At 40.2% G+C, this 144,179-nt stretch overlaps 7 protein-coding genes and 1 long non-coding RNA gene across 8 annotated transcripts; 3 read left to right on the top strand and 5 right to left on the bottom strand.

Moving 5' to 3' along the window:
* The first annotated feature begins 11,649 nt into the window (after positions 1-11,649).
* On the top strand, positions 11,650-12,865 carry LOC146676772 (signal-regulatory protein beta-2-like). Its single transcript, XM_085383607.1, has 4 exons — positions 11,650-11,692; positions 11,893-12,216; positions 12,301-12,651; positions 12,738-12,865. The coding sequence occupies exons 1-4, from the start codon at positions 11,650-11,652 to the stop codon at positions 12,863-12,865; spliced, it is 846 nt and encodes a 281-aa protein (XP_085239733.1).
* A 1,077-nt stretch (positions 12,866-13,942) lies between these two features.
* Positions 13,943-19,968, bottom strand: LOC146676771 (uncharacterized). Its single transcript, XM_085383599.1, is given in 7 exon segments — positions 13,943-14,062; positions 14,064-14,153; positions 14,638-14,711; positions 17,465-17,581; positions 18,983-19,321; positions 19,418-19,762; positions 19,906-19,968. Coding segments are annotated over 7 exon segments (1,128 nt in total). The 5' UTR covers positions 19,949-19,968.
* Positions 19,969-36,880: 16,912 nt separating this feature from the next.
* LOC146676770 (uncharacterized) lies at positions 36,881-39,084 on the bottom strand. Its single transcript, XM_085383593.1, has 6 exons — positions 39,042-39,084; positions 38,591-38,923; positions 38,161-38,499; positions 37,709-37,819; positions 37,120-37,184; positions 36,881-37,006 (listed from the first exon to the last, which is right to left on the bottom strand). Exons 1-6 carry the CDS (start codon positions 39,082-39,084, stop codon positions 36,881-36,883), a joined length of 1,017 nt encoding a protein of 338 aa, XP_085239719.1.
* Positions 39,085-64,899: 25,815 nt separating this feature from the next.
* Positions 64,900-72,033, bottom strand: LOC146676769 (uncharacterized). Its single transcript, XM_085383585.1, has 7 exons — positions 71,991-72,033; positions 71,524-71,862; positions 71,206-71,427; positions 68,867-69,020; positions 66,631-66,692; positions 65,629-65,693; positions 64,900-65,025 (listed from the first exon to the last, which is right to left on the bottom strand). Exons 1-7 carry the CDS (start codon positions 72,031-72,033, stop codon positions 64,900-64,902), a joined length of 1,011 nt encoding a protein of 336 aa, XP_085239711.1.
* An 11,593-nt stretch (positions 72,034-83,626) lies between these two features.
* LOC146676768 (nesprin-2-like) lies at positions 83,627-94,360 on the bottom strand. Its single transcript, XM_085380435.1, has 2 exons — positions 94,205-94,360; positions 83,627-86,508 (listed from the first exon to the last, which is right to left on the bottom strand). Exon 2 carries the CDS (start codon positions 86,224-86,226, stop codon positions 85,435-85,437), a length of 792 nt encoding a protein of 263 aa, XP_085236561.1. The 5' UTR covers positions 86,227-86,508; positions 94,205-94,360; the 3' UTR covers positions 83,627-85,434.
* A 116-nt stretch (positions 94,361-94,476) lies between these two features.
* Positions 94,477-97,934, top strand: LOC146676767 (uncharacterized). The gene is made up of 5 exons (XR_014912821.1): positions 94,477-94,562; positions 95,468-95,558; positions 96,163-96,250; positions 96,692-96,728; positions 97,096-97,934. It is a non-coding gene; the product is annotated as an uncharacterized LOC146676767 (long non-coding RNA).
* A 3,702-nt stretch (positions 97,935-101,636) lies between these two features.
* hvcn1 (hydrogen voltage-gated channel 1) lies at positions 101,637-106,436 on the top strand. The gene is made up of 6 exons (XM_085415038.1): positions 101,637-101,907; positions 102,875-103,099; positions 103,879-103,983; positions 104,064-104,295; positions 104,728-104,840; positions 106,173-106,436. Exons 2-6 carry the CDS (start codon positions 102,926-102,928, stop codon positions 106,227-106,229), a joined length of 681 nt encoding a protein of 226 aa, XP_085271164.1. The 5' UTR covers positions 101,637-101,907; positions 102,875-102,925; the 3' UTR covers positions 106,230-106,436.
* A 111-nt stretch (positions 106,437-106,547) lies between these two features.
* LOC146676765 (tectonic-1-like) lies at positions 106,548-118,464 on the bottom strand. The gene is made up of 14 exons (XM_085415027.1): positions 118,146-118,464; positions 117,099-117,216; positions 116,097-116,230; positions 115,778-115,926; positions 115,407-115,509; positions 113,618-113,730; positions 113,365-113,385; positions 111,423-111,557; positions 110,385-110,510; positions 109,725-109,813; positions 107,459-107,596; positions 107,211-107,364; positions 106,943-107,074; positions 106,548-106,858 (listed from the first exon to the last, which is right to left on the bottom strand). The coding sequence occupies exons 1-14, from the start codon at positions 118,417-118,419 to the stop codon at positions 106,712-106,714; spliced, it is 1,833 nt and encodes a 610-aa protein (XP_085271153.1). The 5' UTR covers positions 118,420-118,464; the 3' UTR covers positions 106,548-106,711.
* Between the last annotated feature and the right edge of the window lie 25,715 nt (positions 118,465-144,179).

Raw genomic sequence — 144,179 nt, 5'->3', positions numbered from 1 at the left:
AAGACTGGCTACGGATACCGACTACGGAACGGAGCAGTTGTCAGCCACCTCCTGTACATGGATGACATCAAGCTGTATGCCAAGAGTGAACGAGACATCGATTCACTGATCCACACTACCAGGCTATACAGCAATGACATTGGAATGTCTTTCGGACTGGAGAAGTGTAGTCGGATGGTAACAAAGAGAGGGAAGGTAGTCAGAACTGAGGGGATTAAACTACCAGAAGGCAACATTGCAGACATAGAGGACAGTTACAAGTACCTGGGGATCCCGCAGGCAAATGGGAACCATGAAGAGGCCGCTAGAAAGGCTGCAACCACCAAGTACCTGCAGAGGGTCAGGCAAGTCCTGAGGAGTCAGCTGAATGGTAAGAACAAGATCCGGGCCATCAACACGTACGCCCTGCCCGTGATCAGGTACCCTGCTGGGGTAATAGGCTGGCCAAAGGAGGAGATAGAAGCCACTGACATAAAGACAAGAAAGCTCCTTACCATGCATGGAGGGTTTCACCCCAAGTCCAGCACCCTGAGGCTGTACGCTAAGCGGAAGGAAGGGGGCCGGGGACTGGTGAGTGTCAGCACCACAGTCCAGGATGAGACAACGAACATCCAAGAATACATTGGGAAGATGGCCCCAACTGACCGAGTGCTCAGTGAATACCTCAGGCAGCAGAAACCCAAGAAAGAGGAGGAAGACGAGGAACCATCATGGAAGGACAGGCCCCTGCACGGTATGTACCACCGGCAGATAGAGGAGGTGGCTGATATCCAGAAATCCTACCAGTGGCTGGACAAAGCTGGACTGAAAGACAGCACAGAGGCACTAATCATGGCAGCACAAGAACAAGCTCTGAGTACAAGATCCATAGAGGCTGGGGTCTATCACACCAGGCAAGACCCCAGGTGCAGGCTGTGTAAAGATGCCCCAGAGACAATCCAGCACATAACAGCAGGGTGCAAGATGCTAGCAGGCAAGGCATACATGGAACGCCATAACCAAGTGGCCGGCATAGTGTACAGGAACATCTGTGCCGAGTATAACCTGGAAGTCCCGAGGTCAAAGTGGGAGATGCCCCCAAGGGTGGTGGAGAATGACCGAGCTAAGATCCTGTGGGACTTCCAGATACAGACGGACAAAATGGTGGTGGCTAACCAACCGGACATAGTGGTGGTAGACAAACAGAAGCAGACGGCCGTAGTGATCGATGTAGCGGTTCCGAATGACAGCAATATCAGGAAGAAGGAACACGAGAAGCTGGAGAAATACCAAGGGCTCAGAGAAGAGCTCGAGAGGATGTGGAGGGTGAAGGTAATGGTGGTCCCCGTGGTAATCGGAGCACTAGGTGCGGTGACTCCCAAGCTAGGCGAGTGGCTCCAGCAGATCCCGGGAATAACATCGGAGATCTCTGTCCAGAAGAGCGCAGTCCTGGGAACAGCTAAGATACTGCGCAGGACCCTCAAGCTCCCAGGCCTCTGGTAGAGGACCCGAGCTTGAAGGATAAACCGCCCGCAGGGGCGTGCTGGGTGTTTTTATATATATATATATATATATACACACACATAGTATATACACTGGGTGAATGTGCAGTAGTAGTAGCAAGCAGGTGAATTCTGTACATTAACCCTCCTGCCTTCTTGGGACCTTTTTGTGCCACTGCTATGTGTTAAATGGCTGCCATTTCCACTGTGTTCAGTGGAATATAACCAAACTTGCCACAGGATAGTTTTTACCTGTCAATGTTAATATTCCAGTGTGAATTCCTTAAATCAGCCTAAAATGGCTGAGCAGCAGAAATCCCCACACCCATCACCCTGGGGACCATTTTCTGCCCATTGACTTCCATTATAAACGCTATTTTTCAACCCCAAATTATCATCATATGATTTTATTTTTTCTTCTTTTCTTGGATGTCAATGAAGACTCAGGGCCTTGAAGTTTTAATTTTTAAATTGCAAAAAAAATGCAAAAAAAATAATGGCAGGTCAAAATGTATGTTGGTGCCAATCTTTGGTCCATCTAAAGGCCTACTTATAATGACAATCACATATTACTTCAACTGGTTTTTTGTGGAAATATTTAGTTTCGTTTTTTGGTTTTTGGGGCTTATAACACAGGGCGCTCATGTAATAACACTGGGATTTGAAGGGTTAAAACAACGAAAATATAATTAAAACTTTACATGAATATTTCAGGGAGAAGTAGTTTTACAAGGTTGGCTAATTTAAAGTGGAATAAAATATGGATATATGGTCTTTTTATGGCGTGGCTGAGAATGGTCCCTAGGGTGATGGGTGTGAGTTTTTTAAAGGATGGCAGGAGGGTTAATATGAATAGACATCTGACTATTTTACAGGATAGACAATATAAACATATTTAAAATTAAAGGAATTGAAATGTACATTGTGCCTTGGTTTAGAGTGTCTGGAAGAGAGTCCTGTCTCAGTCAATTATAGATGATGTGAGAGGGCGGGTGTGTGTGTTTAGGGCACGGATGGCTTGGGGATAGAAGCTCCTCTTGAGTCTCTCTGTCCTTGCCCGGATGATGAGGAACCTTCTACCAGATTGCAGAGGTTGGAACAGTTTGTTGCCTGGATGGGACGGGTCCTTCAGTATCTGCGCTGCTCTAGTCCGGCATCTCCTGGTGTAGGTGTCCTGAAGCTGGGGGAGAGCAATCCTGCAGCAGCGTTCTGCTGTACGGATCACTCTCTGGAGAGCTTTTTGGTCCTTCACACAGCTGTTCCCGAACCACGATGTCATGTTCTGTGTGAGGATGCTCTCCACAGCGCCTGTATAGAAAATCCTGAGGATCTTTGGAGAGACCCTGAACTTCCTCAGTTGTCGTAGGTGATACAGGCGCTGCCTAGCCTTTTTGGTCTGGACCTGAATGTGGGCAGCCCATGTCAGGTCTGAGGAGATGTGGACACCAAGAGACTTGAAGGACTGCACCCTCTCCACTGGAACTCCATTGATGATAATGGGCTTGTAGTCTCTGTGCTGACCCCTTCTGAAGTCCACCACCAGCTCCTTGGTCTTGCTGACGTTCAGCTGGAGGTGGTTGTCCTGGCACCACGATGCCAGATTCTTCACTTCATCCATGTAGGCCGCCTCATCGTTGTTGGAGATGGCACCCAACACCACTGTGTCGTCAGCAAACTTCACAATGGTGTTGGAGCCATGGGTGGCCACACAGTCTGAAGTGTAGAGGGAGTAGAGCAGTGGCGAGAGGACACATCCCTGAGGTGCTCCTGTGTTGATGGTGATGCTGTTGGAGAAGCACCTGCCCACCCTCACCACCTGAGTTCTGCCAGTGAGGAAGTCCAACACCCATGCACACAGACGGCTGTTAAGTCCCAGTTCCCTCAGCTTTGTGAACAGTCTGCAGGGCACTATTGTGTTAAACGCTGAACTGTAATCAACAAACAGCATTCGCACATAGTTACCCTGTTTCTTGTCCACGTGGCTGAGAGTGGTGTGTAGGACGTGGGCGATGGCATCCTCTGTGGATCTGTTGGATCTGTAGGCGAACTGCAGCGGATCTGTGGTGTCTGGGATGGAGGAGGAGATGATGTTCTTCAGCAGCCTCTCAAACACCTTCATTACTACCGAGGTCAGTGCAACTGGCCGGTAATCGTTCAGGGATGAGGGTTTGCTGTTCTTGGGCACAGGGATGATGGTGGATCTTTTGAAGCATGTGGGGACCACAGACTTCGCCAGGGACTCGTTGAAGATGTAAGTGAACACACCTGCCAGCTGGTCAGCACAGCAGCGCAGCAGACGGCCGGTGATGCCGCCTGGCCCCGCCGCTTTCCTTGTGTTCACTCTCCTCAGTGCCGCTCGGACGTCATGCTCCGCGATGCTGGTCACCGGTCTCTCGCTGATGACGTCACTGTCCTCGGTAGTCAAGCGGTAGATAGCATTAGCCGCCTGGCTAACCTCGAAACGGGCGTAGAACCGATTCAGCTCGTTGGTGAATGCAGAGTCGGCGTTGATCGGCGCAGTGTCCCTGGCTTTGTAGTCCGTAATGGTGCGTAGTCCGTGCCACATACTCCGTGTGTCGCCCTGGTGGAAGCGCGACTCCACACGTTCCCGGTACCGGCGTTTGGCATCTCTCACCGCGCGCCGCATGCCGTATGAGGCCGCTTTGTAGGCGCTCATATCGCCAGTGGCGAGACCCGCGTTGTAGGAGGCGGTCCTGGCGTTTACTGCAGTGCGGATCGATCTGTCCATCCACGGTTTCTGGTTTGGGAATGTGGTGACTCTCGCAGTGGGGATAATCTCCTCCGCTAGCATATTGACGAAGCATACTGCTACTTCCGTAAACTCGTTGATGTCGACTGCGCATGCTCTGAACATGTCCCAGTCTACGTCGTTGAGTGCGTCCTGTAGCGTAGCTTCTGATTGGGCAGTCCACCGTTTTACTTCCCTCTTGGTCACGTCTTCCCTCCGTATGCTTTGTTTATACTGGGGAATGAGGAAGATGGCGTTGTGGTCAGACTTCCCAAAAGCCGGGTGTGAGACAGCTTTATAGCCCTGCTTGTATGGCGTGTAGCAGTGATCCAAAATCCGATCCCCTTTCGTTGGACACGAGACATGCTGGTAAAAGTTTGGCATGACTTGTCTGAGGTTCGCTTTGTTAAAGTCTCCTGCTACAATGAGGGCTGCGCCCGGGTCCTTGTTTTGAAGCGAGCTCAGCACATCATGTAATTCGGACAAAGCCATACCTGTGTCCGCTTGGGGTGGGATGTAGACCGCCGTGGCGATGACTGAGGTGAACTCACGGGGCAGATAGAAAGGGCGGCACTTAATGCTCAGGAACTCCAGATGTGGCGAGCAGCCGCTGGAGAGAGTAGAAATGCTCCTGGCATCACACCACTTTCTGTTTACCATGAAACACACTCCCCCACCTTTGGTTTTGTTCGACTCTGCCGTTCTGTCCGCGCGGAGCACAAAGAATGAATCGGCCTGGTCCGGCACGGTGGGGGTCAGCCATGTCTCCGTGAAGCACAGAATGTTGCAGTCCCTCATGTCACGTTGGAAGGTGACCCTTGCTCTTAGGTCATCGAGCTTGTTCTCCATGGATTGTACATTGGCCAGTAGGATACTGGGCAGTGGTGCGCGATGCGCCTGCTGTCTCAGTCTGTTCCTAATACCAGCGCGTTTTCCCCGGCGCTTCTTTGTTCTGTGCCTCGGATGAGCGGCCCGTCCTTTGTTGTTCTCCGCGCCGCGTAGAATCTCTGGCGGCCAGGAAGGGTCAGGTTTAAAAGTGTCCAAGATTAGATGTGCAACCTTGGCACCGATGTTTACAAGTGATCCGCTGTCGTATACTATAAGACTAGAGGATTTTGGGATGTAAACCAGAGCAAAAAATAAGTAAAAAACAAGAAAAGTGGATAGTCGGAGCGGAGCGGTCAGGAAGGCGTCTGGACGTGGCTGCGCCATCTTGGTTGAAACCATCTTGGTTGAAAGTCAAAGGAATTCCTGGTGGGTGTTGGATTCCCCCCTTTGTTAATGATCCAGTTTGCAATTTTGACAGATAGAATTTGTAGACATGGTCAGAGATGGATTGAGGCCAATGCAGACATTTTTCCTGTCTGCTGGGTTTGAGAGAAACCTGAATGTAAAATAGAAGCTGTCAATTTACTTGTCGCTCAAATGTGGTTACAAGTTCTTGGTAGTGATCAAAAGAAAGAGATCAAAGCTACATGGTTCATGCATCTGACGTGACTCCCCTCTGGGCACCTTCTTGATGAGATATTCCTGGAGGATGGCCCACTCTCTAACATGCTGGAAAGACTTTTCTGACTGGATTTAGAGTGTGTGAGCTGGAGGAGTTGGTAATGCTGCACCTTGAAAAAAGACACACACAAAAATCTGACAGAGGAACAGGAGAGACAGAAGTTTAATTACTTGGAGTCCAATCAGGGGAATGGGACACAGTTAGGGAAATAAGGAAAGGAAAACTAAAGAAACTAGGCCTCTAAATACCAAAACATCAGTGAACTTTAAACAGAAAAAAAATAATAACAGAGATCGCAATGCACACACACACACACACACACACACACACACACACACACACACACACACACACACACACACACACAGACTATGGCATTTACGTACAACAAGACTACTAAATAATGAAAATAAATTAGACGAGGGTTGAATTCTGTAATTACTGTTGCACAGACAAAGGAAGTCACTCAGATCTGGATCTATTGTTCCGTATGTGTTATCATTGCTTAATCAAGACAGTAAAGCACTTCTAAGAGTTAACAAATTTCCACGACAGCTGCATAAACAAGAGCTGTTTATGTGTGCAAAAAATAAGCATTGCATAGGTGCATGTAAACTAGTTAACACTGGCTAGTGAGCATGCAACAGCGCAGAAATAGTTTGCCTGAATCAACAAGTCTTGTACTTTTTTATTTCAAAGAATTGTGGTATGTGTACGGTGACAGTGTCTGTAAAAGAAAACTCAAAGCCACATGTGGCAGCTGAAGTGTGAGATTCAGGCTGTGGCTGGCCACTTCTCTGTTTCCGACATCCCCTCAAACCTGTTTACTCAGAATGTTCATGAATTTTGTTATCAACAGAATATGCAGCTGGTTCACAAGAAGCCTTCGCTGGCTTTTTTTAAACTTAAACCATTAACAAGATCGTTTTCTGATCTGTCTTCCTGGTCGTGGCCATGTTTCGTTCAATTTTATGCAGAGTTGTACAAAAGTAATTATTTTCAGTCACACAAACGCCACACACCTGTGCTTACAGTTTAAAATGTAATAGTCGACTTTCGTCAGGTAAAATCTTTCATGCACTCATGATGTTAAATATGTAGCACTTAAGGCTTATTTGATCAGAGGTCAAATTAAATCTCATCGGTATCTCAGAAAGAAGTTTGCCGACCACCAGGTGATTTGCATGTGACTGAAAAGCAAGACATGACAGATATTAGAAGCCTGGCCTTTTATTTGTTATTGCAGCAGAAACACACTTTGTACATAAATTAGCCACACTAGCATCTTTGACAAAATAGCACTAAATGGCACCTCGAGGATGGGGAATAAGGTGCATTAAAAGAATGCTCAGACACGACAGCTAAGAGGATATCCTCCCTTTGGCTGTTTGCACCTCTGATGGCTTCCTTTCTGAAAAAACTAATTAGGGTAGGCACAATTCAGTTGCAAATGCAACACTGGAAGCATTGCATTGTATCAGTGTAGTTCTGTTGAAATCCAAATATCAACAGATGTTGTTTTGTTTTCTTAAGCAAACTTGTGTTTTTAGCTATTGTGTTGAGAACTATATTGAGTCACAGACTGCATTAAGGTCAGAAAAAGAAGTGCGTGAGGGGAAGATCAGCTGTTTCAGCCCCCGAGACTTTCTACAAACATTAAAGCGACACCAGTGACTAATTAAGGAAACCACATTGTTGAAATGGAAATTCTCATTGAACAACTGTTCTTATCAAGTGCTTGATATGCTGCAAACTGCTATTGTTTAAAACCTTCTTATTTTTATCTGACATGTCCTGTGAAAAAGGAGAGAAAAACATTAGCCCCCTACACAGAAACTAAAAATAAAAAAGCAAGAGAGAAAAAAAATCCCCCCTGTGGATTCACACCAGATAACCACCGCTGAATTTTCCATGCATCATTCGTTTCTCACTGCTTGTGAAACATGAACCAAAGAGTTTTTACAAGAAGCTGATCAGAGAGTGGATGTGACAGCAGAACGCATGAGCCAAAACTGTTTAGCCCTTTGTTTCCTTATGAATGGTCGACGTTATTAAGGTCAACAGACAACACGTACAAAATCGAATTTAATGTGCACAATCTTCTAGTGAGTGGTGAAACACAAAGTAACACCACAGTTTGCCACGCAAGTACTACAAAAACTGTTGAAGTGATGAAGTTAAAATTCATAAAAGTAATGATGACTGGTGTTATTGCCTGAGATTAATTAATTTAGTATCAGATGCTCTGATAGGAGGAGCAGGAACCTTGCAGGCCCCACATGTTAATGATATGATGACAAATACTCTGTTGCCACCTGCTGATGAGTTCTTAAATCCTTTAAATGTAATTCCCCAGTGATTATTAAAGAAAAAAGTTACAATTATAATATTATTATTATTATTATTGTTGTTGTTGTTGTTATATTTTGCCTAAATGAAAAACTTCTTTTAACTTACATCTTTCTATAATGTATTAATATCATATAAAAATAATTTGTCAGTCTGTCAGTTGTCACTAATTAAAATTAATAAAAAAGACTTTGTGATTGTGATCATCTGCCTCTGTCTCATCCCATTCGTAGCATCCTCCTTTGTGACGCGTTACTCTAATCCGATTACTTTTTTCGAGTAACGAGTAAAGTAAGGGATTACTATTGCAAAAACGGTAATTAGATTACTTTTACTTTCCCGTAGGAACGCTGCGTTACTGCGTTACTAAAACCGTGATTTTTTGCGAGAATGTCTCATGACAGTGACGTAAGCGAGTGTGACGTTCGTGACAACAGCTGTGTGCAGATCAACAATGGATCATATATCGATTGTGGGAGAGAGTATGAGCGTGCAGCGTTTAAAGCGTGGAAGTACTGACCTCACTTTGAGTTTGATTCCATAAAAAGTGACAAAAACATTAGTGTCCGCTGTGCGTGGGAAGAAAACTTCTTTTTACAGCGAAAAAACCCCTAAACTTCCAACAAGCACCGAGTAGCTACGACGTGATGGGAGATTCTTCAACTGACCGCGGCACACCTGCACCAGGGTAAACCTCCGCCTGCCCCACTCCTGCTATACAGGTGAAAATAGAGCAACAGGACCGCTGAGTCTTTGACTTTATTTATTTTCTGCTGTGTTTTACTTGCATCTATTTGAAAGAGTGAGTGTAAACACAAAAAATATTTTATTTTATGTGCTGGAATGTGCAGAAAATAGGTTTAAATGTTAAACTAATTTATTCAAGTCAGAGAATGTTGCATATAATTTAATTTTTGCTTGATGCATAAAGTTAAAAGATTAAAACTAATAAAACAAGTTTTAAAAAGAGACTTTTCCATTTGATTACATTTTGTATGATGGATTATGCAGAAAAAGTAGAATTGGGCTGAGAGATCTATCACTTTATCACCTACTCAGGTTGTAAATCGTGTTTTTAAAAAGTAACTAATTACTTTTGAAAATAAGTAATCAGTAAAGTAACGGGGTTACTTTTTTGGAGAAGTAATCAGTAATTAGTTACCGATTACTTGACGGTAACTTGACCAACACTGTTCACAACATGCACAGTCCCTGCTCTCCACAAGTGAATCAGTTTGCCTCCCTTACTAAGTCTCAAACCAGCAGGGCTCACTGCCCGTCATGTAAACTTTGACCTTTACTTTTGCTGCTATCCATCTGTGGCAATTCCACTCCACTCACTCCACCTTGCTTGCACTCGCTTCTTCACTTCTCTTATGGACTGTCCGTTACTTCGTTTTCGCAGGTTTATTGAACCTCTGCTCATCTTTACTTCTGAGAAGCTCTACCTCTCTGATGTACTTTTTTATATCCACTGTGTGGTCGCCCTGATGCCATTTAAGGTAAATAGTTGCAAAATGTTCCTCCATCAAATTCATTAATTATGAGATATGCAAATATTTGCATTTGTTCCTATCTATATTTAACACTGCTTCCCAACTTCGGAATTGTGATTATATATGTAACAATGGTTACAGTCCTTATATTAACATGCAATTGCACACATGGACACAGACTCAGAAAAAGCTCAGGATGAGACCAATGTGACAGAAAGTGTAAAGAAAAAGTGCACAACAAACTACACTTTCCAGCAGCCAATAGAATCAAATCCACTCCTCCCATGAGACTCTCTCACACATTCATGTTGAGGTTAGTGGGATTTTTTCAAACCTTTAAATTGATGTCAAATAAATGTCAGCCAAGCACCTGAAATATATCTATCTGAAAAGATAGACATAATCAATGTGAGAAAACAGCAAACCAAACAGTATGTAACCAATTCAAAAAGTGTAATAAAGAAGCTAAAAAGGTTAAAGAGTGAAAGAAAAGAGCAAAATTAAGTGAACTCAGTAAGTGAACTTGCTTAAACCCCTCTTCCAAGGTTAGTATTCTGTAAAACCCAGGTAGTTTATGTTTACATCTGGCAATAAATATTAGTATTTTCTGTATCTCTGTGTGCTTTGTCTGCATCATTTTTCTGCTGTAAAGATAGCTGGTATTTGAGATACTTTTGTTTCCATTAATAAATGCTTTATAAGGAAAAATCAGTGATCGCTTTATATGAACTCACACAAAATACTTAATGTTGATAGATCAGAGGTTGTGTCGTCTTTTTTAAAAGATGACACAACCCCTGATATATCTCATTAACTAACAATTAGTAACTGGATGAAATAACCCTAATTTACCCTATGAAATAAGTATTAATAAAACCTCTGTTAACACACTCACAAGCAATGAGGTTATATCTTAATTATATAGATAAATGCGCTTATAAATACATCACTTATTTAAACTAAGTGATGTATACCATGAACACATTATATATGGGGTTGTTAAACAAAAATAAACATTTATATCTGTAGCTATAAATTATATAGTAAAGATGAGTAACGCTGTATAAATGATTAATTAAAAAATCAAACACATCAGTCATTTCCTCCACAGAACCATTTCTCACTGATATTTTCTCTTTTGGACTGTTGTTGTCAGTTGGTGCTACATAAATAACAATAATTTGGATGAATTGAATTTTAGCCTGTATGCATATTTTGCCACCTCAGTATTAACCTTGTAAATTCTGGAGTCAATGGGGTTAAAAAAATTATAAAAAATATTGAATTGCATGTCAGTCTTAATGGAAAATTTGCACAGAGCCAGATTAAGAAAAACTGTCTTTGACAACAGAAAACTTAATTTCATCTCTACTGACCCCAGAACATACTGATGTTCTAGGGTCTGTTGTTAAAGAGGTCTGGTATCCTAGTGCAAAGCGAGGTGCTGAGGCCCAGGTTGCTCTGCTTTGAAACCACTCTGTGTATTAAGGGGAGAGCATCCTCACATGGGTGCTGCTGTTGTCCAGGCAGGTGATGGTTGAGATCTTGCACTTGGCATGATTCTGGCTTTACCTATAGCTCCACCATAGGAATAATTTATATGATATTAACAAAATATCTGCTGCTGCTTTTCGTGTAATTTCGTCCACTAAAGCTAAACCATATAGTATTTGTTCATCCTGCTCTTCAGATCTTATGACGAACAAAATGTTATTGCCCCGCACCAATGAAAAAATACAGATAGTAAACTTACTCTGTAGTGCAGAGTTTGATGTATTTGATGTATTTCTTGCAGCACGTATTACAACCCGGAGTAGAATTGCCATTTGCTTTTCCTGTGTTTAACATCTGACAACATGAACTACTATCAGACAGACATCTGAAAGACTGCAGAAGAAGATGAAAAAGAGGCAAAAAATGTTAAGATCAGTGTGACAGGAAGTGTACTTTTAAGTCTGTTCTGTGTTAACCAATCAGATGCTTCAACCAATCAGATGCTCTAACAAACAAGCACATGTCACCTCTTAAACCTACTGAAATGCCTCAACAAGGACCAGTGTCAAGATGGTCATATTATGGATGGTATTGGTTTTTCTCCATGACGGCTGTAAGGGCTTTTTTATTTCTTACTCTGATCACATGTTTGAAATATAATTATTTATGTTGATTTGTGTGTGTGTGTGTGTGTGTGTGTGTGTGTGTGTGTGTGTGTGTGTGTGTGTGTGTGTGTGTGTAAAAACACACATTGGAATATGTTGGAATATTTTCCCCTCATGATTCTTCTTTCTATGTTTTGTTTTCACTCAGATTCTCTGGTTCCAGTGAAAACCGCTCATCTTGGTGAAGCAGCAACTTTAACATGTGCTAGAACTACTAAAGAGATCAGCAGTAGAGTCCAGTGGTACAAGCAGAGTGTCGGAGATGCTCTTAAATTAGTTGTTACATTTTATGGAACTACACAGCCTGTTTATACTCCAGAGTTTCCTGAATCAAGATTTAAGGCAAAAATTGATAAACATTTTGGCAACCTGACTATTGTGAAGACAGTCCAAGAAGATGAGGGCTACTATCACTGTGAGCAAGGCAGTTGTGTTAGTGGTGAATGGAGCGGGATGTATTTGTTAGTAAAAGGTATTCAACTGTTCTACTTTTACAAACATTTTAAAAATCTCTGAGCATGTTTTGAAGAATGTCTTTGTGTTTTGTATTACACAGGAAACACTCAGAGGTCATCAAACTATATCGTTGTCCAAAAGCAGATGGAATCAAATCCAGTCTATTCAGGAGACACAGCGACTCTCGAGTGTTCAGTCTTCTCTGATTCTGAGAACAAGACGTGTCCAGGAGATCATAATGTTTTCTGGTTCAGAGCGGGATCTCATCCAAACATCATCTACACTGACGGGAAAAGACATAATGAATATGAGAACAGATCTAACCCTCAGAAAAGATGTGTTTATCGCTTCTCTAAGAACGTCAGCTCCTCTGATGCTGGGACTTACTACTGCGCTGTGGCCACATGTGGGGAAATAATATCTGGAAATGGAACTATACTTAATATTCAAGGTACCTGTGCCTGATTTTGTCTCCCGTACTGGAAGTTATACTCAAAACATGTTTTTAAGAACTGATTTTTTTTGTTTGTTTTGTAGAGCAAACAACACAACCAGTATTTATTCAAATGACAATATTAATAGTCTGTTTGGCTGTTTCTGTTATTGGAAACGTTTTCTTCATCTGCAACCGAAGGATATGTAAAAAATGTAAAGGTAAGCGTTAACAGTGGTTCAACATTCATGCATTTTAAAAACATAAAACCAATTCAACTTTAAAATCATAAGGAAAAATTATTGAACCGACTGATGACAATTTTTTTATGGATTATGCTCCAGAGTGGGTATCATATCTTTGTGAAACTTCAGTAACTGCAGTAAATTGAGAAGGCAATGTCTCATTAAGTGTATTTCACTATCATATATTTATCATGATAATATTTTTTTTTATGTCAAGGAATAGGAAATGCTGTATCGAAAGTACAAACTGACAACTTGCACCAACCAGTAAGTAATGAAAATGATGCTATAATTTAGTTTAAATATGTCCAAAGATTTTTGTATCTTCATCTAAACTACTATTTTATTTGCTTTTTGTTACTACGCAGACTGAAGCTGATGATGAAATAAACTATGCTGCACTGAATTTTTCTGCTAGAGAAACAAGAGCGAGAAGGGCAGAGTTTGCTGAGAACCGTGTGCTCTCTATGTTGAGTTGAATGCTAAAGGAAATTTTGAGCATGTCCTGAATTTTAAAATAAAACTCACATTGTGTTACAGATCCCATGCCTGCTGCTTTCTGTTTTGTTTTTTTATAAATTAATATAATTAGTAATATGATCACGTGTTTATGTCTATTATGTGTATTGTTAAACTTAAATGTAAAAGTATAGGTTCAGGAAACATGAGCTTTGTTTTACTCTAAAGCAGGGGTCTCAAACTCGCGGCCCACATGCCATTTACGGCCCACGTTACCTCTACTTGCGGCCCGCATATTGATGTAAAGAAATTATTATTTTTTTAATTATTATACGAAAAATGATTTAATATGACAGCAGAGTGTAACAGGCCCTTTAAGTGGCCACTTTAAAGTGGCCCTCCAATGAGATGACAGAAGTGGCCACGGCTCATTTGAGTTTGAGACCCCTCCTCTAAAGCATAATTTCTGTGAAGTTGAAATAAGGAATAAAAACAATAAACTGTGACTTGTCTTTGTCAAATACATGAATCATGAACACATGAGGTACATATAACATAGTTTTAATGACAGCAGATTATTTATTGGTATTTATCCATTTGAGTGGTTAATCAATATTGCATGCATATAATATTAACACAGTAAATATGTAATATATATATATATATATCTTCTTCAAAGGGGAAAGATTTACTAGTAGTCTCTTATTCCAGAGTACATGCTGTGTCATCCGGTAGCTCCCTGTTATTCTTTCATCTTTTAGCTGTTCTTGAGGGAAAATCAAGTGCCGCATAGTTTACTCCCACTTCTTCACCCTCCTGCAAATTAGTAAGAGCAAACTGTAATTGAACAATCAATTTCAAGCCTGGTTACGATTTACATTATACGGTTAAAAACACACAGAACATAGTCACAGTTAACTGCAAATACCTCACAAACTCTGCTTCCTATAAGAATAACCATATAAATTAATAACCATAACCAAAGTACTTTTTTAGTGTTAAATTTTAAAAAATGGAAAATGAAAAAAAAACAAAGAGTACAGTTGAAAATTGAACATTAACGAGTGTCTCTCTGTGTCAAAGTTCAATTCTTGTTGACTCATCAGTCCAATCCAACCCCCTCTCTTACAGCTTTTGTTGGGATGCCAGTGGTGATCGATGACTACACTGTAATTTTACGCTTCAGCTTCAGATTCATTTGACAATTTTCATGTATTTCACATGATAAAAGTGTTTTTCTTAACGAAAATTTTAAGCTTGCTGGTTCTGTGTTTGTCTGAAAATCTAATATTTTATATACCACATTATTCAGCTGATCCACAGTCGATCTCTCCTGTTGACTGACTGGAGATTGATTGGAGGCTGTAACTTTTCCTGTTAATAAAAAGAAGACATTACCATTGGCAGAAGACCTAAAATGGAGATGTTAACAGTGTTAAAAATATATGCTATTTGATGTAAATGTTTCCCAGGTCAGAACCAAGAATCTAATCATCAAGACTAAATTAATACTGCATAGGGACTCAGTTAGCTGTCATGTTAGCTTCAGTTCTTTTTACTATAAATATTATGATGGATACATTCAGTTCATAGTTTGATCTACTCTAGCTGTCACCAGAAGATTCATACTCTGAACACCCTGTTCTTTTACATCAAGAAATAAAGTCTGTCTACCACAATGGCTGCATTAGTCTATGGAGTCACTATCATGGTCATAGAACGAAACGTGATACGACTTCTGCTTCGCTTTCTGTATCCGTGACTCATCCAGGAAGTGGGCTTCTGAGGTTTGGTGTTTGAAAATGCGCAAGACAGATTTGATAGATCTCTAGTGTTTATGTCTAATTCTGACTGAAATCTATCACATCATGCATTATTAGTGAGGATTTCCCCAATGTCACCTCAATTTTTTGTCATTGCTATAAAAGGCTCAGCAGAAGCTCTTCTGTTTATGTACTCTATGGGAAGTTGGGACATAGTTCATTTCTGACATTCATAATTCGTAAAAAACTATGGTGGTGAAAGTACAAACAACATGTTTGGGGTATACTGCCGAGAAAACTTGAACTAATATTACCTGATATGACATTTGAATTTCTACTAGTTCAGAAACTTTGCAGTTCATGAACTGGAAACTTTGTTCCCCTTCTTTTTTTTCCCTCAGAGGACCATCCACTAAATAAACCAAAGCTGGAACCTTTCACGCAAAGTGCTGAAAGATGTAATTTTGTAGACATGGCCAATCACGAGCATGACAGTAAACAGTAACTCAAAAAAACACTCATTATAATCAAGGGATCCGGAAGAGAATCTCTGAATTTTGAGCAGAACCTTGAAGCAGATGAGCAACAGCAGCAGAAGGCGACACCCGATGTTACTCGCGCGCTTGTGTGTGTGTGCACATGCGTACATATGTGTATGCATTAGGGGTGCAACGATACACAAAATTCACGGTTCGGTTCGGTTCGATACTTTGGTGTCACGGTTCGATATTTTTTCGATACAAAAAAAATGTTCATGCATTTTTTATTTGTCATTTATTAAAATTATAAATATATATTTTAACTCAAAAGTACAGTTTTTAAATTTAACCCTAACCCTTGTGCGTGTTTTTTATTTTGACAGCGAATGCGCACCTGCGGACCACTTATGTGCAGCCCTGGTTATTTAGCTCGTCATATTGCAGCCACAGAAATTCTTTTGTCCATGAAACCATAAAGCTGCACTTTCTTTTTGCCTTATAGTCTGATTTGTCATAACTTCTCCGTTTTGTGGTAAGCTTTTCTTTGGCTGTCACTTCTTCACCCTGACCTGTCTTATTTGGCTCAGCAGAACTGAAATGCTTTTACACGCGCACTCACATAAGCTCAGCGATTCTCTGCGCGATCAACCTCTCACATGTTTAAGCTGCGGGAGATTTCACTTGTCATGTTTGCATAGTAAGCTAACGATTAATAAGACGATGTCAGAGGAATTGGTGCACAAATTATCATCACTCACAGATCAGTGCTGTCGCTCTCTATACACAGTTGGCACGATTGCAAAGTGAAAGCAAAAAACAAGCGCAAATTCAAACGCGACTTCAATATGTCACATATTGACAGTGGCTCACCGATGCCAATGACATAATTACCCAGCTACATTTCTGAAAGAATGCAAAAGCATTGACATATATTTTTCCTACAATAGCCCGACGGGCAGGGAAGAGATAGATTTTGGTAGCCCGACTGAAAAAATCGCTAGCTCTGGGACGTCGGGCTAGCGATATTGCGAGCCCTGTATCTGATTGAGGAATCACTCATCTTTGGAAAAGAGAGTTTATTACAGAGAAATGTCTCTTTCCAAAATAAAAGCTATACTATCCGCTTCTTCTGGGCTATATTCTCAGCAGCATAAGGAGAATCATGTGCTAACAGCTGTCTAAATGACTCGGCTAAAGTTAGTAGCATGCTTGTTGTATTTGTCTTTGCACTAGGATGATGTCGGCGTAAATGTGCAGTCATATTCGTTGTGTTCCCACTAGTGCTTTCAGGTTAATCTCGTTGAAATGACCTTAACGCCACAACACGGCAAATCTCCGTTAACGAGCTACCGCCGATCGCTCCGTGCATGGGGCTAGACGGCCAACACGTTAACGAGCTAACTGCGCTAACACACTAGTTCACACCAATGTAATTGAGCATTGCATGGCACATCCAACATACTGTTTTACTTTAGTCCATGACTCGCTTACCTTCAGGGTCATACGTCACATGAAAACCAAAATAATTCCAAACGCCAGATCTGAATGAGGTTCAATTTGCCTGTTACAAGGAGAGCTTAACTTCTGTCTCGCTAGCTTGCCCTGCGCTCTTCCTTCTGACTATGCTGTCTGTGTTGAGCGCTCAGTGAATCTGCGTTCGACTACTCCGCCTAGGCTGCACTGTCGAGCCTAGGCGGAGTAGTCGAATGCAGATTCACTGAGCGCTCAACACAGACAGCATCGTCAGAAGGAAAGTTGATAAAATAAATTACAAATGTTGTATTGTTCGATACATATGCGTACCGAACCGAAAGCACTGTATCGAACGGTTCAATATCGATACGAATATCGTTGCACCCCTAGTATGCATGTGTCAGTAACCTACCTCTGCTGTGTTTCCAATCTGGTTTTTGTTTTTGTTTTCTGGTGAGAATCAGTGCAATATTCACAACCACAGAGCAGGTCAGCAGTATCACAAGCACAGTAACCAGCGGGAACCCCTCTGGAATGAGAAAACATCCCAGACATTTAACATCTCATTTACAAGTCTGTGTAACAGTGCACGTCTACATACAGATCAGTTCTATGTTAAGTACGTATAATGATTGTTTTCATATTTAGGACTTTAAGACTCTTTTCACAAAAGCTAGAAACAAAAAACATTCTGGACTCCAACCACTTCATTGACTCATTTTCCTACATGTGCAGTAATAAATTATCATAAAAGTTCAGACATTCATTCATGATTTTTTATGTATACGTTCAACTTTTACTAAGCACTACTTCAGAACAATTATATTAAAAAGAACTTGGCCCACCCTGAAAATCATGACATGCCTGCAGACAACCTTTTTCTCCTCAACCTCAAGAGCACTTTTTCTTCCCTACATTACACAGTAACAGCTGTACAACAAAGCCAGATTAATGGGCTAGTGAACTATGTGTAGCTTAGTTCAATTTCCACTTTCACAAAGGTGACGCTCTTTGAATCTGGCAAAATGAATGTTGTACCTCGTGTTGAATGCATTCATTTACTCACCCATTGCATTTACTCACCATTGGATTGTACAATATAAATAAAAAATAATACAGATAAATTACTATTTCATGGAAATTTGTCAATATACGGGAAATAAAAGAGAGTGGTGCAGAAAGAGTTCACAAATACAGTTGTAGCCTTTTTTAATATGAATAACCGTTTCCCTTAATTTCTTTGTACAGATATATTTATCTTACTCATCAGTGGGTTTGTCATGATCAAATCACAAGATTAATGATTTTCTGCAGCGAAAGATGATAATGAGACCAATCATCTCTTACTGCATTTTAGATTTTGTCACAAAGAGCCCAGCTATGTTGAACATGTGTCATAGTGCACCCCTCTGCTAAACATCAGCACGTTCATATTTGGGAGAGTTTAAACACAGTTGAAAAAATAAAACAAAACTAATTTATTAACATGCTTGTAAACTTCATGTGACATATTCTTATTATACAATTTTCCTATTGGATTGTGGTGTATTTTAAGTGTTCATATGAACAACACTGTCACAACAAAAATCATCATGTGAAGTACACAAGACAACATGAGCAGCTGAAACAGAGGGGCCTTTACGTGAACAATGCAGGAAATGGGGATAAAACACATACACAGAAAAGTACAGAGAAAAAAGAAGCAAAGGTCACAGAGGCAGCTAAATGCCACCTGTGAATTTATCAACTCATGTGGGCTGCAAACTGAAAAAATACTTCATAGGGCAAAGAAACCAGTGATGCTTAAGAACATTATAATGTTTATATAAGATCGATCAAACTTAAATTGCTCTCTTACATGCTCACAAAATCAGTGCAGCAACAACTAGTACAGATAAGCAAATATTAAAATAATACTTTAAAAACATACCTATCTCCACTTCAGTTCCTCTACCAAACAGGATCTGTCCACATGTCACCACGGCACAGTAGTACGTCCCAGCATCAGATGAGTTTGTTACAGTTTTGGACAGACTGTAGTCACATCTCCCGTCCTCTTTATTTCTGAGACTGCCGTGGTAAATGCTGCCTGGATGGGATTCTGATGCACCTTTAAACCAGTGCACTTTGTCTTCATCTGGACACTGATCTGTGTCATCTTTGTTCTCAGAGAGGAGCGAACACTGCAGAGTCATTGTATCTCCCAAATGTACTGACTCCACGTCTGAAGTTTGTTTCACGGTGAAAGATTTCTGCAGCGTTTTTGTATCTGTGTTAATTACAAAAAGACACAAAATAGCATTAACTGTAATTATTTGGGCTTAGAAGCAGATGTGACAAAAACAGTCAAATTAAAATACGTTACCATCCACGACCAAAAGCGTGCTATTAAAAAATTTCATTATGTATGCCGTTCCTGCTTGGCATAAGTACGTTGCTTCATCTTCTTTGCTTGCATTTGTTATGGTAAGAGAATAGATATCACCCACTTTTGTGGCATTGAATCTTGAGTTGTTAAATGGTCCCTTTCGTGATATTTGGTCAAAACTTCCTGAGGCAATTGTTTCAATCATGTTTCCAAAATTCAGCTTATACCAGTAAGACAACCCAACATCATCCCTAGGGATTATACATGTCAGAGTCACATTATCTCCAAGTTTAGTCACAGTTATAGAGCTCTGGAAAGGATCCTCATCCCCTTCGGTCAAAGCTAAAATCAAAACAAAAATTGGTTAGAACATGACAGGACAAAGCACTTAAAAAGGTATCATCTATATATAAACATTACTCAACCTTACAGATTTTTGTTTTATATTGTTTACAATGTCAAATGTTTCAGTGAAGTCAACTTACACAATGTACTTAGAAGAATCAAAGAAAGCAGTCTTCTGATCATTGTGGTACCTCAGCCTTCTCTCACACAACTGATGTCTTCCCACTCAAAGGAAGATTTAGTCACAAGCTGATCAAGGTTTACCAAGTGGAAATCACTGTGATTGGCTGAAGCACAGAAAATGTACTTCCTGTAAAATTCAAACCATTTACAGTGAATCTACACAGGTTGTTGTCGCTGCTGATTCTGCAGGAATAACTTTCATTGGTCATTGCTTTTATTAATCTTGTATAACTGAAGAATAACAATAACAACTAATTTCTACACTTATAACCAGGCAGCATAGGTCAAAGTATGAATTAAAAGAATAAAGTTTTCAGTGTTCACAGACTGCACACTTATTTATGTGATGGCCAGTATAATCTAGTGGCGCACGACTCAAGTGCTGCAGTTTTGTTTTGACTGCACACAAACTGATTTGTGTCTTGTTTTTTCCAGTCAAAGTCATAATCAAGCTAGCAAGGAATCTGGAAGAAAAACATTCCGATATTTAGAAGAAAATCTTACAAACGTAGATGTATAGACAGTGTTGGGGAGTAACGGAATACATGTGCCGCCGTTACGTATTTAAAATACAAAATATGAGTAACTGTATTCCGTTACAGTTACCGTTTAAAAAGGTGGTATTCAGAATACAGTTACTTTGTTGAAATAAATGGATTACACTGCGGTACTTTCCTGTTTCATTTTGTCGCGGGTCAGGACTGTTTGGGTTTTGTTTGACAGCTACGTGCTGTTGTTCCAGGCGGCAGCGTTACGGTTGCCATGGTTACAGGGTGACGCTCTCGCTCTGCGTGTTTCCTGGGTGAGAGAGCGCCTTTTTGTTGTTGTCGTTGTTGTTGTTGTGCTAAGCTAATAGACAGAATGCTACTGCTTTAAAGAATGTAGCCTCATGGCCAGTGTAGTCCGTGTTGCAGGGAGAATGGACTGCCATACACGTTATGGGTCTGTGAGCGCGAGGAGGGAGAAAAAGGGGAGTGGAAAGGTACGAGTTGTCATCGAGCAAAAATGGGAGCTGGAAGCATGTAAATATAATAATAACCACTGCAGCCAAGAAGAGTGCCTGACGAGCCCAGCTGTAAGTAAGCTATTAAGACTCGACTGTACACAGTGTTCGTGTTTTCCTCTGAAACAATAAGTTCCGTTGGAGCAGCCTTTCAACGCCTCTCTCTGTCTCTTGCAAGAAAAGTTGACCCAGACAACAAAGTAAAGCTAGTTTTCAGCCCGACACGGAACCCGACATATTAGCCAGAGCCCCTTTACTACGGTTCGGACCTTCAGTAAAAGTAATAGATCACAGCAATAGTACATTCACGTAGTTGTAAAAAGCATGATAATATATTAAGTAATCCAAAGTATTCAGAATACGTTACTGTCATTGAGTAACGTAACGGAATACGTTACAGAATACATTTTGGGGCATGTAATCTGTAATCTGTACTGGAATACATTTTAAAAGTAACCTTCCCAACACTGTAGATAGATCAAAGTACATTTTAATACAACAGGGATCAGCTCTTAGCCCTTTCTTGTTTTTAATGGTGATTGACTGGTGGACAGATAAAACCAGGCAGGAGTCTCCATAGACTGTGATATTTAAACATTATTTACCGTGAAGGTAGGGAGGCAGTGGAAGACAGCCTGGAGAGTAAAGGTACTGGAGAGAAAAAAATGAAAGTCAAAAGAAGCAAAACAGAATTTCTTGGGATTGTACTTGTATCAGGATTTTACCGATTTACAAGTTACAGAACAATACTTTATGCATCTACATCCCAACATTTTGGTAAAAGGTTTCAAATAATTATTTTAAATGCAATGCATAGATCAATGCATGTTTAATCTGTTGGGTTTTTCTGGTTATCTTCAGTTATTAAAGAATGTGTGAGTTTAAAAAAAACAATCATACTTTTACAGTGTGGTAAAATTTCAAATGTGATCAGAAAACTTTCAACATTGCTAAAAGCATGAAAATATTCTGATCACTGTTAAAAGTCTTGCTCATGATTCTAAAAACAAAACAGCAGCAACAACAAAAACCTGTATTCTGATTCTATTTCTGGTCAAAGTGAAAGTGTGAAAGTAAAACTATACAGCAAATTATATCAATACGGTGAACAGTTGTTTCAGAGGCTGATACCCTTAAACATCAGTGACCAAAAATGTTTTTTGTTAATCTGATATGATATAATAAGAAACTACTTACAGTTGAAGAAGCCACAGCACATTGAGCAATTCTCTGAGAGGTGAGAAATGATTGTGGGGGGGGGGGGGGGAGTTTAAATGAGGTCACTACACAAGTACTTGACTGCAGCAAGTGCATGGTGCAACTCATATTTTCCATAATACAAGCAAAGCAATCCCCATTTCACATAGCTACAATGTATGTACTTAAAATTTGGTGTTGTGACTTTAAAACGATAATCTGAAGAACGTCACAGAAAACAAATAGATAATAAGTAAAAGTATTTTCAAACAAAGTTAATAATAATATGTTCATTGGTCATTGCCCAAAAAAGCAGAAAAAAGCAGAGTCTTATTTTTCTGTCTGTAAATAGTCTGCAAACTAACAAACCCTCTGTAACCTGTAAATCTGTGGTTCTTTGAATTCACTATACAAGCAGCTATCCACTCATCTGGATAGCTGCTTTCTGAGGCATCCAAAATACTACACAAAGTTGAACAAAACATTAAAGTAGCTCTTTATTAGGCAGTTTCTTCCCCCACTGAAGAATAAATTTGGTTTTAGTCTTTTTTTTAAATTTAATTTATTTTACATGCATACTTGAAACAGCCAAACATGAGCTGAAACAGAAGGATATCAGTACTCCTTTTATACAATAATGCAATAAGAGGGCTTTTTAATGGTTACTTTTGTTTCTTTTGGGATCAAAAATGTATGTAAGCACTTTCTCAACTTATCTCTGTAGATCTACTGGATGCTTCCTGCAACTATGTGTCTCATTCACATGGTCCAGCCTAGTTTAGTGTGTCCCCTATATGTGTGAATTATTAATCTTTCTATCAACTGGACAGGAAAAATTTTATGTTCTAGCAAACCCTGATTTTATTTCCCTCCATGCTGCCTTAGTCTATTGGCAAACCATGAAATAGTAATTTATCTGTATATTTACATGGGCATAAATTGTCCTTTTGTTTCGCTCAAGTTAGAATGACTTTTACTTAGCTTAAGTCTCAAGAACACACATGACTTCTCATATATCACAAGTTATGATCTTTCTATAACACTAGCAAGTTATAGGGTTAGGTTATTCTTGCATAAACCCACCCAAACACTCACCAAAAAAATAAGTATAAAAGTAGTATAAAAAGGCATTGCATGGTGTCTCCATAGTTAAGTTTAACTGCTGTTTCTGAATGAATTACATCTCTACCACCCCTCCAACCTATGGAATTTTTCTCTTTTAAAAACTGGAAGCACATGTATCACTGGATTCAAATTTGTTTACAATAACTATCTTGAGACTGTTGTCAGTGCAGATGCACTAAATTAGCTGCCTTGTGTCTGTGAAGGTTCTCAGTCATCCAGGTCATCGTAGTCAAAGGAGCTTGCAAAGAAAAGCGTCTGGACTTCTTTAAGTTGCTTGAAGACGTTTCACCTCTCATCCGAGAAGCTTCTTCAGTTCTAAGGTCAAATGGTGGAGAGTCATCAGGGAGTCCTTTTGTCCCTCTGTGGGGGGTCACTCCCACTAGGTTTATATCTGGGACTCTCCACCATTTGACCTTAGAACTGAAGAAGCTTCTCGGATGAAGGTGAAACGTCTTCAAGCAACTTAAAGAAGTCCAGACGCTTTTCTTTGCAAGCTCCTTTGACTAGCTGCCTTGTGCAACCAAAGTTTACTGGACTCCCACTAACAAATATGTAGTGAACTGAAACCTACTGAACAGGAGTCTTTGTTGTGGTGAGGGGTTCTGTTATGACATACTTTCAGTATTTTCAAGGCTTCTGTTTTAACTTAGTTGCAATTATGTACACTGTAAAGATTGAATTGAAATTGGTTTTTAAATATATTGGTTATTTTCTGCCATCACATTATTTGTTTTACACACATATCTCTGAAGGGTAAATGGTAAAATCCAATTGGTGGTTAAAAGACAGAAAGATATCCTTAAAACAGTGGCCGTATTTCTAAAGCTTATATTTTACAGTGTATGTATAATGACTGAATTTTGTTCTTTTGGTCAAAAACAAATAAACAAACAAACAAACAAATAAGAATTGCTTCTACAAGCGTTTATAAAAGAACAGCTTGCTTTGAACAGCTCAGTGAACTCCAGCGTGGTATCCTGATAGGCAATGTTCCCTCTAAGCTGCGCACGTGCGCAATTGCGCACTGCTGGCACGGTGTCTGCGCAGAAAAAAACTGCGTTGCGCACAAAAAATATCTAACCTGAATTGAAATTAAAATTAATACTTTAACAATTCTGTTTTGCAGTGTGAGTCAGTCAGTGACTGGCTGATTACAACGAGGCCACCTTATCCCACAGTCCAGCCAATGATGCGATTCACATTCGTATACGCAGCTAATCAACGTCGTTCTCAGGCTATGACAGCGTCCTTATGTGCCGACACCGGTGTTTTAGCGAGCAAAGCGGCTGATGTGGAGTGAAGCCACGTTAATGACAACGTGTACAACCACTGGAGATGTGAGCAGGACAGACGGAACAACTGACGGACAAAGTGTGGACTTTATACCAGTTATTAAATTGTGTTGATCGGCCACGTAAAACCAGAGTTATGATAAAATATCTGCAATGTTTGTTTTTCTTCCTGAATACTGTCGTTGTTTATATTTACTGCAGGAAGAAACGTTTTATAAGAAAAAAAGGCTCGAAAGCCTGTGAGAAAAAACAAAATTAAAAGAACCCACCCTTTCCTATTGGTCGAAAAATGTACCATGTCGACCAATCAAAACATGGCATTTGTTGTTTAGGGAGGGAGGAAGTTTTAGTAGTGGCGTGTTTGAGATGTGAGAGATTTGCGACGTTTAGCGCAAATCTTGTGTAGTTAGTGTTTAGTTAGTGTGCAGTGTAGTCATAGAAGTAATAGTTTTGTTGTTGTGTGTCAGAACAATGAGGCGCCTGCTGAGTGTTACAGGTGTTACAGCAGTGACACATCTGCTGCTGTCAGGCCTGCAGGTATCAGGCTGTTGTTCTCCTTCATCTCATAGTGGACAGAAATTATTTTGTGGAGCGGCACAAATAATTTGTGTGGCATCAGATTTGATGCAGAACAGCTGATTGTTCTGTAAATAGTTTGAAATGTTTGTTAAAAAAACGCCTTGGCTGCATTTTTAGGTAAACAGCTGCAAAATACTTTGTTGTTTGCAAAACTCAGTTACTTTTTTGAAGAAGTAACTATATAATTAATTGCCCAACATTGGTCATTATATCCTGTATTTTGCAGACAGAGTTACAGACTCTCTCCCAGACCACAGACTCATAATACAAGTCAGAGCTTCATTTAAAAAAAAGAAAAAAAAATAAAGTTGTGTTTTCAAAATTGGAGTTCAAGTTATTTTTACTTCCAATAGTGTTAACATGCTACACAGGACAGGAACTAGATTTTTTTTTTTCATTGTAAGTGGGCTAATTAAAAGTAGTCTAACATAGATGTAAATGCTGTAATTTGATTATTTTAATAAACATGTAACTTGGATGGATCCGATGCTGGCGTGACCACAGTGCACACGTCTGCTGTCGCTCACAGTGGTCCAAGGGAGTTTGTGCGTTCGCTCAGACACATGAAACATTAGAGGGAACATTGGTGATAGGACGTCACATTTGTTACTAAATGGTTCACAGTCAACTGTGAGTGGTATTATAACAAAGCGGAAGCAAATAGGAATGACAGCAACTCCACCATGAAGTGGTACGCCATGTAAGGGGGAGTTATGGTATGGCATTATTTTTCAGGAAGTGAGCCCGGCCCTTTAGTTCCAGTGGAAGAAATTCTTAATACTTCAGCATAAAAAGACATTTTGGGCAATTTCATGCTGCCAACTTTGTGAGAACAGTTTGGGGATGGCCCCTTTCCTGTTGCTATATGACAGAGCAAGGTCCATAAAGATAGATGAGTGAGTTTGGTGTGAAAGACGTTGACTGGCCTGCAAAGAGTCATGACTTCAACATCATGGAGTAACTTTAGCATACAGGGCGGAGTCTAACGTAACATATGGAAGAATGGTCAAAAATTCCCATGAACACATTCCTAAACCTTGTGAAAACCCTTCCTGGAAGACCTGAAGCTGTGACAGAATTCATTTGGCTGCTTCTGCCCTGTGTCTCATCATCAATCCTGGGAGCCATGCACGCTCAAGCCATGTTTTATAAATGATGTGCTATGCTTTGGAGCATTCTTCTGGATCAGCCCTATTCATACTTTTTCCTTACCAACATTCTGGTAGCTGATTGTGGTTTCAACTGTCCAAAGAATGTTTTTACAGAAGTAACTATCTTGAGACTATTGTCAGTGCAGATGCACCAAATTAGCTGTCCCGTGCAAAGTTTACTGGACTCCCACTCACAAATAACTATGTAGTGAACTGAAACCTACTGAACAAGAGTCTTTGTTGTGGTGCATAGACTTCTGTTTTAACTTAGATGCTTTTTTTAACACTAAAAATATAATTAAAAAATTAAAATAGGAAAAAAGAGATTAGTGGTCATTTTCTCCCATTAAATTAACTTTTTGTTTTGTTTGTTTTGTTTTTTGCACCTAAATTTCAGGAAATGGTAAGACTTTAAATTGTGTGGTAAAGTGTGGTTAAATATTTTTGTTTGTATTTTTGTTTGGGGGGTTTTCACCATATATATATAAAATATTTCAAATTCTTTTCTCTTTTGCAAGTGTGTTAATCTTTTTGTAGCCTGTAATTTGTAATCTGATCATTCAAAAGCTGCACCACATAGTGACTAAATACAAAATCAACAGATCAACACAATTACCATATGATACAGTAGTTCTTCCTTGGTGCAAAAAGCAGATCAGGTGCTTTGATGATTAAAGGTCACTGTACGTTTGCTGGTTGGTGAGCCTTGCCACTTCAGCGCAGATTGTAATCCTCTTATCTCATGAACTGTGATATGACACTTTCCCTGTGTGCTATGCAAACAGAGCTGGGCTAAACACTTTATTTGTTGTTGTATGTATTGTTATGTAAACCAAAACAAAATATACGACAAAATTATTCCCCCTGACTCTTTTACATTATCAAAGCAACATAATGTAAAATAAGATAAATATTAGGATTCCCTAATCCTAATATTAATATATTAGGATAATACTGCACAATTAGTGAGATAACTCCATTACATTTCAGAAATCCTGTTTTTCGTGGATGCCTGGATGTTAAACTTAATTGTAGAGCAGCCACACTGATCATGAAATAATTTAGACAGTTTTTAAACTCTCACTGACGCCGCAATGTGTCTTTGACTTTGCGACCTGAAGCGGAGTTTGGACCCGGACCCAGCTAATGACGTATGGCAATAGCGCCAGGCGGCCCATGATGTAATTAGTATGCTACAAAAACCCCACAACAAAGGAGGATGTGAAGTCAGTGATATACCTGCTGCTTGGTCTGTGGCTTTTTCTCAAGCTTGCAGTTGTTTGTAGCCTTTCTCCTCGTTGCCAAGTTTAAAATAAATAGCGGCTGATTGTCACAACTCATTGAGTGACATTGGGTGATCTGCCAGTCAGCTGCATGAAGTCTGTGGACGTTACATTATCGAATTGCTTGAAACCCCAGTGGGGTAGATACTAAAAAAAGTACCTGTTATAGCCACAATTGCCTTATGGACTGGGCAATACTAATGCTAATGCCGCTGCACTTTAACTGATGTTAAAACTAGCTATTTGCTGATTAGGAAAGCATGCTAGGTTAAAGACTATTACAGTTCAAAAGCAAATTAACACTACACTCTGCCAGATAACTAAATTATCTTTACTGTCTCTATGTCTGTCTCATTTCCCTCCCTGGGCATCAGACAGTTTTGGTTTTAATGTTTTTTGGGGGTTTTTTTTTGTTGTTTCTTTTTCCTGTCCTGCAGTATCACGGTCTGAAAGCTTTGTTGTGCCAAACACATTTTCTTTCCTAAGAGGAGCACCTTGGACTCTCTGTAGGATCAACTTTATATCTTTGATTGTATTATTCATATTATTATCTGTGTGGCTATTATGATGACGCAGACAGGGAGTGAACAGCATGAGAACAAAGCAGAGGACAAGAAAAGAAAGGGGGTGCGATGAAACAGGGAGGTATGCTGGGTCTCCAACTGATGCAGCAACTGTAACAGCTGTAACAAACTCAAACAATACACAGCACCTGAAAGACAAGACAAAGGAAGGGACACAAATAAACATTGCAATTGCTCTTTGTGTGTGTGTATGCGCATGTGTGTGTGCACATGTGTGCACGTGTGTGTGCACGTGTGTGTGTCCGTCCATGTGAAAGAGATGTTAGCACAGGTAGTGGGGGGGCAACAACCAGTGAGGAGCAGCAGGGAGGGGAATCCTAGTACTCTTACAATTTCCCAGAGGGACTAAGGCTCAGTAAGCCCCAGAACCAGGCCTAGCCACACACACACAAACACACAAACTACGCCACCCTCTGAAGTACTGACGGAGAGTCAGCCGTGTCCCCGGGATGTAGTTAAAATCCCTCCAAATCAACAGCCAACCCCAACCATACTTGCCAACCTTGACACTTCAGAATTAGGGGGACATTCAAATATACAAATACAAAAAAAACTTCAATTTCACATTGTTTAATTATTTAAAATTATTTATTTAAAGTAAGTAAATTGTCACCGTCATTACTGTCCCCCAGCCGGGGCTGTCGAAATTCAGACGCTGCATCCACCTGAGGACCTCTGAAAGCCAGGTAGGCCGGAAGTGAGTGATTGTACATCACGAGCTCTCTCGGTGGAGGGAAACTCTGCCGCCTGCTCCTTGCTATCTAAATATAACAGGACACTGGCGTAAATTCTCGACCATCTCACACTTCTGTTTAATCAGTTTTCTGTTTGACGTTTATTCAGCTGTGTGAAAACTCTCCCGAGGGATTAATGAAGTTTTATTTAATCTAATCTAATAACTTTGATCTCAGCCAAAACGATTTACTCAGGAACAAATAAAACACGGAAAAAAGTCAAACAATCACATTTTAGATGATCTAAGTTACTTATATATCAGGTTTAACCTGAGTAGAGAAAGACTGCGGGGCCGATGTGCCGGGAGTTCGCTGTTCTCGCCGGCTCAGATACTTGAAGTTTACACAGGTTCATTCTCGCCTGAAAATCTGCTAAAAGTTTATTTTGTGACACAGAAAGAGCAATAAGAGCAACATTAAAACGAAGTCGCTGCCGCCATTGTTGGAAGCTGGGATTGGCTGGCCACGCTATGAATTCTGGGATATAGTTTTTCAATTTTGTTGTCCGGGTGGAAAATCAGGAGAAATCTGGGAGAACGGTGGCTCCCAGAGATTTTCAGGAGGGGCACTGAAATTCGTGATTCTCCCGGAAAAATCGGGAGGGTTGGCATGTATGACCCCAGCCCCAGATAGGTGTAGGAAATTGGGGGTGTAAAAAAATCCGCCGGCCCCCCTCCCTACTTATCTGTGTGAAAAGTGGTCTGCTGGATGCATGTATGGGTGCAGCTCAGTGTATTAGGGGTAAATATGAGAGTGACTGTGTGAAAACTAAGCACTATTAAAATTGAGGGGACAGATGCAACACGAGATTGCTGCAGAGGAAAGTATTATTATAACAATTTAATAGGCTTTACTAGACAGTTAAATTAATATTTATGCACATTCTAATACCTTTACAGAGAAGTTCTTAAAAGTATTGCTGCATACTTCTGATAACTGAAAGATTATCAGAAGACCAAACCCAGAAATATTTATGTATGGAAACAATGAACATTGCACTCATTAGATGCACATGTTGTAGCACCAGTGCACCTGCACCTGTGCCAAATCACAGCAAACGTTTTGCATGTTTGTCTTTCAAAGAATGTTGCTACGTATTCGTCAGTGGCTGTGAAAGAACAAGCAAAGCCACATGTGGCAGGCGAACTGTGAGATGCAAGCTGCGGCTGGCTACTTCTCTGCTGCCGACACCCCGCCAATCCTGTTTACTCAGAACGCACATGATATTTGGTATCGACAGGATATGTAACTCGTTGACAAGAAGCCTCCCCAGGCTATTTTTAGCTTAAACCGTTAGACAGATTTCAGTTTTCAGCCTTCCTGGATATGGCCTTGATTATTATAAGGCCAAAACGAATTACTCTAAACCTGAACAACTACAAGTGTGCTTAAGTTAAAAAAAATTAATTTCGGTAAACTTCTGAGAGTTAAACTCTTTCACCATTTAATGAGGTTTGCGGACCTTGTTGTGACCTTTACTTGCGTAAAATTGTGGAGAGAGGAAAAAAGAAAAGACATATTAGAAACGAGGATGAATATTGTCTGGTTTCTTATGAGGCAGGTATGGGGGACTAAAAGCAATCTTAAGAGCCATCACATAACCCAGTCCACGTTGTGTAATGTTGCTTTGTCAGCATTATTTGCTGTATTCCTGCTGCATGTCTTTCAGTGCTAGTACATTGACTCTCCTGTCAGAGATTTGCTGGCCCCTGACAACACCCACGTTTAACAAATCTGTAGAGTCCTCATTAGAAGACTGGAGGGGTGATAGTCAGGATTGGTTCAATTTGGACAGGGGTGGCTAACTCCAGGCCTGGAGAGTCAGTTAGATGTGTCATTGATCCATCACTAGATTAGCTTCTCAATATTTCTTGAAGTTCTCCCGAGGCCTGGTGATGAACTAATCATTTGATTAAGGTGTGGTGACCTAGAAGTTTGTGTTTTTCACTTTTTTCTTCTCCCTTTTCATCTTCATTTCTACTCTGCCTGACAAATATTCATTACAGCACGCACGTCAAAGGACACGTTGTATGTAAATTAGCCACATTAGTAGCTTCGAAAAAGTGATACTTATTGGATAGTCTGGGGATGAGAATGAGCTGCACTAAATGAAAACTCATATATGATACTAAGAAGGTGCAAAAGCATGGGGATGATATGACAGATGCACTGGAGAACAGCAGCAACGTTTTTCTATTTAAATGGTTCATTACATCAATTTTGATGTTATTAGCTTCGAAATAATGATGACAAGGGACACAGTTCCCTTTTTCAGCCATTGTGATGAGTTTACTATGAGCTCACTATTTATTGGCACAATGCATAAAGGTAAGAAAAAGAGGCATGTGAGGGGAAGATCAGCTTTCTCTGCCACTTTCACTTTGAACAAACATTAAAATGTACCGGGTGACTAAGTAGCACAGCTTTTCAAAACAAAAAATCATGATAACCACATTTCTGCAATAGAAATTCTCACAGCACAACTGTTGTATTTTACAGTACAAATGTGTAAATGCTATGTATATGAACTGCTGCCGTTAAAAAAACAAAGTGGGAAAAGTTCAGAAACTAAAAATAAAAAATGAGAAAAAAAAGCCTTCTGTGGATTCACACTACACAACCACATCACTGCTTAATTTTCCATTCATTGTTCATGCTGCTGCATGTGAAACATCAACTACAACCAAAGAATCCTGTATAAATGAATCATTTACAAGCTACTTATTTTTAAGTTTTGCGTAAGTTAAATCAACTCAGTGCAAACACGCAGGTCGATCATTGAAACTCTGATCATTAAAAATCTTGTTTGATGACCACAAAGTGAATGTGATGCTGTGTTGCATGAGCCCACCAATTTCCCAGTATGTTTATTTTTAAAATGAACACTAATTGCACATTTTTCTCTTGTAAATGGTTGACGTTACTATGGTCAAGCCCCTTTCATGACTACATTCCAGAGTAAAAAGTCAAACACAAAGTCCTGCATATGTAGTCCTGCTATTACTACAAAAACTTTTCCTACAGTTTCAGTCTTATTGTCTTATGGAAGTAAACTGAAATCATTTAACTTCCTATTAAGAAGAAGAATTGTAGGCCCAAAAGATGCTCTGCTGCCACCTGCTGGTGAGTTGTGTAATTCTTTTCCAATGCCCTAGTGATTAAAGAAGACAAAAATGTTACTACACTATGTTTTGTATAAAGTGGAAATGTTAATTATTACTTAAATCTACATTTTAAAAATATTGCATGAAATGCCATACAAATATTCATTTGTCACTTTATCAATTTAATTGAATGACAGACATTTTTGGTTGGTGATGTAAATCCTAAAAGCTTGTGTTTGACATTTAGAGGATTTAAGGTATTTATTGTTTGTTTATTCTAAGTTCTGTTAATAAAATTGTGAACATTTAAGATTTTTGTCATGACGTTTGTTTCTCATTCTCCTCAAATGAAATTCAAGTGGGAAAATTTATAGTAGCTGGGTTGCCAGATGGCTTAAAATAACTGAAATTTACCGTCACCTAAATATTACTGAAATTTTTCATAATCAAAATACAGAAAATCTGTCTATTATTATATTTGGGTACTTGCAAAATTGCATTTCAATACATATTCACCTGACTACAGGTGCAGCTGAGATTCGAAGTATAATGCCCGAAAGGTGGTCAAAGACCATTGTTCTGTTTATCCCTCCTTTTGTTCTAGTTTTGGTCTTTGCTACTGTTTTGTCACTACTGATAACATGGGATGTGCCATTGCCAGAAGGCTTGCTGTATCTCTCAGCAGCGACTCAAGAGGGCAGGAGGAGAGGGCTGTAGAAGTGCATCATCCCGGCCACAGGATCAGTATCTGCATCAGTATCTGCATCTTTGGGCAAGAAAAAAGATCACAAACACTGCCAGTCACATAAAATGACCTCCAGCAGATCACATGTGTACATTTTTGGCCAAATTTTAAGAAACAGGCTGCATGGGCGTGGCATGAGATGCCAGCATCCATTAATATGAGCTGTGTTAATAACCCAATACCATGCAGATTGAAAAGAGTGGGTTAACACATTTTTTTAATCAGGGAAAGACTGACAGCAGGCAACCTGCTAGTTACTTGCTAGTTAAATACAAAAAAAATCATATTGCTCTATAAATGATCCCTGGGGGGAAAAAACACACACGTGTGAGACTTGTAACATTGTAACAACAGGCACTTTGGTGCCTCATTTTGTATAGGCCTTGATGATGTTTAAATAACCTTTTAGGGTTTTCACAGAAACGCCACAGCTATGACAAGTGTAATATTTAAACATCCTTAACATGCTTATGTTGCAGACTCAATCCATTCATTTAAAACACCGTTATACACATGCAAGGTATATAATGAGTCTGCTGAGCACGAGATAAAGCCTGTGAGTGCATATTTAGGCACATAGTCCCTAAATGTGCCTAAATCCAATAAAGCATGTCTACTGAACTCTACCTATTACCCAGGAAATATGCCCCCTATGTGCTCATATCTAGGCGCTGCGGGCAGACCAACATGCCCCACTCATCTACTGTGGGCCCACATGGGGCCATCCACACAAGTCAGTAGGGCAGCCCACACCTAGATTTTGACCATTCTGTGGTATGGTGTGGGCCCAGAATGGGCATCACCACATGCCGGCATCATACCCACAGGATGCCCACAATGTAGATCTGGGGTTACCCACATTTCATGCCAGTACAGTACAGGGCTGCCCACCCAGGTTCAAATGTGCAGTACCACTCACTTCACACTGGTACATGAGTCCATAATTTCAAAGAAACAGTGGACTGCCCAATACAGGTTGCACACAGGAAACCAACACGGAGGGCTCCGAGAGGTAAAACTACTGTGGTTTATTAGCAAGATAATGCTACTGAGCTTGAGTCTGGAATATTTACCTTGCAAGTATATTGTGTATTGTTGAGTTCTCTGCTCTGTGAAATGCCCTTTTTTCTCCTTTATTTAGCTTCTGTTGTTCTTACAATAAAAGTTGAGTGTGCCCTTTCGGAAGTACCAGCGCTATGTTTGGTGGAACTAGTGTAACAGACACACCGGTCCACTGTGTCCATTTCATGCTTTGCTTCTCCAAATCATGAAAAGTGCATGCAGCAGTTGCAGTAAGCAAAACTGTATTCTAGCCTTAAGTTAAGAATGAATATTGGGTTATGGTGATATTTCTGCTCATGTACTCTTCCAGAAGGCCATATGTCCATGTGATACTTCAGGTAGGGGAAAACATACATGATTGAGGTATTTTAGTGAGCAAAACTTAAATAAAGAATCACTTACTGCTAGGGATGGGTATCGTTTAGGTTTTATCCGATACCAGTACCATATCGGTACTTTTGAAACGGTGCCGGTGCTTAAACGGTGCTCAAACCGCTGCTTAAAGAATGGAGAACACAAAATTGGTCCAAAAACCTCTCATTTTCAGCTGTTTTTTTGTAAAAAGATAACAAGCAGTGGCTGGAAGCAGTGCTTAAACAATGGAAAAAACACAAACTTTGTCCAAAAACCTCTCATATTTAGCTGTTTTCCACTTTTTCTTTGGGCATTTTAGCCTTTTTGGCCAGGGTGAAGGGAGTATCTGCCATCAAACAAGAAGACAGCCGCATGTAGCTATGATGATGTTTGCTAGTTCACCTTACATGCATTAATGTAATAACGTGGTTAGCCTACTCAACGTAAATTACACACGAACAACATTAAGCTACTCACGCAGAGAAGAACGGCTGCTGCTGCATCATCATCCTCATCATTTCTGCTACACTGGCAGGGCTAGGGGCCAGGACTCTCCTCTTCGGGTTTGTGGGGGATGTTGCTAACTCCGGGTCCGATAACTGGCACCACACCCGCAGTAGATGTGCTCAGTGTGAGGTCTCGCAGCAAGCTATCAAATACGGCGCATTTCTCGGCTTTTCATCAGATTTGAGGTGTTACCTCCTTTGACAGTATCTCAGTATCAGCTTAAAGCACTTGTTGCTGCTGAGTTTGCATCTTTTGCTGTGAAGTACAGCCAGACTTTGACTGGTCCTCCTTGGGCATTTTTAATCTGTACCTCTGCTCTAAAAGAACGGACGCACCTGGACCCGCCTACTATCCTCGGAAAGGTAAAATGATTGGCTAGAAGTGTATCACAGCTCAGGAAAAAAAAGCACCGAAATAAAGCACCGAAATGTGCGCTGCTTTTCGGTCTGGTTACTACCGTTTATGTCAGAACCGGTGCCATCGGTACCCATCCCTACTTACTGCAGGTTTAACTTTTTGTTTCTAGGAGATATTCACATAGAGTGTGAAAAAAAAAGACTAAAGCTCTATTTTACTTAATGTGATTATAACCGTATCACCACTGATTCTAGCTCACCTACAGTTATCTATGACTCACAATGAGGCTCGTCCAGGCAGGGCTGTTTCTAGCTTTTTAGGGGTCCTGTGCAAGATTCTGTTTTGAACCACTAGGGGGAGTTCAAACACTTTGGTAATGCATCAATTAACTGGACATTGAGAAAAAAAACAGCTTATATTAAGAATCTTTGAGCCAAGAAATTGAAATGTAGAGAAAATGACAAGAAAAGGTAAACAGTGAGGCACCTCTATGCCTATAAATTCAATAGATGGAGAATTTTCCTCAACGATGTTTATTTTAAATTTAGGAAACAAATATCAGGATTGGAATTCATTAAAAGACACTGAATGTCACTACAGCATGTGGAGCATAATGTTCATACTGAAATATGTATGTATAAGATGTGCGCAACACTGCATCCTCCTGAGGTTGTGTTTTCCTCTGAAGACTGATATGTGGCTGTCAATAGATGTCACTCGTTGCACAACAACACAAGCCACAATGCCTCTATCATGGCAGCTTAGTTTTGTTTGCAGTACTGTCTTCAGTCACCCCTCATTCATTTTTATTTTGCTTGTCCTTTTAAAAGTGGTTTTGTTGTTCTCCAGGTTTTGTAAAGTTTGTTTTTCTGATGTGTGGGGTTTCTTTGTTTGTGCGTTTGTTTTTACTGGTATGTGGATAACCCAGGTTTCTTCATTTATCCACAAGAAATAAAAAAAAAACATTGTATTGTCGGCTTTGTGTTTATGCTTAAACACTAAAAGAGAGATCAAACAGTACACATGTTCTCATGACGGACATACAGACATAGATTTGTGTCAGTGTGTGGCTCTGTAGCCTACAGTTTACGTAGTTAAACTGTATTCGTGTGACAATGTAATTCAGTTCATGTGATGGAGTGTGCCAAATCACTTTCTCTGGGGCATAATTAAGTAATATCTGGATTACTTTTAAGAATTAAACAGAGTAATGCATTACTTTTTGAATAAAAACCCCATTTTAAGAATAAATGTGAAATTTTGAGATTAAAGTCGAGAATCTATTTTAAGAAAAAATTCTAAATGCTATTCTGAAAATAAAGGTGAAAACAGTTGTTTCAAGACAAACTTCCATGTTTGTATACTCATGTTATTCAAAACAACAGTATAGAGTCCATTCTTTTGTGGTTTGTAACGACATATTTTTAGCAGTTGATTCTGTGACTGCCTGCTACTCGTGCTTTTAGACTTAACAGCTGCTTTTGATACTGTGGACCATGATATCCTCATAAGCTCCATTTGTTTAAGTCCTAGTGTAACTATTCAGGCCAAACACAACCTTGAAACATGAATATTCTTTTATATACAATGTTTATCTGGTGCGAGCAAGCAAGAGCACTTTACTCCAGTTTTAGCTTCCCTTCACTGGCTTCCAGTTCATTTATGAATCCATTTGTCTTTAAGTATCTTAATGGTTGTTCCCCATTTTACCTCTCTAATCCTGAATCCTGACAGAATATCTTCATAAAGGTGGTTAAAAGAATCCGTCTTACAAAAGAATCTGTCTTTTGTCATTGTAATTTCCTTTTTCATCTACCCAGAGGAATGGCATCTGCATCAGCCTTAAATCTGCCTTTTACTGGCCCTCTCTGATGCCAGAGTATATGGTGCTCTCTGATGACTCCTTCTTACTCTTCCATCTTGAAGATTTTCTTGAGGGGAAATCCAGAGCCACATAGTTCAGTCCTGCTTCTTCACCTTCCTGTAAATTATTAACAAAAATATAAAAAATTGAAAATAATAAATACACAAAGAGAGAACATCGCATAGTGTGTGTGTGTGTGTGTGTGTGTGTGTGTGTGTGTGTGTGTGTACCTCGTTACTCATTTGATCCCCAGGTGATTTTTCCTGTTTGACATCAGTAAAGACTTCTACTTTTCCTGTTCATGAAAAGAAAAGGTTAGCAGTGAATTTATTTATTTTAAGTGCTTGTCTGGCAGAATCAAGAACAAATCTTTTGAGATTGTAGAAATACGTTATAGGGCGATATCATCATTACTGCCAGGAAACCAACAAGGCACCATTTTTACAATATTTGAAGATATTCTTTTGTATAAATAATGCCTGGTATTTGTGTTAGCTTTTAATGTTGTACCATGGTAATGGTTCTGCATTTAATTGACTTTTTTACTGTTATCCTCTGGCCACGTGTGAGCACATGAATCAATAGTTAATGCAACAATTTTAAGTAATATCGACCACACTGAGTACCACGCCTGTCAGCTAAGAACAGGAAACAGGAAAATTTTTTACTGAGTTTAGTAAAAAATAAAATAAGGAAACTTTGTATTCATATAAATTATTAATAATTACTGATTATTAATAATTATTAATTATTAATATATATATTAATTATTGATATTAATTATATGTACACAGTATGTTATACATGTGATTAATTTACCTTCGCAGTGTTTACGAGGTTGGATTTTTTTTCTGGAGAGAATCAGTGCAAAATTCAGAAGCACAGAGCAGGTCAGCAGTGCCCCAAGCACAGTAACGAGCGGGAACTCCTCTGGAATGAGAAAACATCCCAGCAGACAATTAACGTTCGATTATATAATAGTATAATACTGTACATTACTCACTCAGTTAATCCACAGTAATAACATTTCATATAGATGGTTTAAATTAACTCAATCTCCAAGGTATGCAGTATCTCAGTAAAAAATTATCATAAAAGTTAGTTTGGATGTTAATTTTTATGCATCCAGTAACAGTTTGCTTACCAATGGTCAAAGTATAAAATTATTAAAGGCCTGAGAATATCTCTTGCTTATTCACACACAAATCATCAGGAATCAGGAACAACTAGTACAGATAAGCAAATATTAAAATAATACTTTAAAAACATACTTATCTCCACTTCAGTTCCTTTACCAAACAGGATCTGTCCACATGTCGCCACAGCACAGTAGTACGTCCCAGCATCAGATGAGTTTGTTACAGTTTTGGACAGACTGTAGTCACATCTCCCGTCCTCTTTATTTCTGAGACTGCCGTGGTAAATGATGCCTGGATGGGATTCTGATGCACCTTTAAACCAGTGCACTTTGTCTTCATCTGGACACTGATCTGTGTCATTTTCGTTCTCAGAGAGGAGTGAACACTGCAGAGTCATTGTATCTCCCAGATGGACTGAATTCACATCTGGAGTTTGTTTTACTGTGAACAATCTATGCTGGGTTTTAGGATCTGTAGGAATTAGAAAAAGACAAGAAATTCACTGTAGTTGTTTAGGGTTCGACCCTCCCTTATCAAAGACAACCAAATGAATATACTTTACCATTCACTGCCACAATTGTGCCATTAATAAAGGTCAGACTGAATGATGATCCTGCTTGACAGAAGTATGTTGCTTCATCTTCTTTGCTTACATTTCTTATGGTAAGAGAAAGCACGTTACCCACTTTTGTGGCACTGAATCTTGAGTTGTTAATTTGAAATAATATATTTTCAAAATTTCTATTATCAACTGTTTGAACCATATATCCATAATTCAGCTTATACCAGTAAGACAACCCTGGATCAGAGAGCGCACATGTCAGAGTCACATTATCTCCAAGTTTAGCCACAGTTACAGAGATCTGCTGAGGAACCTCATTCATTTCAGTCACAGCTAAAGAAAAGAGACAAACAGTAACAGTTAGAATGTAGAATATTACAAAGCCTAATATATATCTTGTTTTATATTTTTTACAATGATACATTTGGCAGTGTAGAAGAAGTAAACTCACTCAGTGTACTTAGAAGAATCAAAGAAACCAGTCTTCCGATCATTGTGTTACCTCAGCCTTCTCTTGCACAACTGATGTCTACCCACTCAAAGGAAGATTTACAGTGAATCTGGGCGCTAATCATCAAACAATTTTAGTTTGTTTGTAATTTCAAATTTGTCATTTTAAGCACATGATGCTAAATATGGTTCACGTTTAGCACGACTCCATCAGTATATGAAAGAAAAGTCAAATAGCCTTTAGCTGTAGTTGTTTTTTATTAATCTTGTATAATTAAAGTAAACCAATAATTAACTCATACTTTAATAGAAAGCTTTTTTATACTAAAAGCTGGTGATAGAACAAACAACATTATTCAGCACAGTGCTTTTAAAGTAAATTTTTTACTAAAATAACGTTGTTATATGTTGGTACATTTCATTTACCAACATATAACTGATATGTTGGAGGCAAATCGTGCAAAGAGAGTGAGGTGTGGAACCAAATGCAGACACAGAGGGAAATGGAGCAGAGGTGCGAACCAACAGCCAATCGTTTATTTAGCTCCTGAATGATTACAGGAACAAAACTGAACTGTGACTTGACTCGAACTGAGATATCAAACTATGATACTATACTACTGTGGCTATGACTAAGGGAGAGAGCATAAGCAGACCTCCAGACACAAGAGCTAAATACACTGGAGGGTAACTGGGAAAGTGAACACACATGTGGAAAAACAGCTGCCACAACAGGGAAGTGGAAACAAAACACATAGAAATGTGGCAACAAGGCCGGCAATAAACCGGAGCTAAACTTAAGAACTAGAATTTATAGAACAGAGAAAGTTTTGAGTGCTGGAAGTACAAAACAGAAACATTACACTAGAAGTCATAACGATATATAAACCCAGAATTAATAATAGTCATAATCAATGAGATGAGATGAACAAACACAATTTTTTTTTGGGGGGGGGTTGTTTGTTTGTTTTATGACATGACATTGAAGGCAAGTACTCACAGCAGAAGAACATGCAGCTTTCTGAGTAATTTTCTGCAAGGTGAGAAATAATGAGGGGAAACATGAAAAGAGGCCACAACAGACACGTACTCATGGTCTTGATAAAAACTGACTGCAAGAAGTATATGCTGTGTGCAGCTTAACATCCTACAAATCAGATATCTTTAATTAGTGCTACATATTTTCCAAGTTACCGTGACCTGTTATTGACAGATTTTTTTCAATACATAGCTGATATTGTGTGATTCTGACAGCAAAGCCTGGATTTTCTCTCTGTAATAGAAAAATATTGCATTCCTCTCACGAAGCAAAGCACTACAACAGATTTCTGAGGCTTTACTTCTTGTTTCCATGTCGATCAATATACGGGTAAGAAACTGATAACCGATCTACATTTTTTTTTTCTCTGCTGGCCTTGTTTCATGTAAAACATGAAATAGGGATTTATATTCCATTGCTCTTAAAATGACTTTTAATCAAAGTGTATAATTTGGATGATCCAAATTATATGCTGCTCCAGGTGCGATTGACGCACCTGAGCAGCATCTGCAATCACGCCTCGCCGGCTTAAAAGTTTTGAGTTTTTGGCGAATTTGGTTGCTATTATGTTGAACTGGCAGCGGGAGAGCTGTAGCTCTGTGTGTGTGTACGGCAACTGGTAAAATAAAGATGATCAAAATGCCACTGGGTCTGCCGTGTATGTTTACAGTATTATTGATACTGCTAAGTATAAGTGTATGAAAAAGTATATTATCCTCATATTACTAAATATATAAGGTATAAAGAAAATACTATTATTTCAATGTCGTACATTAGAAAGTTCTAAACAGCCCTGTGGGGAATTAAAGCTGTGTATTATGTGAACACAACTGAACTTGTGAACACAACTGTGTGGAAGCAGTGATCATTAAAAGCGATCACATTGGTGGTGCACAGGCAGCTGTGTAAAAATAGTTTGACTGAATCAGCAGGAGTCCTGTACTTTTTCATTTTCAAGTATTGCGGTATGTGCCAGTATCAGTGTTTGTGAAAAAACAAGCACAGCCACATGTGGACCACAAGATGCAAGCTGTGACTGGCTACTTCGGTGCTTCCCACACCCCAACAAGCCTGTTCACTCAGAATGCATATGCATCTGGGCATCAACAGGACATGAATCTAGTTCATAAGAACTCACCACAGGCTCTTTTTAGCTAAAGCTGTCGATAGTTCTAGACCTTCCTTCCTGAATATGGCCTCATTTTGTTTCAAGTAATATAACGTTGTACAAAAACACTTTTTAGGCACACAACTACAACTGTTTGAAAGTTAAAGATAATTCTCCATTGAGGGAAAGTTTTTATGATTCATGAGGTTAAATATGTTATATTTAGATTCGTGTGATTTAATCTTACTGTCGCTTTCTCTGAATGAGGTTTACAGACCACCAGATATTTGACTTGTGTGACTGAGGAGCTAAGAAAAAAGACGTGTCAAGTATTAGAAACCACGATGAATGTTGTTTGGTTTCCTTTAAGGTGAGTGTGGGGGACTAAAAAACAATATTCAGACCTAACAACCACACAGGTGGTTAAACTGTACAACCTTTGATTTCTACACACAATTTAAGTTAAACCAAGTCAGAGATGGCAAATTAAACTTACCACAAATGTCCTTGAGGTCCTTAGACTCTTGACTTTGATAAGCAAAAAACTTGACGACAATGTGGAGGATAGCACAATCACTCCGTGGTGAAAAAGGCCCGTCAGCGTCTCTACCACCTCAGATGCTTGAGAGACTTCCAACTGCCCTCCAAGGTGCTCAGGAACTTTTACTCGTGCACCATAGAGAGCATCCTGACGGGAAACATCTTAACCTGGTTCGGGAACAGCACCATGCAGGACAGACGAGCTCTACAGAGGGTTGTGCGGTCAGCTGAGCGCACCATCCGCTCCGAGCTCCCTGACCTGCACTCAATCTACAACAGGCGGTGCTGGACCAAGGCCAGGAAGATCGTGAAGGACCTCAGCCATCCCAACAACAGACTGTTCTCTCTGTTGAGGTCAGGAAAGCGATTCCGCTCCCTGAAGACCAACACAGAGAGACTGAGGAGGAGCTTCTTCCCGCAGGCGATACGGTCTCTCAATCACACCACCACACAGTACTGACCCACACATATGGTTCTTACACACACACTGGACTTTCTGGACTTTGGTTTCACTTCATCACTTAAATCACTGCTGCTGTTATTGTGTATATATTTATTTATACTTCTTGTGTATTTTGTTCATACATTCTTATATAGTTCTATATTGTGTATTGTGTATTTTGTTGTACAGTTATTTTATTTTCAATTTAATTTATATATTTTATCTTATTCTTTCCCAGTGTGTTGTACAGTTATTTCATTTTTAACCTTAATTTATATTTTATTCCTTCCTAGTTAAATTACCCTTTTTAATTTTTCATATTTATTTCCTATCTTATTCATAGCCTTTTCCTTTTTTGTTTTCTTTAGGTCACGAGCAGTTGTCCAAGCATTTCACTACATATCGTACTGTGTATGACTGTGTACGTGACAAATAAAAATTTGAATTTGAACATTTCTTTCCTTGTACAAACAATGAAGGAAACCACATTGCTACAATGGAAATTCTCATAGACCAACTTTTATTTCAGAAGTGAAATATTTCTGATACCTGCTACTGTTAAAAAAAAACGTAGACTCTGTGGGAGGGGTTCAAAATGTTAGCTCCCCACACAGAAACTAAAAATAAAAAGCAAACGTGAAAAAGATACCTCCTGTGGATTACATCTCATTTGGATTATACATACACATTACTCAATTTTCTGTGCATTTTTTAATTTGTAATTTATCATTTTACTTACAAAAATGTTGACTCAATTTAATGTATGTCAGAAGTGTTAGTCCACCAGTTACCCACAGTTTTTACATTTAAATTGAACACTATTATTTGTTTACAGCACTCTGGTACTGTCACGGACCCGGTTCCGGGGACTTGGGGTCCGTGAGCAGTGTGGACCTGTAGTATTACTATTGCTGTTATTATTATTATTGTTATTGTTATTATTGTATTGGATGTATGTTTGCTGCACTGTGCTCTTGTGTGTGAAGGCGCCAAAAAAAAGCTCCAGCCGATTCAAGAGAGAAGGACAACTGCTGACAAAGCAAAAACCTGTAGTGATCCCGCATGTGTCAGGAGTATCGGAACAGTTGAGACACATTTTTCTAAACACCGGGTCTCTGTGGCTTTTAAACGCCAAAAGACACTGCGCCAAAAATTGGTCCACCCCAAGGGTCGTGTCCCCCAACATAAACAGAGTAACATAATGTACACTGTTACGTGCCAGGATTGCCAGGATTTATACATCAGGGAAACCAAACAACCTCTGGCGAAGAGGATGGCACAACACAGAAGAGCTACCTCGTCAGGCCAGGACTCTGCAGTCTATTTACACCTACAGGCCAGCGGACACTCTTTCAATGATGAGGATGTAACATCCTGGACAGGGAGGAACGCTGGTTTGAGGGCGGAGTCAAGGAGGCCATTTACGTGAAAAGGGAAAGACCATCTCTGAATCGAGGAGGGGGCCTAAGGGTACATCTGTCACCATCTTACAATGCTGTGATTGCAGCCATTCCCCAACTCTCTGTGAATGGTATTTGTTCTGGCTCCTTAAGAGTCGCCCCACATGTTATGTGGTGTTATATAAGTTCATGCAATCTTTATTTGTTTCTGGGCCACTGTTTGTTTTATTTTGACATCCTACCAAAAGGGCTATCTCTCACTACTTCCTGTCTAATGGGAGAAGGACAGTTTGCTACTCCTGTGCCTGCCTATGCTACCTCTTAAGCCATCACAGTCTGTAAGTTGGCAGTAATGTTGTGTTTTACCAGTGTGTGTTTGGCACTAACTGCTGTGAGTTGCTTGTGATAGTTTGAGCAAGTGAATTCATCTAATGATGTGCTTCATTTGATATTAGGCTAGACGCTAAGTAGCACTATCTAACCTCAAATGTTAGCTTATTAAGTTCTGCTTTGCTTTGCATAGTAACAGGTCATATCATCTTCTGATTGTAAAAAACATCCTGCTCACACGGGATATTTTGTGTTTTGTTTACAGTTTTGCCATTCATCCTTTCATGTATTTCAAAAAGCCATGCTATGCATCCAATTGAATAAATCTGCCAGAAAGGAACAACAGTGTGTTTTTTTCTACATGAGATGATGGTTAAGTGAAAGGGCAGAATAGTACTAAAAATAAAAAATGTCTGTGCAGAATAGTACTCATGGCCATTAATCAGTGGTCTTTGATCAGTGGCTGTCGATGAATGGTCATGAGAATTTGCATAACTATGATGAAGGAATTGACTTTCCAGCCCATCGTTCCTTCAGTGGGCTGGTTTCGGTTATTATGCAAACGTACTGTTTATAAGATTGGGGAAACCTGCAGTCAGCTGAGAATGAAGAAGTCACCTGGATGAGTGATGAAACGTTTCCTCCACTGAAAACGCTACATCCAGATAAACAGAATCAACTTCTGGAGATTTACTTACCTGAATAATTGAGCATGCATCGAGACCTTTTTTTTATGTCGTTAAATATTTTGTATTTATCTGACCATGTCATTCAGTTTCAAGTTGTAAATAAGTAATATACTACATTACTTTTAAGAAAAATAACCAGTAATGTGTAATGCATCACTTTTTTGAATAACAAACCCAATGGTGGATACAATCAATATTTTTTATTTCTATAATTTTTTTATAAATGTATTTCCACAGTGAGCAGATAAGCATGATGCTATTTAGCTTTAGGTATAACAAGCAAAGAAGTAAGAGGTTACAAGACCATAAAGTACAAACATGCTGTATAAAGACTAAAAAAACATCTTTTTGCACAGGCACCAGTCTGCCACACAATAAACATACATTGCATATATATGGTAACAACTCTACCTATTTAATCAGTCTAGAGTACCTGAACAAGAATCCTGGCAAAAAATCTTCATAAAGGCAATTAAAACAATTTGACTTACGGCAATAACACAACAAAAAAAAAACCCCACTCTGCCTTTTTCATGGGGACAGCCTTTTACTGGCCCTCTCCGATGCCAGAGTATATGGTGCACTCTGGTGACTCATTCTTACTCTTCCATCTTGAAGATTTTCTTGAGGGGAAATCCAGAGCCACGTAGTTTAATTCTACTTCTTCACCCTCCTGTAAATTATTAACAGAAATGAACAAACTTTTGAAAATATTTTTAAACACCTAGAACACATAAACACAAACAACACAGAGAACAATGCACAGACATTTTTTTTTTTTATTGTTTGTCTTTAGGCAACAGTCTTGTTTGACATGACTTCATGTTTCCACGCAATGGTAATTGCAGCTGTTTAGTTATGATCATGAAAACACACATCTAAAGTGATATTACACTAAAGTAAACATGTCATTGTTTACTTTAAAGGACTGGTGAGATGTCAGATGTGATTGATTACTAGACCATCATTTGACACCTACTTTTCAGATCAAACCTAGTTTTTCTAGGTTTTCTTTTTTTGCCCTTTCTTGTATTTCACAACATCAAACTGCTTTCTATTTCTTTTACAAAATCTTTAGCTTCCTCGTTCTGTGTGTTTCATCCTATCCAATATTATGATCAAAGTCAAGTCATGCATTTCAATATAGATAGATTGCTATAGGGGTGTGTGTGTGTGTACCTCATCATTTATTTGGTTGGCAGGTGATCTTTCTTGTCCAACATCATTGAAGACTGGTACTTTTCCTATTCATAGAAAGACATTAAAAATGTTTTTTTAAAGGATTATTTTAAGTGCTTGTCACGTCAAAATCAAGAACCAATTGTTTGAGCATTTATCACTGCCAATTTTTGTTTTTGTTTATTTCTATGCAGAATTGTGGTGAAAATGCTAACAATAGTTTTACAAAATAAAAAATTAGTCTGGAAAATTTCCATGAACTGCTAGGAATTGATTTAAAATTAAAATCTGACAGAGGTGAATTTTAACAGTTCACCCCACACAATAGAGTCGAACAGAAACATCCTACAGAAATATGCTGAAAATCCACACATTTTATTTAACATGACTCATTGGTTTAAAATATCATTGGTCTCTTTTCCAGAAGCAAGAAACTTCCATCCATCCATCTTCTTCCACTTATCTGAAGCTGAGTCGCGGGGGCAGCAGCTTAAGCAGAGAAGCCCAGACCTCCCCAGCCACCTTCTCCAGTTTGTCCGGGGGAACACCCAGGCGTTCCAAGGCCAGCTGAGAGACATAATCTCTCCAGCATGTCCTGGGTCTGCCCCTGGGCCTCATCCCGGTGGGACATGCCCGGAACACCTTACCCAGGAGGCATCCTTGTCAATGCCACCTCAACTGGCTCCTTTCAATGTAGAGGAGCAGCTGTTCTAATCTGACCCCGTCCCAGATGGCTGAACTTTTCACCCCATCTCTATGGGAGAGGACAGCCACCCTTGGAGGGAAATTCATTTCTGCCGCTTGTATCTGCAATCTCATTCTTTCGGTCACTACCGAGATACTTAAACTGTTCCACTTGGGGCAGGAACTTGTCCCTGATCCGGAGTTGGCACTCCACCCTTTTCTGGTTGAGGAACATGACCTCAGATTTGGAGGTGCTGATTCTCATTCCAACCTCTTCATACTTGGTTCCATTATCCGCAAAAAGCAGAGATGAGATTCTGAGACCACCCAAGTGAAAGCCTTCCACCACTTGGCTAAGCCTAGAAATCCTGTCCATAAAACTTATGAACAGACTGACAAAGGATAGCCCTCAGTCCATCACCCACCGGAAATGAACTTTTTGCTGGCTATCCGGACCAAGCTCTTGCAACGGTTGTATAAGGATCAAATGGCACATTGCAATGGGCCAGACACCCCATACTCCCGAAGCACCTCCCACAGGATACTGCAAAGGACACAGTCAAATGCCTTCTCCAAGTCCACAAAACACATGTAGACTGGTAGGGCGAATTCCCATGCACCCTCGAGTATCCTTGAGAGGATAAAGAGCTGGTCCAGTGTTCCACAACCGAGACAAAAACCGCATTGTTCCTCCTGTATCCAAGGTTCAACTAACGGACGGACTCTCCAGCTGCCTGGCATAGACTTTCCCAGGGAGGCTGAGGAGTATGATGCCCCTATAGTTGGAACCCTCTGGTCCCCCTTCTTAAAAATGGGAACCACCACCCCCAGTCTGCCAATTCAGAAGTACCACCCTTGATCTCCACACAACATTGTAGAGACGTGTCAACCAAAATAGCTCTACAACAGGGGTCCCCAATCCCAGTCCACGAGGGCCGGTGTCCCTGCAGGTGTCCTTGATCCATCACAGCTGATTTAAATGGATAAATTACCTTCTCAACATGTCTTGAACTTCTCCAAAGGCCTGGTAATGAACTAATCATGTGATTCAGGTGTGTTGACCCAGGGTGAGATCTAAAACCTCTAGGGACACTGGCCCTCGTGGACTGGGATTGGGGACCCCTGCTCTACAACATCAAAAGCCTTCATGGAACTCAGGGCGAACCTCATCCACCCTAATAACTTCCCTTCCTAATGGGGATGGGACCATCAGTTGTGTTATGCAGAAGTCAGGTTGGTACACATCTGACAGCCGTATTTGACAGCTGTTAGAATTCATATTATGGTGAAAATCAATGAGCTAAGTAAAGAGAAACAACAGTCCATCATTACTTTAGGAACTGAAGGTCAGTCAGTCTAGAAAACCGCTAAAACTTTAAATGTGTCCCCAAGTTCAGTCGCAAAAACCATCAAACGCTACGACAAAATGGGCTCATGAGGACTGCCCCAGACCAAGAGTGTGCGAATCAGGCCTTTATGGTCAAACAGCTGCTAAGAAACCACTTCTAAGGAAAGGCAACAAGCAGAGAGATTTGTTTGGGCCAAGAAACACAGGGAATAGACATTAGACAAGTGGAAATCTGTGCTTTGGTCTGATGATTCCAAATTTGAGATCTGGTTCCACCCACTATGTCTTTGCAGTGCAGAAAAGGTGAACGGTCAGTCTCTACATGCGTGGCTCCCACCATGAAGCATGGAGGAGGAGGTGTGATGGTGTGAGGGCTGCTTTGTTCGTGACAATTGTGGGGATTTATTCAAAATTGAAAACAGCATCTCTGGGAACTCCTTCAAGACTGTTAGAAAACCATTTCAGGTAAGTATCTCACAAAGCTCACTGAAAGAATGCAAAGAGTGTGCAAAGCAGTACTCAAAGCAAAGGGCGAAGATTTGAAAGAATCTAAAATATAAAACATGTTTTGACTTATTTCACACTATTTTTGTTTACTACATAATTCCATATGTGTTGACTCATAGTTATTTATAGTTTTGATGCCTTCAGTGACAATCTACAATGTAAATAGTCATAAAAATAAATAACAACCATTAAATGAAAAGCTGTGTCCAAACCTTTGACTTGTAGTGTATATACTGTTTCTCATGCTGATTTTTTTTTCTCTCCTAGATGGCGTATTTGTTTATATGGGTATAGCTCATGTATATATATATTAAAATATATTTATACTGTATACTGGGTACCACTCCTGTCAGCTAAGAACAGGAAACTGACATTATGGCTCAGTAAATAGTAAAATAAGTAAATTGCCGGGGAATGTTTTCAGCATTGAGTGAATGCCTTTGCTAAATAAATATATGTTCAAGTGTGTGTGTGTGTACATATATATATATATATATATATATATATATATATATATATATATATATATATATATATACATATATACACATATATATATATATATACACATATGAATTACCTTTGCACTGATTTTCACCAGACAATATTAACCTCGTGAACATGGCAAAATTCACAAGCACAGAGCAGGTCAACAGTGCCCCAAGCACAGTAACGACTGGGAACTCTGGAAGGAGAAAACATTGCAGCAGACACTTAACATCTCTGTATTTAGGAAGCAAAGACTTGTGTCAGGAAAAGCTAAAATCAAAGTATCTAAGGCTGCAACTACTTGATTGAATTTCCTAGTTATATGGTACTTTAATGATAAATTATCATAAGTTAAAATACATAACATTATGAAAGAATAAAGTTACATTGAAACCAAGCACACCATTGTTTTTCTTGTGACATTACCAATAAGTCTGATGTGTCACATGACCCTCTTCCTTTTGAAAAAACAAAAGTTATATCCAAGATGGCCGACTTCTAAATGGCCACCATGGTCACCACCCATCTTGAGGAGTTTGCCCCCTCACATATACTAATGTGCCACAAACAGGACTTTAATATCACCAACCATTCCCATGTTATTACAGTGTATCCATATAAATGGCCCACCCTGTAGATGTTTATCATTTTTTATGCATCCAGCAATAGTTTACATATCACAAGTTCAATGGTAATTTTTAAAAACTGCAGTTAATGACAAAATGGGTGCAGACAACAGTTATTCTCAGCAACCTCAAATGCACTTTTTATTCTTTACACACAAGAATGAATTAAGATTAATGGGTTGGCATGCTATGTTAACCTTAAGTGAGTTTATTATGAACCTGGCAGTATAACCTTAGTAACATAAGCTGTATACATAACCACCTCAGTATCAGGTTATCTTCTTCTAAAATGATACATCTGACAGTGTAGAAGAAGTAAACTCACACAATGTACTTAGAAGAATCAAAGGAATTAATCTTCCGATCATTGTGATACTTCAGCCTTCTCTTGCACAACTGATGTCTTCCCACTCAAAAGATTTTGTGACAAGCTGATAGAGGTTTACAAAGTCGACACTGTAGTGATTGGCTGAAGCAAGGAAAATGCACTTCCTGTAAAATTTACCAAACCATTTACAGTGAATCTAGTTGCTTATCATCATTTTCTATTGATGATTCTGCAGAAACAAAAACGTAATATCGGCATGGAAATACAGGTAGACAATTACACATGAATACGACTAAATTTACATTTGAAAACAAATTTTGTTTGTTCGTAATGCCCAATTTGTCATTTTAAGCACATGATGCTTAATACGCTTTATGTTTAGAATCAGAATCAGAATCAGAATGGGTTTATTGCCAGATGTTGAGGTTTACAACATTAGGAATTTGCTGCGGTGCTTCAGTGCAAACAATAAGAATTAAAGTGCTATGTAGAAAGAAAGATATGTGCATGAGATATACATGAGATATATACATGAGAATAAGAATTAAGAGTGCTACGTAGAAAGATATATACATGAGTGCAGGTGGTGATCAGTGCCAGACATGAAATGATGCAGTGACACAGCGTAGGGTCATGTGTTAGTGGCGGGGACAGTCATGTGGTTATTGTTCATGTGTCCAACAGCAGAGGGGAAGAAACTGTTCTTGTGGCGAGAGGTTCTGGTGCGAATGGACCGGAGCCTCCTGCCTGAGGGGAGCAGGTCAAACAGACTGTGTCCAGGGTGAGAAGGGTCAGCTGAGATCCGAGCTGCACGCCGCAATGTCCTGGAGGTGTACAGGTCCTGCAGAGATGGGAGTCTGCAGCCAATCACCTTCTCAGCAGAGCGCACAACACGCTGCAGTCTCTGTTTGTCCCTGATAGTGGCTCCAGCGTACCACACGGTGATGGAGGAGGTGAGGATGGACTCGATGATTGCAGTGTAGAATTGCATCATCGTCCGTGTTGGCAGGTTGAATTTCTTCAGCTGCCTCAGGAAGTACATCCTCTGCTGGGCTTTCTTGATGACGGAGGTGATGGTGGGCTCCCACTTCAGGTCCTGGGTGATGGTGGTACCCAGGAAGCGGAATGAGTCCACAGAGGTGATGGGGGTCTCAGTCAGGATGATGGGGGGGAGTGGGGCTGTGTGCTTCCTGAAGTCCACAATAATCTCCACTGTCTTCTGGGCATTCAGCACCAGGTTGTTGTGGCTGCACCAGGACACCAGACGTTCAACCTCCCTCCTGTAGGCAGACTCATCCCCATCAGAGATGAGCCCAATGACGGTGGTGTCATCTGCGAACTTGATTAACTTGACAGACTGGTGGGTGGAGGTGCAGCAGTTGGTGTACAGGGAGAAGAGCAGAGGAGAAAGAACACAGCCCTGAGGGGAGCCGGTGCTGATGGTCCGGGAGTCCGAGACATTCTTCCCCAGCCTCACGTGCTGCTTCCTGTCCGTCAGGAAGTCAGTGATCCACCGGCAGATGGGATCAGGCACATTCATCTGGGAAAGCTTGCCTCGGAGATGGTCTGGAAGGATGGTGTTGAAGGCAGAGCTGAAGTCCACAAACAGGATCCTGGCGTAGGTTCCTGGGGAGTCCAGATGCTGCAGGATGAAGTGTAGGGCCATGTTGATGGCGTCGTCTACAGACCTGTTGGCTCTATATGCAAACTGCAGGGGGTCCAGGAGGGGGGCCGTGAGGGTCTTGAGATGGGAGAGAACTAGGCGCTCAAATGACTTCATGACCACAGATGTCAGAGCCACGGGTCTGTAGTCATTTAGTCCAGTGATCCTAGGTTTCTTGGGGACAGGGATTATGGTAGAGGACTTGAAGCAGGCAGGCACATGACATGCCTGCAGTGAGGAGTTGAAGATGCCAGAAAACACTGGGGCCAGCTCGTTTGCACAGTGTCTGAGGGTGGCAGGAGACACACCGTCTGGGCCGGGAGCTTTCCGAGCATTCAGATTCTTAAACTGCTTCCTCACATCTGCTTCATGAATATGAAGAGTTGTGGTCGGAGGAGGTGGTGTGAAATCCTCTTTTGTGCGGGGTGAGGAGGGGGGTGTTGTAGGTGAACAGTTTGAAGGTGGTGATGGCTCTATGGAGGGGGGAGAGGTGGGGGAATGAGTGTCCAAAGTGCCTCTATTGTTTGGGTCGTTGGAGGTGTGAAGGCTGCCTGATGGCTCGTCAAAACGGCAGTAGAAGTCGTTGAGGGTGTTGGCTAAGAGCAAGTCGTCAGTGGAGTGGGGGGTTTTAGGCTTGTAGTTTGTAATATTCCTAAAACCTTTCCACACAGAGGCCGAGTCATTCTCTGAGATCTGCTGCTGCATCTTCTCAGAGTGCTGATGTTTGGCAATGTCCACTTCCTTAATGAACTTGTACTTGGCCTCTCTGTAGCAGTCCCTGTCTCCGCTTCTGAACGCCTTACTCTTTTCCAGCCACAGCTTTTTGAGTTTAGGGGTAAACCAGGGTTTGTCATTGTTATAACTCACCCTGGTGCGTGATGGCACAATGCTGTCCTCACAGAAGTGGATATAGGAGGTGACAGTGTCCGTAAACTCGTCCAAGCTGTTAGAAGCAGCCTTCAATGTGTCCCAGTCTGTAGACTCCAAACACGTGCGAAGCTCCTCCACAGCCTCGTTGCTCCACAGTTTTTTAGTCCTCACGACAGGTTTGGAGAGCTTCAGCCTCTGTCTGTACGCGGGGATTAGGTGGATCATGACGTGATCAGAAAGTCCGAGTGAAGCGCGCGGCACCGCGCGATAGGCCCCACTGATCGTGCTGTAGCAGTGGTCCAATGTCCTCTCCTCTCTGGTCGGGCATTTAATATACTGCTTGTATTTCGGAAGCTCATGGCTCAGATTGGCTTTGTTAAAGTCCCCAAGAGCAATGATGAGAGAGTCCGGGTATGTCCGCTCCGTGTGGAGAATCTGCTCTGCGAGTGCGCACTGAGCTGCTCGCGCATCCGCGTCTGGCGGGATGTAAACAGCGGCCAGGATGAATGAAGCAAACTCCCGCGGAGAATAAAACGGTTTGCAGTGAATAAAAAGATATTCCAGAGAGGGAGAGCAGTGCTGAGCAATCACTGTTACATCTGTGCACCAGCCACTATTGATGTAGAAGCAGACACCTCCACCTTTGGTTTTACCGGAGAGAGCGGCCTGCCGGTCCGCGCGCAGCAGATGAAAGCCCTCCAGCTTGAGCGCGCAGTCCGGGATGTCCTCACTGAGCCACGACTCCGTAAAACATAAGACACAGGAGGAGGCAAAGTCTCTGTTCATGCTTCTCATCAGGGCCAGTTCGTCTATCTTATTCCAGAGTGAGCGTACATTAGAAAGGAAGATCCCAGGAAGGGCCGTTCTCAGTCCGCGTTTCCTCAAACGCACGAGTACGCCGGCTCGCTTACCTCTCTTTCGACGTCTCACTTTCCTGATCAGAGTCAGCAGTAAATCTGCCGCAGATGCGACAAATATTGGAAATAAATCCACAGGCGTTGTAGTCCTGCAGTTAAGGAGCTCTTCTCTGGTGTAAGAATATCCAGAGGAGTGCCCAGACACAGAAGAAATGCACAAAAACAAGACAAAAGTAACGCACTGAAGCACCAGGGCATCCATACGCGGCGCCATCTTGGATTAGCACAACTCAAAAAGGAAAAAGTCAAATAGTCATTAGCTGTAGTTGATATTATTAATCTTGTATCATTAAAGTAAACCAATAATTAACTCATATCATTATATAAACCCTTTTTTAATACTAAAAGAACTAAAAGCTAAATATATTTTCTGTTTACACTGGCCATCTTCTGGTCAAAGTCACTCGGCTAGACTCAAACCAAATTCAGTTTTGTTTAAAACCAAAAGACCCAAGTGGAAAAATTTACCCTCACTCTCAAACATCAGTGACCAAAAATGAATGTTTGTTTGTTTGTTTGTTTTCATGTCATGACGTTGAAGCCAAGTACAAACAGCAAGATGCAGTTTTTTGACTAACTCTCTGTGAGGTGAGAAATAATGAGGGAACATATGAAAAGAGGCCACAACTGACATGCTGCTGATTGTTCTGATAAAAACTGACTGCAGGAAGTGTATGCTGTGTGCAGTCAAAACTTTGTTTATATAGCACATTTAAAGACCAGAGGTACACCAAAGTGCTTCTCAATAGTAAAATATGAAATAAAATTCACTGTACATGGTTACGATTAGGGATGGGTATCGTTTAGGTTTTATCCGATACCGGTGCCAAACCGGTACCGGTGCTTAAACGGTGCTCAAACCGGTGCTTGAAGAATGGAGAACACAAAATTGGTCCAAAAACCTCTCATGTTCAGCTGGTTTTTTGTAAAAAGATAACAATGTTAGCCTTTTCTGCAGCTATGGGGCATATATGGTATCACTCTTGGCTGGAAGCAGTGCTTAAACAATGGAAAAAACACAAACTTTGTCCAAAAACCTCTCATGTTTAGCCGTTTCCCTCTTTTTCTTTGGTCATTTTAGCCTTTTTGGCCAGGGTGAAGGGAGCATCTGCCATCAAACAAGAAGACAGCCGCATGTAGCTATGATGATGTTTGCTAGTTCACCTTACATGCATTAATGTAATAACGTGGTTAGCCTACTCAACGTAAATTACACACGAACAACATGAAGCTACTCACGCAGAGAAGAACGGCTGCTGCTGCATCATCATCATTTCTGCTACACTGGCAGGGCTAGGGGCCAGGACTCTCCTCTTCGGGTTTTTGGGGACATTGCTAACTCCGGGTCAGATAACAGGCACCACACCCGCAGTAGATGCGCTCGGTGTGAGGTCTCGCAGCAAGCTATCAAATACGGTGCATTTCTCGGCTTTTAAAAAAAAAGCCCGCTATGCGTCGCCAGGTATTTAATCGGATTTGAGGTGTTACCTCCTTTGACAGTATCACAGTATCAGCTTAAAGCTCTTGTTGCAGGCTGCTGAGTTTGCATATTTTGCTGTGAAGTACAGCCAGACTTTGGCCGCTTCGCCTTGGGCATTTTTAATCTGTAGCTCTGCTCTAAAAGAACGTACGTACCTGGGCCCGCCTACTACGCTTGCAAAGGTAAAATGATTGGCTAGAAGTGTATCACAGCTCAGGAAAAAAAAGCACCGAAATAAAGCACCGAAATGTGCGCTGCTTTTCGGTCTGGTTACTATCGTTTATGTCAGAACAGCTGCCATCATGGCACCGGACACCGGTACCCATCCCTAGTTACGATAATAGAGTACAAATACATTTCCAGACAAAACAAAGCACTAAGTAACCTGGGAGCACTATGTTAAAAGAAATATTGCACTCCTAGTGTAAAAGTTAGGTAAAATCAACACAGAAATATCAACTGGGAACACCCAGTAACACAATAGGTTAAAATTTAGATTGGAGGCCCAGGTAAAGGGAGTTGCAGTAGTCTAATCTTGAAGTAACAAAGGCATAGATACGTTTTTCAAGATCCATTCACGGTAATGCGGTAATGTAATACTTAGCCTTAGAAATTTGTTGTAGTTGATAAAAGCTAGACTGTACTACAGAGGACACTTGTTTAACAAGTTTACAATCAAGAAAGCATTGTAGTGAAGATGTCCTGGAAAATCACAAAATAGTCCAAAACAAAAGTCCATGAAAGGCACTGGAGCAGAGGAAACAGTCTATAAACATTTCAGGGTGGCAACCATGACTCCAGGCGAAGAAAGTTCAAAAGCACCACTCAGGAGGCCGACCAGGAGGACAGCTGCACAGGAGATTATACAGTTCAGGGGGCCGACCAGGGGGCCGACCAGGGGGCCGACGGCTCAACAGCCCATGACTGAACAGATCAGGGGGCTGACCGCGGAGCCAGCAGTGGCGACGAAGCAGGTCAGGAGGCCTTGAAGGTGGCCGCTGACGCCAAACCAGGCGTGGACGATGTTTAGCAGGCTGAGCCGGACGTGGACCAGGCAAGGCAGGACCAAGCGGTGGCGCTGCAGGCAACGGCGTGGAAGCCGCAGGTTGTGGAACAGAAGGAGGCTGGACTGGCTCCTCGGGCCCTCCAGCTGATGAGGCATGTACTGGTCCTGCATCTGCTCCAGCTGGGGGGCCCGAGGAGCCCGTCCAGCCTCATGCCTCGTCAGCTGGAGCAGATGCAGGACCAGTACGTGCAGAGACCACTGGCTGAACAGAAGGCTGAGCAGGTGGTGGAGCAGATGACTGAGCTGAACGCTGCGGAGATAGCTGAGCTGCCCAGTGGGCTAAGGGCTGAGCTAACGGTAACACAGGAAATTGAACTATGGACTGAGCTGCTAACAGAGCTAATTACTGAGCTATAGACTGAAATGCATGCAGTAGTGATGGTGGTGATGATGGTTGTGGACTTAAGTCTCCTGAGCCTCTGGAACACAGGCAGGACTGCTGGGCGGGCTTGCCTGAGCCTTCAGCAGAAACAAGAACGGCTGTAGGCACCTGCCGGACACTAGCCGCTCCCACCCGAGGAGTAGGTATGGGTGCGGAGACGGGCTGTAGCCTGGCTGACCTCACCCTGGGGACCGGGACAGGCACTGGCAACGGCTGGGCAACTGCCGTTCTCACCCGAGGAGCTGGTACGGGTGCAGAAACTGACAGAGCCTCAGCCGGCCTGGAAACCAGAGCAAGGACCAACTGGGCCCCAGCCTCCCTCACCCGAGGAGCTGGTATGGGTGCAGGGATTCCTCAGGTGAGGAAGTAGACTAGACTGCATCTTTTGATCCATGGTCAATCATCCAGTTAAATAAATTTCCAAAAGTTGACTCTATTCATCTGGACGTAGCGTTTTCAGTGGGAGAAACGTTTCATCACTCATCCAAGTGACTAGACTGCATACATTAAAATAAAATAACCAACAAAATTATGCTTGCTGACTCTTTTACACAACATACAAGATAGATATGAGTATGTGTTGTCCTCTTTCTAAATGTATTTTAGATTTATGATTTTATAATAACAATAATAATTATTATTGTTATTATTATTGCTGTTGTTGTTGTTGCTGTTGTTAGAAAGTAAACATAAAACTAATGTCCTCGTGCATATCATAACCTTCAAGAGCATTTCCATCCAGCTTCAGTAATATTTACATTTAGACACCAAACTGTAGTTCTTCAGAGATCTTTACTGTTGAAGCCCAGTCAAACCTCTCATGGAAAAGGCACTCACTAACTTCAGCCACCTCCCCTAAGAAAGCAAAAGGTCCTACCATGCTACAAAGACACTTTCGGAAACATAATAGAGAATCCAAGGTGTTTGTCTGGTCTTCAAAAACACAAGAACCCTGCACTGCAAGCCCACACAAAACCCACAGAACCCAAAGTATCTCCTGTTAAGACTTCAGTGCCAGAAACAACAAGGCAACTCTAGAGGTCCCGTGTCAATTTCCCAGTAGTTCACAATGGTTTTGGTAGCAACAGAAGGTACGATACAATATTATTAAGGTGGTTTTAATGTAGATCAGAGATATATTTTTGTTTACTTAGAGTATTATAAAGTTATAAATCAGTGTTCCTTGTATACAGAACAAATAATAACCACGGGGTGAACTGTGTTATAGATATTTAAGAAACACATAAGTGCAATATCGATATTGGTAAGTAACAGTGTATAAAAAAGTACATTATACTCATGAACAATATTGTAGATTAGGAAATTCTTAACAGCCCTGTGGAGAATTAAAGCTGTGTATTATGTGATGCACATAACTGAGACCACTGCGGGCTGAGCTGGTGCAACGTACATACTGTTGATAGGACAGGAAGGGACATCGAGGGGCTACAAACAAGAGATGAAGACATGCCAAAAACTTTCCTGCATGTAATCCTGTGTCCAATTATTGGCAGAATTCTAGCATCAAAGTGTGTTTTTAGAGAGAAAAGTTCATTTTAAAGTATTCTGGTATGTGCCAGAATCAGTGCTTGTGAAAAACAAACAAAGCCACAAGTGGACTGCAAGATGCAAGCTGTGACTGGCTACTTCTATGCTTCCCACACCCACCAAGCCTGTTTACTCAGAATGCATATGCATCTGGGCATCAACAGGACATGAATCTAGTTCACAACAACTCACCGCAGGCTCTCTTTAGATGAAGCTGTGGATAGTTTTTAACCTTCCTCTCTGAATTTGACCTCAATTTGTTTAAATTAATGTAGTGTTGAACAAAAACACGTTTTTTAAACACACAAACTATCACTGTTTCAAAAAATTGTGAAATATTTCATGTTTAATTTGATTAAAAATTTAATATTTAGGTCTCTGTGATCGGAGACCTAATTTAAATTTACTGTCACTTTGTCAGAATGAGATTTGCAGACCACCAGATATTTGACTTATGTGTGGCTGAGGTACAAAAAACAGACCCCAAAGGAAGCAGGTATAATGAAAAAAGAAGAGGGCCAAGGATTGAACCCTGGGGCACCCCACAAGAAAGGGGGCTGAGGTGGACTCAAAATGTTCAACTTTAACACTAAACGTTCTACCACTCAAATATGTACGAAGCCAATCCAGTGCTGCACCTTTGATGCTAACCAGGTGTTCCAAACGAGAGATAAGAATATTGTGGTCAGCAGTATCAAATGCTGCAGTAAGGTCTGAAAGCACAAGGATCACAGGACTTCCTCAATCGCTAGCTAAAAAGATATCGTTAAAAACACGTAAAAGTGCTGTTTCAGTGGAGTGTAGATGTTTAAAATAGACTGAAAAACTTCCATGATACCATTAGTATCTAAAAATGTATTCAGCTGGGTAAAAACTATTTTTTCCAATAACTTTGGGAGGAATGGAAGTCTTGAAATGGGTCTAAAATTTGAGCAAGCTAAAGGGTTGAGGCCAGGTTTTTTTAATAAAGGGTTTACAATTGCATGTTTAAAACCATCAGGAACCACACTGGAAGTAATACTGCTATTTATAATTGCAAGGACTGAGGTTCCAATTGAAGGGAAAACATCTTTAAAGAGCCATGGAGGGATCACATCCACAGGAGAAACGGAAGGTTTAATTTGCCTAACCATCTCGTTAAGAATTGTAATTGAGATGGGTTCAAACTGGTATAAGGGAACAGGGACTAAATGTGGATGGGTCACATGTAGGAGGTACTATTGCTGAGCTGATGGACTCAACCCTGTTTACAAAAAAAGAAACTGATTCTGCCATTGGGGCAGATCAACAGGGGGAATGTTAAGATAAAATTATCTGAAGTGTCTCAGTGCTATGCTTTATATTAATAAGTGTCATATAATTATATAGTGTAGTATTAAGTGGACATAGCCCTGATAATAAGGGCGCTAATAGACAATAACCTATGAGTACGCTATGCAACGTGACTACTGAATGCCTGTGAAATGCTGTTGTTTGGTCTAGTGTGGGACAGCCGGTAATAAACCTGTTAGGGGTGCACCGCTATTTCGAGAGCCGCGGCAGAGTGTCATGCAGGACACATCTCTCTTCTTGAAGTGATTTTGTAAGAGAGTAAAAGTGTAAAATGGTCTACTGAGCAGTGTGTTGTCTTCCATCAGATACCTATGAGGAATCAAACGAACTCGGGGAAGTGTTGATATTTAACAGTGTTCATACATAATGTGCAACAGATTATAAGGCGCATTAACTAAAATAAAACAGATAAATTAAACTGTACTTACCTAATTCTTCTTACTTCCTCCATTTCCGTACAATTGATTCATTAATGTTGAATTCTCTCGGTGCTGCTCTATTCCCATCTTGCTGCAGTATATTGATGATTAACTTCGTATTGTGGATGGATTATTTCAGTTGTTCTCCTGACTGAAGTTTGGTCCGTTTACAGCATCCTGCCATACGATTGCATTTGTCCCTAACCATCAGGAACCCTCACGTTAACTTTTATCAAGTGGAAAAAAGTTAGCGTTCATCCTTCTGCTTCACTGTGTTTATGTTATGCTAACATAGCTGTGTCGCTAGCGATCCAGTAGCACATCATTATATACCAGCTAGTCCAACTTCAGTAACCCTACAAACGTCACTGCTGTTTAGTTTCCTGTCTTCATTTAAGTTGGAAGTGATAGCAGAGCAGCACATTTCAATTTGTTTCAGAAATCTCTGTCAGAACATGGTAAATCATGTGTAGGTGGAAACTAGAGAGCTAACTTCTAGCTAACTTCTAAGTCCGTTAAATTTAATAAATTGATTGGATTTTAAACTTAACCTGGTAAAGCAGCAATGCTGATCATTTTATTAAAGATGAAAGGATTTAGACTGTTTTTAACTCTCAGCGATGCCGCAGTGTTCGTTTGACTTTGGGACCTGAAGCAGACATAGTGTTGGACCCGGGTTACTCCGGGAGGCTCCTGACTACAGTAGCCATAATGCTCCGACAATCCATCAGGCGGTGCAGCTGTGTAGCTTACCAAAGTCCTACTAAAATATTTTTTTAAAGATTTTTCGAGCGCCGTGTACCAAATAAGGTCAGAAAGCACAACCAGAATTCATACATATGGCGCACCGGATTGTAAGGCGCATTGTCGATTCTTAAGAAAAGCAAAGGATTTTAAGTGTGCTTTATAATCCGGAAAATACGGTATTTGCAGAGGAATAGTTTATTTGAGGAGTTTCAGTCAGGTTTCAGAAGTCATCACTATACAGAAACAGTGCACTCATCTCTCTGTGCTTGTCCTGCTGGACTGCAGTGCAACGTTTGATGCTGTTGACCATAATATTTTATCACATCAATTACAGCATGCTGTAGATATTTATGGTACTGTGCACCAGTGGTTTGATTCATATCTATCTAATAGTCTCCAATTTGTTCATTTTAATAGAGAGTCCTGTTCACAAACTAAGGTTAATTATGGAGTTCCACAGGGTTGCATGCTAGGACCAGTTCTGTTTACATTATACATCTTGTACTTCTTCTTCTTTTAGCAAGTATTATTAGAAGGTACAGCATATATTTTCACAAGAGACATAAAGACCTCGATGAAGCCTGTTTTTCTGTTTCTAAATTCAGTCCCTGGCTGCTGTAGCCTGCATGCCAAATATTGCATGCTAGTATGTTAGTAGCTTGGGAAAGATACAGTACTAACCTCAAGTTGCCCTATGATGCATCCAGCGGAGTGTGAATGAGTATGAAAGGTGAGCATGGTGTATAAAGCGCTTTGAGTGCTCTTTTTGTGTTTTTAAAGAACATTTTAAGTAAATAAAAAAATTAAAAAAAAACAGCAAACTGGACAAGTGGAGAACAAAGTAATGTCAGGCCTAAAAAAAGACTCGTCTATACCAGATGAACAGTGAAGGTAGCATGTTCAACACTATCAGTCATAAGGTTGGCCTCCAGAGTGTTGAAACAGAGTGGGATCATCTTGACAGACAAAGACAACTTGAAAATTACAAGAAATCTTGACTTTGTGCTGTTTTGTGTTGAAGAATCCCTTTCCCTTATATACTGTATGCTTGTTTCTGCATGTTTCCACATTTTAGTAAATCACCACACCTTTTTTCCCATTTTCTTAGTAAAGAAAAGGAAATGAGCAGCAGCTCAAGAAAATATGTTTTTATTTCCTCTCTAAGAATGTCAGCTGCCCTGATACTTGGACTTGGCCACCTGTGGTAAATGTTGAGGAGTAAAATGCGGATGCTAATGACAGTGTTGACCATGGCATGAATTTAAAACAAACCTTACATCCTGTTACAAATTCTGTTTTCTGTGATGTATGCAGTTTCTGTCATTTGTTCTTCTTTTAGGCTTAGGAAATACACATTTGGGTGTATTTATAGTTAGTTAATAGCCTCAGCTGAGAACAGTAAAATGACGTAGTCATATTAGACCTCATGCATTTATTTCACAGAATGGAAACAAGGACATATTAACAAGACATATTCACCTCCAACTACAAGCTGCCAAGCCTGGGAGCCATCGCCAGTCCCCTTCGAGAGCTTCCCCAAACTGCAGCTCAATTCATGTTTATCTATTCAGCCACAGAATTTCAAAGACAGACTCAGGACTGCTCCGAAATCGAATCCAAATGACTTTGCAAAATTATTTATTGATTCGCTTTTTTTAATCTACTAAAATGCTGTCAAACCTAAAATGAGGATGTGGGCCCAGCTAGTGAAATGCATTACAAGGGTTCTTTGGTTATCCACAAGCCAGGCAGAGAGAAAGAAAGAAAATCCTTCAAGGACACCTCCGTTGGCTGAAGGACTGTTGGTTAACTGGGTGATAGGACACTCTCTTAAGTTGAACACAGGATGCACAAACACACGTACACATACGCATGTACACTGACACAGATGCACACTCACTCCCCTCCCCATTCCAAATGCATCCGATGCTTGCCCCCCATCTGATGCAGACGGCGGATCAGCTGGACCTCGTGGAGATGCCGCGAACCGATGCTGCTGTCTAAATACGGTTGTTAAGTGATGACGTGACGAATCCTGCTTCCGGGCCTAAAGTAGTCTGCGTTTAATATGGCTTTTGTGTTGTTAACATGTTTAATGTTTTGTATTTTCTTCTATTTGATCTAAAAAAGCTCCTAAAACAGTCAGTGATCACTGTTGACCTCCCTCGGCTTTTATTACCGCTAAGCCCTGTTCAGCTCCACAGGAATCTCTCCCAGACCACAGACTCATAATACAAGTCAGAGCTTTATTTTAAAAAATAAATAAATAAAGTTGTGTTTTCAAAATTGGAGTTCAAGTTATTTTTATTTCCAATAGTGTTAACAAGATTTTTTTCAAATTTTCATTGTAAGTGGGCTAAAGCAGTTAATTAAAAGTAGTCTAACATAATGTAAATGCTGTAATTTGCTTATTTTAATAAACCATGTAACTTGGATGGATTCGATGCTGGCGTGACCACAGTGCTGTCACGGACCCGGCTCTGGAGGACTCAGGGGTCCGTGAGCAGTGGTTATTATTGTCATTATTATTATTACGACTATTATTTGGGGTCTGTGTTGTCTACTGTTCTGTCCACGTTTGTATGTAGAGTGCGTGTGTCTGCTTCTCTCTCTCTCCCCCCGTCCTTGGGGCTGTTGACGGAAGCGCGCGTTGTGGGAGAGGCGTGTCCGGGCGACTGTTGTCATCGGGAGTCCCTCTTTGCTGTTGCAGCTGATTACCTGACCAGCTGGTGGTAATCATCCCTCCCGGCTAGGAAGAGGTATTTAACCTGGACTCGCAGCGACAGTCGACGTGGGATTATTAATCTTGACCGGTATAGTCTGTGCTAGGCGTGTGGTCTTGGTAGTCGACTAGCGTGTGTGGCTAATTGTGGTTTTCCCTTCTTCCTCCAGGAAAGTCGAGCGAAGAAGCGAGTTGGGGAGCACACAAACTAAGGGGACTACAACACGGGACGCACTGGGAGCAAGGGATGAGCACCATTGGCAAATTACATCTCTGAGTTAATTGTTGGACTTACCTGTCTATTCACTGTAAATAAAGTGCACTGTGGCATCGCAGAGTCCTGCGTTTTGGGTCCTACTTTCCTCATCCCCACGGTCTGCCAGCCAGACCGTGACGAGTGCACACGTCTGCTGTTGTTCACAGTGGTCCAAGTGTCCGCTCAGAGAGCTTGTGTGTTCGCTCAGACACATGAAAAATTAGAGGGAACATTGGTTACGATGTGAAGATTTATGTGCTTTTTTGCTGAAGAGTTTTTTTCTGTTCTCATTGTTATCCCCTACCACTAGCTCAGTCTAAATAGAGTTGTCGTTTTTCTCCTCCAATGCCTTATTGTGTTGTACATTTGTTTCTCTTTACACTCCCTGTTCTGACCTGTCTCCCCAATGTGATGTTTGTGTAATGTATGTATGGTAAGCAGAGGTCCAATTTCGCTGCACGCAACTGCAAGCGACAAATAAAGGCTTCATCAGTCACTCAATTAATATGCAAGTCCTCATTACAGTATAGATTTGTTTCAGTGTGTGGTTCTTTAGTTTATGTAGTTAATAATAATATCTATGTGACCAGTTTCATGGTGTGAATAACTAACATACTGGATTACTTTTTGTGCCAGAGGCATGGTCCCTGGTCCCTCAGCTGCAGGGACGGAGTGGTGCAGTGATCTCAGTAGGGAAAAAAAAAACAAACTAGTATGTGTAATGACGTACTTTTTTGAATAACAACCCCAACACTGGATGCAATAGTATTGTTTATTTCCAGTATCTTTTATAAAAGTATTCACAGATACTACAGTGGGCAGATAAGCAAGATGCTATTTAACTTTGAATATAAAAACTAAAAAGTTACAAGAACATAAGCAGCAAATAAATTGTTGCCCCTAAGACTTTTACTTAAAAAATGTATATCTTTTTGCACAGCTACCAATCTGCGTTGTACGGAGCCCTGCAAGGGACATGGGAGAAAAAAAAAGGAAGATGAACTTTTGCGAGATCTCGCAAAATAGGCCGCATCCTCCGGAGGCCACCAGCTCGAAGCTGACAAGCCAGACGACGAAGGCTGTCCCAATTCGAAGGCTGCTCCAAATGCGTCCTTTGTGTCCCAACCTATCCCAAATTTCATAGTGAGGCCCAGCCAACTCTAGTTTCCAACAACTGTGGCAGCAATATTACTTAGTTTTAATATTACGCTTTCTGGGTCACAAAATAAACGTTTAAGATATTTTCAGGCGAATGTAGCCGTGTAAACTTCAAATATCTGCTCAGTTTATCAACACATCAAATACTTGCAAAAGCGTTCTCATGTTTTCGGAGACGTTTGTTACCCAGCAGTTCAAAGCTTACTGGGATGTTGAGACCTACAAGAGCCAGCGAGAATACTGCACTCCCAGCACATCGTGCCTCAACCACCCGGTCAGCTTCGAGCTAGCAGCCTCTGAAGCATGCTGCCTATTTTTGCAAGATCTCGCAAAAGTTTATCTGCATTTTTTTTCTCCCATGTCCCTTGCGGGGCTCCGTAGCCTTGCAATAAACATACACAGCATATATATTAACTACTCCACCTTCTTCATCAAAACAAGAATCATAAAGGTAATAAAAAGAGTCTCTCTCACAGCAAAAAAAATGAAACAGAAGAAAAAAACAATCCCTCCTCACTGTAATTTTCTTTTTGATCGCAACACATTTTCTTTACCCCAGAGGAATCTGCATGCTTCATGGGGACAGCCTTCTACTGGCCCTCTCTAATGCCAGAGTATATGGTGCACTCTGGTGACTCCTTCTTACTCTTCCATCTTGAAGATTTTCTTGAGGGGAAATCCAGAGCCACATAGTTTAGTCCTGCTTCTTCACCCTCCTGTAAATTATTAACAGAAATGAACAAACATTTGAAAATATTTTTAAAAACATAGGACACGTAAACATAAACAACACAGAGAACAACACATAGCCTTGTCTGTTTGTTTCTCTTCAAACGATTATTATTTGAGACGACTTCATGTTTCCGTGCAATGGTAACTGCAGCTGTTTCATATTTGCTAGTTACGATCATGAAAACACACATCTAAAGTAGACATATTACACTAAAGTGTGACCTAACCAAACATGTCCTCGTTCACTTTAAAGGACTTGTTGGTGGGATGTCAGGTGTGATTCATTACTAAACTGTCATTGACACCTCAGCTTCAGATCAAAACTATTTCTTTTACCTTTGCTGTCTGCACTTTCCTGTATTTCACAACATCCAACTGCTTCCTATATCTTTTCCAGAATGTTTATCTTACTCGTTCTGTGTGTTTCAACCTTAAAAATTCAGTATTTAATTTGTCAATGAGAGCACCTATCAAGTGCAGTACCTATCCAATATTATGATCGAAGTCTAGTCATATATGTCATTATTAGATAGACATTATATGGATATTTGGATAGCTATAGATGGTGTGTGTGTGTGTGTGTTTACCTCATTGCTCATTTGATCCCCAGATGATTTTTCCTGTTCAACATCAGTAAAGACTTCTACTTTTCCTGTTCATTAAAAAAGATATTAACAGTGATTTTTTTTTTTTACCTTGTCAGGTCAGAATCCAGAATAAACTGTTTAAGGCTTTAGTAATGCTGTACAGAGCCTCCATTTACTCCCACGGCAGCTTCAGCTTCACATGATGATAGAAGCACATTTTAGCACCTGCAAATTCAAACCGTTAACCTCCTGTTTTATCACTTTGGTCGATTAAAATCTGACTACTGGAACAGCTGCTTAAGTCTGGTGGAGTCATTTTTATGTTCATGAAATGCATTTGAAACAACTTCTCTTTAATTATCTGCAATTGTGACTTCATCTATTAAGTAACTATTTGAATTCTAGTAAACTAGGAATATTTTTGTTTGTGTTTACTTATATACACTATTGTAATGGAAATGTTGATAATAGTTTTAGGGAAAAAAATTGTTTTACAGAAAACTTGCATGAACCACGAGGAATTAATTTGAAATTCAAATTTCTGGCAGTTGTGAAGTTTGACAGTTCTCTCTATTGAGTAGAGCCGAACAGAAATATCACACAGAAAGTGCTGAATATGTCGAAAATTCACTAATTTTGTTAAACATGACTGTTTGCTTTAAAATAATCGTTGGCCCTTTTTCCAAAACTGAAGAACTTTAATAAATAAAAGTTAACTATCCTCTGCCAATCTGGTGTGCAATCATCTTAAATGGCAAATGTATTTATACAGTAAAATACAATAAATTATAAAAAATATTCAAAGATGCAAATTATCAATAAATACATCGTCAGACAGATTGAGCTTTTTTTCATTCATCTGAGAGAACAGCGCAGTGGATTTACTATTGTCATGACTTTCCCTTACATTTGCCTACAGGTAGGCTCATCAGGTTGCGTTAGTGCACTGCTGTTGTTAAATTCATATCTTTTAGTTCAGCAGACTCCAACTTTGTCACATACTGCAACTGGTGATTGTAGTCTTTCTTCTGCTCTGGTCATGTTCTGTGAGCTGAAAGGCTTCTCTTATCAGAACCAATAGAATGTTTCATGACTTTCATGGCTGTGGTGAGCACAATTTAAATTTGCATAAATTATAATATATATATATATATATTAAAATATTTATGCAAAAGTTCAAATAAATATCAGTTTGATGATTTTAAAGTTATAATAGAGTTGTTTAAGAGCTTAATTTAAAGGTTGAACATATTATATGGGACAACTCATGAGCCACAATTGAGAATTATTTATTTAAAGTTTAAAAAAAAAATAGCACTAAAAGGGTAGAAAAAACAAATGCCCTGAATTAATTAAAAGTGTATATCATAATAAATAAAAACATAATAAATTAAATGAAAGGCTCTGAGCTGTACAAATAACAGTCAGGATAGAAAAGAACTTCATCACTACTCCTAGTTATAAATTAGTGATGGGATTTCCGGCTCTTTCGGTTCGGCTCACTAAAAAGAGCCGGCTCTTTCGGCTCCGAACCGGCTCTTCAGGTTGTTTTGTTGCTTTAATTAATTTATTATTAACAATAATATAAAATTATGCACAAAAGGAATTACTAATGTAAAAACAAGTGGTTTTATTTATATATGTTTATATATAAATATATGCGGTGGCCCCTAGAGACAAAACACGTACAAACTCCAAAACACATTTCTAGCATGAACTGAACTTCCAAAGCAGAGCTACTAGATCACTTAAATTACACAATTGAAAGCATGTGTGTATTGTTTGTGTATTTATACACAGGCACTCATATATATATTCAAATAATTTAAAAAAAAGTTCATTTACCTGTTATTACCACACACCAAATCCAGTCATTGGTACTTGCTGGCTTGTGTAGCCACAAGATAACAAAGGCTCAACACTGCGCCCAGCATCCTGGAGCACTTCTGTTGTTCTTTTGTACGTGTTTTGAGTTTTTATGTGCTTCTGAGTTTTTATATGCTTCTGAGTTTTTACGTGCTTCGGAGTTTGTACGTGTTTTTACGTGTTTTGGAGTTTGTACGTGTTTTGGAGTTTGTACATGCTTCAGAGTTCGTACGTGATTTGAAGTTTGTATGTGCTTTGTCTCTAGGGGCCACCGTAAATATACTTTTATTTATTCACTCCACATAAAATGTAATAAATAAATCATCTAATACAAAAATCAACTATTCACATTTCAAGTTTTAACTATTTACATTTTCAGCTTTTTCCTTTCACAAATTTAAAGTGAAAAGAACACAAAACACTGCAAACCACAACACAATTAAATATAAATTATAATATGAAAACTAAAAGAACATGCATATTCTCTGTCATATGGACCTGCATGAATAAACTTTCTCAATCCTTTATCATCTGCAACCGAAAATAGTTGTGGATGATTACTATACCTTTCTAATGTTGTTGTCCCTGCCTCTCTTTCTCTCTCTCTGGCTCTGTTCCTGTGCTACTGAGTGTAACTACCGCCCCTCCCCCCTCTGCCCAGCGTAAAGCACAAGGCTCGTGTGCAGAGTGAAACGGAAAAAAAGTGCGAGAGAGAGGCTGAGAGAAAGAAAAAAAAAAACCCACGTGACGGCTCGCGATAAGGAGCCGGCTCGCGTCAAAGAAAAAAAAAAAAAAAACCCACGTGACGGCTCGCGATAAGGAGCCGGCTCGCGTCGTTCACGTCAAAGAGCCGGCTCTAAGAGCCATTTCGTTCGCGAACGACCCATCACTATTATAAATGTCATAAGAAACCTACAAGATACTCTCTTGTAGAAACAATGATTGATATTAGTATTAGCTTTTAATATTTTAACATGTTTTAATACGGGTGCTACTCCTGTCAGCTAAGAACAAACTGAGGTTACAGTTCAGTAAATAGTAAATATATATATCCATCCATCTTCATCCGCTTTATCCGAGGCCGGGTCGCGGGGGTAGCAGCCTAAGCAAAGAGGCCCAGACCTCCCTCTCCCCAGCCACCTCCTCCAGCTTGTCCGGGAGAATACCAAGGCGTTCCCAGGCCAGCCGAGAGATATAATCTCTCCAGCGTGTCCTGGGTCTGCCCCGGGGCCTCCTCCCGGTGGGACATGCCTGGAACACCTCACCCAGGACGCGCCCAGGGTATATATGTATATATGTATATATATGTATATATATATATATATATATATATATATATATATATATATATATACATATATACGCACACTACGTTTTATTAGATGTGAATAACTTACCTTTGCAGTGCTCGCGAGGTTGTTTTTTCTTTTTTCTTTCTTTTTTCTTTTTGGTGAGAATCAGTGCAAAGTTCACAAACACAGAGCAGGCCAGCAGTGCTCCAAGCACAGTAACGAGCAGGAACTCCTCTGGAATAAGAAAACATTACAGCAGACTGTTAACATTCTAATTATATAATGGCACAATAATGTACATATCTCGGATTAAGTACCAAACTATTCAGTTGGCTAAAGACAAAGGAGGGTTGGGGTTCCCATGTTTGAAAGACTATTATATTTCTGCTCAATTGAGGATATTAGTGTGTTGGTGTAATGTAGATTATCAAGCGAGATGGAAAGAACTAGAAACAGTGACCTTAAAAGATTCTCCAATTCAGGCAATTCTAGGGGATGTGACACTTATTAAAAAACAAATTCATCAAGGAAACCAATGGATTAACCTACCTTTAAAACTCTGGTTACAATTTCTTAATAAGAATGATTGGATTGAAGAGGTTAGGATTTTAAGATGGTGCGCTTTTGACAGTGATTTTTTACCTAATGAATTAGACGTAAGATATAAAACATGGTCTGGACAAGGTTTAACGGCATATTGTATGTTTTACGATAAGGGAATTCTTAGGGACTTCCAATCAATAAAAGATCAATACCAGTTAAGTAAAACGGACTTTTTTAGGTTCTTACAAATTAGGCATCATCTATATAATTTTATACCTAAGAGAACAGATCTTTTTTCTTTACCTGTTCTGAGTATATTTGTCAAGGCTTATCAGGCTGACACAGGCCTTAAGGTGATTTCAAGATTGTACAAGGGTATACAAGAGGTTAAGAAGTGGAATACTACCTACATCAAAAAAAAATGGGAAAATGAAACAAATATAGCAATATCAGATAACATTTGGTATGAGCAGTGCGCTTTTCAGTGGAGAATTTCTAGTTCTAATACATGGAGATGTTACGGTTGGAAGAGTATCTGTAGGTTTTTTATTACCCCTGCACAAAGTAAACATTATTTTAATCACTCTAATTGCTGGAGAAATTGTGGGGCCCAAGGAGTAAAACATTTTCATCTGTTCTGGTCTTGCCCAAGGATCAACATTTTTTGGGTATTGATCCACTCTGAGTTGCAGATTATTTTTGGTATGCAGCTTCCCTTTAATTGGGACGAACTTTTGTTTGGATATTTATACTCAGTAAATGTAGATAAAATGTCTAAGCAGTTGTATGGTATCCTGAGTTTGGCTGCCCGTAAAATTATTACCAAGAAATGGCTTAGTGTGAAAATTCCATCACTGGGTGATTGGCATGAGACTGTACATGGGATGTTTAAAATGGAAAGAATTACCTTCATTAAAAGACTCCAGTTTGATATATTTAGTGAAATTTGGGGTAAATGGAAACACTACATCCGGTTAAGGAGACCCAATCTTGTTTGAATCTCTGTAACTATATATGCCACATTTCTGAATCGTTATGGGTTTATATGTATATGTTAGTATGTATGAGACTACAAGTGAACACATATGTAAGTAGGTATGTGTATGTATGCTTAAGAATATGGGTGTGTGAGTGAATATGTGTGTGCGAGTACATACACACTAGAGGGTACACCCGTCTGTTTTTCTTATTTTTATTTTTTATTTTTTTTTTATTATTATTTACGTCTGTTCTTGATTATATGTTTATTTTGGATTATTTGTGTTTATATAGGTTGTTTAATAAAAAGAGAATAACAAAAAAAAAAAAAAATAATGTACATATCTCACTGTGAGTGAGGTCACAGTATTAAAGTTTCATTTAAATAGTTTTCATTCACTGCATGAATTTTGAGTTTCAGAAGTAGAAACTCAGGAAAAGCTAAAAACAAAAAACATTCAGGATTCCAACCACTTTTTGACTCAATTTCCAAGATGTACAGTGTCTCAGTAATAAATCTTCATAAACATTAGTTCATACATTTGTGATTTTTATGCCAAGACGAAGAAGAAAAAGCACAAGTAGCAAAGGCAGCCAAAAGGAACCTGCAATAATTCTTGTAAGCTTTAAACTGCAAATCTGATTTATAGATTTCCAACCACTGTGGACTGTGAGACGTAAGAACATTATAATGTTTATATTAAGTATTTTGAGCTGTCAGCAGCTAATGATACATCATATTGCATATCCACACAATGATCACCTAATTATCTAACTCACATCAATTTTAGAGGGCTCAAAACTACCATGCGAAGCCCTCTAGTATATATTCATGGAAACCAAGACAGCAATAACAAGCAAAATAACTAAAGACGTAAATAAGACTTTACAAACATACTGGTCTCCACTTTAGCTCCTTCCCCAAACAGGATCTGTCCACATGTTACCACAGTACAGTAGTAGGTCCCACTATCAGATGTTTCACCATATGGACACTGATCTGTCTCAGTTTTGTTCTTGGAGAGGAGCGAACACTGCAGAGTGACTGCATTACCCAGATGGACTGGCTCCACTTCTCGACTTTTCTTCATGGTGACAAATGTATTTTGCGTTTTAGGATCTGTGGGAGTCACAGAGAGACATAAAATAGCATTAACTAGAATTGTTTGGCTTTAGCCGCAGATATGATATAAACAATCAAATTAACATACTTTACCATTCACTGCCACAATTGTGCCATTTTTAAATCTCATACTGAATGATGATCCTGCTTGACAGAAGTACGTTGCTTCATCTTTTTTGCTTACATTTCTTATGATAAGAGAATGCACATTACCCACTTTTGTGGCACTGAATCTTGAGTTGTTCTTTTGAAATAATATTTTGTCAAAACTTCCTTCAGCAACTGTTTGAACCATATATCCAAAATTCAGCTTATACCAGTAAAACAACCCTGGATCACTTCCAGAGAGCGCACATATCAGAGTCACATTATCTCCGGGTTTAGCCACAGTTAAAGAGATCTGCTGAGGAACCTCATTCGTTTCAGTCAAAGCTGAAGCAAAGAGACAAACAGTAACAGTTAGAACAAAACAGAAAAAAGCACTCAAAAGTATATTCATCATGTTATGCCAAATATTAGAAAAACCTCATGTTTTACATTGTTTACAATGATAAACTCACACAATGTACTTAGAAGCATCAAAGAAACCAGTCTTCCAACCATTGTGGTACCTCAGCCTTCTCTTTCATAACTAATATCTTTACACTCAAAGGAAGATTTAGTCATGAGCTGATTAAGGTTTACAAAGTGGAAATCACAGTGATTGGCTGAAGCACAAAATGCACTTCCTGTAAAAATTTGCAAACCATTTACATATTTAGAGGCAAACACATTATTGCAAGCTGATGACAGAACAAAAAAGCACTCTGCTTTCGCTAACATAAGTTATGTCGTGTTACACTTTTGCTTTTTTGAGAATTGTAATGTAATTCCATAATTTTTATTATACTCTACTTGATCTGCTAGTCTTTATCGACCTTTGAGCTTCAAATTGTTACATTTAATTGTTTTGTAAATGTAAATGTTAAAAAAAATTGTGAAGTTCATTTAGGTCAGCCTGTTAAAAAATAAATGATGATAGACAAACCTGACATGGATCACCTGTTAGCTCTACTTTTACAGAGTGATAATACAACGTAACGTAAACTTTATTCTGAACTCTATTTTCTGTTTACACAAAAAATAGAGTTTAAAAACTGAAAGTTTTACCAACCGTTTGAAAAAAATGTAAGTGCCAAAAATTAACCTGACACTTTGAAACATGAATGACCAACAAACAGGGTTTTTTTCCTTTGTCATGACATGATATTGTAGGCAAGTACTTACAGTAAAAGATGTTTATTGAGTAATTCTCTGTGAGGTGAGAAATAATGAGGGAAAATATGAAAAGAGGCCACCACAGACGTACACTCATTGTTTTGATTAAAGCTGACTGCAGGAAGTGTGTGCTGTGTGCAGCTTAGTGTGCTACAAATCCATCCATTCATCTTTTTCTTTTTTAATTATCTGCTATTAAGTTATTTCTTTTTCAAGTTATTGTACCCTAAATAATAAGTCACATTTTACATGACATTAAGTGAAACCAGCCCCAGTCGCATTTCCACACACTTTATCTCCCTGCACACAAAATGTTAATTCCATGTTACATAATTAGTTTCATATCTGAGTAGACAAACTTAGATCATTTTTTAACCATAACCAAGTATTTTTGTTGCACAAGCCAACAGAGTAGTTTTGGTTGCTACAACTACACCTTCACTGGCTTCACTGATACTGTGCTGCCAGTGGTGATGCACTGAATTAGTTTTCTGTATATCAGAGCTGAGCAGACACCTACTCATAATCAAACATGCAATGACCTGAAAAATACTGAACAAAAGTCTTTATTGTGGTGTCCTGTCTGCCTGTTTGTCTGTCTGTTTTGTGCTTTTGCTATTAGGTTTAATTTACTATCAAAGTAGTTCTTGAGTCGGTTCATTTGCAAATAAGGACTTGAAGTCACCTGCAGTCTTTTATTTCTATCATACTTTCAGTATTTTCAAGATCTCTGTTGTAACGTATGTAATTTTGTCTATAAGATGAATGAAAATTGTTCTTATTTAATTTTTTGTAAGCTGTTACCTTGTTTTTTTATAATTTGCAGACTGTTGACATGCTGATTAAATACAAAATCATATAAATCATTCACTTTACATTCAAAGGACAGGGAAGGTGAAACCCGTCACAGAGGTGTGACACGATGAAGGAAAAATTCAAAAGTCATCAAAACAGAAGCACGCTGGTTCACTGCATGCTGTGAACCAGCGTGCAGCAAAAAATCCCCTGTTGCCCCTTCAGGCGGTTTGCCCTTCAAGCTCGGGTCCTCTACCAGAGGCCTGGGAACTTGAGGGTCCTGCGCAGTATCTTAGCTGTTCCTAGTACTGCGCTCTTCTGGACAAAGATCTACAGTGTTGTTGCTGGGATCTGCTGGAGCCACTGGCCTAGCTTGGGAGTCACTGCACCTAGTGCTCCAATTACCACTGGGACCACTGTTACCTTCTCCCTCCACATCTTCTCGAGCTCTTCTCAGAGTCCTTGGTGCTCCTCCAGATTCTCGTGTTCCTACTTCCTGATATTTAGATTTAGATCTCATTTCTAAGAGAAGTCCCACTATGCGACAAAAACAGTTCAGGAAACAGAATACAAAGTGCAAGGTGTTGATCTGGCCTTCAAACTCAAGCATCCTGCACTGGAACAAGCCCACACATAACCCAATACACAACCCACAGAACCCAAAATGGTTGTTCATTCATTATTTAAATTATATAAAGAGATTTTATTGTAGATTAGAAAGTTCTTATCAACCCTGTGGTGAATTACAGCTTCATATATGATGTGCTCTGCATAACTGAGACTACTGGTTGTGTCTGAGCTGTGGATAGGACATGAAGGGAAACCACAAATGACTAGAGACATGGAGATGAAGAGACATGTCAAGAACTGATCATTTTGTAAGTCAGTCATCCTGCCAACACACTTATTTATATAGCAATTTAAAAACAGCAAGTGCTGACCAAAGTGTTTAACGAGGACATAATAAAAATGAAAAAAGAAAATAAAGTAAAAATATATTTTAGTATATTGATATGTAACACCCTTATTCACATGCTAAACCGGGGGGTAGAAATGGGCACATACACATGCTAACACTCTTACAGGGGAAAGTGCGGAGCTTCTTGCACAGATAAAGGAAATCACTAAATCCTGGGGCTTATTCACTTATTGTTCCATGTGTTTTCTTTTTGTTTGTTTGTTTTTTCATTGCTTAATCAAGATTCTCCAAAACTTCTCAGACCTTATGTATGTTTATAGGTGGAAACACTGACCTTTACAAGCTAACAGCAGTGACGAGGCAACTATCTAAAAATAGTTTGACTGAATCAGCAAAAGTCTTGTACTTTTTCACTTTCCAGTATTGTGGTATGTCCCAGTATCAGTGCTTGTGAAAGAACAAGCAAAGCCACATGTAAGCCACATGCAAGATGCAAACTATGGCTGGCTACTTTTCTGCTTTCAACGCCCTACCAACCCTGTTTACTCAGAATGCATATGCATTTGGGCATCAACAGGACGTGTAACTAGTTCAAAACAAGCTGCCGCAGACTATTTTTAGCTGAAGCTGTCGATAGTTTTTAGACCTTCCTTCCTGAATGTGGACTCATTTTGTTACGATAAACTTTAAAATATACAACTACAACTTTTAAAACGAAATGCTAAATACTTCTTTTTAAAGTAGAAGCTTTTAAACCACATCATTGTGAGCAAATACCACAATGTGCAGGACGAAACATGAATGATTCGAGCAGGCACGATCAATTACAGAAGAAAACCACACTGCTACAATGGAAATTCTCATAAAACTATTTTTATATCACACGTGAAGCATATGCATATACTATTTATGCAAACTGCCAGAAAAAGATGCCTCTCAGTGGATTCACACCTCGTTTGGATCACACAAACTGCTGCTGAATTTTTCATGCATTTTTTGTGTGTTGCGGGTTGTTAAATGAACAAAACATTACAGTGCAGTCTAGCCTAGAAACAATCCGGTCGTTAAGTGATGACGTGACGAATCCTACTTCCGGGCCTAAAGTAGTCTGCGTTTATGGCTTTTGTGTTGTTAACATGTTTAATGTTTTGTATTTTCTTCTATTTAATCTCAAAAAGCTCCTAAAACAGTCAGTGATCACTGTTGACCTCCCTCGGCTTTTATTACCGCTAATCATTTATTTAAGATCAGTTTTTAAAACCTTAGGATGTAACTACAGCCCAGCCCATGCAGCAGTATATGAATGACTAACCTCGTATTGTGGATGGATTATCTCAGTTGTTCTCCTGGCTGAAGTTTGGTCCTTTTACAGCATCCTGCCATGCGATTACATTTGTTCCTGACCACCGAGAACACTCACGGTAACTTTTATCGAGTGGAAAAAAAGTTAGCTTGTTTATATTATGCTAACATAGCTGTGTCGCTAGCGGTCACGTAGCACATCATTATATACCAGCTAGCCAAACTTCAGTAACCCTACAAACGTCACTGCTGTTTAGTTTTCTGTCTTCATTTATGTTGGAAGTGATAGCAGAGCTGTACGTTTTAATTTGTTTCCAAAACCCCGCAGTCAGGACATGCTATATTGTATTTAGATAGAAGCTAGCGAGCTAACTTCCTGCTAACTTCTAACTCCGTTAAATATCACAAATTCCGTTTTCATGGATGCCTGGATGATAAACTCAATTGTTACACCTGGTAGAGCAGAACGCTGATCATTTTATTAAAGATGAAAGACTTTAGACAGTTTTTCAACTCTCAGTAATGCCATAGGGATCGTTTGATATATGGACCTGCAGCGGAGTTTAGGCCCAGACACGGCTAGTGACGTCAGACTTAACGACCGGATAAATGCATGAACTAGTTTTTCAGCAATAGTCTGAGACAGGATATTTCTACGTAATTTTAGAGATACAACGCAAATGGAATAAAATAGTCTTGTATATGCATTGAAGGACATATCCTGGTCCTAAATGAAAGGTGTTCTCACAGTGTTACTGGAGGCCAAGGTAATGCAGAGTAAGAATCCTGTTAGATATCATATTTCTAAGATTTTCAGTTTTATCTGAATTTAGAAGCAAAAATTAGAGGCCTTCCAGGTCTTTATTAAGATATTCCTGCAGTTTAACTAATTGGTGTGTTTTATCTGACTTCATGCATTGAGGTTTAGCAGGACAAGCATAGAGATGACTCCACTGTCAAAGGCCAGAAGAAGATCATTTGTAACCTTCACAAAAGCTGTTTCTGTGCTGTGATGAGCTCTGAAACCTGAATAGTACTTTGTCAGAAGTATTAGCCCAGCAGTTCGATGCAGTTTTTATTTTTAAATTAAATAATAATTTCTTTATAGCACTTTGTTTCATTATGATTAGTTTAAGTCAATGTAGAATAAATGCAGCATTGCAGCCCCAGCATGTTGATCAAGTGATGACAGACACTCTGCTTCCACCTGCTGGTGAGTTGATAAATTCTTGTAATAACTCAAACCTTTAGCTCAGGCTTTCCCGTGCCACTCCCATCTCCATGAACCTTGTACACTGTCTTCTATTGTGTGCCTTCTTCCTGTTTGGCATATATTTCTCTAGTTTGTATATATTCCTCTTGTCATATACAGTCCTCTTGTCTGTTATTTATTCTTGCTGACCAACAAGTTATATGTTTACACGATGCACAGTTGGTGTGGACTGCCCACAATTTTGTTGTACTGAACAACAACAACAACAACTATTCACAAAAAAGGACAGCATTTTTGGAGTGTTTATCACCCTGCATATATGTTGCATACTGCCTATGGCTGTTGCAGGTGGTGAGAGCTTTTATTAAGCTAAATCAGATTAAAACCAATTTGAGTTACACTAGGTCTCAGTACAAAACATGTTTTAGTTGGTTACTTTGTTTGAAATTTTTATGAGAATTTTAATTTACGTCTGTCTTCTAGTCCTAGGTACATTCCTCAAAAGGTTTGCTACGGTATACTTTGCTAAATCCTTTAATAACGCAATTTGTATTATATTTAAAAATATGTCGTAACAGGAGTTTTACTAATAATGTATGGATTGCATAATTTTAAATTGCCTGCTGTGAACAAATCTCCTCCAGTGCTCTGCACATCTCTGGTAAATCGCTGCAGTAATGTGAAGACCAAACTCAATTTTTACAGACACGTAAGACAAAGCAGACTGTCATTTGCATCACAGCAGATTCTTTTGTCTCACATTAGCATCTAAATCTGAGACTAATGAATATATGTACACTATATATAATAGTATATGCATTACTGGATGTGTATACTAAATATGTGTTTCTACACGTGTGTGTACATATTTTACAAATTAAATAGCGTAAACAATAAAATAAAATATATAAAAATATACAGAGTTGGTTGAGACATGTGCAAAACAGAGGCATTTATATACAGTGTGGTGCCTCCACCCCTCCATGGGCAAGGGTACCTAGACCTGGGGTATAGAGTACGCTTGGGGAGTGTGATTGTGTATACAGTTTCTATTTATGTCTGCCTCTACGTTGGGTGAGTGCTGAGTAATTACATATGAGAGCATGAGGGTGGGAATGGATGTTTGTGTCTGTGTGTGCCTGTTTGTTTGTGTCTATATGTCAGGTTCGGTATCAGACGCCACCTCTCTGGGGACATCTCAGGCCCTCCAAGGTATGGAGGCCTATCTCCCCCCACCACTCCCCCTGCCAGTGGCAGACGCCCTCAGACATCAGTGCGTTGGTGGTTCTTTGTGTCCGGGGATGGGCGTCCAGGTACACACCGGCTCACTCCTGGTGGTTGCTTGTAAGGGCCTGGAGCCTGGGGCTTGCTCGGGCCCCTTCGGGGGTGGGGTGCCCTCGGCCTCTTGGCCTGGGGCTCGGTCACTCTGGCACAGCTGGCTGTCAGCGGAGCTCATGGGCACGTCACTGCAACTTCAGATATGTGAAGCTGGCAACCTTTTAAGTTCATTCATTTCTCTTTTTGAAATTTTTGACTGACCGGGGAAGCCGCACAAAAGCTAGCAAGCCACCGCTTTTCCCACTTATGTACAAATACCTTTCTGCTCTTATGCATGTCGTCATATCGAAATATATGTTATTGTTTATTAATAAACAGCACACAGTGGTCCCGCTGTTCATCCGTCACTGCCTCGCTTTTTCGCTGATTTTTTTATGGCACAGTTCAACTGTCAACAATGTGCATTGCATTCTGCAGCCTGATTGACAAATCTCCTCCATGTCGTGTCTCCTGCGCTTGCCAAATTTGTCATGTTTGGTTTTGATAACCATCACGTCCAATAAAAAAAACAGCACAAAAACACCCATAACTATGACCCTCATTCGGAAATAGGCACCTCATCCACACCAGGGGCTCTGCCACCAAGGAGTTGTTTAAGTGCCTCAGTGACCTTGCCCCCAGAAATTGGCGGGTCATCCCCCTCATCCCCAGACTCTGCTTCCTCCTTGGAAGACATGTCAGTGGGATTAAGGAGGTCCTCGAAGTATTCCTTCCCACAGGCTAACCAAGCCCGATAGGACTCCTTCTTCAGCCTGGTGACTCCCTTCTAGTGATGGGTCGGTCTCGAACGAAAGGGCTCTTAGAGCCGGGTCTTTGACGTGAACGACGCGAGCCGGCTCCTTATCGCGAGCCATGGGGTTTTTTTCTCTTTCTCTCACCCTCTCTCTCTCTCTTGCACTTTTTTTCCGCTTCACTCCGCATGCGAGCCTTGTGCTTTACGCTGGGAAGAGGGGGGAGGGGCGGTAGTTACACTCAGTGTTGCCAATTTAGCGACTTTGTCGCTATATTTAGAGAGTTTTCAGACCCCCTTAGCGACTTTTTTTTCTAAAAAGCAACTAGCGACAAATCTGGCGACTTTTTCTGGTATTATTGGAGACTTATTTATGACCACCTTTTGACGTGAAAACGTGTATCGCTCTTACTCTCAACAAGCAGCGATGCTGCCTTGGGCACCTCACCCGTGCTAAAGCACTCACAGGCGGAGGATAGCCCTCCCCCAGCTGCTATCAGGGCAGGAGGCTAGTGATGGGTCGGTCGTGAACGAAATGGCTCTTAGAGCCGGATCTTTGACGTGAACGACGCGAGCCGGCTCCTTGACGTGAACGACGCGAGCCGGCTCCTTATCGCGAGCCGTGAGGTTTTCCACTTCGCTCAGCAGAAGCGAGCCTTGTGCTTTACGGTGGGAAGAGGGGGGAGGGGCGGTAGTTACACTCAGTAGCACAGGAACAGAGTGGGAGGAAGAGAGAGAGAAAGAGCCAGGGACAACAGCGCCACATTAGAAAATCATCCACAACTATTTTCAGTTGCAGATGATAAAGGATTCAGAAAGTTTATTCATGCAGGTCCATATGACAGAGAATATGCATGTTCTTTTTGTTTTCATATTATAATTTATATTTAATTGTGTTGTGGTTTGCAGTGTTTTGTGTTGTTGCACTTTAAATTTATTTAAAAGGAAAAAGCTGAAAATTTAAATAGTTGAAATGTGAATAGTTGATTTTTGTATTATATGATTTATTTATTACATTTTATGTGGAGTGAATAAATAAAAGTAAAAGTAAATTTACGGTGGCCCCTACAGACAAAACACGTACAAACTCCAAAACACGTACAAACTCTACGTACACTGAGCTTTTGTTACCTAGTGGCTACACAAGCCAGCAAGTACCAACGACCGGATTTAGTGTGTGGTAGTAACAGGTAAATGAACTTTTAATTATTTGACTATATATTAATGCTTGTGTATAAATACACAAACAATACACATATGCTTTGATGCTTTCAATTGTGTAATTTAAGTGATCTAGGTAGCTCTGTTTTGGAAGTTCAGTTCATGCTAGAAATGTGTTTTGGAGTTTGCGCGTGCTTTGTCTCTAGGGGCCACCGCATATATTTATATATAAACATATATAAATAAAACCTTTTTTTTTTTTTACATTAGTAATTCCTTTTGTGCATAATTTTATATTATCGTAATAATAAATTAATTAAAGCAACAAAACAACCTGAAGAGCCGGTTCGGAGCCGAAAGAGCCGGTTCTCTAAAAAGAGCAGGAAATCCCATCACTACAGGAGACGTTCACACCTGTGCGTCCAAACGGCAAATGAATTGCGCATGAGCGAAGCCGCTACTCCTGCACTGACTGTAACGCAGTCAATTCTTCTTTTACTGTTATGCTGTTTTGTGGATCACAAGGTTTAAAACTACTTATAAACACGCACTCTCACACACAAAGTAACTCCACCAGAGCGCCAATTTCGGGTCACTTTTGCCGGTCCAGGTCTGGATAAAGGAGCAGGGTTGGAATTGTGACATTAAAAAACAATAACTGCTAAAAGAAATTTAATTTGTAGTTCTAAATAAATTCGAAATGCATTTAGGACGTTTTTTACTCACTTTATGTCTCTTCCATGATGTTATTTCTCTCTCCAACATCGTAGGTCTTCTTTTTGTTTTCATATTATAATTTATATTTAACAAATTGCCCACGTGTGGGACTAATAAAGGTTATCTTATCTTAATTGTGTTGTGGTTTGCAGTGTTTTGTATTGTTTCACTTTAAATTTGTAAAAGGAAAAAGCTGAAAAATTAAATCACGTATGAACTCTGAAGCGCGTACAAACCCTGAAGCACGTACAAACTCCAAAACACGTAAAAACTCCAAAACACGTAAAAACGCGTATAAACTCCGAAGCACGTACAAACTCCAAAACTCGTAAAAACTCAGAAGCACATAAAAACTCAAAACACGTACAAAAGACAACAGAAGTGCTCCTGGATGCTAGGCACAGTGTTGAGCTTATGTTACCTAGTGGCTACACAAGCCGGCAAGTACCAACGATGTGGTAGTAACAGGTAAATGAACTTTTTTTTTAAAATTATTTGACTGTATATGAATGCTTGTGTATAAATACACAAACAATACACATATGCTTTCATGCTTTCAATTGTGTAATTTAAGTGATCTAGGTAGCTGTTTTGGAAGTTCAGTTCATGCTAGAAATGCTTTTTGGAGTTTGTACGTGTTTTGTCTCTAGGGGCCACCGCATATATTTATTAGGGGTGCAACAATACTCGTATCGATATTGAACCGTTCGATACAGTGCTTTTGGTTCGGTACGCATATGTATCGAACAATACAACATTTTTTATTTATTTTATCAACTTTCCTTCTGACGATGCTGTCTGTGTTGAGCGCTCAGTGGCTCTGCACTCGACAGTGCAGCCTAGGCGGAGTAGTCGAAGGCAGATTCACTGAGCGCAGGGCAAGCTAGCGAGACAGAAGTTAAGCTCTCGTTGCAACATGGCAAATTGAACCTCCCCCACCCTCATTCAGATCTGGCCTTTAGAACTATTTTGGTTTTCATGTGACGTATGACCCTGAAGGTAAGCGCGTCATGGACTAAAGTAAAACAGTATGTTGGATGTGCCACGCAATGCTCAATTACATTGGTGGGAACTAGTGCGTTAGCGCAGTTAGCTCGTTAACGTGTTGGCCGTCCAGCCCCACGCACGGGGCGATCCGCGGTAGCTCGTTAACCGAGATTTGCCGTGTTGTGGCATTAACGTTATTTCAACGAGATTAACGCTGACAACACTAGTGGGAACACAACGAATATGACTGCAAATTTATTCCGACATCATCCTAGTGCAAAGACAAGTGGAAGCAGACAAAAACAACAAGCACGCATGCTACAAACTTTACCCGAGTCATTTAGACAGCCGTTAGCACGATTCTCCTTATGGGGACCTGATATGTTTAATATGCTGCTGAGAATATAGCCCAGAAGAAGAGTATAGTATAGCTTTTATTTTGGAAAGAGCCATTTCTCTGTAATAAACTCTCTTTTCCAAAGATGAGGGATTTCTCGATCAGATAGGTTAATTTTTTTATTACTTTGGTGTTTCAGCAACATTAAATTTGAAAACTGTACTTTTGAGTTAAAATATATATTTATAATTTTAATAAATGACAAATTAAAAAGGCATGAACATTTTTTTTTGTATTGAAAGAATATCAAACCGTGTATCGAAAGTATCGAACCGAACCGTGAATTTTGTGTATCGTTGCACCCCTAATATTTATATATAAACATATATAAATAAAACCACTTTTTTACATTAGTAATTCCTTTTGTGCATAATTTTATATTATTGTTAATAATAAATTAATTAAAGCAACAAAACAACCTGAAGAGCCAGTTCGGAGCCGAAAGAGCCGGTTCTCTTTAGTGAGCCGAACCGAAAGAGCCCGTTTTCTAAAAAGAGCCGGAAATCCCATCACTACTCCCTTCACCTCTGGTGTCCACCATTTGGTTCAGAGATTAGAACCACGTCAGGCACCAACCACCTTGCGGCCACAGCTCAATGCAGTAGCTTCAGCAATGGTGCTGAACATGGTCCGTTCGGACTCAATGTCCCCAGTCTCCCTTGGAATGCTGTTGAAGCCCTGCCGGAGGTGTGCGTTAAAGATCTCACGTACTGGGGCCTCTGCTAGATGTTCCCAGCACACCCTCACTACGCGTTTAGGTACACCGGGTCTGTCCAGCGTCCTCCCCCGCCACCTGATCCAAGTGATCAGTTGACAGCTCAGCCCCTCTCTTTACCCAAGTGTTCAGAACATATAGTCGCAGGTCTGGTGATACAATTACAAAATCGATCATCGACCTGCGGCCTAGAGCGTCCTGATTTATAATCAGCTCACAATAAAATCTATGTCTTCTGTGTGACTCTGTGGACAGTAATGTAATTATAGGTATCCTTGGACTGTAAACATTTACTGTATATTACTGTAGGAATCACTGTTTATATAAACATCTGTGTAATACTAGACAGAACACACAGATCAACGATCAATTTTTTGTGGTGTAATTGGTCTCACTGCTGGAAACATGTCTATCGTAGTTGGTTCGAGAACACAAGGTCTGTGATATAAAGGTTTTAAGTCCTCGAGTTTTTATTACAATGTTATTAAGGTGGGGTGTACGGTGGCCTTGATAGGTCAAATGCACTGCAACTCAAGAAAAAAAAGACAAGCAAATAGAAAAAGCAGACAAAGCAAAAAGGAAGTTGAATAAAACAACGGTAACCGAAAAGTTACAACAGAAAACAGCACTTGTATATGAATTTAAGAGTTTAATCATGTATTTTAATCAAGTGTTTTTTGTCTTTTTAATATTTTATGCTTTACAAATAGGCTTTTAACATTTTCAGTGTGGTCATTGTGGAAATGCCGGTACAGCTTCATGGTCAGCATTGACAGGATTCTCTGGTGTGTGGGTACGGTAATGCTTCTTTAAATGCGCTGACTGTCTAAAGGACTTCCCACACTGGTCACAGAGGTATGGTCTTTCTCCAGTGTGGATCCGCTTGAGGACCTTCAAATTAGATGAAGATCTAAACTTTTTACCGCACTGGTCACAGAGGTATTCTCTTTCGCCGGTGTGGGTATGCTGGTGAACCTTCCAAAGAAAAAATTGGAAATGTCAACACTGAGTGTCCAGGAGCAAATTTCAGTGTTTGGATTGTTTTCTGGGTTTCCCATCTTCCTCTTCATCATCCTCCTCCTCCCTTGGCTCCATCATCATCACTGTCGTTGTCGTCAGTGTCACTGTGATCGGCGTCACTGTCAGGACCACTCTCAGGGACACTGTCACTCTCAGCCTCCTCGTTATCCCAGAACCACCTCATTTCTTCAGCTATGGAATCTTCTGCTTGCTGGGCCGCGTTTATTTCCATTTCTCCTGCTGGGATCTCTGCTCTGTTATTGACCCAGGGTCCTTCAACTTGAGGAGGATTTATTTCTGTGCCTGCTGCTGGAACAGCAGCCTCTTCCTCATCATTCTGAAGATTGTCCTCCTCAACATCATGTTGTTGCTGTTGATTAATAACTTGGCCCAGAACACAGGAGATTTTCTTAAGTCAAGAGGCCGCGCAGCAGACCGATTTGAAGCCAGTGGACCATCAGGGGAACTGCTTCAAAATCTTCACTGTACTTGTACTCTGGATATTGTTCCATCTCATTTACTAAAAGATGTTATGACACTGTGGGTATGAGTTTGCTGTCTATTGTCAATAGCAGTCTTCAGTCTGGGTGTGTCCCTGCTGACTTTAAACATGCTGTGGTCCAGACCTTTCTAGATAAAAATGGCATTAGTGAAGCATTTCAGTCTGGTTTTAAAGCCCACCACAGCCCCAAAACTGCTTTTTTAAAAGGTTTTAATGACCTTTTCACTTTTACTGACTTGGGAGATTCTGCCATTTTAATACTATCAGACCTCAGTGCTGCCTTTGATACCGTAGATCATAGGATTCTTATCTCTCAGCTTGAACACTGTCGGAGTCAAAGGGACTGCATTGGAGTGGTTTAAATCTTATCTCTCCAACCAAAGCTTTTCTGTTAGATTGGGGATACATCATCCTCAAAAACCTCACTCACTTGTGGGGTCCCCTAGGGGTCCATTCTTGGCCCAGTTCTCTTTTCAATTTATATGCTCTCTATGCGTTCACTTTTTAAAAAACATGGCATCTCATTTCATTGTTATGCAGACGACTCACAGATTTAGCTGCAACTGAAACGTACATCTTTGAATCCTCTGATTAGTTTGCTAGATGTCCAGGTGCCCCATCTTCTTTTTCATCATCCTCCTCCTCCCTTGGTCTCCTCCTTGAACCTCCCAGTACTGGGCTGGAGGCCAGTGGCACAGGGCCATCCTGAACATTGTCTCCACCATCATCATTGTCATTCTCATCAGTGTCATTGTTATCACTGTTGTTGTTATCAGTGTCGTCGTCAGTGTCACTGTGATCGGTGTCACTGTCAGGACCACTCTCAAGGACACTTTCATTGTCACTCTCAGCCGGGCCTGGGCCGGGTTCATTTCAATTTCTCCTGCTGGGATTTCAGCTCTGTTATTGACCCAGGGTCCTTCTACTTCCTTTTTTTTTTTTTTTTTTTTTTTAACAGAACAAAAATGCGGGGAAAAAAAGCGAAAAGCGAAAAGCAAAGTGGCCACAAATGGCCAGTATAGAGCCCTGAGGGATATTACAATCAAGTGGGCCGTTGGGGTAATGCAACATGGGGTAGAAGGACCGGGCGAAGTTATTGGTAAGGGTGCAGCTGGAGTCACTTTCCGACATTGGAATCAGGCAGGGCAGGAGCAGGAGGAGCAGCAGCAGGAGCTGAAGAGGGAAGGCGGCACGCAGGGCCCGGTAGAAGAAGGATCGAGGGGGAGACGATTCCCGCTTCTCTCTTTGAGTGGAGGAGCCTTTCTTTGAATTTGCAGCCTCCTGAGAAACACTTTGACACTGGGCGGCTGTAGCAGATTCACAGTCCAGACGTTGCCGCAGGTTGCTGAGGTCGCCGTCCACCTGCTTCAGGAGCAGCTTCAGCTTGCTCCCCGTCACGTGGAGTTTCTCCCGGGCCTCGTTGCTCTCCTCTGTGCCGTCTTCAGGCTGGAGCTGAGACCACAGAGTCTGAAGGGAGGCCTGATGAGCCTGCCTGTCCTGCAGCTCCTTTTGCAGAGCAGTGAGGGTGTTGCTGTGCTGTTGCAGCGCTGTGAGAGTCGTGTCTGGGTGGCCGATGTCCACTGCGTAGCGTCCGCTCTCTGCGTGAGCGAGCCACAGCAGCAAAGAGTGGAGGCTTTCATGAAAGTCCTGAGTCGGTGATGTCAGGATGGACGTCTCATTTGGGCTTTGTACCGTCACCACCTCCCACATCTCTCCTGTCGTTCTTCTCCTCAGCTTCACCATAAGACAAATACAGTTCTTGATGGATATCTGTGCGTCGGGTTACCCGACGGACGGGCGACTGTTATCCGACGGACGGGCGACTGTTACCGGGTCCTTCTACTTCCTGAGGTGGATTTATTTCTATGCCCGCTGCTGGAACATCAGCCTCTTCCTCCTCTTCATTATCAGCCTCTTCTTCCTTGTCCTGAACTCTGTCCTCCTCATCATCATTTTGTTGCATTTGAATTTCTTCAAAATCCAGACGCTGCTGTTGTTCAAAAACCAGTTCTTCGACTGGTACCCCTACAACAACAAACAGAGAAATATATTATTGTTATCATTCATATGATGCCAAAACTGTCCACAAATCCATCTAATCTGACTGAGCTGGAGCTGTTTTGCAAAGAAGAATGGGCAAGGATTTCAGTCTGTAGATGTGCAAAGCTGGTAGAGACAGACCCTAAAAGACTGGCAGCTGTAATTGCAGCAAAAGGTGGTTCTACAAAGCATTGACTCAGGGGGCTGACTAATTACGCACACCCCACTTTGCAGTTATTTATTTGTAAAAAATGTTTGGAATCATGTCTGATTTTCATTCCACTTCTCACGTGTGCACCACTTTGTGTTGGTCTTTCACGTGGAATTCCAATAACATTGATTCATGTTTGTGGCTGTAATGTGACAAAATGTGGAAAAGTTCAAGGGGGCCGAATACTTTTGCAAGCCCCTGTATATTTGTTATTACCTGAAATAAAGATGGAGAAAAGAAGCAAAAAACAAAAAAGCTGAACTCAGACCTGACGGGCCAGGCCGCAGCTTCAGCTTTAGCCGACTTCCTCCTGATAAGGTCCTCACACAAAGGGGGCAGGGCAAGATGGCGGGCTGAGCAGTCACATCCGTCTGAACTCCTCACTAATGTTATAATCTCTTATATTTCTATTGTTCAGCACTTTGGTCAGCCTTGTGTGTTTTTAAAGTGCTATATAAATAAACTGTGATGATGATGATGATGATAATCTTAAAGTTATATATTTCACTCCTTTGAGTTATATTGACGATGTTTCAGCCCGAACATGAAGAAAAACAACAACACGAAACCTCCGGCAGTGAAAGACCTCCCTTTCACAACAAGAGGGACAGACTGTTAACAACCCCTGATAATACTCCTGAAAAACCACATATGGAGAAAAAAGCAAAAGGTACGGCTGTTGATAACGACCCCAACACATCCAAAGACAGTATACTAAAAGCTACTGAGAATCTTGGAAAACGTGTTGATGACCGCATGGACGAAGTTAGCAAACAAATTCAACAACATAGCGCCATGCTGGCTTCCATCGCTAAATCGGTGCAGTTTGATTCAGAGGAGCTACAAGAATGCAAAAAGAAAATACAACACCTGGAAAAAGAGATTGAATCACTCAAAAAAGATAATGACGACATTAAAGAGCGTGTGTTGAGCCAGGAAATATTGAAAAGAAGATGGTGTCTCCGTATCAAAGGGAAAAAGGAGAAAATAAATGAAAATATCAGAGAAGAAGTGGTGGAACTTCTAGGAAGGATTGCTCCGGACCTAAAGAAGATGTTGTCCACAGAGTGGGAAGAGCGGCATCGACAAATCATTATTCTGTTTGTGAGACATGCTGTGAGAGATGACATCTGGAGGTGAACGAAGGCTTCTCCCATGTGCAAAGAAGAAGGCATCCGCTTTGCTGAAGACCTGACCCCCGGAGGACTGGAGATCCAGACAAGCATTGTGGCCAGAAATCGACCAGGCTCGGAAGGAAGGCAAGGCTGCGGGCTTCAGGGGCCCTTTTGGTTTCATAGAAGGCAAACGCATCAGGGAAGAGACCCCAGGTACGGGCTGACATCTGACTATGAAAGGAATATAGTGGAACATTTCAGATGATGGGACTTTTACCTCAAGACTTTCCTACTCAACCTCCTAAACTTCATCTTTAAAGCTGTTCATGTGTTCTGTGTTCCAATTGAAAACTTACATTTCTTTATTTTCCTTTAACACAAGGGGACTTAAAGACTCAATTAAGCGCAAAGCTGTTTTTCAGTTCTGCAAGGGGCAACAGGCAAATTGTTTTTTTCTCCAGGAAACTCATTTTGAGGAACATGATGTGAAGTTTTGGTCACAACAATGGGGAGATAGTTATTTTTAGTCATGGTACAAACAGGTCGGCTGGGGTTCCTATTTGTTTCAACTAGTAATGTGTGATACCACTGATTTCCTTTCCAATCCGATACCAAGTAAAATTCAGGGTGGTATCGACGATACTGATCTGTTACTGATACTTTGTACAAAAACGTATTTTATTTATTGTATCTCAAATTATAGCGTCATAATGATTACAGGTCATCAGATTACTTATTCTTATCACTTAATAATGCAGGGTTCATCATATAGAAATAAAAAAACTGAAGTTGTGCGCTATTTGAACACCTTGCCTGCCTGCCGCACTAAAGGACTCTGTGAGAGACGTCTGTCTCGCCCTAGCAGCACCTGTCCCTGTCCTCCTCTTCAGTTCGCCTCAACATACGCTCGTCATATTCTGTGATATGATTTGGTGGTGTTGCCACAACACCTCACTTTCTTGCCACATGTATCACAAACCACGTTTGTGGATGTAAAATGCGTCCGCACATGACTCCAGTTACGCTCAGCCACGAGGAAACCATCATCTAAGAACCAACAGAGCCCTTAACAGGCCATGACAGGAGGGAGGTTGAACGTCTGGTGTCCTGGTGCAGCCACAACAACCTGGTGCTGAATGCCCAGAAGACAGTGGAGATTATTGTGGACTTCAGGAAGCACACAGCCCCACTCCCCCCCATCATCCTGACTGACACCCCCATCACCTCTGTGGACTCATTCCGCTTCCTGGGTAGCACCATCACCCAGGACCTGAAGTGGGAGCCCACCATCACCTCCGTCATCAAGAAAGCCCAGCAGAGGATGTACTTCCTGAGGCAGCTGAAGAAATTCAACCTGCCAACACGGACGATGATGCAGTTCTACACTGCAATCATCGAGTCCATCCTCACCTCCTCCATCACCGTGTGGTACGCTGGAGCCACTATCAGGGACAAACAGAGACTGCAGTGTGTTGTGCGCTCTGCTGAGAAGGTGATTGGCTGCAGACTCCCATCTCTGCAGGACCTGTACACCTCCAGGACATTGCGGCGTGCAGCTCGGATCTCAGCTGACCCTTCTCACCCTGGACACAGTCTGTTTGACCTGCTCCCCTCAGGCAGGAGGCTCCGGTCCATTCGCACCAGAACCTCTCGCCATAAGAACAGTTTCTTCCCCTCTGCTGTTGGACACATGAACAATAACCATATGACTGTTCCCGCTACTAACACATGACCCTACGCTGTGTCACTGCATCATTCCATGTTTGGCACTGATCACCACCTGCACTCATGTATATATCTTTCAACGTAGCACTCTTAATTCTTATTCTCATGTATATATCTCATGTATATCTCATGCACATATCTTTCCACGTAGCACTTTTAATTCTTATCCCTACTTTTATTTTTTTCCATGTCTATTTAAGTGCTATTTATGACAGCATGTTTGCACTGAAGCACCGCAGCAATTTCCTAATGTTGTAAACCTGCTCAACATTTGGCAATAAACCCCTTTCTGATTCTGATGACCGCAACCCCGGGCTGAGCCTTCCAAAGAAGACGCTCCTGGGGAATCCCCAAGCCTGTCCCTACCCCCACACCAATCACAACAGTGAAGGCGGGACCAAACTATGACCCCCCACCCCCACTGGGTGATGGAGCTGATCAAAGGAGCCCAGAGCAATTGATCTGATGTGGTGGCAGAGGCTGTATCGAGACTAATGTAATCTATTAGATAATTTCTATATTGGTTAGAATTAAGATTATTTTTATTTTTCCAGTTCATGAGGACTGTTTTCTTGGCTATGCATAGGGCAGTGAAAACCAAATGGGCTATATTCTTATCTGTAGTGACATTATCTAAGCCCAACAAACACACTAAGGGGGAAGTTGGAATGTTACATTTCAGACACTTCGATAAGTCTTCACATATCTCGCGCCAAAACTTCTGAACTGGTGGACAGAACCAAATAGCGTGGATATAATTGTCTGGTGTATTGGTTTGGCAGTGTGAGCAGTTGTTGCCTGTTGCTCCTGCTGCACCAGGCTGTTCTTCTTCTCCTTCCTTTTCCTCCTCATCTTTAAGATCCACAGTGGTCTGAGCCTGACCAGCAGGTGGCGCTGACTTTTCAGGTTCTGTTGCTGTTGTTTGTTACTGTGGCCTAGGGCGGCGCTGCTCTTCATATTCACAGTTAGTCTGCCCTCCAGTTAGGCGCAGCACCTTTCCATCCCAGGTATTTAATGAATGGATAAATAATCAGATGCTATCTCCAACTATGAAACGAGAAATAATTTCTTTACTTCCTAAACCAAACAAGGACCCTATCCTTTTAGATAATTGGAGACCAATCACACTTCTTTGCTGTGATTATAAATTGTTAGCTCATGTCTATGCCAACAGATTAAAAACAGGAATAACTCAAATAATAGATGAGACACAGTCAGCCTTTATAAAAGGACATCACATTCATCATCATACCCGTTTAGTATTAGATATGTTGGATTACAATTATTTAATCGATGATAGCCTTATTTTATTTCTTGATTTCTTTAAAGCTTTTGATTCTTTGAAGCATATTTTTTATTTAAAGCTCTGGAGGCTGTGGGTTTTGGCCCCAGATTTGTTAGTGTAGTGAAAATGTTGTACAGAGATATAAAAAGTAGTATTGCACTCAATCACGGATTTTCTAATAGTTTTAAAATTAATCGTGGCATTCGACGGGGATGCCCTATTAGCCCGTTATTGTTTATTGTTGCAACAGAAATGCTTGCCATTTATGTCAAACTCTCTTCAGATCTGGAAGGCATAAACATTCTTGATAAAGAATTTGAAATTAGTCAATTTGCTGATGACACTACCTTATTTCTAAAGAATATAAATTTGGTCTCTATTGCAATTAATAAAATCCTTTCATTCTCAAAAGCATCCGGCTTAACACTAAGTCTTAAAAAATGTGAAATCTTAGCTGTACACAGCTGTAATCAAAGTATTATTAACAATATTCCAGTAAAAGAGGAGGTAAAATACCTTGGTTTAATAATCAGTAAAAATACTAATGATCGAGAGATTAATAACATAACTGCTGGATTAAATGTAGTTAAAAAAATATTTAATCATTGCCTAACACATGATTTATCCATATTAGGTCATATCTTACTGTCTAAAGCAGAAGAACTTTCAAGACTCATATACCCCCTGTTATTCAATTTTTACCTCTCCAGAAACGATTAAACTGCCCAATTCTATTATATTCAGCTTTATCTGGAAAAATAATTATATATGCAAATCACAATTGGTTAAAGACTATGAAAATGGGGGCTTAAAAGCTTTAGACTTTGAATCCATTATTGCTGCATTCAGGCTCACATGGTTAAACGACTGCATTTCCTATCCTCAATCTATGTGGTACCATATTCCAAACAAACTCCTTAATAATGTCGGCGGGTTCGATTTTTTGCTCAAATGCAATTTTCTAAGATTCCTCTTAAGTTGTCTAGTTTCTATAAGCAGGCTTTGGATTTTGGGAAACTAATTTTCACCCACAATTTTTCACTTCACAATTCTGTGATGTGGAATAATAGGGTTATAGTCGTCAATAAGAAGTCTTTATTTAAATCAAACTGGTATGATGGGGTTGTATGTTTTATTTTTGATCTTCTTGGCAAAAACGGAAACTTGCTATGGTACGAAGAATTTATTGATAAATAAAAATGACGTTTCATTTAATAATTATAATAAGGCTTGTAAAGCGATACCCATACCGTTGTTAAATCTTATCGCAAATACTTTAAAGTATTCACATATATCCATTTGGAGAATTCCTGTATAAAAGGTTTAATTTAGAGTCCGACTCTTGTGTTTTCTGTTCTTCTGATGCAGAAACATTAGAGCATCTATTTTTCAAATGTCAGTATGTTAATGCTCTTTGGTTTGAAATACACTGTTGGGTTTCACTCTTTCCAATATACCTTCTTTCACATCTAAGGATGTTCTTTACTTTATGGACAATCTGGATTCTAAAATCTCAGATGTTGTCAATTTTGTAATAGTGTTATGTAAGTATTTTATTCATGCATGTAAGTGGAAAAAATACCCCTCCTCTGTTTACCGTCTTCTTGAATTACTTTTGTCATTATTTTAAGTCACTTAGGCTTCTTTCTAATATAAATAAAAAACTGCTGTACTATACTGTAAAATCACAAAGTACTTGCCAGAGGTGTGGACTCGAGTCACATGACTTGGACTCGAGTCAGACTCGAGTCATTAATTTTATGACTTTAGACTTGACTTGAAAAAATGTTCTAAGACTTGTGACTTGACTTGGACTTTTACACCAATGACTTGGGACTTGAATTGGACTTGAACCGGTTTACTTGAAAAGACTTGATATTTTACCCCAAATATAAAATTTAACATGCATATTATATAGAGATTGAAAATGTGACGTCATTCACGGGTAGAACCGCAAAGGATTCTGGGAACTCGTGGCAAGCGGTACTAGCGCACGCAGGCTTTCAATTGAAATCAGTTATACAGCGATAAAAAGAAACACAAAAATGGCAAGAAGCTGTTGTATTATTAACTGCAATAGCCGGTCGCATGACAGCCACGAGAAGCTGACGGGTAAAGAGATCGGTTGTTATCGGATTACGTCGTTGAAGAGAAATTGTTCAAGCCACGTTTCCGAAGTAACAAAGACGCGACGGATGGCCTGGATCGCAGCCATTCAAAGATCAAATATAACGTCCCAGAACCCTCCAGCTCACAGGTTAGTCTGCTCCAAGCATTTACACGAAGGTCAGTGTTTTTTAGTAGTTAATACGTCATTTTCATAACATAATTGGTGATATAGGTTACAAGCAAGTCTGGCGCTGAACAGAAATTGTCGCGCTATGCTCCTTTATTTATTGTGCATAAATAGTGAATTGTCCTGACACAATATTGTGTTTCGCTTCTGTTATTATGGTACATTGACAAAAACATATACTTTTATTCACAGGATAAAACAGGTTTTTTGTATCACTAATTGTCCAGTGCGATTACAGCATACAGTATTATTGTCACTGGTACATTTCTGTGATGGGTACCAGAAATTATTTCCACTACTAATTAATTACCGTTGAGCTCAAAGGTCCTATTAATAAACGGTTAAGGAATGTGTATTTATGACGACAATTTGTGAGACTGGTAAACTTATGATACGTACGATGGTCTTTCGTTCTACACGGTGCATTTCAAGGTCCTGTACCCATCCGTCGGTAAACTGTACCTGGGCTTGTTGCAGTGACCTGAAGTTACTAAACTTCATGAGTGTATGCACTCACTCCAAGAACCGTATAATTATAAATATGCATATAAATATGCTAAGATGAGATAGCTGACTTCATCTAACTAGCAAATGTTGTCCAGGCTACGTTGGTGATACAGTTTTTTTTAATGTGTATGATATTTTTGTCATGCGATTTTAAAGCCGGTCCTACAACCGCATCCAAGAATAACATGCAGCTTATCTCAGAACTGTCGGTGAAAATTATTCTTGGAGCTAGGTTTAATTGAGCTGCATTTTAAAGAGGTGCAATTTCACAATTTGTGTATATTTTCTAAGTTCACTATTTTGTCATGTGTTGAGAAAAACACAGATTAAAAAATTACATGGTCTAATATTTACATTTAGCATAACTGCAACATTATTTTTTTCTTTTTTTTTTTTAAAGACTCGAAAGGACTTGAAATTCAAAGTTTCAGACTTGTGACTTGACTCGGACTTTTACACCAGTGACTTGAGACTCGACTCTGACTTGCCTGACATTACTTGAGACTTGACTTGAGACTTGAGGATAAAGACTTGAGACTTACTTGAGACTTGCAAAACAATGACTTGGTCCCACCTCTGGTACTTGCTATTCTGAATATTCCTGCCTGTGCCAAAAGGCCTATGTTCCTTATTATTATACCCTAGATATTTTTATTTTCTCCCTTTAAAGTTAAAATGACTTGCTTCATCAACATTATAATATAAATTGTTTCAATACTGGTCTGTTTCCTTGACTTGTCGATAATTTCTTTCAATAAAGGTAAAAAAAAAAAACAGATGGAAGAGCTTCCTGTCCCACAATGCACAGCGGTATCCGGGCTTAATAAATTGACACGAGACGCGTGGTCTGCCTCTCAGTCAGCAGGAAGATGTGGTGCGGAAGGAGGAAAATTCATTATGGTGAGGTCTGCTCAGTAAAGGCCCGTGCGGTGCGTCGACAAGGAAAAGGACTAAAGCGAGTGTAATTTATCCATGCGACAAATTTGTGTTAAAACGGGACTCGAAAGTTTTGTGAGTGCGCAGAGCGGGTGTAGTGCAATGGCAGTCCGCGTTTACTTGTGGGCTCTTGATGGGAGACAGCATCAAAAAATATGTGCAACAACCAGTCTGTGGGCTACTCCTGTGCAGGAGCAACGTTAAGCTGGGCAGACACTGCGATTTTTGGCCCATTTTGAGCCGATTTTTCAGTCGTGCGAGCGTTTTGGCGATCGGCCCGATTTTGGCCTTCATAGTGCGTCGTGTAGTTTACGCGGGGTAACGAGAAGCGATTAACACCTCACGACCAGCTCGCGATCATCAATCGCTTGGTCCCGACCGTCGTGAGGGTGTCACCGCAGCTTCTCACACTGCGCACGCGCAAACACATAAACGTCGGTGAAAAAGCAGCACGGCTGTGCAGCGTGTGATCTGGACACAAGCGATGGAGGCACAACTTGTAGAACTTTGGAAAGCTCATCCGAGCCTTTTCCATGTGGCCTCACAAAATTATCACGACACAACAACCGTGACAATAGTTGGATCTACATGCTGCTCAATCAGCTGCCTGATCATGTTTTTCATTAGCAATTTAGAAAGGTTGATTGTGTGTCTGTGTGAGTGAAAGACCGAGAGCGAGCGACAGAATTTCTGTTTTAACCTTCATTTTATGGACGCACAGTTTGACGCCACTGGAAAAAATCGCAGTGTCTGCCCAACATACAAAGAGATGAAGTACCGTGTGTGAAACAACGACGGATGTCTGCTGTTACCACTCAGTGCTTCTCATGCCGGACGTTTTTAACTGGTTTCGCGCTTCTTTTCCCCAGTGGGTTCAGATGGACAGGCTGCAGTGGACACTTCTGCGGCACCGCCATGTTGTTACTATGGAACGGACACAACAGGCAGTGACTTCAGTTGGTAAGTCTTTTAGATTTAAAGTATTACGGTGAGAAATCTGCTTTTGGGAATAAAACATTTCCAAGAAAAACTGATAAATTAGAAAATGCTTTATTGGCTATTAAACAAGCCAGTCAATTAAAAAAAATGTGTGGGGCATGTCTATTCAAGACAGTCTTTTCCCCTTTGCCTAATTAATTCTGTTTATAGCTTTTATAGTACTGAGTGACATGGGCAAGGAAAATGCCAATTAAAGTGTTTAAACCAGATAAACTTTCCATTTTTTGTAATGAGATTTTTTTGGGGGGATTCCCTTTGCAACTACATATTTCTCCATTGTTCTCACAGATATGCTGCCACATAAGTCTGCTAGCAGAAGTAACTGTGACAACATAAGAATAAATTGGCACGTTTGTGCTCCCTGACTTCAGTTTAGAAAATGGGGCTTGATGTGAATGTGGTTTGTGCCATTGCATTAGTTTTCACTTTAAAGTGGATCCCTTCTCAGATGATATGATTTGTCTTGAGTCTGAGGATGCAGACAAATTAAAAGCTCCTTAAATGTGAACACCTACAAATTGTCATCTTGAAGACTATCCTGATGTTGCACTGGTTTCTCTTGCAGACATGCTGGCACCCAGTGTTAAACAGACATGAAGGCTGAGTGTTGGCAGTGGAGTAGAACTACACACTGCTTGCCTTTAGGCGTAAAGGTAAGTTAAATTCAGTTTATAGACGTGTTCTGCATTGAACTATTTAGCAGTCTTGTCATGTTCACATCTTTGTCATTCCTGGTGTAATTTCAGACTGATGTTAAGCTAGATTTGCTTCAGACTCTTAGCTAGTGTAGTTAACAGGGACCAACTGATGCCACAGACTCACAACATTACAGCAGCTAGATGTTGCTGCTTACTCAGATTTTACTCCATCCAAAGTGGCATGAGTTTCCGATGGGGATGCACTGATCAGTCATTTGTGGGAGGAGAACATCCAGACTGACACTGGCTGGAAATTCTTGGACAATTCAAATCAGTTTCTTGGTGGGTGGTGTGTGGTAAATCTAAAGTTATTACACTGAGACTGACACTGGCCTGGCGCTGAGCAAAAGGCTGTTGTGAATAGATGAGATAATAGTGGTTGTGGTTGTGTTGCAGGCAGAGGATCTGTGGTACTGATATCTACAGACTGAAGGTGGGTCTCACTGACAACTTTTACTTGTATTTAAGTTTTTGCCCTGTATGCACTGATTAGTGAATAATAACACATTATGCTGCAAGGAGCTCATGCTGACTGACTGCAGGTATGTGTGATGTACATGAAGGATGTGGAGAAATGGTGTGAACCCAATCTTGTACTGCTCTGACAGAGACTGGCTCATCTCTGCTGGAGAATCTTAGTATTGGGAGAGAAAGTCAGGACTTGGCACAGGTTTAAGTAAAAACAATTTACCAGAACCTGACTGAAGGCCTGAAACATGCTGCTGGGAATAGTTCAGTTACCTTCACTGTGCAGATTGAATAATAATAGTAATTCTTGTGCTTTGGTTTTGTGTCGACAGGGATCCTGACAGGCAGTTTTGGATGACTTGGGGATGCAACTGCTATCTTGGCTACATCGACCAGTTTCGGCAAATGTCAGGATGTGGAGTCCTGTCTGCATACCTCAACCTCACAGGGGCTCTAGATTTCAAGACGAGGGTTTTTATTTTATATTTTTTTTCTCTAATCCCTCATTTGAAGGTTTAAAACCAGATCTATCAAAATGTTTGCCTTTTAATGTCTGTTAATCTAAGCAGCAGCATCAATAGGTGATATTGGACACACATTTACACTGGAGTACAGCAAGTGTACATTTTGAGTTGGATAATTCTGAGGTTATCTTGCAACTGAGCTCAATGATTAAGCGATGCAAGCTTCCCATGTGGTGTTTTGAAGAGAACAGATGGCTGTAAATTCTGGTTGGAAAAATGAAGCTAATGCTGAAATCCCTTAAACCAACGTTCTGTCTGAAAGCCACCAAATGTCTATTGCTCGGTTTGCAGATTATGAGAACGGCTTTCTAGTAAACTCTTTACTGCTAAGTTTATGGCATCACTCATTTGGGGTTATAACAACAGCAAGATGATGTGGTGCTGAAGTCTGACTATACAATGGTACAAGCATTAATGTACACGAGGCTAAATAACAGACAAATGCATGATTGTTCCTGTCGTTGTGGCTGAACATTAGTCATCTGTCTGTTTCATTGGCCTAGATGTGATGGAATCCTCTTTATTTGAGAAATGTACTTAAACCTTTTTGTCACTACTTCCTGTGTTTTCAAGCTACCTCTTTCAAAGGTGAATAAACTGAACAGTGAATGTGTCATTGCTTTAATAAATGCCTAAATGGAACAAGACATTTGATGTTTGTGATGAATTTATATTTGAAGGTTCCTGAATACTGCAGTTGTGGGGAGGAGAAAAACAAACTCTGGCACAACTGTGTTCACATAAAACCAACTGGACTACATGCTGGCAAAGGCAGAACTCTGATTAAATCAAAGATAATTATCTGTATAGCGGTATAGTAGTGATAACTTTTTTAAAGCTTTTTTTTAATGTAGTTTGAATTTAAAACCTTCATATCTACACCCACATTTTGAAACCAATGTAGCTACACTACTTTGGGTTAAAATTAAGATTGGCGGCTGCTGCAAGCAGGTTTGTTAGTGATAATCTACACTGACTATTTAATGCATGTATTTGAGCTTGTTCCGCATGGTAACTGTTGTCACTGTTGCCGGTTATTAAAAGTTTGATTTAGTGGTGTGACTGGAGCAACAGCCTTCCTGATCTGAACCCAAATGCTGTTTGGTTATTGGACTTCTGTGCAAATCAGTTTGTATCAAATTGAACGGCATGTTCAAACATGTCCCTAAGTGCATGTGGCGCCAGATATGCAGGGGGGTTTTTTTTGTTGTTGTTTTTTTTATACACTTATAAAGTGAAGAGAGGAGCTGAGCTGTCTATTGAACATTTGGTTTTGTGTCCATAACTAAAAGGTCCAGCTTTTATGAATAGAGAACTAATTATTTTTCACTCACTGTTTTTTATACTCAAATCTAATAACTAGTGATTAAATGATTAATCTTTGGCTCTCTTCTAGTGTGTTGTTTGTCTTGTCTTTCCAGAGGTGGGACCAAGTCATTGTTTTGCAAGTCTCAAGTAAGTCTCAAGTCAAGTCTCAAGTAATGTCAGGCAAGTCAGAGTCGAGTCTCAAGTCACTGGTGTAAAAGTCCGAGTCAAGTCACAAGTCTGAAACTTTGAATTTCAAGTCCTTTCGAGTCTTTAAAAAAAAAAAACGAAAAAATAATGTTGCAGTTATGCTAAATGTAAATATTAGACCATGTAATTTTTTAATCTGTGTTTTTCTCAACACATGACAAAATAGTGAACTTAGAAAATATACACAAATTGTGAAATTGCACCTCTTTAAAATGCAGCTCAATTAAACCTAGCTCCAAGAATAATTTTCACCGACAGTTCTGAGATAAGCTGCATGTTATTCTTGGATGCGGTTGTAGGACCGGCTTTAAAATCGCATGACAAAAATATCATACACATTAAAAAAAACTGCATCACCAACGTAGCCTGGAAAACATTTGCTAGTTAGATGAAGTCAGCTATCTCATCTTAGCATATTTATATGCATATTTATAATTATACGGTTCTTGGAGTGAGTGCATACACTCATGAAGTTTAGTAACTTCAGGTCACTGCAACAAGCCCAGGTACAGTTTACCGACGGATGGGTACAGGACCTTGAAATGCACCGTGTAGAACGAAAGACCATCGTACGAACAAAGGTAAGTTTACCAGTCTCACAAATCGTCGTCATAAATACACATTCGTTAACCGTTTATTAATAGGACCTTTGAGCTCAACGGTAATTAATTAGTAGTGGAAATAATTTCTGGTACCCATCACAGAAATGTAGCAGTGACAACAATATTGTATGCTGTAATCGCACTGGACAATTAGTGATACAAAAAACCTGTTTTATCCTGTGAATAAAAGTATATGTTTTTGTCAATGTACCATAATAACAGAAGCGAAACGCAATATTGTGTCAGGATAATTCACTATTTATGCACAATAAATAAAGGAGCATAGCGCGACAATTTCTGTTCAGCGCCAGACTTGCTTGTAACCTATATCACCAATTATGTTATGAAAATGACGTATTAACTACTAAAAAACACTGACCTTCGTGTAAATGCTTGGAGCAGACTAACCTGTGAGCTGGAGTGTTCTGGGACGTTATATTTGGTCTTTGAATGGCTGCAATCCAGTCGCGTCTTTGTTACTTCGGAAACATGGCTCGAACAATTTCTCTTCAACGACGTAATCCGATAACAACCGATCTCTTTACCCGTCGGCTTCCCGTGGCTGTCATGCGACCGGCTATTGCAGTTAATAATACAACGGCTTCTTGACATTTTTGTGTTTCTTTTTATCGCTGTGTGACTGATTTCAATTGAAAGCCTGCGTGCGCTACTACCGCTTGCCACGAGTTCCCAGAATCCTTTACGGTTCTACCCGTGAATGACGTCACATTTTCAATCTCTATATAATATGCATGTTAAATTTTATATTTGGGGTAAAATATCAAGTCTTTTCAAGTAAACCGGTTCAAGTCCAATTCAAGTCCCAAGTCATTGGTGTAAAAGTCCAAGTCAAGTCACAAGTCTTAGAACATTTTTTCAAGTCAAGTCTAAAGTCATAAAATTAATGACTCGAGTCCAAGTCATGTGACTCGAGTCCACACCTCTGTGTCTTTCTGGCTGCCCGTCCGTGAGCCTGGTTCTGTCGGAGCTTTCTTCTTGTTAAAAGCGAGTTTTTACTTCCCGTTTGCTCAAAGAGGTTGTTGTTGTTGTAGGGTTACCTTACAGTCCAATGCCTTAAAGTGACTGTTGTGAGTTCACACCATATAAATAAATGTAAATTGAATTAACAGTGTTAGATTTCCAAACCAACTTCATTCTGAGCCAAAGACTAGAAAATATGGTGAAGCAAATCTTCCCTTTGGCTTCACCTGCAGGAGTGCCGAGGTAGGTCTCCCTGCAGGGTTGGTGTTTCCTTCGTCGGGAGCAGCGCTGGGCTGTTTAGATCACGGACAAACAGGATCCCACATTCTTGATCTTTAGTTCACAAACACTTGTTGTAATGACTAACTACTCCTGACATGTTGGAGATGTTTGCTCTTTATACAGTAAAGTTACAGCAGGATACAAATAACATCAGGCTGATCCTGCCACGATTTGTTCCCCCGATTCATACAAACAGGATCCCACAGCTGTTTATGTTTTTAAACCCATTTTGCACAGAGAGGCATTTTTTAAAAAAAATGTATTGACAGCAATGTTGAATATTATTACACAGGGAAAATAATCATCACACCGTGACGCCTCTGCCTTTGTAAATAGAAGGACAGTAACTGGGTGTTTATGTAAGCGTGTAAAACCTGAAGATAGAGACAAAATACTGTTAATCTGCCATTCTGCAATTCCTCTCATGTAAGCAATAACGTGGCGCACAGCTGACGTGAAAAAAGGCACATACCTTTAACGTTGCGTGACGAACTCTGTATTCCTCGTCCACACGTAAACGCAAAAAATGAGTTTTAAAAAATCTCAGTTTTGTGTGTGATTCGAAACACGTGGACGAAACAGCTGCGTTTTCAAAAATACCCGTGTAGGTGCGGACGTAGCGTAAAAGAGTTAGTAGTTTATTTTCTTACTACCTGCAGGTTACTTGTATTTGCTTAATTGTTTAGTAAATGTTTGAGGTGAGAAATAAACCGCAATTGAGCAAAATATGGGCGTGTGTGCGCGCGCGCGCGAGCGGTTTGGAAACCACTGATCTATATCATCACTATCGAGGATGATTTAAATAAATGTTTTAATGAAACGCGTAGATAATGAATATAAATAAACCAATGGACATTGAGAAATCAATCAGTCAGCACATATATTCGAACATAACGCTTAGTGTTGCTATTCTGGAGTAGAAAGAAAATTAGAGCAACAATGCAAGCGGGGAAAGGGGCAGCTGTTCTAGAGCTTTTTGTCAGCAATATTTCAGTTTTGCTCAAAAAAGATTTGTATAGCTTTATGAAATGGACTATAACGAAATAAACGTTTTATATTAGGTAACAAAATAAAACAAAACAAATAAAAACGGGCGGGGACGGGTAGGTGGACAGAATCGGGCGGAGGAAGGTCTGAAGACGGAGGCGGAGTTTTGAGGTTCTTTGGGGTTTTTTTGACGCCGAGTAACTTTCTCTGAGAGGAGCGTTGAAAGTGCCAAAGGAGAAGGTGGAAGGTAAAGGTAAGCTGCTGTCACCGTTTATTCGTGTAAACCAAATAACAGCTTCCGCTGTGCAGAGTCCGGCCAGCGCTGTTCTCAGTAGTAAAATGCTTACTTGGCAAAAGTAAAAGGGATGGACGTGCCTATCACGAGTTTCAGCCTCCTGCCAACGTCTGAGACGCATAAACAGAAAAATCTAGCAGACCTAAAGCGACAAAGCTGCGCTCAGTGCTGCAGAATCTCGTAGTCGGAAATTTTACGCTCACTTTCTGACTTCTTGTACTTTTAAGTGCTACACCAGTATAGTTAAAACGCCTGTAAAATGACCATTTGCATTGGAGTAAGGCTAGAAAATTCCGTGTTCTGCTGCGCATCTTCCATCACATCACAGATCAACGCATATGAAAAATGAAGTGTGTTAGTAGTAGTGAAATTAAAATTAACTTTGCGGAACTGTTTGTAGTGAATTTAAGATGTAAGATGTACTATTATTAGCTCTGCAGTTAATGAAGAATGTCTGGGGTTTGGTGCTTCTGTCACTTGATTATCGTAGAAGAACAGAGCACCCATAGCTGGTTCATAATTAGCCTGTAGAGCTCTGGGCTCAACAGCCCTTCTGTCTTGATATCATGACATTTTGATAGGATGGATTTTCATGATAACCAAACCAGTCTTATGACTTTTCCTTCCAGATCTATTGAGTGGGGTGTGGGATAGATAAGCAGGCTCCTCAGCTTCCTTTGTATGCTATACCAAAAAGTTGGTTTGTCAGTAGCATGTTGCAAATATTAAAAAAGGAGAAGTAAACTGGGATTGACTAACATGGAGAAATCTGTAGAGAAGGTATACAGCATTTTGAACATATGCCATTTTTGGTCATAAGTGGAACCTGCAACATTGCTCAACTTTATGAACTACAGCTTGCAAAATGTCGGTTTATGGCTCCACACTTCATGGCTTTAAAGTGAAATGCACACTTCTCTCCAAGGTGCGCTGAAGTGGGACGTGGTCCTCTCTCTTCATCCCTCAACCTGCCATCATGTCTCGGTACCTGAAGCATTTCACTGCTGTGGGGGACCAGCATGTGGTCCATAGCGACGAGGAAGAACTGCATGTTTCCAGTGAGGAGTTGAGTCCGGCTACGGCACAGCTTCCAGTTACGTTAACATTTAGGGATTCATTCAAGAGGCTCTACAGCTCAGAACGTTTCCAGGTATGTCGCTGTAGTCTTTTCAGAAAATGTACCAAAGAAACTGTTGTCTGAGCCTTCCAGTCTGCCAAAGCTACTAAGCTATTACAATGACAGAGAAATATGAGGGTGGGCAAACGATTCCAGGAAAAGTCCATAAAAATAAAAAAATGTAAATTTGGTTGAGCTTCTGTTCGGGATCATCATCTCAGTCATGTCTGGACAGCTTTTAAAGCGGCTGCTGTTGTTTTGGAGATTTAGAGTAACAGAAGTCAGGCGTCTGACCACGCCTCCATACACGCTCCTTATGGTTCTCATCTGTATAGGTTCCCCCAGTCTACAAACTGTTCATTCTCATTTACGTGCCTTTATCGAAGTTTTGTTCTGACCAGTGGGGTGGCTTTAGCTCAGGAGGTAGAGCAGGTCATCTTCTAATCAGAAGCTTGGTGGTTTGATCCCACAGTTACGGGTAACAAGTGTTTCAGAGGATTCCTCATCATTTTTTGAATATTGACTGGATTATGCCATAGAACAGTGAAACACAGGTATTCAATGGGCTATGCAGAATTAGCGTCCTTTTAACTGTACCAGTTTATAACCCAGCTATTGTTCCATATTTTTCCTCAAAGTGCAGCAAAAGACAAGAAAGTTTAAAGCAAGAGGACCTTATTTTCTGCACAATGTCAGATATTAGATTTAGTTCAACTACAACTGGTTTTGAGCTCAAGTACCTTCCACCACAGTTTTTTTCTTTTACTTTGAAAACTAATAGAAGCTGACATCATAACTGTCTCTGCTTGCAGGTGTTGGTTGTGTGTTTGGTAATCCTGGATGCCATCTTTGTCTTGGCTGAGTTGCTTATAGATCTGGCTGTCATCAAGCTCGAGCATGGCCACATTGCTCCAGAGGCAAGCAACTTTTCTTCACAGTCTAAGAGACATCCCATGGGTATTACTGAGATTTTACTACACCGTTATGTGTTTTTCAGGTTTTTCACTACCTGAGCTTGGCTGTTCTCACCTTCTTCATGTTGGAGCTGGCTGGGAAGATGTTTGCATACCGCTTGGAATTCTTCCTGCACAAATTCGAGGTGTTTGATGGTTTTGTGGTGATAGTGTCTTTCATCTTGGACATTGTCTTCATCTTCCATGAGGACGCTTTTGATGGGATAGGTCTTCTGATCCTGCTCCGACTCTGGAGGGTAGCCAGGATTATCAACGGTCAGTGCCACTCTGCAGTGTTCACAGGAAATGGATGAAATGATAAACCAATGGTCATGGCTCTGATTATTTAATCAGCTCATCAATGATGCAACAGCATCACATGTCTCTGAGTTCCTCTTGCCTCCTCTCTTTTATGATCGTCTTCATTTACATTCACATTTTGATTGTCCGCTATGTACATTCATGTTCAAATTGCTAAAAGAATACATTTTTATCTTGCTGCAAAGCAGATTGGGAATGTAAAATACATTAGACGTCACTATTCAGAAAGCACAATGGTGGCCCACTAAAAGATTTTTTTCACATTGTTGTATTTGCAGGTTTTGTTTTTTGGTTTTATATGAGATCAAAATGACTGATGTTAAGTTCCAGATGTCATGGTTAGCAGGGCAAAGTTTAAAATGCTGACCATTTTTTATTTTGTTGTAGGAATCCTAGTGTCAGTGAAGACCCGTGCAGACCAGAAGGTTCACAAGCTGAAGGAAAGCTATGACCACCTGGTTCAAAGAGTCACTGAGCTACAGGAGCGCAGTGATAAACTGGTGATGTCAAATATTCATGAAGATTACTGCTGGCAGGCTTGGACTACTTATGTCTTGTGAGATGCTTAGTGTGTCAGGAATCTTTCACCCCTGCACAGAGATTACAGATTACTGCCTGGTTACCGAAAAGTCAGTTTCTTTTCTTGGACCTCATTCTCTAGAGAACGAGGTCCCAGTGACACACTTCCTGTCCATAAAAATACTGGTGTCATTCCTCAGCCTCCTAGTAGATGCACCTATGGTATAAATTCAAAAATCCTCAGATTTTCAGAAAAACTGACCTCTGACCTTGATTGGTTAATGTCACTGGGCTACACGCTTGTCTGAGAGTTTTAGTAGATGCCCTCGTGCTACTTAGCCTCATTCTTGTGTTCACAAAATCTGACCTTGACCTTGAGGACGAGGTCACTCAGGTTCTTAGTAGAGATGTCACCTCATTCACTGCTTCAGGATTCAACTTCGAGAGTTTTCCAGAAGTGTGGCAAAGTCAAAAAAGCTTCATACTTTAGATTCACTCTTTCTGGTGTGAGGACAGAGAGGTGACTCTTTTAGTAACATTATTAGGGAGCTAAAGTGAACCGATATGAGCCAAACTCATAACGAAAGCAAACGTTGACCTTTTCTTTTTTTAAAGCTTTGTTTAGTTCTAGTCACTCTTTCATTCTGTTTTTTAATGTTAACGAGCTCACAGTTACAGTAGGATAACATTATCCTTAGTTAGCTTGCCGCTTAAAACAAATGAAAACACCAAGTTCCCAAATGGACAGTCCCAGTGGGGGAACTCTTTAGGCCTGGAATTCCACAAAAACTGCAGTAATGATGGCAGATCGCTCACAACACACTCAGTCCTGCTTTGGATTTCAGGCAGTAGAAGGCAGAACTGTAATGCTGCTGACTGAGTGATGAATACAGTTACTGATAAGATCTCCATGCACATTAAGTCAGTATCAGAATCCTCATTGGCATTGTAGCAGTAAAACAGCTAAGACGATACAGACACTCAATAAAATTAAAATTAGTAAAAAACATATAAATTATATACACAGTATATATTCAAATGCATCTATAAACTAAACCAGTACTGTTGTCTGGTATTTCCTTTCTTGTTGAGGAAGTGGTGACTGTTATTCTGTGCACGGGGAATATCAGATATATTTATTATAACTTATTTTACTTTTTGTCTGTTTTGTAAATTTCACAGCAGTAATACAGAAAGGTGTCTGTTATTTAGCAATTTAGGCTTTACTCCTTCATATTGTTACTCAGAAGGCTTAAGTATGTGGCACGAAGGCCTACAGTGAGTAACAAGGTGATTCTTGTCTGTGTTTGCAGGCACAAGAGAACGACAACCTGAAAGCCCTCCTCAAGAAGCACGGCATAGACGTCTAGCTCAACAAGCTCACTGCTGCAGAGCTACTTGTACCCACATGCTGCAGAACATTTAATGGTTTAGTACTAACTGCACTGAGATTTAATGTCATCATTATTGTGGTGATGGAGACAAATTAAGGGACTGCACTTGCATCATGAATTTCCAGTATATACATGTTAGTGATTTTCATGCCATAAAGCCTAAAGCACCTGTAAATAAGTGAAAGGCAGAACGATAATTTGTACATAAAACTACATCTTAATGTGATTTTGGAGTTCTGTATGACCTGTTAGAACAAATTTAAACCATTGATTTCAAGAACTGAGAAACGAATGTGAAACCATGTATTAAATTTTATTATAAAAAAGGGAAAACTCAGATGTACATTATTCACACAATACACAGTTGCAGACTGATGGTCCAATAACAGTACTAGTGATGACCACACACTGTACCAGTGTTTATGGGGAAGCTTAAATAAGTGAAAGCTGCAGTTGGATCAAACAAAAGGGAAGAAGAAGTCAAAGGGCAGTTTGGCATTGATGGTAGGTGTGGCCCTGTAACCAGGAAGAGCAGCAGCAGATACTGGGATGAAGGCCACTGAGCTTCTGATTGGAAGGACACTGCTGCCTCTGGACAACAGGGTCTGTATGAGAATACACACAGTACAAATGATTCTCTCTGCTTGCAGTTTTCTGCTATCAATGCTCCGACAGAAATGATGTCTTACCAAACTGCTGGTGTTGCTCTGAATTACTTCTTTGATGCTCACAATCTGTGCTTGAGGATTCACGAAGGATCCGTAATTGGTCCATTTAATTTCTAAGTGCAGTGACAATGGGATGCTGCAACTTGGAGCTTCCTGCAAGTCAGAAACATGACAGTGAATTCACTTCTGTTTAAGACCTCAGACCTCAATTTAGATCATCTGACTCATCACTCAGTGCAATGACAGTGATCATCGTAAGATACTGTGCCCCTTGTTTGACCTCACTCACTGTGGGATTGAAGTTGGTCTTGATCTGCACCCAGTCCAGGAGATTGTCCAGGCGGGAGTTTCCAAAGGAAGCCACATAATAAGGATAGTTAAATCCTCTCAAAATTCCTAGAAGCTCTTGCGAGACAATAGTGCAATTTACACCATCTTCCAACCTGCAGGATCGAAAAACGTTGCCATCAGAAATTTTAAAGAAAAAACAGCGTTTGTTACATTAAGTGTGATGAATAAAATGTGAGGATGATGTGCCTTAACAGGCAGCCAGACACAGAGTCGTGACCAAAGAGGACAGGTGAGCGCTGATGTGGACCCTGCAGACAGTCCTGGTCCTCAGTGCTGAGGAGCAGAGACAGAGTGTCTCTGAGGTCAATGCTTCTGACAATCCCAGTGGAGAGGAATGTTATGGACAAATCCTGGTTCTTAGAGAACATCAAAACATTACACGTCTTTCATCAACCACTGAAATTCAGTTTAATTTATAGAGCTTCAGTTTACAACAACAATTGTCTCTGTGTTTCACACAGCTAAGGAGCCAGCAACAGTACACGATCAGATGATGCCCTACGGGCAGCCTCGGTGATAGCGGGAAGGAAGAACCCTCTTTTAACAGAAAGTTCCAACAAAATCATACTCTGCCACGGCTAGTTAGGGGTTGATAGTAAAGAGCATGGAGAGACCATGGACGCTGAACAAATTTTTAAAAAGAAAGACACAGGAGAGAGAAAACAAAAGTTATGACATGCAGTAGTGGCACATAAACGCCTGGGAAATGATGGAGAACTGTCCTGGGAAAGTTTTCAACTAGCACGTGCCTATATTTTGTATCTCTCTTTATCTTAAAAGTAGAGAAAGTGTCTGTCTCCTGAACCTAAACGGAGCTAAAAGCTCTTCCTTTAGAAACTCTGAACCACAAGCCAGTCTGAAATCTGGCAGCAAATTTTCATACTTAAAATTTTCCCATTAATATTTCAAAAAATTGATTTTTACTTATAGTTTTAATCTTTTATTATAAAACTTTTTTTAACCAAAAAATTGTAATCTTATTTATTTGTTTTTACGCTAACAGAAATGGGCTTGCAGTAGTACAACAATGAGGGAAATCTGTCCTTTATCTTTTTTTTTTTTTTTCTTCTTTTTTCTTTCTTTCTTTTTTTTCCAAGGAATAAGGAATACCAAGGAATACTATCATTTAAGCAAGAGTTAGAGTTTGAATGTAGGCTTATTGCCATTTTATAGTCTACAAGTCATACATATTTAGTATGCAAAATAAGCGAGTACATCGCTGTGCACTGTCACTTAAATGTTGACTCATTTAAAGCTGTATCACCTCTCAATAAGTGGATTATTTCTAAGCTGACAAGTAGAATATTTTCATTTATGAATGACTAAAACAAGACTATATTTAGAATACTCAAACACCACAGTTTATAAATTCAGTGAAACTAAAGCTAATACACTATGGTAACTTTCACATGTAAGAAAGTATATTTCATATAAGCCTGATTATTACAAACTGTCATGTAAACACCATAGTTGTATTAAATCTGTGCAATGCATCTACATGAATTGAAAGAACTGCCAAAAATCTGCTCTGATTGGCTTTAAGTGTGAAGGTCATACAGAAAGACACACGATCAATTAACAATGAGTTAAAGCACACATCTACAGCAGTAATTAGGAGGTACAGAATGGGCCACAGTACCAACGATCACGGCCACAGTGGTTTCCTCCTAAAATAAACCTTTGGAGAATGTGCTGCATGTACAAACTAGCAGTGAAAACCAGACAAGACAAGAGCAAGGACTTCAGACTTAGTATGGGATCAATGGAAATCTGAGTTTCAGTGACAGCTTAGACAGTTCGAAGGACATTAAATAATAGACGACAAAGAAAAAACGCTTTTGTGCTCTTTGGTTCAAACGATAATGTTGAACTTTGCAAAAGAATACAAGAAGAAGCCTGATGAATCCTGGGAGGTCATTCGGACTTTTGTTCAACTCAGATGGGGTGCAGTATGCCTGGCCTACACTACACTACCACAGTGAATCCACAGCCCTGACAGTGACTCAGGGCGGGGCTTAATGAGTCACTTGAAGAGATGATATTTAGACATGGAACAAATTTGGCCTGAATGAAAATGAGTGATTGGCTAAATAGCCCATCAGCAGACAGTGGTTCAATTAACCGACTATGTGCTTATAGACATCAGAGAGGGTCGGGCACAGATGCCACTACTGTTCAAGCCATTAATAATAATATTGAATTGAATCAAGTTATCCAAGAGGAACACATCTGTAAATGTTATTGAATGAATTTTGACAAAATGTCAGCTTACAAAGAAACACTCGCGAACATAGTTTGCACCATCTCTTTCATGATTTCTGCTACAGCAGGTTTTTGCTGTAACACAAACTCACAAGGTGAAAAAAATACCAGATGTGTTGTTGTGGCAACTAATAACCTTTCCTTTTTTTTTTTTTTTTTTTTGTCTGTCCTTTATCCAGGTAAAGGATATTCGGCTGTTCTTGTTCCAGACACAAGCGGCAGGCCGACCACATAACCTGGATTTCCGCTGTAGTGGACATTCACGTCCCCCCCATCTGCCTGTTTAGGAGACACAAAACACAGAGCGTTACTCAGATTTAGTGAATGGTCAAGGAGTAACATGTTTTCCTAAATTACTAAACACTTCTTGCAGTCTTTCTCAGAAGGACGAAATGTAGAGCAATTAAAACGAACAAATCTGTGAAACCAACAAATCCCCTCATTCTAACAGCACCTGATTTGATCTCTACCAGTGAATTGCTGTGGAAGTACACAACACAGAGACAGAAGACAAGCTGGCAATCATAGTTTTGAAGTCAAAGTAATACAACTACAAGCTGTGTTGAACCTGTTCTGCTTCCCTTATTTACTGTCACGTACAGTGGTGAATGTTCACATTAAAATGCTCAAAGTTTCAGATAATTAGGATATGTACAGGTAAACTCAAACATCCCACTTTTATCCTTAACATCATCACCTCGTGTCCACAATTCTGGCAAAGCAGCCTCACCCACACGCTACTTAAATAAGGATATTTTAGCCAGCTTTTGTGAGGGGCTAAAACATTTGTGACAGATTGTTCCAAAAAAATAAACCATTACACATACATAGGTTTGTTTGAATATACTACCTGGATGTACGTGACCTGAAACTCCTGTTCCAAATGCAGCACAGCTTCAGTTACAAATCCAAGCACCACAGACACCGTTGCATTTTCTATCTTACCCTGTGGGTTGTACTTTATCACATAGAGAACCTGAGGAGACATAATTTTCTAATTACACACTTTCAATTAACTTATTTTTGCATATAACTTTTAAATAGGGAGAAGTGTTGGGGTGGTTAACAAATAAAGACTTAGTATTGCTTAGATTGCTTCATTTAGATGTAAGGGAATGGCACCAGACATGGAAATACAATTAGGTGCACGTCACTGGAAAAGCATAAGATGCTTCCCTTTTGGAAAGTTGATTGTGTTTGAATTGCCTCAATGTACTTTCACGTCCCACCTCCAAAGATAACTGATAACACAGGCATGTCTGGGTGCCTATGTCCAGACTTTTGCATCTCTCTGAAATGACTGCGTGCCTGTGTGTTTGTGTGGAGTAAATGGCCTGTATTTACTAGTCCCTAAGGACCCCAAAGCGCTTTACACAACCAGTCATCCACCCGTTCACACACACTTTCACACACTGGTGATGGCAGCTACGTTGTAGCCACAGCCGCCCTGGGGCGCACTGACAGAGGCTGGCTACACGGACTCGTGATCATCATCATCCAGAAAAGAGAAAACAGGAAGAGGATATTTCTGACTATTGCACACAATTTTAAACCAGAGTGTAATGTGGTCACATGTGTAGACTTTACTTTTCAGAAAAAAAATCTCCTGTGTTTGTGGAGAGCACAGCAAAGACGTCAACACAGATAGGTGTGATATTTTCCACAGCTGGATGACTCAGTGGAACTACAGGTCTAATTAAAAAAACTAACTAAATGTCACGAATTAACAACATTACAGGATGTTTCACTGTATAATATATTTATGCTATATTTATTATACTATGTTATGTAACTCAGTCAACATTGTATGCTAATGGATGTCAAATATGTGTGTCAACCATTTCTTCATGCTGGAAGTGAGAAATAAACTCCAGTGTGTGTGACCCACCTTCAGCACCACATTACCACAGAGGGTGGGGTTGATGAGAACAGGACTGATGTTTCCTCCACCTGTGACCTTCAGCTCAGTCTGAGTGTGATCTGCAGACTGTAGGATGACTGAAGACACCACCACAGGAACAACCTCCAGCAACAGCAGGGACTCATATCAGTCTTCATTTAACTGTGTTTCTGAACTTCTGACACATTGAAACTACTGCACTACAATACAGAATGCGCCAGCGGCTGTCTAACATGATGACAGTTTTAAACAGCACAGCATGCTGCAAATACTACTCAGTAAATAGTCATCTAAAACACAACTGTGTTCTGAATGTTAATGTGAAAATAAGTGATTGCTAGTTGCTCTTTAGGAACTGAGCAGAAAGTTGTGCCACTGTTCCTGTTACTGCATTGCAGCACTTAACCTCAAGTTTGTTTGTGCGTGTTGTGCAACTTACAACATGTAGCAACATCAAAGGAGACACAATCAGGAGAAGCTGTCTGTGTCTTACTAAATGTCCTGGTCCACCTAAAGGTGTTTGGCATGGGAAGATTCTGAACATAGATTTTATCACCTGGTTATTTTATGCATTACAAACCACCATGAGTTTATCTGAGCCAGGTTTTATATTAATATTACTGAGTTGGTGCATTAAAGGATTTTAGTGGGCATCAAAACCAAATTTAGGGGTGTACAGTCATGGTTAAAATAAATAAACTTTACATATTATACCGTATTGATTATGTATTTAACAAAAATGAAGACATTTTGCTCGTCCAGAGGATTAAGCTGATTGTTAACACGATGATAAGGAGAAAAAAATCATTCTGGGACGTGTTATGAAGGCCATTGCAAAACAATCGAAAATTGAAATATTTGTCACAGGAGGAAACATTCAAGATACTTTCCAATTTTCCCAGAACTGGATGCCCCAGCAAATTCACCGCAAGGTCAGAACCTGCAATGCTCACAGAAATTCAAGAGCTACAGTGTTATGAAAAAAATTGTTACATTTATTATTTGTCACATGTTTCAGATCATGGAATTCATCTTATATTGTATTTACCTAATTTTAAACTTGATAAAGTTTTTTATAATGTCAATCTGTAGTCTTAGAAGTTGCATAGGGTATATTTTATACCATGACTGTAGCTTTAATGGAAACAGCGGGAAATTAGGTGCAATGGTAGTGTCAAAAAGTACAAAGGAATATAAATCTTCACATCACAGAGAATCTTTCTACAGCTAAAAATGACTTTGTTTGCTTAATCAACTAATCTTGCAAATACATATGTACACAAACACAAATGTTTAAAACTCAGAGCCACTGACACAAGCAATTAAAGATACGTGAATGCGTCATTAATCTGTGTTGTATTATGTCAGCTCAAACAACCATTGTGAAATCTACTTGCTTGCCATGTAATGACTCATATGGAAAAGAAATAGTAAAAACTTACATGATTTACTCATGAAAGTGGCCACTTTCTTATTACTTTCATATATTTTTTTAGTAAGTATCCAAAACATACAAGTTTCATTATATGATTTTTCAGGGGATCATATATGTGTTTTCACTCTTGTATGCTTTTCATACAAGTTTCACACAAGACAGATACAAACTTTATAAGATTTATATCTTTTCCATATGGGAATTCTGTGTGTATCTCTTTTTTTTTCCGTTGCTTCAATTTAATAAAAATATCTTTGAGAAAATTATTACAAATTCACAAAGCTAATGTATACAGGTCGTCTGTTTTGTCAGATTAACTGTTTATAACATCTACACTGTTTTTAATGAACACATTTAAGAGTCTGTGACCTCGTCTTGTTAACTTGGATTTTTTTTAATTTATCAGTTAACTGATAATTAGTTAGTATGTTTAACTCTGATAAACATACTAACTGTTTCTGAGTTAAACAAATAGAGAAAGGTCAGGATACTTACTGCTGCATCTGTGCTCATATCCTGTCAAGCACAAAACATTTCACTTTAAACCTTTTAATTAATGATCTATATTTAAACTATATATAGTTAAGGAACACAAAACAGGTGTGCATGCTGTTCATTAGTTGCAATTCAAATTCAATGACATTATAATTCCTGGGCATAAAGTGAACTTCACTTCAACAATACACTGTATTAAAGAGTGGATTTTTAAGAGCCAACCAGTGTGTAGCTCAGTAAATGTGAGACTCACACTAAACAGCTGGGTGTCAGTGTAGCTATCCATGCTGAGGGCTGGCAGATGGCCGCAGTCCTGATCCAGGACCACGCGACGGGAGCACCGACTGCTTTGATCCTTCAGGAAAGCTGCAAATCAAACCAGGAAAGCTAAAACAACCTCATTCATACTGATGAAAAAGCCTCTCATCCTTTTCATAAAGCTTTACAGGATGTCAACAAAGGAACTGCTGTTCAATAAGAAAGTGACAGTAAATATGCAAACTCTGGGCACAAGTAAAGACCGACACTTTTTTAAGGAGACTGGGATGAGAAAGAGAATGGCTACATAGTGTAGTGGTTAACACATTCATTTTTCTGCCAGAGACACAAATCCCATTTGAGGTTGCATCTCTGCCAAAGAGCTACCCACTGTGGTGACGCCTTTTGACAAGGGAGCGGTTAAATATCACAAAGCTCCAAAAAATGAAAGTAACACGTTTTAAGCAGATTATGGCATCTAGTCAATTAAACCAGATGGGATAGTGATCTGTTCAGTTAAGGAGCAGAGAGCTGCTGCTGAAATTACAGGTGCACTTAAAGACAACAATGAGACAAACAGGTGTGGGTTTTTTATGTGGAGGCCTCTGGCAGCTTTTCCCTCCTCATGTTTTGTGACTGGGCTGGACCTTGCAGAGGTTGCCCAAGTAGTCCAGCTCCACAGGACGGTATGTCAATATGAGCCATTACCAGAAGGTTTTTATGTCTCCGGCGGCCTGGGGACCCAACGTCCTCTAGTGGATCTGCACTCACTGCCATGTATCCTGACTGGGAGTTGCCATAGAATACCAGAATTGGCAGGTCTACCACTGGTGCCCAGTGCTTTACACACAGTAGAACAGGTTTATGCTGGGCACATGTGATAGATATGAAAGAAGCTTTGGAGAACATTATACTGCCTGTAACATCGTTCAGCACGACTGGTTTGGTGGTGGGTCAGTGATGGTCTGCATAGGCACATCAATGGATTGATGCACAGACCTCTACAGACGAGGCAAGGGCGTCCTGATTGTAGAGAAAGATTTAATCCAGGATGAAATCTTTGGCCCCACTGTCACACCCTATGCTGATACAGTAAGTCCTGTTTTTTACTTCATGTTTCAGTCCATCCCATACGGCCAGGTTTTACCTCAGACTGTGCAGGAGCTCAGTGAGGCCCATAAGATCTGGAAGGAGATCCCCTAGGACACCACCCACTGTTTCATTACAAGCACGCCCCGACGTTGTCAGGCATGCATAAAAACACATGCGGGCGATGCCAGCTTCTGAGTAATATTCTTAAATGCTGCAATGAAATTTTTGCCACATTACTTTTTCACTTTGATTTTTGGGTTGTCTTTGAATTCTCTAGGTTGATAATATTGCATCAATGACATGGCCTCATTTCATTCTTTACACTTGGTCAGTCAACATCAGTACAGATATTGTACTTTTGGTCTCCCCAACATTTAAAAGGAGCAACTTTTTATTTTAAAGGCAAACAGCCTCCATTTCCAGTTTGCATTACCTGCTTCAGTTTCACTACCACATGGGGAGTAGTTTGCAAATTGCAAATGTTTACAACATTAAAGGACTCTGGATAGGATTGAGTGACATCAAGTGGTGAGTTTACAGGCTGCAGAAAAAACAAATTCCCCCTCTCTTTACAAGTGTCCAGGTAAATCTACAGCGGTCAGTGGAAACACCGCTACTCATAGTTAAAAGTGATGATGTCATAATAATGAATACATTTTACTTTCTATAATTTACAAGTACAAAGGCATTACCTGCAGGACTGTTATCCACACAATCAGCAGTGACACCGGGAGCTGGCAGTTGCAAGATCTCTCTCTGTTCAGCCGCCCCTGCCGTCACGATCACATCCCCATACTGAAAAGCCAAAGCATCAGCAGAGAATGAACAGACAGGAAAATGGCAAGTTCAGACTCACCTATGAAGGAGTGCACTGAGTGTTCTTACTGAGTTTCTTTGAAAACAAGTTCCTCACAGGTTGTGGACTAAACATACCTTCATATGTTAAAGTACTCATGGACTATCTAAGAATAAAAAAGTCACTGACTGATTCGATGTGGACAAACGTACACTTACTGATACTACATGAGCTATAAGCAGTGACTCCTTTCAAACAGAGGCTCACCTGGTATCCGCCCGAGGTCTGGAGGTTTACAGAGGACGCCTGGTTAACTTTCTCTAAACCGAAAATATAGCTGGTGAATTGTTTAAAGAGCGACACAAAGTTGCTGTCAGTTGGCAGAGCGGGAGAGGGATATGACAGTCCATCAACTCCTGCAGAAAAAAAGAAACCAGCTCAGATAGTCATTAAGGAAGCTATTATACATAATATTGTAAATAACACACTGTTAAATTTGCCTTTTTTAACTTTACCAAACTTATGTGCAAATGGTTTCTTGAAGCGTTTACTCTAACACTCCATAAAAGCCCATTTGCTGACTTACGGTTTTGTGACTCGATGCAGAAGATGTCGTAGTTGGTCTCCTTCTGAACAGATGATTGCAGCTCTGAATAACCGTCTGCTGCTCTCCTTAAAGAATACAATGCCACATCATGGCTGCACATCTGCTTGCTGCCACTGCAAAGTGATGAAAGACAAAGAAGGAGCTTATTGCTATGGACATGCAGACAAATGCAGATGTTTTGCTGAATTGTTTGCTCTACTGGGAAACATTTTTATGGATTTCATCTTTTAGCAAGAGAAGACCAAGTGTTGCCATTTGTTTACTGTTGCTTTGATCAGGTCAGTGCAGTGTGCATGAACATTTCCACAGTCAGCTGTCCATCAGTAGGACAACAAGCATACAAACCGCTGAATGTTTTCACTCAGTAATAACATTTCTTAAAAGTCTTAAACTGTTAGGTTGATGGTCAGTTTGGGGGATTAATGGTTCTTCTATAAGTCACATTTATGAGTTTTTCTGTAGCTGAAGTTAACCCTCACTAACAAACAGTTGTTTTAATTGAGTGGTTTTTTAGTCCTATTAAAGGAAGTGCATTAGGCTATGGAAAGAAAGCAGGGCTAAAATTGGATGTGTTTGGACTATTTAATATTTGAGGGCATGTGTGCATGTAAACTGTTTTTTACAATTTGGCCAAAGCAGCCAACATTTTCCTCAGTGAACTCAGGTGGAGTGATGTTTTTCTAGCATGGACGACAGCAACACACACGATCAAAGCCACCACAAAGCCAATAAGCGTCCTTTATTAAACCACTTGTTTAACAAGCTGAAACTTAAAGAAATGCTTACTTTGCTCCTGTTTGCACCAACCACTGTTTTTAAATATAAAATACAGCAATACCACACACTGGCACATAAAAACATTCTAACAAAATCTATTTATTATACCGCACAGAGCCAAGAGGAGAAAAATCTATTCTTGTGAACTGACACTGCAGCCCATTAGTAGAAAAAGAGAAGATTTTCAGCTGGACTTCTACATACCTCACAGTGGGATAAGAGCAACTGGTGAACAGAGGCACATCCCCACTACACACTCTGTCACAACAGCAGTTGATGTCACATACATCCATCTGCTCATCGCAGGGACATAACCTGTCAGCTGACACACACACAAACACACACAGGTCAGATAGTTCATATTTTCTAGATGACGAACAGTCTTAATGCATTCAGTACATTACAAATGGTACAAATATAAAACGGCAGTTGTGTGTACAACTAGGTTTAATGTTCAAGCCATTAATAAACACAAGAGGCAACATATTAGGAAAACTTTTAAGCATAATGTAGTTCATTTTGTCCACACCCTATCTGATCAAATTTTAATTCATGCTAAACACATAAATAAAAATAAATAAAACTGATATCACAGGAGAGGATCGGGAATGAGCTTCAACTGGAGCTCTTACTCTGACTAACTGTGAACAACTGGGACTTGGCTTCTGACAAGTTCAATAATTATTTAGAAAATATGTACTAAATGCAGAGAGGTTAAAGGATCCCTGTAAAGGAGGGTAAAACGTTTTGGGAAGAGGTAACATGTCAGAATATTATTTCAAAATAAATTTAACTACTTTGGAGTTCAGAATGGATCTTATTGAAAATAAAGAAACACAAAAAAGTAATGTCAGAGCAGTCGTATTATTCATACACAGGTCTGTGTGTCAGCGCATGTGCACGCTCTCCTTAAACGAAGAGTCTGTATATACCTGGCATTAATGAGCATCCCAGGTTTTTATCTATCCGAATGAAAAACATAAAATACCACAAGGTCAGATCAAACGCCACGTTAAAATATCTTCATTTAACATTTTCCTTACTACCTCCGAGAGAACAGATATCCTAGCCACAGTTGTACAATGGGTACAATGGGTATGGGTTTAATTTGAATGTGTCCACATCTCTGAAAGTAGCTGGCAAACTGAATTACCTAAAAGCTATTTTGGTGGACAAAGAAAAACAGTGAACATGTGCTAAAAACGGGGGGACTGGGGTAGAAACTGGGGTTAAATCACAGCGACAGGTTACCACTGGTGAGAGGAGTGGGTAGGTGCCCGGAGACTGGCAGGGGCACGGCCGGTAGGTTCGGCATCTCGGTGCTGTAGCTCGGAGCTGTGGTCGTGCTCTCGGACGCTGGAGGCTGTGTACGCGGATAACTCTCAGTAACATTATAAATAAGATTGTAGGCATCAAAAGCCGTCGTATTAAAGTCGCTCTCTGTTGTGTTTACAGTAACGACAGTAAGCATGAGAAATAAATAGAAGAACTCTGGATCGCACTTGACTACAGTTGTGACCGCCATGGATATTTACTCGTTGCTATGGTTCTTCTTCTTCTGTTGCTGCTGCTTCTTCTTCTATGGCCCTTAATGGCGGGTGGCAAACCAATTGTAAGTAATTTACCGCCACCTAGTGGGTACTGTACGGGTTTCCGCCCGCATTACCGCCACCTTTCATCGGTGTACAGATCTGCCAAATGTTTGGTTGAATTGATGGTGGAATTATCAACGTTTGACAGCTGAGTCCGGTGAGAGGATGAACTGAAATCACTGTGCAAACACACATTTATAATTATTTATTTTATTTATAGTTAGCAACTGTTATGACTGCTACAACGTTGACCCATTTTTGTGAAGCTAAGTCAGTTCCAATGGTCAGTTCCCTTCTCATCATCCAACTGACACCAGTGTTTCCAAATAAATGTAGTTAATGGGTATTAACTAGGAAGTTGTGATTCACTACATCTATCTGACAGCAACAGTTCACTAACTAAATTAGGTCATCCTGGGACTAAAACCAGGATGCTGGTCTGAGTGTCATCATTGTCCAGACAGGACTCCAGTTCTTCTGCCAAAAGCCAATACACCTTGCTGCTTCCCAAGGTTTGACTTGTAACTCCAGGCTAACAGGCCTGGCCAAAGAGCAATCCATGTTTGTCCAGGACTGCTTATTTTTGGTATTTGGGTATATTTAACCTGGTCCTCATATCTGAAGGCTGCTCCCCTGCCCCCCAATGTGCCACTTGGGAACCTGGTAGATGGGTGTGGTTTCTCCACCCTAAAATCGAAACTATAAAATGTTTTCAGTTTCAAGTCGGATCCCCTGATCTCCTCTGATATGATGGTCCTATAACATTGCTCCAGACTCTGTGAGAGATGTATAATCAGAGTAATGAAGTAATCAATCATCAGACCTTCACAATGACCAACTTAAACCAAGCTGACAGGGTTTGAAATTTGTTGCAGTGCAGATTAAAGGAAAGGTTGCTGAAACTGTGAGTATTGCCTTAAGGGTGTTGATGCCCTAAACCAAACTTGTAACAGGTCTAAAGGAAACTTTTTAATAGGAAAAAGAAGAAATAAAAATAACTTATTAGTCTGTTGTAATGACATCACCATTAAACCATCAAAGAGTTCAAATTATATTTTAGTGGTAGATTAAAAAATGTTTCAAAATTCAGTGACTGAAGTCCATTTCTTCAGTGCGTCTTTACTTTGAGCCTCTTCTTCACCAAAACTTCTCCATCAAACCAGGAAATAAAGTTTGCTTGGTCAGATTACGAGTTTAAATCACCTTTCCATCCACAAGATGGCGACACAGAACAACAAAACACAAGTTTCAGTGTCCTGCACAGCGGGCATTTGGAAAGGACAGAAACAACAGAACGAAGGAATATGAGAGAAATAATATTATCATTAATTATTAATATCTTATGAATATTGTCATTATTTATAGAATGATAACACAATATTAGTACATGGGAATACTAATACTGTCTCCTCACCTAAACAGAAGAATTAGTATAGTCGGAGTGGAATTCAGCAGGTGGGGGAAGCTCGGTTGTGCTGACTCAGCACAAAATAAACAAAATGACAACAAACAAAAATTTCTATTGAGAGCTGAAGTCGATTTTCTTTGCACACAGGCCAGCTGTGACCAGCAAGCCTGTGCTTACGCTCCTCTGAAGTTCACTGGTCTTTGTGGATTTGCACAGCTGAATTCAACAAGATGTAAGCAGATGTTTTATGGGATATCTTGGCTTTCCCACACTGGCACTAAAGTGCTCATATTGTATTTATACTAGCCAGTATCCAGTTGCCATAATGGTGGAATCTAATAAAAGAATCTCATCATCATCAGCTTGAATCCAAAGTTTAAATGAAGCTGTGCCACTCTAACCTAACTCTGACCATGAACACCACAACCACCCAGCACCAAGCCAACAGTGTTTTACTATAAATTTAAAGGAAAGCTAACCTATTTATCCCACACTCACCTGACCTGTATTTTCATGCAACCTTCAATACAGTTTGTTTTGAAGGATGTTTCACAACATGAAAAAAAAAACACAGCTTCACATTCTGTACAATGTCAGATTTAAAAATTAGGACATTACGTGTAAGCATTAAATTTCCAGCTTATCAAATACCACTGAGCAGTCTTCCTCTCCTGTCCTGTTTTACTTCTTGCTCCATCACCGAGTGAAGTTAATCTCTCCTCTCCCCAGGAAATACAGCAGCTGTACCTTTTACTCGCCTCAGTATTTTTGTTTGTTCAGCTATTTGTTCAGCTGAGGGTTAATATATACAGATATTCTCAAACTTCATGTTTGAGGAGTTTTGAGTGCTATAGAGACAAACAAATCTTCAAAGCAAAAAATGTTCATCAAAATCTTTTAAGATGTAACCATTCAAGTTACTCGATTAATTGCTTCAGTCCTTTACTGTAATAAGCAGTGCTATATAAATGTTGCTTTTATCTCCATCTGCTCAGACTGAGTGTCTTTGTGAAGACTCATGGTAACCTAAACAACAACAACAACAACATAGGTATGTGTCAATACAACTTTTAATTTTCTATTTCTTTTACTCTGTGTCAAATAGGAAGCAATAGGCCATTATCACAGCAGGCATTTTGACTTTTGGCTCAGCTCCTTTTTTAAGTATTCCACAATAACACCCCAGCATCCACAACTGGCTGGTAGCATTTTTGTCAGGGTGGTGGGGGAAAAAGCAAAGACAAGCAACATCGTTTCTTTTTTTTTTTAATGTTTATTTATAAGATTTTAAGTTCAAAGTTACATAACGTCACACCAGACAAAGGACACAAGATTCAAAAACAATAACATTTAAGCACAGAAAAAAAAGAAGAAAAAACAGAAGCCAAACACACAACAACAAAAAACCCCAAACAGAAAAACAGGAAAGAAAAGGAAAAAAAATAAAAAAAAATAAATAAAAATACACCAGTTAGCCAGTACAAATCAAAAGTTCAAAAGAAACACCATTGTCCAAAGAAGATGATCTTCTGTGCGAGGTTAGACAGGGCAACAGAGAGTTCACCAAGACCAGAAGATGTGGGAAACATGTCCAGGAAGGACTCAGGGTCCGGCAGAAGTGCAGTTTCACACAAACACAAAGTGCAGTCAAATGGGTTAAAGTTTATCTTGAATTCCCATTAATGTGATTGAGAAAAGGGCCCCAGATTTCAACAAACTTAAAATGGGTGTCAGCCAAACGATAACGAACCTCTTCAATATACAAACAAGCAATCATCTCACGTAGCCAAACCCTGAACAATGGAGGAGATGGTGATTTCCAGGCTCTGAGAATAAGTCTTTTAGCTACAATCATGCCAAACATTAAGGCTTTCTGAAGAGGACGTCTGAGTGCCAATGAGATTAGGGAGCAGCCTAGCACTGCAAGTACACCATCCGGCTCTAATTTTAAGTCATAAATCTGGTTATATATATTAAATATCTCTGCCCAGAAACTCCTGAGTGTGGGGCAAGACCAGAAAAGGTGACCAAGGGTTCCATCCATTGCTCTGCATCTGTCACACAAAGACGAAATAGACGGAAAAATGCTGCATAGCTTTGTTTTAGAAAAATGCAAACAATGAAGGACCTTGAACTGTATAAGTTGTAGTCTGGCGTTAACAGAAAGCAACATCATTTCTAACTTCTTATTGGTTAGATGTCCTCCAGTCCACCTCCAAAGAGTCCCCCTGCACACCATCTTGATATCATTTTGTGATTAAAAACTCACAAAGACTAGAACCAAAGCTTCCTGAGAATACAGGAGTGACTTGTATGCTTCAGAGCAAGATGCCATGTAAATATATTGCCAGTGTTCACAAAGAATCACAAACTCAGACAGAAAATGTTCTTCAGCCTTTGAATTCTACAATTGCCATACGGTTTGGAACAGTTTGGTTAGATTATAGTTGCCAGGGACTGAAAAAACTTTACATAATGGTAGCCAACACACACACACACACACACACACACACACACACACACACACACACACACACACACACACACACACACACACACACACAGCCCTACAGCTGTAACACCATTTCTAATGAGCACACGATCACTTTCAGATTTATAATATTTGATGTGTCAATAGCTTTGAGTTGGTTTTGGATGAGGTCTCTTTGATACCATTAATAATTAGAAGTAGTGGTGTGGATAATGTTTCAGGAAAATGGAGCTTAGGAGTACGATTCTGGCGTACAAGGCCAGGAGTGGGGAAGAATTGCAGAGTTGCTTCTCCTGGGCTGCTTCTGCAATAGAAAGTGAGCAAATTAGAGGCGTGTGAAACCATGTGTTTTAAAGATATTAGTGTGTAATAGTGATCTTGTTAAGCTTGTAATTATGCCAGTTACACAATTAAATTTCCCAGGACAGCTGGAGAGAGCAAAGGATGGTGTAAAGTTACCCCAAAGTTGGACAACATCGGCTGAAGGGGTACAGCAAATGTTCGTGTACCTGAATGTTCACTTATTTGGTGGGATATCGTGTCAGTTGTTGAAAAAAACTATGTAAGAGCCAGAAGTGCAGCCAGACGCTGCTCATTTTACATTTTTGCCTGTTTCTTCAGTTTTTTCCGACAGTAAAGGGTTGTTTTTTTGGAGTGGGGCTCAGCCCAGTAGTTCCAGTGAAAGCAACTTTTAATGCTTCAGCATAACCAGACATTTCGGATGACTTTGTGGGAACAGTTTGGGGATGGCCCCTTCCTGTCCCAACATGGCTGTGCACCAGTGGACAAAGCAAGATCCATGAAGACATGAGTGTGGAAGAACTTGACTGGCCCGAACAGAGTCCTGACCTCAACCCAACAGAACACCTTTGGGAGACTGCGAGCCAGGCATTCTTGTCCAGCCTTGCAAATCCACTTGTGGAAGAATGGTCAAAAATTCCCATAAACACATTTCTAAACCTTGTGGAAAGCTTTTCCAAAATGTTGAAGCTGTTATACACTGCACTGTAAAAAAAAATCCTAATATAAAAGTATTTTACAGTTCTGCTCTTCTAGAATATCATTAAATTCACATAAATAGACTGATTTCACATTTCAAATGTAAATTAACGTAAAATCACTGTAAATGTAATAAAACATAATTTACTTGTTTTTTAAATGTATCTGTCTGTACATATGCATATTTAGATTGAAATACATTCACAAATGTATCATGATTTCACAAATATCTGTCCGTTATTTGAAAGATTGAACTGTTAAATTCAAATGTAATACTATGGAAAAATATATAAAATGATTCTTATAAACTTTTTTTCACATCAAATAATAATTACTGTTATTGTTACTTAGGGCGATCGTGGCTCAAGAGTTGGCAGTTCGCCTTGTAATCAGAAGGTTGTCGGTTTGAGCCCCAGCTTGGACAGTCTCGGTCATTGTGTCCTTGGGCGAGACACTTCACCTGCCACCTACTGGTGATGGTCAGAGGGGAATTGTAAAGCACTTTGAGGGTCTCGTAAAGCGCTATATGAATGCAATCCATTGTTATTTAAACCAACTGTTAACTGTACATTTAAGTATTATGATTCATATTGCCGCATTCATTGACCTTGTTTATAGGTAATTTCATTGTTTAATCACATTAAATTGTTCCTAATTTAATGTTTAAAAGCACTTGAAAAAGGCAAAATCCCATGTAAAATTAGGGCAACAAACCGTATTTTCATTACTGGAAATAACCGTATTTTTATGAGTAAGTTATTTTCTGTTATTTTACGGTATTGTTTTGGTGCCCCAGCTGCCAGAATATTACTGTTTTTTTAAGATGTTTTTTCTAACAGTGTACCATATCCTTCTTAAATACCGAACATTGTCATGTCGCTGTAGAATGTTTTGGTAGCCGTGCTGGTTCAGTCTGCCTTCAATTTTGAATAGTAAAAGTAGTAAAAGTAAATAAATCCTCAACAGTGTCACCAGCAAAGCACCCCCACAGCTCCTCCTCCATGCTTCAAAGGTAGAACTAAAGATCTCAAATTTGGACTCAAGACCAGACCAAAGCACAGATTTCCACTGGTTTAATGTCCATTCCTTGTGATTCTTGGCCCAAACAAATTTCCTCTGCTTGTTGCTTTTCATTAGTCATGGTTTCTTAGCTATTTGACCATAAAGGCCTGATTTACACCTCTGAACAGTTGATGTAGAGATGTGTCTGCTACTGAAACTCTGTGTGGCATTTATCTGAGCTCTAATCTGAGCTGCTGTTAACTTGTGATTTCTGAGGCTGGTGACTAGGATGAATTTATCCGCAGCACCAGAGGTGACTCATTGTCTTGCTTTCCTGGGATGGTTCTCATGTGAGCCAGTTTCATCGTGACTACACCATATGAGGCTCATTGAGAGAAGGCCAAGGGTTTGCAGCGCTGTCAGCAAAGCAAATCTAAAATATAAGACATACTTAGAGTTATTTATCATTTTTTCTTTGCTACATATTTCCATATATCTTGCTTCATATATTTGTATGTGCTTCAATGTAGAAAGTAGTAAAATAAAGAGTCAAAGGTTTGGGGTGTCCAAACCTTTGACTGGTAGTTTATCTGCAAAGGGTGGTCCATCATCAAATTAAACCCTGTACATTAAAAACAGGATGCCACTTAAAATTATATATTTTTGGCAATATAGTGTGTCTTGTAACACTTAGTTGTGTAACTGTTAAATTAGTTTAAAGCTTCAATATCAACATGTGGGTAGAATGAAGAAATGCAGAGGAGCTGCTATGTGATCACTTAATGACCACATGATTTATTTAATAAGCAGTTTGCTTCCTAATTAATGCTCTAATTAGGTTTTCTTCCTCTCAGTGCCACAAATCTTGCTCTCTTTCTATCTCTCACATGTACAGCACACATGAGGTTGACACACAAAAGTAAAACAAACACACCTTGACCTTGACCATCCATAGTGCAGGTATGCCTTCCCTGAGAGCTCAATATTAACCACAAAATCACAAGACCCACACTGCTTTAATGACCACTCCGAATTGGTTAATGACTGTGAGTGGTATGACTATGAGGAGCAGGAGAATAGTCTAGTATAACAGGAAATGCAAGTTCCTGTTCACCCAGTACGGTGCTGAGGAAAGAGGGTGTCAGAGGTCACAGAGACAGCTACAGTGGAGTCAATCACAGATTAACGAGAGAAGCCTACAGAGAGTGTACAGTAGATGGTAAAGGTAATTGGCTATGTATCACAGGCCTTCAAGCTGGCAGTAATTAAACCGTTACTTAAAAAGCCATCACTTGACCCAGCTTTCTCTAACCTCCAACCTACCTGTTATCTCAAAAATTCTTTAGAGTAGTTGTAAAACAGCTTACTGATCATCTGCAGAGGCAGGTTTACTTGAAGAGTCAGGGTCAGTCAGGTTTCAGAGCTCAGCACAGCACAGAAACAGCTTTAGTGAAGGTTACAAATGATCTTCTTATGGCCTCTGACAGTGGACTCATCTCTGTGCTTGTCCTGCTAGACCTCAGTGCAGCGTTCGATACTATTGACTACAATTTTTTATTACAGCATCAGAGCATGCTGTAGGTATTACAGGTACTGCACTGCCGTGGTTTGTATCATATCTATCTAAGAGACTCCAGTTTGTGCATGTAAATGGAGAGTCCTCTTCACACACTGAGGTTAATTGTGGAGTTCCACAGGGTTCAGTGCTAGGACCAGTTCTGTTTACATTATACATGCTTCCCTTAGGCAGCATCATTAGAAGGCATAGCATACATGTTTATTGATATGCAGAAGGCATGGCACTTTATCTATCCATGATAACGCACAACAATTAAACTGCAGGAATGTCTGAAAGTCATAAAGACCTCGATGACCTTAAATTCAAATAAAACTAAGGTTATTGTACTTGAACCTAAAAATCTTGCGGTATCTAGCCAGATCACTACTCTGGATGGCACTACCTTGGATTTCAGACACTGTGAGGAATCTTGAAGTTGTTTTTGGCTCGGATATATCATTTAATGCACATACTAAACAAATATTTAGGACTTGTTTCTTGCATTTATGCAATATCATCAAAATTAGAAAAATCCAGTCTCAGAGTGATGAAGAAAAACTAGTCCAGTATGAAAAGCGGGAAAAAAAAGAGAGAATGCTTGGAAACTGCTAACATAATGGACAGGTTTTTGACAGGACTCCCACACAAACGCAAAGCAGGAGATGAAGCATCGCCAAATATGTTTCCAAACCAACTTCCTTCCAAGCCAAAGACTAGAAAATATGATGAAGCATACCTTCCCTTTGGCTCACCAAATTTGGACAATGGAAGCCGTTCATTAGCCATCTGTTACTGTGGCCATATTACAGTTTTAGTGAACATGGTAATGTAATACATTACTGTAGTCACAATAGTGTGTGATACTCAAATTTTGGTGTTGATCTGTTACCAAATAAATACAGACCTAGCATTGCTGATACCAGCACTCTTCACTTGTAAAACCGGCTAATATAGGGGAGAGCAGTGTGTAATGACTTATCATCATCTTGCCAAATTTGCACACAATTTAATGACCACTGAATCACTGTGATTTTACTCTCCACAATAACTAGTTAACATAACAAAGCAAATCATTTTTTGCAACCTAAGCTCTTCCATTAAACATGTTCATCAAACTCTGAATTTTAAGACACTCCGGAAAATGAATTCTGAGTTGAATTACTCTGAGATCAGCAAATCTGAGCTTCCTGGTCCAGAACAGCTTATTCAAGTTAATTTACCTAAGCAAACTATAATTAAGGGTGCTTCAATACTTGAAGTCTCATTAGAATGGTTTTATCTTTGCTTCGTGTTGTCAGCTTTGTGCTCATACATAAAAACTGTGTCTTCATTAAAACTATATGAGAATGAGGAAAACCCTCAGGTGGACCCAGACCCCCTGGACAGAACTCGTAGGTCTCAGCAAAGTCCTTCCAGACAACCAAAGAATATCCAGGTTTCTAATGTAGTGGTGAAAGTAATGTTTCAGTCATGACTCCTGTGGAATCTTCAGTGTTAGTTAATGTTAAACTGATTACCTATAAACTATATGCAGACATTCAAATAACATATTCTTCACAATGACAACGACAAAAACTTCCTCAAACTTGAACCTCCCCAACAAAGGATGTTTCATTTACTTAACTGGCTTAACTTTTGAAATCTGGCAACTACGTCCGTGTTTTACATACAGTTTTGTCTGTTAATAAGTGGCTATGCAGAGACATCTAGTGGATTTTAGAGTAAAGTGCAGCTTAAAAAGAAATGCCACTGCAAAACCTGGGCTGTAGGTGCCCTTCGATGTGTTTGTCCCACTGTGTCCTGAGCTACAAATCTGCTGTATTTCACAGATACCTGCCTATGAATGTCTTTAACTCCCTATATAAAGCGCGTATATCTATGTGTTTCTAGTGTATCATGTCAAGGTGCTGCACAGCTCCACCTCTACTTCTCTAATCCTCTCAGTCTGCACGTCTCTGTGTCTATGTCTCCATCTATCTGCTCAATTATCTGTGTATCTCTCATCAGGTCATCTTTTCTACTGTCTTCTCTGCCTTCAAACACGAGCCCTCCCGCCTTCCCTGCTACCAGTGTCCTTCACAGGTGCATAAACACATGAGAAACTGTATCTCAGCAGTTCAGATTTTCCTTCTGTATTTCTGTAAATGAGTACACTAAACTTGTGGATTCCTACTTTAGAAACAGGACCTCACACAACCTCCCATCTGTCTTTTATAAAGACAAAACTAAGCGAAAATGAAGCAGAACAGTAAAGTGCAGCAATTGGAATATTAACATTATCTGGACATCTTGTTCTCTCCACCTTCCTGAATCTGTCTGTCAGTCTGTCATCTCTCAGTCCTGATAACATCATGTTATCTGCTCTTCAAATTAAAACACCAGCCATATGCCCTTCATCAAGGTACACCGTCATATACCTGCTCAGTGTGTATTTGACCTTTATTAAAAGACAGAATCGTCACTGTCTTGCAACAAAGGTCAGAGGATGGTTCATTGTAAGGGTATTGGCCTTGGGTAAAATAAATTTTCCTTCCCTTTTGTTTTTCTTTTTAGAATTTCCTTTGATGTCACAGAGACAACTCTGTTTTCAGACTTAGAAATAAGAATCCCAACAAGGACCAGCAAGCATTTTTAATATTAAATATGGTCCCAAACCCATCTCAATGAATTGGCTTTGAACAGGCCCTCAAGCTGGCACTTGACTCAGCTGCCTTAACTAAGGTCTAGTAGAGCTCAGTGCAGCATTTGACCATAATAGTTTATTACAGCGATTAGAACATGCCGTAGGTTTAAAGGTACTGCACTGCAGTGGTTTGTATCATGTCTATCTAATAGACTCCAGTTTGGTCATGTAAATGGAGAGTCCTCTTCACACACTAAGAGTTCTGCGCTTGGACCAACTCTGCTTACCTTATACATGTTCCCATCAGAAGACATAGCATATATTTTTACTACTATGCAGATGATACCCAACTTTATCGCTCCATGAAGCCAGATAACACAAACCAATTAGATAAACTGCAGGAATGTCTTAAAGACCTCAAGACCTGGATGACCTAATAATTTTCTGCTTCTGCTTTTCACATTTATTTTCAGATAAAACTGAGGTTATTGTTCTTGGCTCTAAAAATCATATATAATAATAATAATAATAATAATAATAATAATAATAATAATAATAATAATAATAATAATAATAATAATAATAATAATAACAAGGTAACCTTACAATAGTACAAAAAGTAAATAAATAAATAAAAACAAATAAAAACAAGGTAAATAAAAAAAACAAGCATGAAAGTATAAAAGCTAAACAAGGTAAAAACAGACTAAGATGGAATCATGGGGAAGTATGTGCATCCAAAGTCTTGGGGCAGAACAAAGGCTCGGAGTCCCATGGAAGTCATGGGAGCAGGTGGAACAGACAGAAGGGAAGCTGAAGAAGAGTAGAGTGTACGAGGGGGTGAGTACATATGGAGAAGATCAGATATATAAATATATAAACTGTTTATTTTTGATAAATGATATAGAAGGACTGGATCAGGTTATCCTGATCCCCTCATTAAGCAGCAATAGGTCTAGGCTGCTGGGTGCTTCGTTATGATGCAGTGAGTGTTTCTTCTTCACTCATCTCTTTTTTCGCTCACTAGGTTTCTTGCTGTTAAAAGGGCATATTTTATATACCGGTATTATACTCTTCCTCCAAGGGTGGCTGGCCTCTCCCTTAGAGATAGGGTGAGAAGTTCGGCCATCTGGGAGGGGCTCAGAGTAGCGCCGCTGCTCCTCCACATCGAAAGGAGCCAGTTGAGGTGGTTCAGATATCTGACAAGGATGCCTCCTGGGTGAGGTATTCCAGGCATGTCCCACTGGAAGGAGGCCCCGGGACAGACCCAGGACACACGGGAGAGATTCTGTCTCTCGGCTGGCCTGGGAATGGGTGGATGTTCCACCAGACAAGCTGGAGGTGGTCGGGGAGAGGGAGGTCTGGGCTTCCCTGCTTAGGCTGCTGCCCCCACGGTCTTGCCCCGGATAAGTGGAAGAAGATGGATGGATGGATATTAGCTGACTTATTTGGTATATATCAACATGGTGTGCAGTGTGTCCATAAACTGCCAAACAATGTCCTTAAAAATGCTTGCCTGCATGGGGTTGTCTGATTGTTGGGGTTTTCTTTGTGTTATTATAGGTCTTTACCTTACAATATAAAGTACCTGCAATTTTCTGTGATTTGGTGCTGTATAAATAGAACTGGATTTAATTCTCTGCCGCTCCTGGCTTCCTCATGCAGTACATACGTTCCTCTCTTGACCCCCTGTGCTTTCTCTATAATAGGGTGTCACGATGACACAAAGGTCGAGTGCAGTCCTTCTGGCCTTCTCTGTCAACATTCTCAAAACAAAGACTGAATACGTAGTTTTTTCACTGATTATCACCTCTCGTCTTAATTCACCCCGTGGCCCCATGGTTCATCAGTTTTATACTTAAGTAGCTACTACAGCTCTGCACATCACTCTACCTCTCTCGTGACCTCCACAATACATATTGATCATTTGAAACGAATGACTTCTAATTTGAATTTTTTCCTTTGCATCACTTCCTTAATAATAACTTCTTGTAATAACTTCTCATGTCTGATGGGCCAACAAGGAGGTGGATACACCAAAGGGCTCACTGCATTTCTTATGGATTTGAGAATCACCTTTTTGTCATTTTTGTAAATTTAACTAAAATCAGTTCTTTCCTGTGTTGTCTTTCATGTGTCGACACAACACTGGTCCTTCCCTTGGGTTTGGTTTAAGCTTGAAAAATGTATTACATTAAAAGAAAAAACATTCCTCTTAAAATGAAAGTGAAAAAAGCAATTTATGTTGGAAACACCTTCAGAAAGCTTGTAGAACTATTATTATTCAAGATAACTTAAAAAGAAATCTAAGAAATTATTACTCTTGGGGAAATGGGAGGCATTAGAACTAGAATACTTTTAATCTATTAATCCCTAAGGAAATTATGCAGTTATAGTCGCTGCAAGAAAATAACAGCAACAAACTGAACTAAATTAAATAATACAACATATTGTATTACAAAATATAAGAAATAGTTCTAATATATACAAAAAGCTCAATTATAAATATCCAGAATATTACAGAGGTGAATTTTTTTATTTTATTTTTTTTTTTATTTAGTCCTTTATTTATCCAGGTAAAAAAATCTCATTGAGATTAAAAATCTAATTTCCAAGAGACACCTGGCATATATAAGGTTTACATTTTACTCTAAAATGTAACATTTTGTTATCTGTTATTTTCACAGTAGAGCAAAAGGATGTAACTATTTTACTGTGCATTAGATGGTTGAGTTGAACGGGCACAAATGATTTCTTGTGTCGTTCTCGAGACTCTTCCACAGTACTGTAGTCCATGAAGACTTCCACATTCAGCTCGCTGAAGTTTAATTCTTTATCTGACATCCATCTTAAGGTTTTGGGTTTGAATCTTGTACCTTCTCCAAGAACTTCACTTTCCTCACACAGATCCTCACAGTCCTATTGCTGGATACCTAAGGGGTGGTTCAGGGTCACCTGATATAGCCCTAACTATTGCTTTATGAAAAAGGAGAAGTTTTCAAATTGGGCCCTGTCTTGCATTTTACTTAAAGATGCTAGAAATCAAAAGTCTGCGTTCAGAGAATGAAGAGTCCTTTATGAGGACCTCTATGAGTTCTGTGAGATATGATGGAGCCTTATTTGTACTAGTACTGTAACTTCTTTTAAAGCCAGACATGATGAGCAACCCATCAATCTGAGAAAATGAGGCAGACTGCATGCACTCAAAAGCTACAGATAATGAAAATACTTTGTTTGAGGGTTCAACAATACACTAACTAATGTCAGGAGATGACTGATTCAAACCTTCAGTACAATGCAAGCAAAACTGGATCTTATAGATACATTAGTCAAAGAACTTGGGTAGTGAAAGGTATGAGGCCATATTTTCAAGACAGACTAACTTGTCTAATTAAATCTGAGTTGATTTTTCTTTACACTACGTTTCCTTTGTGTGTGTCTGTGAAAGGCTCCATACTGTAAACAAAGGCATCTGTTGTAAAAACCTGCCAAATCAAATATGTGGTAGCACTCGCTGTGGTGACTCCTTTTGAATTAGGGAGTAGCTGAAAGTTGCTTTTTTCTTTTGCACGTGGCGTTTCCAGGTCACACTCTACACCAGTTGATGTCAGTAATGTACCATGGGACAGGTGTACAGCCCACTGTGAGCCCCAGTAGTAGCGTGAAATGTGGGGCACATGTTTACTGCACCATGGGGCTTGGGTGTCCAGCCTAATGTGAGCCCTGGTACGTGCATGAAATGTGGGGCACATCTGGGCATTGCACTGTGGGGCCCAAGTGGGGCCTCAGTCCACATCTAGAGTGGGAGCATACATGTTGCAGTCCTACAGTGGCCTCACTGTGGGCCCCTCTGCTTAGTGTGGGTCACAGTAAGATCAAGGTTGGGCTGCCCCATGGACTACTCTGTCTCATATATCTGTCACCAGCTCCAAGGAGTATATTTACCGGAGATAACTGCCTTTACACACTAATCATCAAACTTTCCTTTGACAATCAGTGGAAGTTAAGGGTGTCTTACAGACAATCTGCATTGTATTGATCTGTTCAATAAATACATAATCAGTCACACTGCATCATTCCCATTAAATCAGTGGTGAGCAGACCACAATATTGACGAACTATGTCCGATTTTTAATATTAGGACAGTATGAGCCACATATACCGGTCTACCTTTAATATACATAGAATAGAAGAAGAGATATTCATATCATATTCAGTCTATCAAAGGTGAATTATCCATCATAACAAAGACCTTGGGTTTGCCAGATTTGCTTCCAGTTATTACTGGTTATTACTGAAATAAAATAAATATGAAAACCCAACTTCTGATTTATCCTCAGCAGCTGGGTGTGCAGAGCTCAGCTCATTTCAATCACAAACAGCAGCATCTTGATTTACACCAGCCACAGTTTTAATAGAGCTAGCCATGGTCAAATTTAAACTAACCCGATTAATCAACTAAACATTCAATAGCTCCCATTCAGCAGCCAGGCAGAAAGCACACGCACCTTCCCAATATGAATTTTCCGGGAGATTTCTCTATTGATCGACAGACAAATGATTTGTGAGATACATTGTGCGGAAATCAATAGAGAGCCAGTCAATTGCTCATAAGAAGAACTGAAGTGTGGTGACACGAAGGCCAGAAAGTCAAGTTTGCATGTAATCTCACACATGCCCAAATGAAGACATACAGCAGGCGGCATACGTGGGCTAACACATCGAATCGAATCAAACCAGCAACTTTCAGTCACAGACTTGTAAATGTGTACAGCTGTTAGCAGCCAATGAGTTTTAATAACATAAAGAGGCAGAAAGTTTAGGAGACAACAGGGTGGCAAGTGACTTTCACAGCAATGAAAATTGTGTTAAACACACAGTTTCACACATTGCTAGTCAACTATTCTGCTGAAGGTCTACTTTACTGTCTGGCACTGAGGTAGACCTCTGTCTTTGATGTATATGTGTGTTTCAGTACAATGTGCTCTGTTTGCTTCTCTTTGTTGGTGTCCAGTGAAAGAACAGTCAGGTTATAGCAGACGATGTTATGGTCCTGGGACGGTGACCCAGTGTTTTTGTACTTTTACTTTTGATTTCATCATGGTTTGTGACTGTTTGTGTTTTGGGTTTCTGTCCTAGTGTTTCTCTTCCTGAGTTCTGATTTTTAGGTTTTGTTATCTGACCTCCCAGCGTTAATTCGGTGCTCCCTCTGTTCTGTGTCATCCCTACCTGTGTATCCCCTCTACTGTAGTCGGGTCTCTGTGTAAAGCCCGCGTCTCTGAGTCTGTGTCTTTGCTTGTGTTTTGAGTTTCCTGTTTTATTGTGAAAGTCTGTGTCTTATGCCAGTGTTCAGTTTGCGTTGCCCCTGTCTCGTCTTGTCGATCACAATCAGCTGTGCCTCCCTCCTGTGTGTAGTTTCCTCGTTCCCTTCTGTGTATTTATAGTGTGTGTTCACTCATGTTCGTTGCTGGTCCGTCCGTGTTTCTTCCCTGCGTTTCTCCAGAGCCGTCGGTTCAGGTTCGTTTTGTTAGCCATTCCCAGTTTAGGTCACCTTTAGGTTTTGTTTTGTTCCCCGTGTTTCTGTTTGTGCCTCCAGTGTATGTTAATAAAGCTCGCTCACATCTAAGCCAGTGCCAGCGTCTGGGTCCTCCCTCACACTCACCACACGTCTGCCACCGCAGACCACAGACGATAAACCAAGCCATAAATGAAAACTGAATTGTCCAATACCTGTCCATACCCAGCCAACCACTACTCTAGTGATGTAAAGAGAGGAACGAGGCTAGGACATCCAACCCACAAATGTTGGAGGGTCTCCTCAGCTTGACCAGAAAACACAGTTAGGCTCTACTCTTTGGTCTATATGTACCACCACCACGCTCCACTGCAGATCTGCACTGCATTTCTCTATGGGAGGTTTGCACAAGGACCTCCAGCTGCCTCTACGAGAAGAACCTGTTGCAAAAGCACCATACCACCTCAATTCTGAAACACCACCTGTCAAAGCTCTGAGAACATATAAGGATTTCTTCAGGGCTTTAGGAAAATCTGTCATCTCTGGTGTTCTCCATCCACCTTTTCTCCCTCTAATGTAGCACTGATGTAAAATGGTGCAAAGGCACTACCCTTCCAATCTTAACACTGCCAGCTTTATCAGTCCAGTTGTTGCTAGGACTACTTGCATGCTTCTAGAAGTTAGATTGAATGAGAGGGTTGTAAAACAGGGGTTCTTCTTCCCAGCTGCAATACAACTCAGACCAGTCTCTTTCAACAATTAACATTTTGGTTCTTGCTTGTCATAACCAAAGTTTCCAACCCTACCCTACGTTGCGCGTTTCAGACCACATCTGTGGTTTGCAGTATAAGAAACACTGAGCAGTCGGAAGACGATAAGGTGTAATGCAACTCCCTATATCAGTCAGTCCCTGTCCGCCTTCAGACAGAGATTAGAACAGTACTGAAGATTTGAGCCAGTGGTAACTGCTCCTGAAAAGGTAACCAGTTTCTGCTGTATTTACTGTGCCAGTAGATAATGAGGCTCAACAACCATCTGCCTCTGTAGGTAGATAGGTGTCCATCTAGACAATTGGGCACTAACTGGCTATACCAGTGGTCCTCAAACTGTGGTACGCGTACCAATAGTGGTACTTGGGCTCTCTCTGGTGATATGCGGGAAATCTACAATTTTTTAAAAAGATTTAATAATGTACCATTGTGAAGGTCTGCAAAGACGACACAAGAGTTCCCGAGGCTCTTGTGGGAGCCTGGGTCAACCAGAAAATGCCTCCCCAAGGATAAGTCCTGTATGAAGAGCAGCTTTTCCTTATCGCCAGCGGTCGCCACCACTATGGAGCACTGGTGGGCTTGTTTCCCTGGGCCTTAAAACTGCAAAGGCGGCATGGCGTTGTCACGTTGATGGTAAAAACACGCCCTTTTCCACTGTGCTGCCGTGCCACGATCCCAGCCACCATCAATGAGTCGGAGGCCCCCAGGAGAATTGGTGGGGGCGCGGGAGATGCCGTCAGTGAGTCGGGAACTATCGCCTGGATGCTGAAGCTCCTGATAGCCAGGAGAATGCGATTCGCTTCTCCTGCGAGTGAGCGGTAATCCTTTGCGGCCAGCAGCGGGGAGTTGGCGAGGTCTCATCCAGCTTGGGCTTGAAAAAGTTCTGTGCTGGGTTGGTTGTCATTGGAAAGCTTAAAATTATGATGCTTACCTTTTTTTTTTTTCTAAATTAAAAAAGTATGTAGTTGGGGCAACAACGCCACCAATGGAAGATATGCTGTTTCTAACTAAAACACCCTTTGCTTTTTCTTAAAGCTAAATACTTAAAGCCTTCTCGCCCACCTCCCTAGTTTAGGTATGTTCTCCTTCCCACTGTTGATCTCATCCTCATCCTCAAAAAAATGTCCCTTTCTGTAGCCGAGTGGTAAATTAATAATAATGTTTTCCACTTCAGTTAACCAAACATCCATTTAAGGTTCAAAAGGGGGTCTTAAAATGTCGTTTCTTTGTTTCCATGTATGTTAAGACAACAATGTTATTGCTTGTGCTATTTCTTTTGTTATCTGTTGTGTGCACTTGAAGCTGTTAATTTTATTGGTTTGTGTAGTTGCATATTGTTTTTTGAACGGCCATTTTCTGCATGCGAGGGATAAGTTGCGAGATCGTCTGTGTGCTCCAGTATTCCTGTGAGCTGAGATTGCTGTGGAATGTAAGTGTTTATAGAAAATGTATATAACACTTCCACATTTTTTAAAGGAGCCTTGTGTGATTTAGCTCTTTGTATTTGGTTCTGCACAGACAGAGGCCACTGCCGTATTTTTGTGTTTTCTATTTTATTTCATTTCCTTTATTCCTCGTATTGTACTGGCACAGCTTGTTTTTTAATCGTTTATTCTGTTACTTTGCCACCTTACCTCTCATGCTGTTGATGTTCAGTACAAGTCCATATAGCTGCTGTTCGACAAAAGTAAAGGTCGATAGACATTTTTTGTTTATTCAGTTGCCATTGACAATAAAAGCTGCACATTACCCCAGTAACTGTGTCCTGTGTGGCTAACCATTTCCCAGGCTACATTCACCTGTATACTGTTCCTTTCTGCAGCATATAGATTGAGTTTTCCCCATTTCCCACCACTTAGTAAGTGACTTAAAGTGATTTTTCCTCCAAAAAAGACTAAAATCTTGACAAAAAATCCTGTCATGAACCAATTGAATATTAAATTGTCAGTAGAGATGTATTAGAGATATCTACTACACTGCGTGATGATCTGAGAAGCCAACAGATGATACTCTTGACCCAATCATATGATTGTTGGGTTTTTCTCTGTATGTATTATTGTATAGTCTACCTTACAATATAAAGTGCCTTGAAGCGACTGTTGTTATGATCTGGTGCTATATAAATAAAATTGAATTGAATTAATCAACCTCTTGTTAATTAGACTAACCTGGCCACCTTTACACCTTGACTGATGTCTAAATGTGTGAAGGAACGTGGGTGGGTTTCCTCTGTGTCAACTACAAAGTCTGAAGTGCAGTTCCAGTCCCCGCCTACTATTATAAAAGAGCTGAACTGCTTGAGTTTACTGTTTAACTTTTTAAAAAGTCTGAGACAGTGACAGAATCAACATGCCATAATGAGCATATAAAAACAAAGGGTACATCCTGTACTAAATCCTGCCTTCCTTTAATTCAGAATGAATAAGTTTACATATAAGAACAGCAACACTTTTGTACCATTACCTAAAAAAACACAGACCCTTAACAAGCCATTTCTCATTCACCAGTATTACCAACAGAGCTGTTTGTTTCTTGTTTTTTATCAACTCAGTTACGATTCCCTGCTTAATTTGATTTCTTCCTCCATTCATATTTAATGTTCCTATTCACATGCCGTCCATAAGGAGTAGCAAGAAGGCAAGAGACAGAATAATAAATCAGTTCCAAGAGAAAGAGAGCCTCTGTGTATCCCCCATGTTTTATTGTTGTGCTTTTAAAGAGGTTTTCCTCTTTTTATTTCCTTCCTTAGTTTCATCAGCATCCTTTTAACCAAAATATGTTTCCTAAGCAGCTCGCACACTACCTTCCTTCTGATTTTCAATATTGAGTTAATGAGCCTACATCAGGAAAGAAGCCTGCAACTTTAACACTCAGTCTGCCAAATGTATAATCCAGAAATGTATTGATCTCTAATAATGAGTAATACTGTTTATCATCCTGTGACACAATACCTAAAAATTGAGACAGGGTGTCATCATCTATTACTTGTTCCTCTTCACTCTCATTTTCACTCTGTGCCACCGGAGCTGGTCCTGCTGGCTTACCTGCAGCAGAATCTCTCCCATCCTGCTTTGTTTATTGTTTCTATGGTTATTTAGATCCTTTTTTATCAGTTTAATTTTCATTACATTCAGACACAACTGCGGTTATTGTAGCCCTCCCACAAACTCTAAGAAACATGGTGTCTAACCAGATTCTGATTAGCTTGGCATTCAGTAATGCTGTGAAGAGTTATGGGGTCGTGTTTGACCAACATGTGTCCTTCAATGTGCATATCAAACAAATATGCAAGTGGGCTTTCCTGTATTTGCACAATATCTCTAAAATTAGAAACACTCTGTCTTGGGGTGACACTAAACTAGTTCATGCATTTATAACTTCCAGGCTGGACGACTGTAATTCATTATTATCAGAACGTCCTAAAAAGTCCCTGAAAACCTTTCAGTTAATCCAAAGTGCTGCAACAAGAGTCCTGACAGGGACTAGAAAGAGAGAGCAGATTTCTCTTACATTGGCTCTCTGTTAAATCCAGAATCTAATTTAAAAATCTTTCCTTACATATTATCTTAAAAAAAAAATCATAGTACTGTAGCAGTGCACCTTGCTCTCAGTAATTTGCTGACGAGTAGTACCCCATGGCTTTTAACAATAATGAACTGGGCAGTGGTGCTTTAGCACATCCTGCTGGCTATACGTGGTTACATTTTTTTTACTATAAACTTTTTAGTACATCCAGTTGCAAGATACAACTTGTAACATTTAATTATGCTTTGGCCTGACAACCTTTTCTTTAGAATGACTCTGTCTTTAAAACAGACAATGAGCAAATCAAGACAGTGAAGAGAAAAGAAGACAGAGGAAGAGACGAATCACAGAGAAGGAAACAGGAAAGGGGACAGAGCAATGGGAGGAGAGAGTGGTTAAAGGACATACTCCCAGCGGTCACTTTGGGTGATGGAGCATGACTGACCTTGACTCGGAAATACACACACACACACACACACACACACACACACACACACACACACACACACACACACACACACACACACACACACACGCAGGGTTGGCAGGGTGCTTCTGAGACAGGTAGGATGTTTTTGTAATCTCCACCAATCAGCTGCCTGCTAGTCTGTGTAATAAATAGGGTGTGGTGAGAGGGCAAGCAAATGAAACAAAGAGTGCGAGAGAAAGAGAGAGAGAGAGATTTGCTCTAGTTGTTTTAAATTACAGCCTGCCTTCTGTGAATAACCCTTCACCTACACAAGCGTGCCCAGCAGCCTTGGCTGGGATCTGTGAGACAGAAACATGGAGGACAGCAGGGTCCTGCTAGCTGACCAACCTTGTTATTAAGTCAGTGTGGCCAAACACAACCAAGCAGCAACATGAATTAAAGTGGCCCCCACAGCAGCCTGTCACTGGGCTGGCTGTTTCACTCCAGGACCACAACAGATGTCATCTTGATGTGTTTTTACCTTGAAATAGGTGAATAACAAATAGTTATTTCCAGGAGCACTCTGGGATTGCACATACATATACATGATACCTGGGAGTCATGGGGTTTGACTTCCATTACCGAAGAGTTAAATGGGTTCAGATTTAACCATTATTGCACAGGACAAGGAGCAGAAAAGAATGCGTTTCAGAGCCCAGCAGAGCACATGCCGGTCCTAAATGAAAGTGTCATGGTCCTGGGTCTTTGAGCCAGTTTTTGAGTTAGTCATAGACTTCTGGTTTGTTCTTTTCATTGGAAATTATATGTAACTTATGTTCTGGTGCTGTATTAGCTTTCTGTATTAGTTATTCTTGAGCTGTGTTTTTCCTAGTGCCTCTGAGTCTTCATTATTTGAATATTGAGTTTTGCTTCCTTTGTCTTGTTAGCTGCGATTCAGTTCAGCTGTATGTATCACCCTCCTCTTTATATATAGTCTGCATCTCCCTCATGGTGTGTGTGTTTCTATTTAGTCCTCAGTCTATTTTAACAGTTTGGTTAGCCTCTCGGTTACTGTTCTTTTTTCCCCCCCTCAGCATTAATAAAGCTGTGATTGAATTGGTTTAATTCTGCCTATCGAGTTCTGCATTCTTGGCCCACATTGCGTTTATCATACACCTGTTTCAGTGCTTTAAGATAGAGGTCTTCACTGTAGAAACACATTTAGAACTGACGTTGCTTTAAAGAATAAATGATAAAAAAATTCCATAATTTAGAAGCAATCACTGCAAAGACATCATTTCTGTGGCGCTTTATTGTCAAGCTGATACGATATGAAGGACAGTAACATTTAATAAGACTTGAATAAAAAACAGTTTCATTTACACAAGTTCAAGTTCAAATTAGTTCCTATAACACCATATTTGTTCCTAATATTAAAATTCAGTGTATCAGTCAGGTATGCCCACTTAGCTTAAACAAATTCCTTCTGCATGTGGTTGCCAGCCAGTCATGGAAACACAGTTAATATAACAATCATAAATGGTCTGGTTCCAGACCACATATACGAAGCTTGTGAAAAGCCTCTTTCAGCCATTCATGCAAGCACTTCTCCCTCGATGTCTAAGTGCTTTCCATTGCATCGGGAAACTCTGGGTTTAATATACTGAGCACAGATAATTTGACAAGCAGACTGGAGCAGCCAGGGATCAAATCACCAACCTGCTTAGTAGATGACTTGCTCTACCCAGCAAAAAAAAAAGCTAATAATTCTCATTACAAATGAGACTTGCAAACTACAAACTTGATCTACTGTAAAAATTAAATAAATAATGGAACTCTTAAAACCCCACAGACAACAATATTCTTTTACATTCTTGCTAGTTTCAATACTGCTCTTGACCTGTAATGCTGACCTACAACATGGGAACAGCAGAGTCTGGGCACTTGTCCCAGATATTGCATTGCCCCGATGCATGTGAGTTTTTGGATAGCAGTCAGTATCCAGGGTGCCTTGTGTGCCAGTGTAATGCTGTGGGTTCAAGTGCAACCTTCAGCCCCCAACTGGATGTCATTCCCACTCTGCTTGCTGGGCTTCAGCATAGCTAACCTCTGCCTTCGGTGGGGCTACAGGGTCAATATGGTGTTTTACCAACAGGAAAGTGATTCTCCGCAGCTGTCAACATCTATCAACCTCAATCAACCACACACACGCAAACATGCACAGGTAAGCCACTCAGCCGTACTCACACAGCCACGGGAACACAAACACACTGGGGTCAGCCACTCATAAAGCTGTAAACAACAGAAAATGGTGTGTGGCTGAAAAAGTGTCAGCTCAATTGGATTCTGCAAACACTGCTCTGTTTTTCCCAGCTCCTTTATTTTCTCTGTCCATGTTGATATGTCTTCTATCTTCTCTGCTCGCCTCGAGGTTTTTACTCCATCTAAAGGCTATCTGAGTGGCTGATGCTTATGGCTCTGTATTTTCCCCCCTTTTACTCACCAGTTGGGTCCCTCAGAGTTGAACCATTTTCTCTCTTATCTGTGTTGAGAGGGTGAATGGTTCAACAAGACCAAAATTGACCAAGCATTTTGAATTATTTCCTAACTGGCTGGAATACCACATATTTTAAAATCAATCAAACTCTTTTTCTGTATTTTATATGGGTTAGAGACGTACAACTATGCTCTACAGATGGGTGATTCCTAATATGGATGAAACGCAATAAGTAAAACAACTGCAAAATAAAAAAGAGATTAAAGACAATTTCAAGTAAAACAAAGGTGGAATAAAAAAATTATAATATGTATTTAATTAAAAAACGGACTGAACGTCAAGAAAGGAATTATCTATTTATTTTGCTTTTTGTTCTTGACAAAGTTCGAGATGAAAAGTTGAGATGGCTTGGTCTGGTTTTGCAGAGCGGTGGTAGTGCGGATATCGGAGAAAAGGATGCCGACCGGGGTTGCCAGGCAGGAGGAAAAGTGGAAGACTTCAGAGAAGATTAATGGACGCAGTGAAGGAGGACATGCAGACGGTTGGTGTGTCAAAGTAGGATTGTAGGGATAGGGTGAGATGGAGGCAGATGATACACTACAGCGACCCCTAATGGGAGCAGCTGAAAGAAAAAGACTTCTAAACCATTGTCTGAGAGCAATGAATGAGTGGTCCCTACCACTTTCGAAACAAATATATATCTTTGCATGTAATGGAGATAAGTAAGACATATGCAGTTCTATAGTAATAAACTTTACATTCAAATGAATATGAAGTGCAGGTGTGTTCTATTGAATTTGAACGTGGCCATGTATTTAGAGTGCATACTGTCTCCAGAGAAAAGTTATTCAGTATGTTTGAATTTTGTGTGCAGGGCTTCTGTAAAATTATTAACTGTGAGATATGTACAACAGGTCTCCCAGTATATTCATTTTTATCAGAAGTGTTCATGTGACATATGGATCTGACATTTTATTGGCATAGTGTACAGTTTACTGTATTTGTATGCGTGTGTCTATATATTCATTTTCGCAGGGTCGATATAAGGTTTAGATCCGTGTTGTCTAATGGGATGAATTGTACTGTGTGTGCGAGAGCGTTGTGATTTAGACGTTCAGCTCTATATTCTCTCTGCCATCTTCATTGTTTTATCTCCCGCACACATATACGCACACCTGACAGGCCCATCCGAGCTAATAGATAGTATTTTAAATCATATTACCTCCATTACAAACTGTTTTATTGTCCCCCCATATCTGTCAACCCACTGAGTCACTATGGTATGTGTGTGTGGGTGTGTGTGTGGGTGCATGTGAAGAAAGACATCAAGAAACCAAGCTTTCTCCTCTGATCTGATGGTATCTGTTTAGGGGAATTGAAGTCAGCCTGCAGGAGAATGTTGGAGGAGATTGAGCTGTAGGACATAGATCAGAGAGAAAGAAGAAAAGGACAAAGGCATAACAACACAGCGAGGGACAGTAAGAGAGTGAGGACAGGAACAAAGACTAACTGATGGTGTAGTCAATGGTCCTGACCCCACTTTGTCAGAATTGTGTGTGTGAGAGAGAGATAATGAGGAAGAAAGATGGCATGTTTGGCATCATCTGAATCAAAGATCACAGAAGGGTTAGAGATGGGTAAAAGGCTGGAAAAGCTCTCATTATTAACTGGCCAATTGTTGTTACAAAAACAAACAAAAACCCCACATCTGCTTTGAGGTTTAAAACTCTTATTTTTATTTCAGTGAATAAAATTAAAATTTTTAGTGGATTATCAGCTGGGACAGTCAAGGACCTCTCAAATTTATTTCATATTACTTTCCTAATTATTTTGATTATTGTAATTATTAATTCATGGATTATATGCAAAAGACTTTCTTACTGACATCACATCCTCTTTTGCTACACTTCAGCGCTGGCCCTGTTCACTTCCACTACTACAGTCAGTCTACAAACCAAAGGTTTCATACTCACCCTGCTCACTTGCCTGCCCTCCTGCCCATCGTGACTCTCCAGGATCCCCCCTCTGGACCTCCTGGAACAGGACCATCTCCTCCCATCATGGCCACCCTCTCCAGGACTAATCAGTCTCAACCTGCATGTACGCTCACCCCACTGCAGTACGTACTTACCTCTAGCCATTCTCTCGCCTTCCTGCCAAGTGACCTCTCTCTCCTCCCCGTTCTGTCGCTCTCGTTGTGCTCCCCATCTTCAAACGTTTCTCCGCCCTCAACCTTCCCCGGCTGTGGGTCCCCTGTTTAGTTTTTAGTCCCCTGAGTTCATGTTTTTGTAAATAAACCTTTAAATAGTTTACACATGTATTGAGTGTGCTTTTAGGTCCAAACCTCGCACGATCCTCCAGTTCTTGACAGCAGACGCACACGTGGAACGCTAAAATGAGTTCTAGAGTGGCAGAAAAACATTTACAGGTTGGTTTCTAACTTTTTAATCCGATTTCTTTTTTTTCAGTTGCATTAATTCTAGAGCACCTTATAAGTTAACTGTAAATTCAGACATGTGTGGTTATGATGAAAAGAATAAGACCAAACAAAACAAGGCAAACAGTTTTTAAAGGTAAAATATAAAGGTAAAATAAAAATTAGTAAAAAGCGGCCAGTTATACTCTGGACCCCACAGGATTCAAGCCATGAAACGCCACTGGAACCTTTCAAAATCTGCACACAAAGACTGCACTGGGTATCCTTTTCTGGGCAGAGCATACTGTAAGGTTTCCAGAAAGGGACCCCAATACAAGACTCTAAGGGAGACTAGGTAAACAAAAAAAGTTTTTATTTAGGTAGAAGACTAATTTTCAGAAGTTAAAAAATGTCCTCCAAAAACCCCCGACTAAAATCTAAGACATTACTAGGACCAGGAAGACAGAGGCTATTTATATA

The sequence above is a fragment of the Rhamphochromis longiceps genome, linkage group LG2 (assembly GCF_057381845.1).
Source record: "Rhamphochromis longiceps isolate RC_006_pf linkage group LG2, R_longiceps_female_GT1.1, whole genome shotgun sequence".
Taxonomy (NCBI): domain Eukaryota; kingdom Metazoa; phylum Chordata; class Actinopteri; order Cichliformes; family Cichlidae; genus Rhamphochromis; species Rhamphochromis longiceps.
This window is presented reverse-complemented; position numbering and strand designations above follow the sequence as displayed.

Excerpts from the sequence above, each read along its gene's own strand:
- LOC146676772 (XM_085383607.1), top strand. The coding sequence starts at position 11,650 with ATGGTCATATTATGGATGGTATTGGTTTTTCTCCATGACGGCT. Across the intron at positions 11,693-11,892 it reads GGTTTTTCTCCATGACGGCT|ATTCTCTGGTTCCAGTGAAA; the intron begins GTAAGGGCTTTT and ends GTTTTCACTCAG. Across the intron at positions 12,217-12,300 it reads GATGTATTTGTTAGTAAAAG|GAAACACTCAGAGGTCATCA; the intron begins GTATTCAACTGT and ends TGTATTACACAG.
- LOC146676770 (XM_085383593.1), bottom strand. The coding sequence starts at position 39,084 with ATGATCGGAAGACTGGTTTCTTTGATTCTTCTAAGTACACTGA. Across the intron at positions 38,924-39,041 it reads GATTCTTCTAAGTACACTGA|CTGTGACTGAAATGAATGAG; the intron begins GTGAGTTTACTT and ends TCTTTTCTTTAG. Across the intron at positions 37,185-37,708 it reads ACCTCGTAAACACTGCGAAG|GAAAAGTAGAAGTCTTTACT; the intron begins GTAAATTAATCA and ends TTTCATGAACAG.
- LOC146676769 (XM_085383585.1), bottom strand. The coding sequence starts at position 72,033 with ATGGTTGGAAGACTGGTTTCTTTGATGCTTCTAAGTACATTGT. Across the intron at positions 71,428-71,523 it reads CACAATTGTGGCAGTGAATG|ATCCTAAAACGCAAAATACA; the intron begins GTAAAGTATGTT and ends TGACTCCCACAG. Across the intron at positions 69,021-71,205 it reads AGGAGCTAAAGTGGAGACCA|AGGAGTTCCTGCTCGTTACT; the intron begins GTATGTTTGTAA and ends TTCTTATTCCAG.
- LOC146676768 (XM_085380435.1), bottom strand. The coding sequence starts at position 86,226 with ATGGTGAAGCTGAGGAGAAGAACGACAGGAGAGATGTGGGAGGTGGTG.
- hvcn1 (XM_085415038.1), top strand. The coding sequence starts at position 102,926 with ATGTCTCGGTACCTGAAGCATTTCACTGCTGTGGGGGACCAGCATGTG. Across the intron at positions 103,100-103,878 it reads ACAGCTCAGAACGTTTCCAG|GTGTTGGTTGTGTGTTTGGT; the intron begins GTATGTCGCTGT and ends CTCTGCTTGCAG. Across the intron at positions 103,984-104,063 it reads ATGGCCACATTGCTCCAGAG|GTTTTTCACTACCTGAGCTT; the intron begins GCAAGCAACTTT and ends TGTGTTTTTCAG.
- LOC146676765 (XM_085415027.1), bottom strand. The coding sequence starts at position 118,419 with ATGGCGGTCACAACTGTAGTCAAGTGCGATCCAGAGTTCTTCTATTTA. Across the intron at positions 115,510-115,777 it reads AGACCTCGGGCGGATACCAG|TATGGGGATGTGATCGTGAC; the intron begins GTGAGCCTCTGT and ends TTGGCTTTTCAG. Across the intron at positions 113,386-113,617 it reads CTGACACCCAGCTGTTTAGT|GATATGAGCACAGATGCAGC; the intron begins GTGAGTCTCACA and ends TGTGCTTGACAG.